The sequence below is a fragment of the Balaenoptera acutorostrata genome, chromosome 11, assembly GCF_949987535.1.
Source record: "Balaenoptera acutorostrata chromosome 11, mBalAcu1.1, whole genome shotgun sequence".
Taxonomy (NCBI): domain Eukaryota; kingdom Metazoa; phylum Chordata; class Mammalia; order Artiodactyla; family Balaenopteridae; genus Balaenoptera; species Balaenoptera acutorostrata.
In genome coordinates this window covers 7970914-8101653 of record NC_080074.1, presented here as the reverse complement: position 1 = coordinate 8101653, position 130740 = coordinate 7970914, and the positions used below count along the sequence as shown (strand labels likewise).

General features: G+C 42.1%; 1 protein-coding gene and 2 non-coding genes across 3 annotated transcripts; 2 read left to right on the top strand and 1 right to left on the bottom strand.

Moving 5' to 3' along the window:
- Nucleotides 1-6388: 6388 nt before the first annotated feature.
- Nucleotides 6389-6495, bottom strand: LOC114238738 (U6 spliceosomal RNA). Its single transcript, XR_003624029.1, has one exon. It is a non-coding gene; the product is annotated as a U6 spliceosomal RNA (small nuclear RNA).
- A 33036-nt stretch (nucleotides 6496-39531) lies between these two features.
- Nucleotides 39532-114356, top strand: EP300 (E1A binding protein p300). Its single transcript, XM_028168254.2, has 31 exons — nucleotides 39532-40880; nucleotides 62345-62982; nucleotides 68598-68774; nucleotides 70009-70270; nucleotides 71624-71737; nucleotides 72662-72907; nucleotides 77682-77775; nucleotides 78342-78479; nucleotides 80123-80240; nucleotides 80903-81077; nucleotides 83476-83553; nucleotides 84015-84124; nucleotides 85546-85683; nucleotides 86313-86750; nucleotides 88154-88333; nucleotides 88555-88699; nucleotides 90599-90717; nucleotides 91904-92143; nucleotides 92565-92653; nucleotides 94517-94597; nucleotides 96534-96590; nucleotides 97232-97309; nucleotides 101436-101503; nucleotides 102639-102789; nucleotides 102910-103056; nucleotides 103725-103838; nucleotides 104817-104982; nucleotides 105772-105936; nucleotides 107810-107971; nucleotides 110462-110743; nucleotides 111011-114356. Exons 1-31 carry the CDS (start codon nucleotides 40787-40789, stop codon nucleotides 113219-113221), a joined length of 7275 nt encoding a protein of 2424 aa, XP_028024055.2. The 5' UTR covers nucleotides 39532-40786; the 3' UTR covers nucleotides 113222-114356.
- On the top strand, nucleotides 102377-102479 carry LOC114238726 (U6 spliceosomal RNA). The gene has a single exon (XR_003624020.2). It is a non-coding gene; the product is annotated as a U6 spliceosomal RNA (small nuclear RNA).
- Nucleotides 114357-130740: the final 16384 nt, after the last annotated feature.

Below are 130740 nucleotides of genomic sequence, written 5' to 3'. Positions count from 1 at the left end.
AGATTATTTTCGCCAGGGACAATTAAAAGCAAATCACTCCAGCACCTAAAACAACTGTTTCCACGTTTGCACTTTTCCTTCCATTCTTTTCAAGATGTAAACAAGTGGTGACGATTGGCAGAAGGTAGTTGACACCCACGTTTGTTTCCACCACCTGCCAGTTCTTTGCCATGAGGAATCTAACGGCAAAGAATGGTTAATACTCTTCTCCTTTCCGCTGCCTATTACGATGTTAAAGGGAAAATGCCATTACAGACATTTCTAGACAAATCACACGGGAGCAAAGCAAACACGTGGATGAACGGTCTGGAATGCACTCTCATCAGATAATGGAAAAATCCAGGCTGTCTTCTGGTGCCCTGCACTAACATACCCCGGGGCGGGTGTCCCAGTCCCCCGGGTGGTGGTCCCCCTGCTTCTGCCCGGTGGCCGCCGGCGGGCAGCGCGGAGCGTGTGTTCTGCGCGTTCGTGGAATCCGCGGGGTTAGCTGGCTTCCCGTGCGCCCCGGTGCTCGCCGCCAGGACCGAGGCAAGACGCGCGCGCGGGGCCTCCGGCTGGAGACGCGGGCTCGCCGGTCCCCGCCAGCCCCACGGCGTGTGATCGAGTGACTTTCATGTCAGACTTTCCAGTTCCCGGCTCGGCTTATACACGTAGCCTCCCCCTGGACGTCCACATTGCTTCTGCAGTGCAGCGTCTGTTGTGTCGAAAGACCTCTGCGGATTTGAGGAAAGTTTGCCCAGCAAGGCTACAAAGCCGCCACCCCTGGCTTGAATGGAATGGGTGGGGGGGGGGGCGGGGGGAGTGTTTCTGAGGCCCTGCCTGCGCCCCCGCCCCGCCCCCACCCCCGGCAGCAGCCGCCAGCCGCGCTGGCCGGCTTGTGTCGTCAGTGATTTATGGCCCGCGGGGCCCAGCTGTTGGCGTGGACGCGGCAGCTGCCCAAGGTTAAGGGGGCCTTATGTGAGGTACTCGAGTCATGGGATGGCCTCAGAGCAGCTGTTCCCTCCCGAGGTCAAGGCGGTGATCATGTTGCCGATCTGCGAGCCAATACCAGCCAGGGAGAGGCTACAGGCCCCCCACCCGGCCACGTGCACACACTCACCCCGCTCCAGCTAAGGCCCAGCGCTCTGCTCTGTCGCAGTCTTCTTGGTGGCGCGTTGATGCCGGGCTGGCTGAGCTGAACGGCTGTTTAGGGGCCGGGGCCCAGCCCTGCAGGAAGATGGTTAGTGGGAGCTGCTCCCCATGGCCCCCCATTGTCACCCAGCCCAGGCGTGCATCAAGGCAAGGGCTGAGAGCAGAAAGGAACATCCAGCTCTTTGTGAAGCCCTTACTGTGTCCCAGCCCCCTGCCAAATGCTTTACTTGCATTTTGTCATCTAACTCTTGGAACAGGCCAGTGAGGTGGATTTGACTAATATACCCCCGAACCTCCTGAAAACAGGTTCAGAGAAGTTAAGGAAACCGGCCTAGATCACACAGCTAGCTGCCTGTCTTTGGAGCCAGAGCTTTTAACAACTAAAGTGCCCACTATGTGTCAGGCAGTTTGCACAGGGTACAGTATTCATTCTCCTCATCAACCCTGAAAGGCCATTCAGGAGCTGAGGAGGCAGACCCCGTGTCTTTCCTAAGGTCACTTAGGCAGTGAGCAGCAGGGCTGAGATTGTCCTTGGCATGCTGAACACCAAACTCTGCTCTTTTTCCTTCCCCTTCACCTAACTACACCCCCTGCTGCTTCAGGGAGGCTTCATTGGGGCACACTGTGGACTTCTTGCCAAAGGGGGCGGACAGCCGGGAATTGGCCCTGCTTCCTGCTTGCACCTTCCTGCCCACTCCGCTGCCTGTGACACACTTGGCCCCTCCCCCTTCTCAAAAGACTCTCCTCTCTTGGCCTCAGCTAGTCCTCCTCAGCTTGTCCACATCACATGGGTGTCTCCTAGCCGACTGTCTGCTCCTATTTGGCCTCCTTTCCTGAACCCCCCTCCTTTCCTCATTCCAGTGATGAAGGGTCCCAGGACTTGATCCTGAATCCTCTTACCTCTCTACTCATCTTTCCAGTAAGAGTTCTCCCATCCCTGTCTGTGGCCCAATAACTTCCAACTTATTTCTCCCGCTCCAGCCTCTCTTCTCCGGGGCACACCCGATTGCCTCCTTGACATTTTTTTTTTGTTTTTTTTTTAAATTTATTTATTTATGGTTGCGTTGGGTATTCATTGCTGCACGCGGGCTTTCTCTAGTTGCGGCGAGCGGGGGCTACTCTTCGTTGTGGTGCGAGGGCTTATTGCGGTGGCTTCTCTTGTTGAGGAGCACAGGCTCTAGGCACATGGGCTTCAGTAGTTGCAGCACGAGGGCTCAGTAGTTGTGGCTTGCCGGCTCTAGAGCGCAGGCTTAGTAGTTGTGGCGCACGAGCTTAGTTGCTCCGAGGCGTGTGAGATCTTCCCGGACTGGGAACTCTTCTATGTCCTGCATTGGCAGGTGGATTCTTAACCACTGTGCCACCGTGGAAGCCTGCCTCCTTGACATTTTTTAACAGCTATATTGAGATGTAATTCACATACCGTACAATTCATCCACTTAGAGTGTACAATTCTATGGCTTTCAGTATATCCACGGACTTGTGCAACCATCACCGCTACAGTCAATTTTAGAACATTTTTACCACCCCCAAGAGAAACCCGGTACCCGTTAGCAGTCACTTCCCACTTCCCCCCAACTTCCACAGGCCCTGGAAACCACTAATCTGATTTCTGTCTCTATCAATTTGCTTATTTCTGCACATTTCATAAAAACGGGATCATACAGGGAATTCCCTGGCGGTCCAGTGGTTAGGACTCCACACTTTCACTGCTGAGGGCCTGGGTTCAATCCCTGGTCGGGGAACTAAGATCCCGCAAGCCATTTGGCACAGCCAAAAAAACAAAAAAAACAAAACAGGATCATACAATATATGACCTTTTGTGACTGTAGTGGTGTTTGGTTTTTTTTTTTAACACCTATATTGGAGTCTATTGCTTTACATTGGTGTTAGTTTCTGCTGTATAACAAAGTGAATCAGCTATACGTATACTTATATCCCCATATCTCATCCCTCTTGCGTCTCCCTCCCACCCTCCCTATCCCACCCCTCTAGGTGGTCACAAAGCACCGAGCTGATCTCCCTGTGCTATGTGACTGCTTCCCACTAGCTATCTGTTTTACATTTGGTAGTGTATATATGTCAATGCCACTGTCTCATTTCGTCCCAGCTTACCCTTCCCCCTCCCCGTGTCCTTAAGTCCATTCTCTACAGTGGTGATGTTTTATGCTTTGAAGTTTCATCAGGGGTTCCCTCGTAGAGCAGTGGTTAAGAATCCGCCTGCCAAGCAGGGGGCTCGAGCCCTGGTCCGGGAAGATCCCACATGCCGCGGAGCATCTAAGCCCACGAGCCACAACTTCTGAGCCCATGTGCTGCAACTACTGAAGCTTGCGTGCCTAGAGCCGCTTGCTCTGCAACAAGAGAAGCCACTGCAATGACAGACCCACGCACCGCAACGGAGAGTAGCCCCTGCTCACCGCAACTAGAGAAAGCCCGCGCACAGCAACAAAGACCCAGCGCAGTCAAAAATAAATTTAAAAAAAAAAGTTTCATCCATGTTGTAGTATGTATCAGTACCTCACTGCTTTTAATAGCCAAATAATATTCCACTGTATGGGTATACCACATTTTCTTTATCCATTCATCCACTTCATGTTGTTTCCACTTTTAGTTATTATGAATAATGCTTCTGTGAATATTCATGTGTAAGTTTTTCTGTTGATTGACATTTTCATTTCTCTTGGATATATACCTAGGAGTGGAATTGCTGGGTCATATGGCAACTCTATGTTTAACTTTTTGAGCAACTGCTAAACTGTTTTCCACAGAGCTGCACTATTTTACACTCCTACCGTCAATGTATGAGGATTCCAACTTCTCCACATCCTCACCAACACTTGTTAGTGTCTATCTTTGATTACAGCCAACCTAGTGGGCATGAAGTAGTATCTTATTGTGGTTTTGATTTGCATTTCCCTGATGACTAATGATGTTGAAAATGTTTTCATGTGTTTATTGTTGATTTGTACATCTTCTTTAAACAAATATCTGTTCAAATCCTTTGCTCACTTTAAAGTTGAGTTATCTGTTCATTTATTATTGGGTTGTAAATGTTCTTTACATATTCTGGATACATGATTTGCAAATATTTTCTTCCATTCCGTGGAATATCTTTTCACTTTCTTTGTAGTGTCCTTTGAGACACAAAAGTTTTTACTTTTTTTTGATGTATAGTTGATGTAAAGTATTATATAAGTTTCAGATGTAGAACATAGTGATTCAAAATTTTAAAGGTTATATTCCACTTATAGTTATTTTAAGGCTTTTAATTTTATTTAATTAATTAATTTATTTTTTTTTGGCCTCACCACGCAGCATGCAGGATCTTAGTTCCCCAACCAGGGATCGAACCCATGCCCCCTGCAGTGAAAGCACAGAGTCTTAACCACTGGACTGCCAAGGAACTCCCAAGGGTTTTTAATTTTTGATGAGGTCCAATTTATTTATTTTCTTTTGGGTGTTGTGCTTTAGGTGTTATATCTAAGAAACTGTTTCCTAACCCAAGGTCATGGAGATTTAGTCCTATGTTTTCTTCTGAGGGATTTGATAGTTTTTAGCTCTTACATTTAGGTTTATGATCCATTTTGAGTTAATTTTTGTGTATGGTGTGAGGTAGAGGTCCAGCTTCATTATTTTGCTTGTGCATTTCAGTTATTGCAGCAGAATTTCTTAAAAAGATTATTCTTTCCCTCATGAATTATCTTGACACCCTTGTTGAAAATCAATTAACCATAAATGTACAGTTTATTTCTGAACTGTCAATTCTTGCCCAATGATCTATATGCCTTTGCTTATGCCAGTACCCTCTCAAGTTTTAAAATCAGAAGGTTTGAGTCCTCCAACTGTTTTCTCCTTTTTCAATATTGTTTTATCTATTCTGGGTCCCTTGCATTTTCATTTAAGTATTAAATCAGCTTACCAATTTTTCTTTAAAAAGCCAGCTGGGATCTTGGTGGAGATCGTATTGAATCTGTAAATTAATCAGTCAATCTTAAAATGTTAAGTCTTCTGATCTGTGAATAAGTCTTTACATTTATTTACATCTGATCTGATTCCTTCAACAATGTTTTGCTATTTCCATTGTACAAGACTTACACATCTTTTTTTAAAGCTACAGCTAAGTATTTTATTCTTTTTGTTGCTATTTTAACTTGAATTGTTTTCTTAATTTCATTTTTGGAATGTTCATTGCTAGCGTATAGAAGTACAATTGATTTTCATATATTCATCTTGTATCTTGCAACCTTGTTGAACTCATTTATTATTTCTAATAGTTTTTTAGTGAGTTCTTTAGAACTTACTTATTCCATTTTAATCTGGATGACTTTTTATTTATTTTATGACGTATAGTTGATTTACAATGTTGTGTTAATTTCTGCTGTACAGCAAAGTGATTCAGTTATACATATATGTATTCTTTTTCATATTCTTTTCCATTATGGTTTATCACAAGATATTGAATATAGTTCCCTGTGCTATACAGTAGCACCTTGTTGTTTATCTATTCTATATATAATAGTTTGCATCTGCTAATCCCAAATTCCCAATCCATCCCTCCCCCAACCCCCCCATTTGGCAACCACAAGTCTGTTCTCAATGTCTGTGAATCCGCTTCTGTTTCATAGGTAAGTTCATTTGTGTCATATTTTAGATTCCACGTATAAGTGATATTATATGGTATTTGTCTTTCCCTTTTTGACTTACTTTGCTTAGTATCATAATCTCTAGGTCCATCTGTGTTGCTGCAAATGGCATTATTTCATTTTTTTTTTATGGTTGAGTAGTATTCCATTGTATATATGTACCATATCTTCTTTATCCATTCATCTGTCAATGGACATTTAGGTTGTTTCCATGTCTTGGCTATTGTGAATAGTACTGCTATGAACATAGGGGTGCACGTATCTTTTTGAAGTAGAGTTTTCTCCGGATACATGCCCAGGAGTGGGGTTGCTGGATCATATGGAAATTTTATTTTTAGTTTTTTGAGGAACCTCCATACTGTTTTCCACAGTGGCTGCACCAATTTACATTCCCACTAACAATGTAGGAGGGTTCCCTTTTCTCCACACCCTCTCCAGCATTTGTTATTTGTAGATTTTTTTAATGATGGCCATTCTGACCAGTATGAGGTGGTACCTCATTGTACTTTTGATTTGCATTTCTCTAATAATTAAAAATATGGAATGCTTTGGGAATTCCCTGGCGATCATGTGGTTAGGATTCCATGCTTACACTGCCGAGGGCATGGCCAAAAAAAAAATATATGGAACATTTCACAAATTTGTGTGTCCCCCTTGTGCAGGGGCCATACTAATCTTCTCTGTATCGTTCCAATTTTAGTATATGTGCTGCTGAAGCGAGCACCTGGAGGACTTTTCTTTCTTTTTCTTGCCTGATTACCCGGTTAGAACCTCCAAAACAATGTTAAATAGAAGTGATGACAGTGGACATCCTTGTCTTGTTCTTGATCTTAGGGGGATATCATTCAGTCTTTCACCATTAAGTTTGATTTTAATTATGGGTTTTTCATATATTCCCTTTATTAGGCTGCAGAAACTCCCTTCTATTCTTAGTTTGCTAAGTATTTTTATTATGAAACTGTGTTGGATTTTGTCAGATGCTTTTTTCTGCATCTGTTGAGATGATCATGTGGTTTTTGTCCTTTATTCTATGGATGTGATGTATTACATTAATTGATTTTCAAACCCCCAAGACCACCTTCAGGATCAATGAGTCACAAGAAGGACTCATAGGATTCAGTATGTAGTCATACTCACAGCTAAGTTTTATTATATAGTGAAAGGATACAGAGCAAAATCAGCAAAGAGAAACAGCACAAGGGGCAAAGTCCAGAGGAAACCAACACAAGCTTCCAGAGTGCTCTCCCAGTGGAGGCAACATAGGACACGCCTAATCCCTCCAACAAGTCCTGACAACATGTGAAATATTGTCTACCATGGAAGCTCATTTGAAATTCAGTGTCCAGGGTTTTTAATAAAGGCTGGTCATATAGGCATGCTTTGTCTAGCACGTATCAAAATTCCAGACTCCCAGAAGGAAAGCAGGTATTTAGCATAAACCACATGATTTGTATAAACAGTGTAGGCATAGTGAGCTACTCTTACCAGTCCTTAAATTCACATTCCCAGATGCCAGCCGAGGGCCAACCTTGCAAGCAGGCATTTCTAAGGATAGCAGTCTCAAGCTCCACATGTTAATTTTTTTCTGCATAAGATATTAAACCAACCTTGTATTCCTGGGATAAATCCCACTTGTTCATGGTATAATGGTATAATTATATACCATGGTATAATTCTTTTTATATGTTTTTAATTTTTATTTTTTTTAATTGAAGTATAGTTCAATTTCTGCTGTACAGCAAAGTGACTCAGTGATACACATATATTCATATTCACATATATTCACATATTCACATATATTCACATATTCACATATATTCATATATTCATTCATATATTCATTCTTTCCTTTTTATATATTGTTGGATTCATTTTGCTAGTGTTTTGTTCAGGATTTTTGTGTCTAAATTTGTAAGGGATGTTGGTCTATTGTTTTCTTTCCTTGTGATGTCTTTGTCTGGTTTTGGTATCAGAGTAATACTGGCCTCATGCAATGACTGGGAAGTTTTCCCTCCTCTTCTGTTTTTGGAAGGGTTTGTGGAAGATTGGTGTACTAGTTTCCTTTTGCTGCTGTAACAAATTACCACAAACTTAGTGGCTTAAAATAAAAAACTTATTCTCTTACAATTCTGCAGATTCAACATCCAGAAATGATTCTAAAGTGAGAAATCAAGATGTAACAGGACTGGTTCCTTCTGGAGGCTCCAGGAGAGAATCTATGTGCTCCTTGCCTCTTCCAGCTTCTAGAAGCTGCTCATGGCTATTTCCTCCATCCTCACAGCCAGCTGGGTAGTAGCTTCTTTTTTAGACTCTGCTTCCTTCTTCACATGGCATTCTAACCTTGACTTTTCCATCATCCCTCTTAGAAGGACCTCTGTCACTACATCAGGTCCACTCAGATAATCCGGGATGATCTCCCCATCTCTAGATTCTTAACTTAATCACACCTGTAAAATCTCTTTGTCATATAAATTAACATTCATAGATTCTTCAAATTGCAACAGACATGGGTATTTTGGGGAAGATGTTATTCAACCTACCATAATTAGTATTAATTCTTCTTTGAATGTTTCGTAGAATTCACCAGTGAACCTATCTGGGACCAGACTTTTTTTGTGGGAAGTTTTTAATTATTAATTTGATGTCTTGTAATTCATGTTTTCAATTTCTTCTTGAGTCAGTTTTGATATTTGTGCTTTCCTAGAATTTGCCCATTTTATCTAAATTATCTACTTTGTTGGAGTACAGTTGTTCACAGTATTCTTTTTTTTTTTTTAATATTAAACATTTTATTTATTTATTTTTTAATTTTATTTTTATTTATTTATTTATTTACTTATGGCTGTGTTGGGTCTTCGTTTCTGTGCGAGGGCTTCCTCCAGTTGCGGCAAGCGGGGGCCATTCTTCATCGCGGTGCGCGGGCCTGTCACTATCGCGGCCTCTCTTGTTGCGGAGCACAGGCTCCAGACGCGCAGGCTCAGCAATTGTGGCTCACGGGCCCAGTTGCTCCGTGGCATGTGGGATCTTCCCGGACCAGGGTTCGAACCCGTGTCCCCTGCATTGGCAGGCAGATTCTCAACCGCTGCGCCACCAGGGAAGCCCCACAGTATTCTTTTTTATTTTCCTTTTTTCTTTGGCTTTGTGGAGGTATAATTGACAAATGAAATTGTATACATTAAAAATATACAACATGGGACTTCCCTGGCGGTCCAGTGGTTAAGACTCCGCGTTTCCAACGCAGGGGGCACGGGTTCGATCCCTGGCTGGGGAACTAACCTCCCACATGCCTTGTGGTGTGGTGTGGCAAAAAAATGGGGGAAAAAAAAAAGTATACAACATGATGATTTGACCTATGTATACTTTGTGAAATGATTACCACAATCAGGTTAATTAACACATCCATTACCTCAGTTACCTTTTTTGTATGTGTGTGTGGTGAGGATGCTTAAGATCTATTCTCTTAGCAAACTTCAAGTACACAGAACAGTATCATTAGGCACAGTTACCATTCTGTACATTAGATCCCCAGGGCTTATTCATCTTATAACTGCAGGCTTGTACACTTTGATCAGCAGCTCCCCGTATGGTAACCTCTTATAATCTTTCCTATTTCTGTAAGTTTAGTATTAATGTCCTCTCTTTTATTTCTGATTTTAGTCATTTTAATCGTCTCTCCTTTTTTCTTGGTTAGTCTAACTAAAAGTTTATCACTTTTGTTGATCTTTTCAAAGAACCAACTTTGGGTTCTGTTGATGTTCGCTATTGTTTTTCTGCTCTTTAGTTCATTTGTTTCTGCTCTAGTCTTTATTATTTCCTTCCTTCTCCTTGCTTTGAGTTTTATTTGCTCTTTTTTTTTCTAGTTCCTTAAGGCGGAAGTTTAAGTAATTGATTTGAGATCTTTCTTCTTTTTAAATATAGGCATTTACAGTTATAAATTTTGCCCTGAGCCCTGCTTTAGCTACATTATGTATATTTTGGTTCTTGACATTTAAGAGGCAATGTTATGTAGGGGTTAAGGTCATAAGATCGGGACCCACTCCCTGGGTTGAAATTCAGCTCTGCAACGTATTAGCTGCTTGGCCTTAGGCAAATGCCTCATCTGTAAAATGATATGATAATAATTGTAAATACCTCATAGAATTGTTGTAAGGATTCTATATATATTAATATACTTAAAGGATGTAGGACAATGACCAGAAAACAGAAAGCACTTAATAAGTATAGCTAATATTATTTATTCAACAAATATTTATTGAATCCCCACTATGCAGCAGGCTCAGTTTTTGTTGGAATGGTAAACAAGACTAGGGCACTACTTTCCTGGCATATATGTTCCAGTTGGGAGAGGCAAACAGTAAATTAATTAATTAATTAATTAAGGGAAAGTGCTATATTGAGAAATAAAACAGGGTGATGTGCTAGAGATAGGCTGAGGGACTCCTTCAGATTGAAAGAGGTGGTTTAGGGAAAGCCATATCCAAATGAAATCTGTCAAGGACAGAACCTGCCAAGCTGAAGAACAGGCTTACGTAGAAGTCTCACAATAGGAACAAGAGTGGAAAGTTTGAGACCCCTCAGGAAGGCTGGAGATGGGATAGAGGAAGAGTGGTGTCAGAGGAAGTCAGTCTGGGATTTTTTTTTTTTTTTTTTGGCTTGCAGGATCTTAGTTCCCCTACCAGGGATCGAACCCCTGCCCCCTGCAGTGGAAGCACGGAGTCTTAACCACTGGACCGTCAGGGAAGTCCCCAGTCTAGGACTTTTAAATGACTTCATGGGATTCCAGAGTTCTGGCTGTTCCATAATTTTTTAAAATTTTTATTGAAGTATAGTTGATTTACAATGTTGTGTTTAATTTCTACTGTACAGCAAAGTGACTCAGTTATACATATATATATTCTTTTCCATTATGGTTTATCACAGGATATTGAATATAGTTCCTGGTGCTATACAGTAGGACCTAAATGTTTGTCCATCCTCTATATAATAGTTTGTATCTGCTAGTCCCAAACTCCCAGTCCTTCCCTCTGCCCTCCCCCTTGGCAACTGCAAGTCTGTTCTCTATGTCTGTAAGTCTGTTTCTGTTTCATAGATAGGCGCCTTCGTGTCGTGTTTTAGATGCCACATGTAAGTGATATCATATGGTATTTGTTTTTCTCTTTCTGACTTTGTTTAGTATGATAGTCTCTAGGTCCATCCATGTTGCTGCAACCATAACTTTAAAATATTCTCTTATTGATGGTTACTTCCCAGTTTGTTGCTATTACAACAATGGCGGCACATCAGGTACATCTCTGTGCAATCATGCGAGTCTCTCTTTAAGATAGATTCCTAGAGGTGAGGTTGTTGGGTTGTATTACTTTTTAATTGGAAACAATGTTTTAAAAAAATAAATAAATGAGGGACCATACAATGGGGAATGGGACCCACTAGGGGCACCACAGACACATTCTAGAAGACTCTCATGTGCTGAGTAGTTAAGCCTTCAGGCAGCAAGGAGCTATTGAATAATAAATTAGAATTATCATTTATTGGGACTTCCCTGGTGGAGCAGTGGTTAAGAATCTGCTTGCCAATGTCGGGGACACGGGTTCGATCCCTGGTCCGGGAAGATCCCCCATGCCGCGGAGCAACTAAGCCCGTGTGCCACAACTACTGAGCCTGCGCTCTAGAGCCCGTGAGCCACAACTACTGAAGCCCACGTGCCTAGAGCCCGAGCTCTGCAACAAAACAAGCCACTGCAATGAGAAGCCCGCGCACCGCAACGAAGAGTAGCCTCCGCTGGCCACAACTAGAGAAAGCCTGCGTGCAGGAACGAAGACCCAAAACAGCCAAAAAAAAAAAAAAAAAAATTAGAATTATCATTTATTAAGAGCTTATCATGTGCCTGGCACTCTGCTTCCTTACATGCAAATTCATATTTCATCCTCGTAAAAATACTCTGCTATAATACTATTGGTATCCATCATTTACAGCCAAGGAAACTAAGACTAAGTTAAAATAACTTGCCAACGAACGTCGCACAGCTCATAAGTGGGGTAGCCTGGATTTGAACCTAGGAATCTTGTCTCTACTTCTAAGTTTAAGCACTATATCCAGTGGTTGAACAGGTGGAAATGGGTCAAATGCAGACCGAGAACAAGGTGTCTTCTTCTAGCTATGTGAGAATAGCTCTGAGAGTTTTGAAAGAAATCACTGGTTAAAAAAAAAAGAAAGAATTGGTTACCCCTCATAATGCCTTGAATCTACTCACAAATCCTATTAGTTGCCTTATAATGAACATCTTCTCTCCTTTTTTCCTATTGTAATATCACTAAATGGGCACACGATCACCCAGAATGAAAATAACATCTCTCACCCTCCTTGCACTAGATGTGACCATGTGTCTAAACTCTTGCTGATGGGATACAAGCAGAAGTGTTATATGGCAGCTTCTAGGAACAGAAAATAAAAGACTGTTGGTGTACCCTTTGCCTACTTCTCCATCTTTTGACAGACTTCTGCCTGGTCTGCAGATACAAACTTGGTGCCTGAGGCTGAAGGCCACCCATCAGCAATGGAGGGTGACCCAGGGAGCTGGAAGCAGCTGAGCAGGGAATTTCATGGAGTAGAGCTTCTATTCTGCCCTGGGCTGCAGGCATCTGATATTTTCTATTCTATTCTACCTCATTAAAAAAAAGTTGGCTGTGACCCACTTGACTTCACAACACACTAATGGGTCACAAGTGCCGGCCGTCCTTGAAAGGCAAGTTCCAAATGGGGCAGGAATACTGGAGAACTAGTAGGGAGTATTCAGTCATCGTGTGCATTGGGTGCTGTTTTCGGATTTCAAGAGTCCTCAGAGAGGAGGGCACACACAAACAGAAGCACTCCAGTCTTCAGCAGAGGTAGCAAGGAATGTACTCTGCTGGCAGCCCCCAATCCAAATTGTCCAAGGGCTCCCTAACATGGAGACAATTGGGGCTGAAAGAAGCCCTCTGCTTTGGTATTTCAAACCAAGGCAATTATGAGGAGTGGCTTAGGAGCAATAGTGAGAGATAAGGCTAACTTTCCCCCAGAGGCCAGGAGCCTGAAGGCAAAAAATGGGATTAAGGAATTTGCCTTCCCATCCTGTGTTAGAAGCATTGAAAGCGGCTGCCAATAAGCTCAGCACAGAGGCTCATTTGTAGACCAAAGTCTCCCAGCCTAAAAATTTTATCTAGGTGAGGTCTTTGACTGCGGTCATTTGCACATGAAGCAAATAGTCTGGAAGGCTGCTAAGTGAAAGAATTAAACAGTAGTCCCCCCTTATCCGTGGGGGATAGTTCCAAGACCCACAGTGGTTGCCTGAAACCATGGATAGTATTGAACACTATACAAACTGTTTTTTCCAGCGTCACTACTCTTGCTCTTTGGGGCCATTATTAAGTGAAATAAGAGTTACCTGAACACAAGCTCTGTGACACCACAGTAGTCGATCTGATCACCGAGAAGGCTACTAAATGTCTAAGGGGCGGGAAGTATATGCAGTGCGGATGCACTGGACAAACGGGTGATTCATGTCCCTGCGGGACAAAGGTACACTGGGCAAGGTTTCATCACACTACTCAGAACGGTGTGCAATTTAAAACTTATGAATTGTTTGTTTCTGGAATTTTCCATTTAATATTTTCGGATGGCATTTGACCTTAGCTAACAGAAACCAGGGAAAGTGTAAGTGAAACCGAAACCGTGGATAAGGGGGGGCTACTGTATTACCCAAGTAACCACCAGTTTGGCCTGAAAACATCTGTGACTACTCAACCCTGAAGCCATTCCCAGGCTCCAAACCCGCACCGGCAGGAAACAGGCACTGAAAACTGTGTGGCCCCAATAGACATCTCCCCAACACCAACCTCTCCTGTGTCCTTGGGGGATAGTGGACATTTCTCTTATTTTCAGAACAGTCATTTTTATTGTGATTATCTTGTTCCTACTCCACTAGTACATATCTAAAGACAGTTTGTCTTTTAGTTTATAGGTTGCACCTCTATCTGGACCCAGTGGGTAGTTATAGACTTAGGTTATAGACTTTGAGCCGGACACAGTGGGATTTGGGGGGTTTCTCTATTGGGGAGCAGGTGAATGTGTTTTATAAGTGGAGAGAAGAATATATATAGGGTGACCATTTAATTTATCATCCAAACTAGGACACTTTTTTAAAAATTATTTTTAATATTATTTATTCATATGTTAATGAAATTACGTGTGCATGTTTACTTTAATAACATTATTTAGGTATCATTGACATATAAAAAACTGCACATATTTAAAGTGTATAAATTGAAAAGTTTTGACATAGTATATACCTGTATATACCCATGAAACTGTCACCACAATCAAGATAATGAACTTATCCATCACTTCTGCCAAAGCTTCCGTGTGTTCCTTGGTGATCCTCCTCTCCTATCCTTCCTTGTACCCCCCCAACAGGCCACCACCAATCTACTTCTGTCACCATACAGTAGTGTGCACTTTCTAGGAAGTATGTAAATTCTATATAAATGTATATATAAATACAGCATAAATTATTTTATATGACTTCTTTCACTCAACATAATTATTTTGAGATTCATCTATGTTATTGCAAGTATTATGAGTGTATTCCTTTTTCTTACTGAATAGGATTCCATTGTATACATATACCAGAGTTTGTTTATCCATTAACCTCTTGATGTACATTTGGGTTGTTTCCAGTTTTTGGCTATTACAAAAAGCTGCTCTGAACTGTCAGTATTTGTATGGACATATATGCTTTCTTTTCTCTTGGGTAGATACCTTAAGGTTTTTTCTCACTTTTAATGGGGCTTCCCTGGTGGCACAGTGGTTAAGAATCTGCCTGCCAATGCAGGGGACACGGGTTCAAGCCTTGGTCTGGGAAGGTCCCACATGCTGTGGAGCCACTAAGCCCGTGCGCCACAACTACTGAGCTCGCGTGCCACAACTACTGAAGCCCACGTGCCTAGAGCTTCACAACAGAAGCCACCGCAATGAGAAGCCCACGCACCACAATGAAGAGTAGCCCCTGCTCACCACAACCAGAGAAAGCCCGTGCGCAGCAACGAAGACCCAATGCAGCCAAGAATAAATAAGTAAATAAATCTATTAAGAAAAAAATTGTGGTAAAATATATGTAACATAAAATGTAGGGGCTTCCCTGGTGGCGCAGTGGTTGAGAATCTGCCTGCCAATGCAGGGAACACGGGTTCGAGCCCTGGTCTGGGAGGATCCCACATGCCGCGGAGCAACTGGGCCCGTGAGCCACAACTACTGAGCCTGCGCGTCTAGAGCCCGTGCTCCACAACACGAGAGGCCGCGATAGTGAGAGGCCCGCGCACCGCGATGAAGGGTGGCCCCCGCTCGCCGCAACTAGAGAAAGCCCTCGCACAGAAATGAAGACCCAACACAGCCAAAAATAAAATAAATAAATAAAAAATAAATAAATAAAATTAAACAGACAAAACAAAAATAAATAAATAAATAAATAAAATAAAATTTAAGAAGTGTTAGATTTCTCTGTAAGATGGCATGCCTAGGCTTTATTTTAAAAAATAAAATAAATAAATAAATAAATAAATAAAATGTATCATTTTAACAGTTTTTAAGTGTTCAATGGCATTAAATACATTCACATTGTTGTGCTACCATCACTCTATCAATTTCTAGAACTTTTTCATCATCCCAAATAGAAACTCCTGTACCTATTAAATAATAACTTCCATTTCTCCCACTCCCCAGCCCTTGTAACCACTTTCTGTCTTTATGAATTTGCCTGTTCTAGGTAACTCATATAAATGGAATCATATAGTATTTGTCCTTTTGTGACTGGCTTCTTTCACTTAGCATAATGTTTTCAAGGTTCATCCATGTTGTAGCATGTATCAGTATTTCAGGCTTTTAATGGCTGAATAGTATTCCATTGTATGTATATTTCACATTTTGTTTATCCATCTAGCTGTTGATGGACACTTGGTTGTTTCTACCTTTTGGCTATTATGGATAATGCTGCTATGGATATGGGTGTACAGGTATCTGTTTAAGTCCCTGCATTCAATTCTTTGGGGTATATACCTAGAAGTAGAATTGCTGGATCATATGGTAATTATATGTTTAACTTTTTGAGGAACCACCAAGCTTTTTCCCTTTTTTTTTTTTTTTTCACTTTTGAGTGAAAAGGAATTCTGTTAATAATTATGTGGGACAACAGTGTAAACCGTGACTCTCCCATGCGAACTGGGATGTATGGTCGTCTTTTGTATATATAGATATAAGGATGGAATGTGGCAGAGAAAATTGTTTCCCTGTATATGTTCTCTACTTGGTCTGTAAAATTTAGGTGTGCATGTGTCTACTCAGAATGAAATTCATATTTCCAAGGCTGCCTTGTGGCAAGGTGTAGTTGTGTAAAAGTCCTGGCCAATGGGATATGTAAAGGCAGCTGTGGTTTCTGGGAAGGGTCCTTATAGGGACCTCCTTCTCCCATTTCCTCCTTCTCCTGACTGGAATGGAAATGTTATGGCTGCTAGATCTCTGAACAGAGATAACTTAGGAAAGGAAGATGGACGGAGCAGAGAGGGTAGAAGGAGCCTGGGTCTCTGGTACCGTCTGGAATCCCTAATGCCAACCATGGACCAAACTACCTCTGGACTTTTACCAGAGGAAAAAATTAATCCTTGTTTTGTTTGTTTTGAGGTTTTCTGCTCCTAATTCTTACAGGGACTCTCAGTAGCTAGTCACTGATTGTTTTAATGCTTGAAATATGATAGTTACATATTACTGATCTTGGAGTTAAGTTTGTGGAAATCCAACCCATTGCCTTGCTTTCTTTGCTTTGCTCAACGCTAGGCTATTTCAAGCTCCCTCACCCATCACACCTCCTCCTTCCTTTTCTCCTCGGCCTTTTGCTCCCCCTTCATGGCAAACAAAGCCCTCAGCCTGGACCCGCACTTCCAGGAGCTTGCTCGCACTGGGGCTAGAGAAGATGGCTGTGTCCCAAAAGCTGCGGGAGCAGAGGTTCCTCTGGGTTCCCTCACCTCCTCCGCCCGGGGCTCTAACTCTGAAGCTCCTCCTGCCAGCTCTTCGCCATTATTCCCTGGTCTCTTCAAGCCGTCTCCTGTCACTGTTCACTCTTCGAAAACTCGGCATCTGGGCCCGGGGCAGGGGCAGGCAATGGAAGGCAAAGGGGCCAGAGATCTGTGCTCGTGGTTGACCGGGGGGGGGGGGGGGGGGGGGGGGTCCGGACGAAACCCTCAGTTGTCATGAGGATCTCAGCACCTGGGCAATCTTAGTCGTTAACATCCCCTCCAGGGGATGTTACACACACCCACTCCCTCTGCCTTTCAGAAGCATTCAGCCTCCCCATCTGTCCACTCTGAATCTTTCTCCTTTCTCTCGGCCTCACCTTAATCATGCTGCTTTTCCTGCTGGGCTAGGGCCCACAGTCACTCTCTTGAACTATTTATTATCTCTCCAGCCTCACCGGCATCTCTGACTCCTTCTGTGCTCCCAAGCCCCGCCCCTGCCTCCTGGAAGGCAGGAGTCAGCAGACTTTCTGTCAAGGACAAGATAGCAACTATTTTAGGCTTTGCGGGCCTTTCTTCCCTTGTAGCAAGAAAGCAGCCATAGACAATAGGTAAACAAATGGGTGGGGCTGTGTTCCAATAAAACTGTATTTACAAAAACTGGCAGCTGTTGTTTGCCCACCCCTGCTCTAGGGCATTGTTCTGCCAGGCATTCCTGACTCCCTTCTGGATTCTTGATTTCCTTCTCTATGCCAATTTCTTCTCCATGTTCTACAACTATATTCAAGTATCTGCCTTTTTTTTTTTTTTTAATGCTGTGGGTTTTTATTGTTAGTTTGTTTGTTTTTATTTATTTTTATTTTTAATTTTTTTTTTGGCCGCTCCTGGCGGCATGTGGGATCTTAGTTCCCTGACCAGGAATCAAACCCACGCCCCCTGCAGTGGAAGCGGCGTCTTAACCACTGGACCGCCAGGGAAGCCCCAAGTGTCTACCTCTTAATGGGAAAATAGCTGAAAGGAGAGAGAGGATGAGTCAAAGGTGAGGGAACACAGAACAGTTTGGGGCTGAACTTAAAGGAGAGGGCAAGAGACTGAAAGTGATTTCAGTGAACATACATCAAGAGCAAGTCCTTGGGGACTTCCCTGGTGGCGCGGTGGTTAAGAATCCGCCTATCAATGCAGGGGACACCGGTTGGAGCCCTGGTCCGGGAAGATCCCATGTGCCGCGGAGCCACTAAGCCCGTGCACCACAACTACTGAGCCTGTGCTCTAGAGCCTGTGAGCCACAACTACTGAGCCCATGTGCCACAACTAAGGAAGCCTACGCGCCTAGAGCCCGTGCTCCACAACAAGAGAAGCTGCCGCAACTAGAGGAAGCCCGTGCGCAGCAACGAAGACCCAACGCAGCCAAAAATAAAAAGATAAATAAATAAATAAATTTATATTAAAAGAAAAAGAGGGCTTCCCTGGTGGCGCAGTGGTTGAGAATCCGCCTGCCAATGCAGGGGACACGGGTTCGAGCCCTGGTCTGGGAGGATCCCACATGCCACGGAGCAACTAGTCCCATGAGCCACAATTACTGAGCCTGCCCGTCTGGAGCCTGTGCTCCGCAACAAGAGAGGCCACGATAGTGAGAGGCCCGCGCACCGCGATGAAGAGTGGCCCCCGCTTGCCACAACTAGAGAAAGCCCTCGCACAGAAACGAAGACCCAACACAGCCATAAATAAATAAATAAATAAATAAATAAATATTAAAAAAAAAAAAAAAGAAAAAGAAAAAGAGCAAGTCCTTGTAATGATCATATCTAATGCATTAAAATAATAAAAAACCAGCCCTTTTACTAATTGGAGTAGTTTCTGGGGCCACACCAAAGGAACCTGGATCATTTAGGATTAGGTTTGGCTGGCAGTAATTGGAAAATCCAAAATAACAATGACTTAAACAACATAAGAGTATTTCTTTCTCCAAATAAAAACTGAGAGACACACAGCACATGGAGGGAATGGTTCTCCACAATGACATGGACCCTGGCTTCTTTTTCTATCCTTTTGCTGTGCCATTTACACCTTCCACTTCTAAGATCACCTCACAGTACAAGGTGGCTGCTGGAGTTCCAGCCACCATCTCTGTCTTCTAGCCAGCAGGCAGAAGGAAAAGGTAAAGAGGTGATCACATTCCCCCCCCGTGGTGGGCAGTCTCTATAATAACTCCCTGTTATCCCTGCCTCCCAATATTCACATCTTTGTGTAACACCCTCTCCCTGAGCATGAGCTGGATTTACTTATTCACTTCTAGGGAAGGTAATACAGGAGAAGTGGTAGAATATTACTTTCAAGATTAGTTCATGAAAAGATGGTGGTTCTGTCTTGGGGGCTTTCTTTCTCTTTCTCTGGATGGCTCACTCTGGGGAAATCCAGCTGCCATGTTGTGAGGCTGTCTCATGCAGAGCCTAATTTGAGGGAATTTGGAAATGGATCTTTTTCTTTTTAATTCTTTTTTTTTTTTTTTTTTTGGAAATGAAACTTTTGAGGCCTGCCGATAGCCACATGAGTGAGCTCAGATGCAAATCCCTCTCCCCCCTCCCCCACCCTCGTAGAGTCTTGGGATGACTGCAGCCCCAGCTGATACCTTAATTGCAGCCTCTGAGAGAGAACCACCCAGCTAATTTGCTCCTGGATTCCTAACCTACAGAAACTTCAAGAAACAAATGTTTCAGGCTTCCCTGGTGGCACAGTGGTTAAGAATCTGCCTGCCAGTGCAGGGGACATGGGTTCGAGCCCTGGTCCGGGAAGATCCCACATGTTGCGGAGTAACTATGCCCGTGCACCACAACTACTGAGCCCATGCGCTGCAACTACTGAAGCTTGTGTGCCTAGAGCCCGTGCTCCGCAACAAGAGAAGCCACCGCAATGAGAAGCCCACGCACCCCAACGAAGAGTAACCCCCGCTCACCACAACTAGAGAAAGCCCACACGCAGCAACAAAGACCCAACGCAGCCAAATCATGATCAAATCATTGGTTTTTGGTGATTAATCTCCAGCCCCTCCCTTCTCCCCAGAAGTGGGTGGGTGAAGATGGAGTTGAAAGTTCCAACTCTCTAATCCCATGGCTGGCTCCTCTGGTAAGGGGCTGCCCAAGCTTGGTGGGCTTCTGGTAGCTCCTGAAGCTACCCAGGTGGCCCACCAAGAGTACATCATTAGCATAAACTCAGGTATGATTGAAAGAAGCTTATTATGAATAACAAAAGACACTCCTCTCCCCCCATCACTCAGGGTTTTAGGAATTCTGCGCCATGAACTGGAGACAAAGACCAAATATATATTTCTTATATCACAATATCACAGTCCCTTCTCCCTGTGTCCTCACATGGACTTTTCTCTGTGTGCTCCAATCGCTGGTGTCTCTGCCTCTCCTTATTAGAAGGCTAGTCATATTGGATTAGGGCCCTACCCTAACGGCCTCATTTTAACTTAATCACCTCTTTAAAGAGCTTATCTCTAAATAGACTACATTCTGAGATACTGGGCATTGGGACTTTACAAATTTGGGGGGAACACAATTGACCCCATAACATCATCTTGCTCCAGGAATCCTCACCTTCATTTATGCACGGTTCATTCAACAAACATGTACCGGACATATGTAGAGATGGCACTGAAAGGCTGCCCAGGGATGGAGAGTGGTATTAGGTGACCAAGGTCTAAGTCTTGGGGAGCTCAGCATTTTTTTTTTTTAATTTATTTTGGCCGCACCACGTGGCTTGCAGGATCTTAGTTCCCCGACCAGGGATCGAACCCAGGCCCCCTGCATTGGGAGAGTGGAGTCTTACCTACTGAACCATCAGGGAAGTCCCTCCACTCAGCATTTTAAAGGCAGAGGAGGAGGGCCCAGAAAATGAGATTGGAGAGGAGTGAAGGGCTCGCTTTCTGTCAAGCGGATCCTCCCTCATGCTCTCCTCTGGCTCTTCGGCCAGCCTCTTCCCTAAGCCCTTCCTCACTTTGAGCCCCATCCCTGCCTCTTGGGACTCCCCATCCCTCCAGGCATGAGAGTACCTCTTCTGGTGTCACATTCCAGTTGGATGTCAGTGGAACCTTCTTCTGCTTGGGTGTCTACTACTTTCCAAAGGGATTAAGGGTAGTGGGGGAGTGCTCTGGACTCTTAACAGGGATGTAAAATCTTAGGTATTCAGCTGAATCTCTGTATCAGCCATAGCTGTAGCTGTTTCGCTCCTCAGTTACCAAATGGCAAACTCACCTTCTCACCACAGAATTCATTTCTTCCAACTCCACACTGTCTAGTCCAGTGAAAAACACAATTTCCTCTGATTGATATGATTTTGCCCTTTCCCCTGAGAAATGATAAAAATTCCTTGGCCTTTTTGTCCCCAAAATGCATTTGCTTTCCTCCTGGGGATTTTTTTTCATAAAAATAATATATGATAATGCCTCCATCTGAGCTACCAGGGAAGGATAGCATCATTCTGGACTAGATCTCTGATTTCCCAAATTTCTCTTCTAATCTAGGGAGGGTTTTGTTCATTCTGCCATAGTAATTTTTTTTTATATAAATTTATTTATTTATTTTTAGTTTTGGCTGTGTTGGGTCTTCGTTGCTGCGCGTGGGCTTTCTTTAGTTGCAGTGAGCAGGGACTACTCTTCGTTGTGGTGCGCGGGCTTCTCATTGCGGTGGCTTCTCTTGTTGTGGAGCATGAGCTCTAGGCACGCGGGCTTCAGTAGTTGTGGCTCGTGGGCTCAGTAGCTGTGGCACGCGGGCTCTAGAGCGCAGGCTCAGTAGCTGTGGCGCACAGGCTTAGCTGCTCTGCAGCATGTGGGATCTTCCCGGACCAGGGCTTCAACCCATGTCCCTGGCATTGGCAGGCGGATTCTTAATCACTGTGCCACCAGGAAAGCCCTCTGCCATAGTATTGAAACCAGAGAAGGGGTAGACACCAGGCCTAAGGATGTGGGTGAGTTGTGTTCTGATGCTTTATCTTTGCTCTGTGCGGTAGGAAGCAAGGCCATCTAATGAGAGTAAAAGAGGAAGGCAAAGGAGTACATAATTTAGCAGAAAAAAAAAAAAAAGATTAGCAATAGTCTTGTGGAGACCTGGAGAGAGAGTTGACCAGAGATGCTTGGTAATATTCTCAGCATTGTTGAAGGCCCAGGGAGATGGGTGACACTGAATTTTAAGCCAGACCAGTTTGCCCCTGCAGCTTACAGCTGCCTAGATGCACCACTGTCTCCTATTCCTGGCTAATAGCACTATTGTCCCCTAACTGGAAACCTCAAGCCCTCAAGGAGCCAGCCATTCAACCACCAACCTTACAGATTCAACTGCCTAAATAGTCCTCAAATCCATCCCCTCTACATTTTCTTTCATCGTTTAACAGCTTTCTCATTGGACTCTCTGCTTCTCTTCTTTCTCCACTCCGCCAGGCTATTACAGTAACTTTCAGATGCTTTCCAAATTCTCAGAAATTTGATTTTGTCACTCCCCTACTTAAAGCCCTCCACTGGTTCCCTATCATCTGTGGGCTTCGTTCTAAGCACAGCAGAAGCCACTGGAGGGCTTGGAGCAGTGACTTGATTCAATTAACGTGTTGAAAATATCACTCTGGCTTCTGCGTGGAAGAACTACTTTGACAGGGGGCAAAAGTAGCAGCAGGAAGACCAGTGAATACGTCTTCTTATGCAGGTGAAATGGTGGCACATGCTGGCAGTGGGGACAGAGATAAGGGGAGAGATTTGAGATTTATTTTTAAAATAGAATTGATCGCATTTGCCAATGGATTGGGTATAGATTGTATGGGAGAGGGGGGTGTTAGGAAAGACCCCCTACTTCCGGAGACTCTCCGAGTCCTTGGTGCCTGCAGCACTTTGCCCTTCCCTTTCCCAAGACTTGCCTCTCAGTCTTGTCACTTCTCCACCATCATTGCCAGCTCCTTAAAGGATGTGATTCTTCAAGGCCTATGACTCTCTTCCACTCCAATTTTATCAGCTTTCTCTGGGAAAGCTCATTTACCCCTTAGCTTCTACTCTTAACTATATACTGACATTTTCCAAGTCTACCTCTCCATTCTTTACCCATTGTTTATCATGTTCCATACCAGCCTTTCTGTCCGCAATAGGCACCTCAAATTGAACATGTCCAAAACAGAACCTATTCTTTGACCCTCAAGGATGCCCCACTTTCTGTACTCTTTTTTTTTTTTAATAAATTTATTTTATTTATTTATTTAGGCTGCTTTTGTTCTTTGTTGCTGTGCGCAGCTTTCTCTAGTTGCGGCGAGCGGGGGCTACTCTTCGTTGCGGTGCGCGGGCTTCTCACTGCAGTGGCTTCTCTTGTTGCGGAGCACGGACTCTAGGCGCGCAGGCTTCAGTAGTTGTGGCTCGCAGGCTTCAGTAGTTGTGGCTCACGGGCTCTAGAGCGCAGGCTCAGTAGCTGTGGTGCATGGTCTTAGTTGCTCCGCGGCATGTGGGATCTTCCCGGACCAGGGCTCGAACCTGCGTTCCCTGCATTGGCAGGTGGATTCTTAAGGACTGCGCCACCAGGGAAGCCCTGTACTCTTGATCTCAATGCTTTCACCATCTCTCCAAATATCTCTCGCTCTCTACTAGTACATCATCATCTTCACCTTTCTTTCCATTAACCCCCATGTGCTGTGAGCCAACAAATTCCACGGTCTTCAAACATGTTTCTCACTCAGTCTTTCTATCCATTTCCAAAGCCACTGACTTATTTCAATTCCACATTATCTCTTGCTTAGATTATTCTTACCTCCATGAAACACTCATTCTCTAGCTTTTCCCTCTGGGTTTCTGATGCTTAGAATTCATATTTCCCTGGGATTGCTCCACATATGGCTTGGTCAAAGTTCAGGTGGTATCACCAGGAACCAGTCTCATATCTTCTCCCTGCCCTGCTTCCTCTGTGCTGACTCTATGCCTAGGCTCTTTTCCATTCCCGTGGTGCTGCCATAACTCTGGCCTTTCTCATTCAAGTTAGCAAATTAAAGACCTAAAATTGAGCCTCATTGGCTCTGATTGACCAGATTTGTGTCATGAACCCCATCTTGAACCGATTATTGTGTTCAAGAGTACAGAATGTTCTAATTGGCTTAAGACTAGGTCACATGCTCCACCCTTGGTAAGGGGCCAGAAGAAGTTTCACCTGAAGCATAATGGTTGAAAGTGGGGGAGGAATGGTTCCCTTAAAGCAAAACCAGGGTACCGTTATCACAAGAAGGCAGATTTGATGCTGAGCATCATCTACTACAAGCTTCCTCTTCCTGTATCCCTTTCCTTACTGAGTGGTACCACCTTTGACTTAACCACCTGAGGTAATCCTTGGCACATCCACCACATCCAATCAAATCCCACCAAATGACAAGATTCTAATCAACTTGTCCTTTCTGTCCTCAACGACAGGTTGCTATCAACTGTCTTATATGTTCACAATCATTCATTCCCTACAACGCATAACAAATTTCCCCGGCCTACTGACTTTGGATTTTGCCACTTGATATGCTTTGGCCAGTGGGATGTAAGTGTATGTGACCTTTGTCACAACTGAGCAGAGCTTTAAACGCAATTGTGTGGCTTGACCGGGGGGCTTTTGCTCCGACCCGCTGCTACGAGAACAACATGTCTCAGAAGGTGGCTGTTCCTTCATCCTGGGTTCCAGAAAGAAAAGATTTGTGCAGCTGCATCTAGCAGAGGGATAGCCAACCTGCAACCTTCATGTTATATGAGGGAAAAATAAGTATATGTTGCCATATGCCATGAGATTTTAAAGTTGTTTGTTATGCAGCGTAACTTAGAGAGAGCTGAGTAGTACATACACCTGAGTTCAAGTCCTTATCATTTCTACCTGGATCACTACCACCATTCCCCACTCCCACTGCAGCATCCTCCCAGCTATGTTTCTTGCTGGTCATCTGGCCTCCTCCTGCCCACTCCCCACATTGCAGCCACAGGGATCTTTCTAAAGGGCAAATCTGATCACATAACCTCCCTGCTTACCTCCAAAGTTTTACCACTATTTTCAGGATAAAATTCAACCTCCTTCTTTAAGCACACCCCAGCTTTTTAGGAGCTTATCCAGATCTCCAGCCTTATCTACTTCCCTTCCCCACACAGGCACCCATTGCCCCAGTCTCACTGAATCCCATGAAGTTACTGAATGAAGCATTTTAAGTTAGTGGTACCTTCACCCACCCTGCTGGCTCTGCCTGCGATGGTCTGCCTGTTACTCATCTAGGTGTCTCTTACTTGTTCATCAAAAAGTAATGAACCTCTAGCCATGTCTTCTGCTTCTTCGTCTTCTTTTTTTTTTTTTCGCCATGACTCACAGCTTGCGAGATCACAGTTCCCCAACCAGGGATTGAACCTGGCCATGAAAGTGCTGAATCCTAACCACTAGACCACCAGGGAAACCCCTAGCCATGTCTTCTATTATGGAACCCCCTGCCCAAGGTGGCTTTAGATCTCTTCTCCCTCCTCTGTGCTCCCACAGCACCCTGTACCCACCTACTCCTCTTGTAACACGAGGTTCACTAATCTCACTCCTTCCTGGCCCCAAAGTCTCCCAAGGTCAAGGACAGGGTCTGGTTTGTCTCTGTGTTCCCTGGGCTTGGTGATCCCTGGCACAAAGTGTGTGGTGATGCTTGGAAGATGATTAAATGATAACATGAACACATGTATTGGATTTTCTACTACGTATGTCTCCAAATCAGCCGATCTTCTACATTGCTACCAGAGTTATCCTCCTATAAACAGGATTTGATCATGTGACTTCCTTGCTAAAAAAAAACTGTACTGGCTCCTCTTTGCTCTTACTTAGTTTGTCTCAGTCTAATTTCATCCACTCCTTTGACCTCAGGCACTATTTGTATCCTGATGATATCCAAATTTCCAGCCCAGAACTTTCTCCAGTTTTATATGTAAAACTGCCTATTGTACTTAACCTACTCAGGTAGGGTCTTGCAGGGACCTTAAATTAGAAGAATCAGATGCCCATTTTCTTCCTCAAACCTTCTTCTCTCAATAAATAGCGTCATCAACCACTCATTTGCCCAAACTTGACACCTGGGAGCCACTCTTAAGAGATGGGTCAAGAGCATGAACTTGGCAGCCAGATATATGGCTTCAAATGCTGATTCTGCTACATAGTACCTATGTGACTTCAAGCAAGTTCCTTAAGCTCCTTTAAATCTGTACACTCTCATCGTGGCAGACCTAACCTCTCCAGATCACTGAGACGGCTGAATGATGGAGTCACGTCAAGTGCTGGGCAGGTACTACCGCGTGGTAAATCCTTACCAAATATTAACCTTTATTGTTATACTGCTCCTCTCTCTCCTTCACCCTGTCATCCAACCACCAGGTCTGTAAATTCTATACTCTCAATGTCTCTGGAATCTGTCCCATCCTTTCTATCCCCACGGCCACCATCTTGATCCAGCCACCTGTCCTCTATCACCTGGTGACGGCAGAAGCTTCCTAACCAGTCTTCTGGACTCCACTCTTGTCCCCTTTCAATCCTTTCCCCATACTTCTACTGTGGCTTTTTCTGAAAACCAACTCCGCTCTTGTCAACTTCCTGCTGAGCCGAACTTCTTTCAGTTCCTCAAATGGACAGAGCTCTGCTCTCCCTCCATAAATGCTGTTTCCTCTGCTGGGGCCTGTGGTCTCTGTAAGCCACCTCCACAGGCGGGCTCCCTCTTCTTTCTGCTCCTCACGTAAACATCAGGCTGCCTGCCCACCTGCAAGGCTCTGTTAGACATCCCTGCTTTGTGTTACTTTCCTCCTAAGTGCCTCAATGTCCCCTATTATAGCACTCATCACATATCACCCCAACGATGGTTTCAGTGACAGTCACCCATCACTAGACGAGGAGCTCCACAAAGCAGTCTTTGTTTTGTTCGCCACCATATCTCTAGGATTTAGCACAGAACTGGCCCATAATCGGAGCTCAATACATTTTAAAATTATTTAACTTACTTTTAGGTGATATGTGCACCTAGTAGAAAATCCAAAAGGTGCAAAGGGACATAGAGTAAAAAAAGTCTCTTTCCACCCTAATTCCCCAATCACCCACTATACCTATTTTCTTGAGGATCCTTTCAAGATATTCTTTGCAAATACAAGCATATGTGCATATATACTGTAGGTGCTGTAGCATATTATACACAGTATCCTACACCTGGCTATTTTCTTTCTTAACAATGTATCTTGAAAGATATTCCTTTTTGGCTTGTATAAATTTTTAAAAAATCTGCATGTTCCTTTGTAAAGATGCGTCATAAATTATTGAAGCAGTCCTTAGCCGCTAGATATTTAAGTTGTTTTCAATCTTTGCTATTATAACAATGTTACCCTGAATAACCTTGAACGTGTCATTTCACACATAAGCAAATACAGACCTTCCTCGACCTTAAGATGGGGTTATGTCCCTATAACCCATCATAAGTTGAAAATATTATAAGTCAAAAATGCATTCAAGGGACTTCCCTGGTGGTGCAGTGGTTAAGAATCCACCTGTCAATTCAGGGGACATGGGTTCGAGCCCTGGTCCAGGAAGATCCCACATGCCATGCAGCAACTAAGCCCATGCGCCACAACTACTGAAGCCCGTGTGCCTAGAGCCCGTGCTCCAAAACAAGAGAAGCTACGGCAATGAGAAGCCCGTGCACCGCAACAAAGAGTAGGCCCCGCTCGTCGCAACTAGAGAAAGCCCACGCGCAGCAACGAAGACCCAACACAGCGAAAAATAAACAATAATAATAATAAATAAATTTATTATTTATTTATTTATGGCTGTGTTGGGTCTTCGTTTCTGTGCGAGGGCTTTCTCTAGTTGCGGCAAGCAGGGGCCACTCTTCATCGCGGTGCGCGGGCCTCTCACTATCGCGGCCTCTCTTGTTGCGGAGCACAGGCTCCAGACGCGCAGGCTCAATAGTTGTGGCTCACGGGCCTAGTTGCTCCGCGGCATGTGGGATCTTCCCAGACCAGGGCTCGAACCCGTGTCCCCTGCATTGGCAGGCAGATTCTCAACCACTGCGCCACCAGGGAAGCCCAATAAATTTATTTTCAAAAATGCATTCAATACACCTAAACCTACAACACATCAAGCTTAGCTGAGCCTACCTTAAACGTGCTCGGAACACTTACATTAGCCTACAGTTGGGCAAGATCATCTAACACAAAGCCTATCTGATAATAAAGTGTTGACTATCTTATGTCATTATGTGGATACTGTACTGAAAGTGAAAAACAGAGTGGCTGTCTGGGTCCAGAATGGTTGTGGGTGTATCGGGTGTTTACCCTCGTGATCACGTGGCTGCCTGGGAGCCGCAGCTGCTGCCCTGCCCAGCATCCTGAGAGAGAAATTCTCCCAAATACCACTAACTCGGGAAAAGATACAAATTCAAAATTTGAAGTATGGCTTCTACTGAATGAGTGTCACCTTCGCACCATCCTAAGGTTGAACCATCGTAAGTTGGGGAACGTCTGTATATCACAGGATAAATTCCTAGAAATGAAATGGCTGAGTCAAACCATACATGCATTTCATAGTGTGTTAGACGTGCCAAGCTGATATCGTAGAAGTTCACCAATTTACACATCCATCTGTAATGTACTACTATACATTCTTCACATGCCAGCCAACACAATATTATCAAACTCCTTGATCTTTGCCCAATCCGATAATAACAAAAAGAATGCCATCATAGGTTCATCATCTCTTTTCATAATTGAAGGTGAACATCTTATATACTTAAGATCCATTTGCAAAGTTAAAGGACAACGACAAAGTGGGAAATTACAAATCATCAATCAGACAAAGACAAACAAACCAACGGAAAATTGAACAAAAGCTTGAGCTGGCACTTCATAAAAGAAGAACTCCTAATGGGCATTAAGGGAAATACAAATTAAAATCACACCAAGACTGCACTGCATTCCCACCAGAGTAGCTAAAATTAAGAAGTCTGACAATACCAAATGTCCTCAATGACGTGGAGCAATAGAAACTCTCATACACTGCCGGCAGGAGTATAAACTGATAAACTGCTCGGAAAAACTGAAGCTATGAATGCCCTATATCCCAGAAATTCCACTCCTGGTATCTATACTCCTTGAGAAAACCTTGCCCATGTGTACCAGGAGTTATGTAAATGAATTTCCGAGCAGAATTGTTCCCAATGGAACAAAAATGTAAAATCTTAAATGTCCATCCATAGTAGAATGGAAAAATAAATTATAGTTTGTTAATAACAATGGAAAACCGTACAGCAATAGAATGAACAACTCACAACTTCATTCATCCTCATGGCCGGGGTGCATAAAAATGCGAGCTAAATAAGTCACAAATGAAGAGCATGATTCTCCTTATATAAAGGTCAAAAATGGGTGGAGCTAAACTACTGTACAGTGTCTGAGGATGCAAACATAGGAGGAAAAACTATATTAAAAAGACTAGGAGGGGGACTTCCCTGGTAGTGCAGTGGTTAAGAATCCGCCTGCCAGTGCAGGGGACACGGGTTTGCTCCCCAGTCTGGGAGGATCCCACATGCCACGGAGCAACTAAGCCCATGCACTACAACTACCGAGCCTGTGCTCTAGAGCCCACGAGCCACAACTACTGAGCCCGCGTGCCACAACTGCTGGAGCCCGCGTGCCACAACTGCTGAAGCCCGCGCGCCTAGAGCCCGTGCTCCACAGCAAGAGAAGCCACCGCAATGAGAAGCCTGCACACCGCAAGGAAGAGTAGTCCCCGCTTGCTGGAACTAGAGAAAGCCCACGAGCAGCAACGAAGACCCAATGCAGCCAAAAATAAATAAATTTTTAAAAAGAAGACTAGGGGGGCTTCCCTGGTTGTGCAGTGGTTAAGAATCCGCCTGCCAATGCAGGGGACATGGGTTCGAGCCCTGGTGCAGGAAGATCCCACATGCCGCAGAGCAGCTAAGCCCATGCACCACAATTACTGAGCCTGCGCTCTAGAGCCTGCAAGCCACAACTACTGAGCCCGTGTGCCACTCTACTGAGGCCCACAAGCCTAGAGCCCGTGCTCCGCAACAAGAGAAGCCACCACAATGAGAAACCCGCGCACTGCAATGAAGAGTAACCCCGCTCGCCGCAGCTAGAAAAAGCCCGCACGCAGCGACGAAGACCCAACGCAGCCAAAAATAAATACGTAAATAAATAAAATTTATAAAATAAAATAAAAAGACTAGGGAATGATAATGACTGAAGTCAGTGTAGTGGTTACGTCCTCAGAGAAGCAAGGGGTTTGTGATAGGAGAGGCCACCCAGCGAGGGGCAGGGCTGCTAAGATACTGGCTTTATTTTATTTCATTACCTGGATGATGGTTTTACAAGTGTTGGCTTTGTCTTTAAAAAGTATGTATATGGGGCTTCCCTGGTGGCGCAGTGGTTGAGAATCTGCCTGCTAATGCAGGGGACACGGGTTCGAGCCCTGGTCTGGGAAGATCCCACATGCCGCGGAGCAGCTGGGCCCGTGAGCCACAACTGCTGAGCCTGCGCGTCTGCAGCCTGTGCCCCGCAACGGGAGGGGCCGCGATGGTGAGAGGCCCGCGCACCGCGATGAAGAGCGGTCCCCGCACCGCGATGAAGAGTGGCCCCCACTTGCCGTAACCAGAGAAAGCCCTTGCACGAACCGAAGACCCAACACAGCCAAAAATAAATAAATAAATAAAAATGTATTTAAAAAAAAAAAAAAAAAAAAAAAAAGTATGTATATGTTTCATACACTCCTCTGTGGGTATGATGTATTTCACAATATAAAAATAAAGGTTCAGAATAGCATATGTATAATACCACTTAACTAAAAGAAAATCGTTTTAAAAAGGCAAAGAAATACACATTTGTTTCCTCATATGTGCCCTGATTAGCTCTGGGAGCATATGGAAGAAACTGGTAACGAAGATTGTCACTGGGGTGGGGCACTGGGTCACTGGGGGACAAGAGTAGGACGAAAAAGATGTCTTTTACAGTGCTAAACCATGTGAATATATTACCTACTTAAAAATACATTTGCACGGGGAGTTCCCTGATGGCCCAGTGGTGAGGATCCTTGCTTTCACCGCCGAGGATTCAGGAACTAAAAGCCCACAAGCCACCCAGCGAGGCTTAAATACATACATACATACATACATACATACATACATACATTTGCATTAAAAAAAAAGTCCTGTTGGTATTTCCTTTCCTGTATTGTTTTAGCTTTCTACTGCTACATTACAAGTTACACAAACTTAGTGGCTTAAAACAGTACATATATTTATTATCTCACAGTTTATGTGGGTCAGGAGTCCAGGCATAGCTTAGCTGGGTCCTTACTTCAGGGTCTCCCAGGGCTGCATGAAGTGTCGACTGGACTACATTTTCATTGGGAGGCTCGAATGAGGAACAATCTATTTCCAAGCTCATTCAGATGGTTGCAGAATTCATTTCCTTGTAGCTGTATGACTGAGGGCCCCGGCTTTGTGTTGGCTGATGGCCTCCTGCAGTTCCTCGAGACCACCCAGAGTCCCTTGCCAGGTGGGCTTCCTCAACGTGGCTGCTCTTGATACAGTCATACGTTAACACAGCATGATCTGGGAGTGTCATCCCATTACCTTTGCCGTATTCTACTGGTTAGAAGTGAGCCACAGCTTCTGCCCACACTTCAGGGGAGGGAATTACACAGAGGCACGGACACCAGGAGGTGGGAATTATTGGGAGTCACCTTAAGGTTTGTCAGCCACAACTGTTTATTGTTTGGGGAGGGTTATTTGCCCAATTTTTTTCTACTTTTTTTTCCTTTATCTTTTTGCAAGAGCCCTGTGGATAAGTTAACCCTTTGTTTGCCACATGAGGTGCCAATTCAAGCAATTTTGATAAATTAATACATGACTTCACGAATCTCCTATTAGTTGCTCTACACACTTCTAGCTACGGCAACAGTGACTTCATCAGGCCTTTATAGAGTCTGTTTCCCTTACCCAGAAAGTTGAGCTGGGTCAAAGCACAGAATTTAATTAATGTTCAAGAATGAGTGAGAATATTGATTTGGACTTGACTTGAAATTGCTCTTTGATTTATGCCAAGATGAACCAAAGAAGTAGTGCAAAGAATAAACCTGCAATGAGGCTGCAGGTAGGAGAACAAGGCAGGTATTTCACCTGAGTCTCATGGAGATGTACCTGAAGTCCTACAGAATGAGATGTCTGTAGGTTGGCAGAGTGGGGGACACTGGGTTTGCTGCCTTGTCTGCCTCTAATGACCTCAACACCCCAAAACATCTTATGTCACCAGGTGATACATTCAGCTCCCCAGTAAGCCACTTTACCAGTGGCCATTGTCCAGCTTCTAAGCTTTATGTTTGCTGCGCCAGCTCTGGGCTCTCTCCTCTTACCTGTGCCTAGACTACAGAGCCAAAGAGGAGTTGCTCAATTATTTCACATAGGCCTCTCCTTTTTTTTTTTTTTTTTTTTTTTAACAAGGATAACCACTCTGAATCATTCAAGACTCAGCTCCTCCTAGGCTGTCTCCTAGAGGGACATCACAACTTCCAGGCCGAGGTAGTCATACCATCAACTTTGTGAACCCCTGTGTTAGCCTTCACTACAGAGTATTGTAACTGATCTATTATATTCACATTTCTGTTTCTTTCACTCCATAGCAAGACCCTCCAGGGCAAGGACCGAGTTTGATTTCCCTAAAGACCTGTACATCCAGCTGTCCATGGGAGATCTCCATATAGGTTCCCACAAGCACATCACCATGTCCAAAGCTGACCTCACCTGAAGCACCCCCTCTGAGTGTCTGTACAGCATCCAAGCCTCTTTCGTTGCATCTTGTATGTTAGATTGTAGTTTCCTGTTTACAAAACTCTCTCTCCCATTAGATAGTGAGCAACTGAGGGCAAAACCATGTGAATTTTATTTATCTTTCTATCCCTGGAGCCCAGCACAGTGCCTCCCATATAGGAGTTATTCAATAAATGGTCACTGAACTGAACTGGATATCTGTATCTTCAGGGCCAGGGACCGTGCGGGAATCTTGAAAATGCTCAGGACATGTTTGTTACATTAGATTCTGGGAAAGATGCTTCTCTCAGAGCCCTCTGCCCGCCCTCCTTCTCTAGCAGGCTTGGATTAACACTGAGAGCCAATAGTTTGTCACATAGCAACAATAGTAAAGAATGAGCTACTGCCGAATAGAGCAGAACCTTGTCTGCCGCAGACAGCAGAGCAGAGCTATTTTGAGATCCTTTAGGTAGCGTCACAGTCTGATAAGCCCACACGTTTTGGTGATAGTTACACTCAACTTAGGAGTACAAGGCATTGAAAACATCTTATTTGTATATCTGTCTCTTTTGCCATCCTTTGGAGCTCCCTTTTAGAATACAAAGTACCAAATTTTAGGTCATCGTTTTTCTTATTTTGCAGTCAATCAAATTTTTATTTACAATACTACTAACATTTTAATATTCCACTGACTTACTGTACAGATGTGCTAATTTATAGATCAAATGACCACAAAACCCAAACAAAAAAGCAGGACTTAGGTCTCAGCCCAAACTTCCCAGCATGGCGCACAGGGTCCTTTGTGGCCTGGCCAAGCCCACTTTTTTGGTATCCTCTCCTTCCTGGCTGTTCTCATTAGCATAGGCTCCAGCTTTGGTGAGCAGTGTCGAGGCACCAATGTGACAAGTGCTTTCGCTCATGAATTAACCATCCTTGTTTGCCTTGAGAGAGCCTCTATCACTCTGTCCAGGAACTATACCTCTATGAGTTTCTTTCCAACCAGATAGTGTGCCCAGAGGAGAGGAATAGTGTTTTTCCCATGTTGGAATCCACAATATCCAGCAAAGTGCTGGGCACAGAGAAGATGCTCAGTAAAGGCTGCTTCAGGGTATAAGGAATGCAAGTTCCTCAGTTACCTTAGCCTATGCTAGCCCACTTCAGTCTTAATGGTGGGACACTGTGCCTAATGACATGGACAATTACAAGTTCTGTGCCTGCTTTTGTGGCTTTGGCACTCTGTGTTCTGATTTTATAGAAGAGATACTGTGAGTGTGTGTTTATGTATAGAACTTTCTTCTTCCTTTATTCATTCATTCATTCATTCAACAAACACTCATTGGCTATGAATTCTGTGGCAGTTCCTGTATGAGGTGCCAGAGATATGAGGAAGCTGCTTCCCACCCTAAGTGTTCAGTGCTAAGAGGCCTGTATGTCATGCTGGAAGACCTGAGCTCAAGCCTTCCCTTTGCCTCAGTTTGGGGTCTCATGAGGGACATTTTATTTGCTTTAGAGCCCCAGTTTCCCAGATCATTAATGAATACAAACATTCTCCTTCTGTTGTAATTACAAACAATCCAGGTCAAGACATTCAAGACTTCAGGAGAGCGGAAGATTGGCTGGCACCCTGATGGACAGAGAAAAAAGACCATCTCTTTTTCAGGGCCAGAAAATCCTTGTCGCTGCAGAAGAACAGATGAGGATGGGCAGGGAGACCCACCCACCCAGACCAGATTCACAAGTCAATGGTATCCATTAATTTGTTCAAGAAATTTGTGTTGAGTTCTAACTATGCATCAGGTCCTAAATTAGGAGCTGGGGAGAGAGAGATGGACGACATGGTCACCCTTCCTGCTGCCACAGGGAAAGGCCAACAAGGACAGTAACAGCGTGAAACGGGGGGCAGTTTAGAAGCACAGGATGCTCGCCATGGGAGGGCGTGGGAGGACTCGGTAACCTGGACTCGGGGGGACTGGGGAGGACTTTCCAGGAAAAGGGATGTGTGAGCTGAGACCTGAAGGGTGATTGGGAATTAAGTGGGGAAAAGGGATGAGGGCGGTGAGTGTTTCAGACAGAAAGAATGTACGTGTGACTGTCCCAGGGACAGAGAAAGCATGGCACAACAGAATAGAAATAATTCCACTTGGCTGCAAGGAGGGAAGTTGAGAGGAATGAGACAGGTAGGCAAGGGCCATTTCTTTTTCTTTTTTTTTTTTTTTTTGGATGCTCTTTTTTTTTTTTTTAATTTTATTTATTTATTTTTGGCTGTGTTGGGTCTTCGTTTCTGTGCGAGGGCTTTCTCTAGTTGCAGAGAGTGGGAGCCACTCTTCATCGCGGTGCGCAGACCTCTCACTCTTCATCGCGGACCTCTCACTCTTCATCGCGGTGCGCAGGCCTCTCACTATTGCGGCCTCTCTTGTTGCGGAGCACAGGCTCCAGACGCGCAGGCTCAGTAGTTATGGCTCGCTCAGTAGTTGTGGCTCACGGGCCTAGTTGCTCCGTGGCATGTGGGATCTTCCCAGACCAGGGCTTGAACCCGTGTCCCCTGCATTGGCAGGCAGATTCTCAACCACTGCACCACCAGGGAAGCCCTCGCACAGAGATGAAGACCCAACACAGCCATAATGTTTCCCAGGGAAACATTACATAATAACATTTACATTTACTATTGTAAATTTTATGTGTACAGTTAGTGGCATTAAGTACATTAAGTACACCATTGTGCAACCAACACCACCATCCATCTCCAGAAGTTTTTCATTTTCCCAAACTGAAACTCTATACCTTTTAAACACTAACTCTCCATCACTCCCAGCCCCTGGCAACCACCATTCTACGGTCTGTCTCCATGAATTTGATTCCTCCCAGTACTTTATATAAGCGGTATCATATACATAGTTTTTTTTTGTTTTTTTTTTTTAACCATTCATGTAGAGATGGGCTGTTGGTTTGTCTCCCCTTTTTTGGGTGGGGTAGGGGCTGTCACAGGGCTGTGGGGACATTCTCATCTCTGTGTACTTGTAGAATACATCCTAGAGATACTGGGATTTTCAAAGTCTGTAAACATTTGGTATGAACCTAAATGTTTGTACCATGCTCTATGCCCACTAACAGTGTATGAAAGCACCAATTCTCCACATCCTTGCCAATATCGGCTATTAAAAAATTTTTTTTAAGAACAGATCCTATTAAATGTGTGATATAAAAAAAATGTGGAGACTTCCCTGGCGGTCCAGTGGTTAAGACTCTGTGCTCCCACTGTAGGGGTACCGGGTTCAATCCCTGGTCAGGGTAAGATCCCACATGCCTTGCAGCGCGGCCACAAACAACAAAAAAAGTGTTCTTGCAAATGTCGACAACACTTTATATGAGTATCTAATATATAAATCAATAATTCCTTGTGAAGGATGTACAGCCACTTTCACAATCCCGTCCACATTCACATCTGCAGGAGCAACCCAAGTTCGTGAACCACTTTTCTCTTGATGACAGTGCTTTGGAAAAACTTTGCTGAGGCCACACCTATAAGAGGTTTTTTTTTGTTTTGTTGTGTTTTAAAGATTCATTTATTTATTTATTTAATTTATTTATTTTTGGCTGCATTGGGTCTTCGTTGCTGCACGCGGGCTTTCTCTAGTTGTGGCGAGCGGGGGCTACTCTTCATCGTGGTGTGCGTGCTTCTCATTGCAGTGGCTTCTCTTGTCGCAGAGCACGGGCTCTAGGAGCACGGGCTTCAGTAGTTGCAGCACGTGGGCTCAGTAGTTGTGGCTCGCGGGCTCTAGAGTGCAGGCTCAGTAGTTGTGGCGCACGGGCTTAGTTGCTCCGTGGCATGTGGGATCTTCCCGGACCAGGGCTCGAACCTGTGTCCCCTGCATTGGCAGGCAGATTCTTAACCACTGTGCCACCAGGGAAGAGCAAGAGTTTTTTGTTTTTTTTTAAATTTTTGTGAATAGGCAATACTTGCACGTGGTTCAACATCCTTGATTTGGAAGATAATTCAGGAAGTAGAATCCACAGGACTTGACTGGGTGTGAGGAAGAAGGAATCGGGAGGACTATGTGGATTCATGGATGGTCCCCAGATATCCAGCTGGACAAATAGAGGGACAGTGGGGACAAATAGAGGGACATAGGAATAAGAAACACAAAACAAAAGGTATAGATCCTGGGGAAAGAGGGCAGAGATGAACTAAGGCTATCGTGCCAGTGGGTCATATGGGTAGCATCTCGACCAGACGCAACTGAAGGATTCACCCTGGGGTAATAACATTCTTCTCCTATTCTTGTGCCACTATCTAGGGGTCTCCTTTTGGCAATCAGGGCACCTGGGAAGCTGGATTAGTGATCAGATGTTTCGAGGTGAACAGAGAATGTCTTAAAGGAGTTGGACGACCCTGTGAGACATTTCCTTCTGACTATGGAGAGGCCAGAGTGGTAGCCCAGGAGCAATCGCCAGGCTCTGGGCACTGCTAATCACTTTACATGCAGTGATCTCATTTTCATTCTCCTAGCAACTCTCTGAGTTAGGTAAGACATTTTCCCTGTTAGAAGGAATGACCAGAAACAACTAAGGTGTATTGTGTACTTACTGTATGCCAGGCACTGTGTTAAGCATTATTCATGAATTATCCTGTTTAGTCTTCACAGCAGTAAAGTAGGTCTAATCAAGAAATCCATTTTCCCAATGAGGAGCCAAGTCACACAGCTGCCAAGTGACAGAGCCAGAATTTAAACCCAGTCCTGGCTGACTTCTTACCTGCCAGAATCTACTGTCTGGTGTGTCTCCCTTCCCCACTCTTTCCCACCACCCAGCCACCGACAGGCAATTTCTTCTTCAGGAACGCTCTCTTCACCTACACGTAGCACTCCACAATTGGTTAAATTTTCATTTGATTAAGCTAGATATAATCCAAGCTGAAGATTCAATTCTATGTTTTTGAAAACATCTGCAGTTTCACCTTGATTGCCTTTTGTGTTGATAACATTCCTCCAGCTACTCCCAACAGGACTGACTTCAGTGTCAGACTCAGGGTAAAGACCCAGAGGAGCCAATCCCAGGCAGGAGTGCCACGCTTCAGAATTCCCCATTCACAGCAGGCAGAGCCTTCCCTTCGGGGCAGGTCCATGGCCCCTGACTCCTCTCTGCAGAATTTTCTCATGAGATGTTCCTCAGATCTTCCTTGATAAGTTTCCTGTACCTAGTCCCACAGTATTTGGGGCTAGATGCGCCAGGGCTGTTTGAATGCTGTTTAGTCTCAAGCTGCATCCTCTGCAAAACTAGGCAAATCTTTTCCCAAAGGTCAGGAACTCTTCAAAAAATCGGATGAGCCACCTCCCACGAGGAAATTACAGGCAAAATTTCCAGGTGTTGTCCACATTTCTTTCCTCTGTCCTCTTTACTGTGAATGTGGGTATGAACTATTAAAGATAATTGAATCATTCCTGAAGGCCAGTTCTGACCTTAGCCCAACATGGTGAATCCATCCTGTAACAACTTTGAGGTAAGTCGGTACTGTCCTTTTCAATTTGCCTGGTTTTCCACTGCAGTTTGGGGTAAATTAGGCCTGAAATCGCAGGACAGAATTCATCCTTGCTGGCAACCTGAGTTGCTTCATTAAGATTTTCACTCCTAGGTTTTTATTTATTCTCCTACTCATTCACTTAAAAGGCAATAAACAGCATCAACAAAAACCAAAGTACACTGGACAATAAGCATACATCACCTAAGGAGCATGAGATTTGAAATATGTTTAAAAGCTTTTAACTATCTCCATAGATACTGGTTTGGGGGTTTCCTTGGGGAGATCTTGCCACCAATTTACCCAAGGCCAAACACAGAGGAATCCTGTAACCTGTAGGAATGTGAAAGAATGCTGGCAAGGCCCTCCTCTGCAAAACAGTTATCACACACACCACATTTTATTTATATTCAAGCATTTTCCTTCATTGTTACATTTTTGCTTTTTTCCATCCTTACATTACCTTTAGCACAGTATGTTTTTGCTTTTTTCCCCTAATTACGTTATCTTTAAGGCACTGCTTAAACATGGTCTTTTTTTAAGCTGGTTTGAGAGTGGGTTAAAAGAAACACCCTAAAATGTCATCAGGTCCTGGAAGTGGTTCAGAAAAATAATTCAAGGCTCCTTTGGTGAGAGTGCTAACTGGTAGGGGTAATGTGGATACACGGTGGGTAAGAAATGAATTTAGATCTGGTATTAAAACATCTTCCCACTGCTGTGATTTTTGTTTCCTGGTTATCAAAATAATATATGTTCATTTTCAAAAAACTGTAAAATTAAGAGAAAAAGGAAACAACTCGTAATTGGTGTGATTTTTGGATGTGAGCCCTTCCCTTTGGGAAAGCGATGGAGAGGAACGCACTGTCTCTGGCCTGGAATACCGGGCGGCGGGTTTCCCCCTGCCTGGTAAATTCAACGGGCTTCGAAAGTCCGGCCGCCCAAGGGCCCGGGGCGCAGGGCCATCCCCATGGCGTTCCCACTCGGCCACCTGTGCGGCGACTTGGCGCCCTCCCCGAGTAGCTGCCAACCCCGTCACCCCCCAGTTCCCACCGATCTCCTACGCAGAGACCCAACCCAGACACAGTCCCCCGTAACTGTCCACCGACTGAAAATAGATCCCGAGCCCGCCCCTGACCCCCCCTTCAAATCCTCCCCTTTAAAGGGAGCCACCGGGTGACGCCGGGGGAGTTTGCGGAAGCGCCAACCGCGTTGGGGCCTTGGGCGGATCCCGTGATTGGAGCCGGCCCCGCCCCCAGGTCCTCTTCCCCCATTGTGTGAGCAGCTCGGGCCCAGGCCCCGCCCACTGCCACCTCCCTCCGGAGGCCCAACCCCTCCCCTTTTTTTCACCCCCCCACCCTTGGCTCATTTCCGGCCGCCGCTGCTACCGCTAGCCTGTAAGGAGGATTCGGCAGAGGGAAGAAACAACAGCCGCCATCTTGTTTGTGTGCTAGGCTCGGGGGGGAGAGAGGGCGAGAGGGAGCGGGCGAGAGTGGGCAAGCGGGGCGTCGGGCTGAGTGCGAACTGCGGGAGCGAGAGTTCGGAGGGAAGTCGGGCCGGAGAGAGGCGGCAGGGGCCGAGACAGTGGCAGGGGGCCCGGGGCGCACGGGTTGAGGCGACCCCCAGCCCCCTCCCGCCTGCACACACCCCCATCGCGGCCCGGGAGCCGGGCCGGCGTCGACGCCTAGGGGGGACCATTACATAACCCCGCGCCCCGCGGCGCCTTCGCCCGCCGCCGAGGGCGGCCCCGAGCGGAGCCCCGGGGGGCGGGCGCTCCCGGCATCTGGCCGCCGGGGGTGGGGGCCGTAGCGGCGGCCGTATTTATTTATTTTCCGCGGGAGGGAGGGCGAAGGAGGAGAGCGCGGCGCGAGAGGAAGCCGCCTGCGCCGCCCGCCAGAGCGGGGCCTCCTCGGTGGCCTCGGCGTCGGCGCGGGCTGGCGGCGCTGCTCGGCCCGGCCCCCTCGGCCCTCTGCGCCGGCGAGCTCCGCGCCCGGCGTCCTCGCCGCGCCTCCGCCGCCCGCCGCGCGATGTGAGGCGGCGGCGCCAGCCTGGCTCTCGGCTCGGGCGAGCTCTCTGCGGCCATTAGGGGCCGGTGCGGCGGCGGCGCGGAGCGCGGCGGCAAGAGGAGGGTTCGGAGGGTGGGGGCTCAGGTCCGGGAGGGGGCACCGGGAGGAGGTGAGTGTCTCTCGTCGCCTCCTCCTCTCCCCCCTTTTCGCCCCCGCCTCCTTGTGGCGATGAGAAGGAGGAGGACAGCGCCGAGGAGGAAGAAGCTGATGGCGGCGGCGGAGCTCCGAGAGACCTCGGCTGGGCAGGGGCTGGCCGTGGCGGGCCGGGGACTGCGCCTCTAGAGCCGCGAGTTCTCGGGGATTCGCCGCAGCGGACGCGCTCGGCGCATTTGTGTGCCTGTGCCCTCCTCCGGGCCTGGGCTCAGGCCCGGCCCCTCGCACTTGCCCCTACCTTTTCTATCGAGCCCGCATCCCTCTTCAGCCACCGCGATCCGGCGAAGAGAAAAAGGAACTTCCCCCACCCCCTTCGGGGGCCGGCGGAGCCCCCCAAGCCCACCCCAGGGATCCGGGCGGGGACCCAGGCCTGAAGAAGAGATTTCCCGGGGATTCTCCTTTTCCTCGCCCGTATCTCCGAAAGAATTAAAAATGGCCGAGAATGTGGTGGAACCGGGGCCGCCTTCAGCCAAGCGGCCTAAACTCTCATCTCCGGCCCTCTCGGCGTCCGCCAGCGATGGCACAGGTTAGTCTTGGGAACCCTGGCCTTCCACCTTCTCCTTAATCTTTTCTCCTCGCAGCCTTATTCGTCCATATTTTCTTTCTCTCTCTTCCTAGTTCTCTGCCTCTTGATTGATTTTAAAGGTGTTTGAATGAGCTGGTCGAAGGCGTCCAGTAGCCCAACCATTTTCTTTGCTTCCTAATACATTTATTGCAATACTATGTCATATCGCTATGTGTTCTGGAATTAGAGCTCTTGAGTGGTGCTGCAGAAATGGCCTTTATTGTTGTTCCCATGCAGTTTAATTTTGGAAATGCCAGTGCATTTGAGTGTAAGGGCCTTTTTTGCAATTTTACTTTTTCTGTTGTTGATAAATGAGGAATCGTGAATCCTTTCTTCCTGAGCGCACTTGTCCCGTTTCCTCTGCTTTCTACTCTTCAAGAATTTCTCTTTACATAAGATTTTCTGTTGAGGATGAGGGTGTAAAAAAAAATCTTGGTTTTATTTATTTGTGTGTGTGTGATCCAGGATTTCAGGTTTGATGTGAAGTTGAACGTCAAACCCGAAATTTGGTATGAATTATTTTACCTACCATTCCCAGCTTTTTTGCCCCCCCCATTTGCTTTGCCCCCCCCCCCATTTGCTTTAAAAGTCAATATGGAGCGCTGTTGATTTTTCATTTCATTTCTTTGGTGCCAGACCAAAACGTCTGAAACTGGGGTTTCTAGGTTGGGAGAGAGCAGAAGCATTTTCTTTGCAGTTTGCAGTTACTTTCTCTTTGGGGAGGGCTGGATGGGGGGGCTAACTGATTTTATGGAGTTATGTACTTGGAAATCAAGATTAAAAGTTGAAAGAGTCCCAATCATGAACTGCAAACATGAACTGATAATACAAGAATTTTAAATGTGCAGTAGGTTTTGTATTTGTGTGTTTTGTCTTTTTTACACTTTAAACATATGTGGAGATCCAGATTTCAGTTTAAAAAAGCTGTTCAAATTTTTTACTTCACTCATTAGTGGACTAGCCCTTTTATTAAGAGAAATTCAGGGAGACTTCTTTCCATCATTCCCTTCTTACAGTTAGTTTGATGCTATCCTGATGGCCACCGACCTTCTCTTTTGCTGTCTTAGTTGTTTGAGGTGCCAGGGTAATGAAGACGAAGAATGGCTGGCCATCTGACAGTCTACAAGATGTTCCCCCTTACTACGGAGCATCTCTTTAACTCCCTGAGAAAACAGGCTCAACGTCATTCCTCCATCTGCCAGTGAGAGTGCATAATGGAGTTAAATGTACCCTTGGAGTTTGTAGAGAACTTCTAAAGAAGAATGGTTCTAAGTAGGCTTCGTTTCTGTGGGTGAAAAACGTAAGGATATGGCAAATGCTTTGGATTCTTTGCTTTTATAAGAAAGACGTATCGTGAGTTTAAGGTAACCTGCAAAGATTGAGGATTTTTGCAGAGTTCCTCTGCTTCAGGCTTGTAACGTTGGCAGTACATGAACTTTGATCTGTCCTCATTCCTTGAAGTTTCTGTAGTCTTCAGGGATTTTTTTTTTTAAACCTGAGTTTTTTCCTCAGAATTCATACACATACGGAGTATTGTATTCCTTTGTACTTACTAAAATGTCACTCGGTAGGACTTTTTTAGATCACCTTTTAGACACATTTTTCACCTGTAGATTTTTGTTTTGTTTCTTTAGTTTTTGTGTATTGTGGAGGTTTTTGCTCTTTAGTTCTTGTGTAATATGGTAATGGATTTTACATTTGAGTTAGCCAGTGACTGGGAATATTGTAGAGAAAACTTTTTACTTGTACTGTTTTGATGACTCCTGATTTGAGCAGTTTAGTCTTAGAGTAATGCAAGGTCTGGAAGGGAGGCTGTCCTCTCTTGTTCAGATATCTCTGTTCAGGTGCACTGCTACAGTCTCCATATTTGATCTGTGTATTTGGTAACTTTAACTCATTTTGATAGTGTCGCACCTGACTAATGCACAGAAACTGTTTTGCTACTTGAAACATCTTTGAATAATTGTAAGAGTGCTAAATGTATCAAGTGGGTTTTTATAATAAAAAAACCCTCAGCACTGAGATTAATTCAGTCTTAGTCCTAAGAGTTTATCTTTCTCTAAATTTTGTAGTGTAGGTTGATTTTTGTGCACCCCCCCCCCCTTAAGATTCTACTCCAGGAATTCTTTGGTATCCAATTTTTAATCCTAACCAGTTTGGATTTTTTGATGGGGGAAGGGGAGAAATGAGTATTAAGAATATACTGTCCCCCTGTGAACTTCAAGTTGGACACCATTACATTTTGATTTTTATTTGCATCCAGCACTGTGTGTAGTATAAGTTTGCAGTCAACTTTTAACAGAGACACTTCACTTTTTAAAACATTACATTTTAAACTTGTAATTTCTACATTTTTACTTCTGAGTTGCTGTGTATTTTATAAATGTGAATGTAAATTATTCCTTCGTATTTGATGATTAATTTTATTTAGAACTGTTCAAAATTATCCCAAAATTCTAGATTCCAGAAACTTTTTTTAAATGATTGAGGCTTGCAGTTTTAGTAGTGTAAGTGTACCTGCCAAGAGTGTTTGCATGTGCCAGTTTTATAGGAAAGAAAATTGGAACCCAGTTGGGTTGACATGCTAAACTAAAGTGTCACAAAACAAATTAGTGCTTAAATCCCAAAATTTGATTTTCTAAGGTTATCCACTGATGCAGAATAAAAATGACTTATTTTAATTTTCAAAGATTCTTCTAAAAAATTTCTAGGTTGATTAAAATAATTTGAATTACATTTAAGTTTTACATGTTAGAATGGGGAGAAAGACTTACCACTTTTGCTTTTTTATGTTCCTGTTTCAATCTTTGCACTTGATCCATTGAAAATATTATTTAACTTGGCATGGTTAGATCAAAACTATTTGAGAAATGACTTTCTGTCCTACCACCTCCACTACCACCCCATTATAAAAGCCATTTGCAAAAATTTTTTGGTAAAATTATTGACCAGAATAGTTAATACATTGTCCTTCAAATATTTCTTGAACCTGTTTCTGATAATAACCTGAGTGATGGAATGATGAGGGTGATATGTTGCCTTCATTGCTCACAGAACATGTTCTGTCACTGCTTTGTAAACACTTGATGCTGTTGTATGGGCTGAAAGAACAGACTCTGGCAAGAGGTGTGACAGCATTAGGATCTGGCATATTTAGTAGGGTAAAAGATTCTTCTGGTCTTGGTATGATTTTGTGGCCCTGCTGTGTACCCATGTGTCAAAATTGGCTTGGATTTTATGCCCGTTTTCATTTTGAAGGCACAGGGCAGATATATCTGCATTTTGACCATTAGATTAGTGTACACAATAGATTTTTTGTGACAAGAATTTTTTTTTAACGTCTTTATTGGAGTATAATTGCTTTACAATGTTATGTTAGTGTCTGCTGTATAACAGAGTGAATCAGCTATATGTATACATATATCCCCATATCTCCTCCCTCTTGCCTCTCCCTCCCACCCTCCCTATCCCACCCCTCTAGGTGGTCACAGATCACTGAGCTGATCTCCCTGTGCAATGCAGCTGCTTCCCACTAGCTATCTGTTTTACACTTGGTAGTGTATATATGTCAGTGCTACTCGCTCACTTCTTCCCAACTTACCCTTCCCCCTCCCTGTGTCCTCAAGTCCATTCTCTACATCTGCGTTTTTATTCCTGTCCTGATCCTAGGTTCGTCAGAACCTTTTTTTTTTTAGATGCCATGTATATGTGTTAGCATACAGTATTTTTTCTCTTTCTGACTTACTTCACTGTGTATGACAGACTCTGGGTCCATCCACCTCACTACAAATAACTCAATTTCATTTATTTTTATGGCTGAGTGATATTCCATTGGCAAGGATTTTTTAAATGTCAGTTTTACTTTCTCAGAACACCATTGTGTCTCAGTGGTTTGTCATCTAACTAGAATATTTTTATTGGAGATCATTTCTTTGTTAGTTCTTAAACCTGTGATACTGTGTTTTAATTTTATTTTTCGGGCATCAGCGTTTACTTGAGAGTTCTGCTTCTGAAGTTTTTGAGTTACCGCTCTTTGGTCCAGCGAGGTATTGCCGACCTCTCTGTTAAATTGCAAAAGATTTTACTAAGTGTCTTGAACTCTGTCAATTGCTTACTCTCAAGGCTTTGTAAGTTCATTTATAGGGCTTCAAGAAAGCTATCTGTGGTTGATAGTGAGTTAAGGTGACTTGTTACATTGTAAATCTTGTATGTGTTACAACAAGGGTTCCCTTTTTCAGCTGGAGTTCATATTCTGTTACAGAGGTAAGAAATGTATTCGCATGTCCAGTGATTGGATGATGGGGAGGGAGGAAAAGGTTTCTGCCTTGGTTGCCTTTTGGCATTGTTTTCTCTGTTTTACTTTGCTTTCTCCCTTTTCCTTAGTCTATTCTATAAAGTGGGGGAGGGGGGGATTAAAACAAGAAGTTGAAAATTAGTGCCTAGTGGTGTTTGTAAGGACCTTAAGTGGTAAATAGGAAAGAAAAAAAGAGTAGGAAGAATTTTGCAGATACAAGTGGGAGTGTAAAGTGCTTCTTTCTGGTATATTTACAAAAACAATTCAAGAGTTATTCTGCCAATTCTTACACCCAACAATTAATGGAAAAATAAGACAACTTGTTTTGTGTGTTTTTGAAATTTTAGGGTTCCTCTTTAGAGAATTTCTGAAGTTGAATTTTTTTTTAGTGTGGCAAGCATTAGAGAAATTAATGGGCAAGTTGAAACTTAAATTATGCCACGTGTAAAGTATTTAAAACATTGGCTTTTGCAGATGATTTTTTTTTCATGAAATGGATGGTAATTTTCTTCTGAAATTTTAATGGTAAAATATTTTATTGCTCAGGTCTCAAAAAATGTTTAAGAGAATAAACATTGAGGTTTTAAGCCTCTTCTGAACAATTTGGATATCATTTGTTTTTAGATGTAGATCTTTTTTTTAAGATTATTTTGATGTGGACCATTTTTATTTTTTAATTTTATTTATTTATTTTTGGCTGCGTTGTATCTGTTGTTGCGCGCAGGCTTTCTCTAGTTGCGGCGAGTGGGGGCTGCTCTTCATGGCGGTGCGTGGGCTTCTCCTGTCACAGAGCACGGGCTCTAGGCGCACAGGCTTCAGTAGTTGTGGCGCACAGGCTTAGTTGCTCTGTGGCATGTGGGATCTTCCCGGACCAGGAATCGAACCCTTGTCCCCTGCATTGGCAGGCAGATTCTTATCCACTGCACCACCAGGGAAGCCCGTGGACCATTTTTAAAGTCTTTATTGAATTTTACAGCATTGCTTCTGTTTTATGTTTTGGCTCTTTGGCTGCGAGGCATGTGGGATCCTAACTCCCTGACCAGGGATCAAAACCGCACCCACTGCATTGGAAGGCGAAGCCTCAACCACTGGACCGCCAGGGAAGTCCCTAGATGTAGATCTTTTTAAATAAATGCCCCAAAAGGCAATTAGGAGTAATTTAGTTGAGAGAGTGTAAAATTTAAACTACTGGAAAAAAGTGAGTGGTGAGAGAATTTGTTTTGGAGTCAGACTAGTAGAGTTAAAATTCCAGACCTGCCTTTATTACCTGTGAACCTTGGGCCAGTTACTTAATCTCTCTGTCTCAGCTTTCTCACCTGTAGTACCCACCTTGTAGGATTGTGGTAAGGAATAGTAAATGAGAATTGTCTTTGTCAAATATTTAGGATAGTGCTTGCTGCCGTATAGTATGTTTTCATTAAGTGTTAACTGTTTTTAACTTTACTGCTAAATATATCCCAAAAAAGCAGTGCTAGATTTTTTAATGGGTATACAGATAGATTGGGTAAAGAGAAAACCAAGTGTGTGAAGTTGAGAGTGGTCTTAAAAGTAAGGCTTACAGAGCCTTACTTTTAAGGTGCAGAGTTAGCATATCCATCATCTACTCAAAGATTAAGTTTTTTGAGAGTATAAGAATATGGCAGCAGAGGTTAAAGTAAAAGTATATATATTGTCACATAGGGGAGTCTTGTATATGTAATTGAAATGAACATAAATATTTAAGGCATAATGAGAAATAAGAAAGTAGATTGTTCTTATTGGAAATGCTCAAGATAAGAATGGCTTTTTTCTAAAGAATCATGTGGTTGAGCATTATTTTTTATTTGTTTATCTGGGTCTTTTTTTTTTTAATCATTTTATTTTTGGCTGTGTTGGGTCTTCGTTGCTGTGCGCGGGCTTTCTCTAGTTGTGGCGAGTGCGGGCTACTCTTCGTTGTGGTGTGCAGGCTTTTCATTGCAGTGGCTTCTCTTGTTGCAGAGCTCGGGCTCTAGGCACGCGGGCTTCAGTAGTTGTGGCATGTGGGCTCAGTAGTTGTGGGTTGCGGGCTCTAGAGTGCAGGCTCAGCCCAGGCTTAGTTGCTCCGCAGCATGTGGGATCTTCCCGGACCAGGGCTTGAACCCGTGTCCCCTGCATTGGCAGGCGGATTCTTAACCACTGTGCCACCAGGGAAGTGCATTATCTGGGTCTTAAAAGAAGACTTTCTTAAAGAAGGAGGAAGAAAAGTAGAAGGGGCAATGCAGAGCTTTTCAATATTTTTTGACCACACCCAAGTAAGAACTGTATTTTACATGGAGAACCAGAGACCCTGTCTCAGCAAGTGAGCAAACAATATTTATCCTACCTAGCCTTACTACTTATAATATACTCTGATATTTCTATTGCATTTCATTTTTTAAATAGTGGTGGTTGTGACTCACTATATTGATTTCATGACCTACTATGGCTTGTGACTCACAATTTGAAAAATACTAGTTTAAAAGAGTTGACAAGCTGCCGGTTGTCCTGTATTGGACCAACATCCTGTATTGGACCAACGTTTTCTGTATGCCCGGCATTTCATCTCAAAACAGGGAATACTCTGGTGATCCAGAAACACATGGGCCCTTCTTTCCTGGGGTTTGTAGATAAGGGGAAAGAACGACGTTCAAGTCTGATGTGACCAGTGTTGTATATGTACAGTGTACCGTGTTGTATTTGCACAGTGTACAGTGGGAGAAACGGGTACCTAACCTGTAGCTACTGTTGCTCTGGTGGCTTTTTTTGAGGAAATTGGTGTCTGATCTTGGGATTTGAAGGATATAGGGTTTCTAAGAGTGAGCCCAGGTTGAAAACAAGAGATGGTCTGTCATGGAATCTGTAAATTTCATCTGGCTGGGGTATAGCAAGAAATATAATTGTAGAGGTGAGCAAGGGGCCAATCTTGCAGGACTTATTGGAGTTACTGCTTATTGGAGTTTAGATTTTTTTAGCTCTTTTAAATGGATGGACAGAATTGTACCTTAGATGACTGACTAAAGCGAGGAATGGTTTGGAAAGAAACGGGAAAATAGGCAGGGAGACCAGTGAGATGACTGTTTCAGAATTCCAGCTCTGATGAGGGTGGCCTGGATTAGTACATGGAAAGAAGTGAAAAGGTTTGAGAGAACATGGGTGGCCAGCAGAACTTGGTGATTAATTAGTGTCAGGATATTGCCGTAGAGGAGTCAAGGGTAATTCCCAAGTTTCAAGCTTGGGTAGCAGGATTGGTGAGGATGTCATTTATTCAATACTTAGAGAAGTGTTTGTGTATGGATATGGATGAGGGGAGGGGTTGTGATGAGTTAAATTTGCATATTTTGAAGTTGTGTGATTCTCCTGAATTGGGTAGTCACTATTTTCATTTGGAGCACCTTTCATTCAAGCCAAGAAACATTGACTACCCACCAAGTTTTAGGTATTTGGAATGTAAAGATGAATCAAGGTGCAGTTTCTGCTCTCAAAGCCTTTAGGATCTGGTGGAGTTGGTAGTACACATATCCACACAGTTTTCCCATAAGTTATACTCTGATAAGTTTTAAATGTTTTAGATAAAGGCAGAGGATAGGGATTATTTCTGACAGGATGGGTTTGGAGTATTGGGCGGAAACCTCATATAGAAAATGTGTATTTGAAAGGGGGTAGGAGAGCATGACCTACCTTTTCTTAGAAGTTGGGAATTAACCTGGTGGTCCAGTGGTTAGAACTTTCACTACCGAGGGCCCGGGTTCAATCCCTCCTTGGGAACCAAGATCCCGCAAGCTATGCGGTGCGGCCAAAAAAAAAAAAAAGGGAAAGTTGGAGTGGTATTTCAGGTGGAACAAATACAAGTGGTTTTTATGTGACTGGAACAGACTATACGGTGGAATGTTTTCATGGGAGACAGATGGAAAAGGATGTGAGGGTCCTAATATGGAAAGACAGAAATATGCTAAGGAATTTGACATTCATCTCACCATCTGGATAAAAATTTTATGAGAAGAGTGACATGGTCAGGGAAAGAGTAGTGCTAGTGACACTGCAGAGGATCAGTAGCAGGGAGGGAACCTATGGCAGGAAGACCTAGGGTTTGTCATTTATCTCTTGAAATGCACTTATCATTTGTCTTTGTAGTTTTTGGTAAATTGTAGTTAACAAAGTGAATTGTTTATTTTCTTAAGATCCAAGTTTTGTTTACCAGTTGTCATACATGTAGAAAATGTAGCAGATTTTTTTAAAAAGTCACGCTCCCCTTTCTCTTTACAGATAGACAATTTCTAGGAGACTTTTTTTTTTTTTTAAGAGATAGTACGATAGTTTCACCACCTAGGATCCCCTGTAGGCATTCCCTTGGAGCAAACCCCAATTAGGCAAACAAATCCAACCCTCGCTGCAAAGCTTCTCTCAAAATGTTACTATACTCAGGCTTCGCTGGTGGCGCAGTGGATAAGAATCCGCCTGCCAATGCAGGGGACACGGGTTCGAGCCTGGCCCGGGAAGATCCCACATGCCGCGGAGCAACTAAGCCCGTGCGCCACAACTTCTGAGCCTGCTCTCTAGAGCCCACGAGTCACAACTGCTGAAGCCCACGCGCCTAGAGCCTGTGTTCCGCAACAAAGAGAAGCCACTGCAGTCAGAAGCCCGCGCACCGCAACGAAGAGTAGCACCCACTGCCGCAACTAGAGAAAGCCCGCGTGCAGCAACGAAGACCCAACACAACCAAAAATCAACCAATTAATTAATTAATTAATTAATTTAAAAAATGCATATTTTGAAAATTAACCTGTACTTTTGCCCTTTGGCTCTATTAGCTTTCACAGTTCACCAGCTGCCAACATGCAAAGCTATGTGATCCTGTGAAACTTAATATTGATTATCATCTTCGATCAAATTTGTATATAACCCACAGGTTGTTACCAGTTGTTGTTTTTTGGTTTTGTTTTTTTTGGCTGCGTTGGGTCTTCGTTGCTGCAAGCAGGCTTTTCTCTAGTTGCGGCGAGCGGGAGCTACTCTTCGTTGCAGTGCGCGGGCTTCTCATTGCGGTGGCTTCTCTTGTTGCGGAGCACGGGCTCTAGGTGCACGGGCTTCAGTAGCTGTGGCTCGTGGGCTCTAGAGTGCAGGCTCAGTAGTTGTGGCACATGGGCTTAGTTGCTCCGTGGCATGTGGGATCTTCCCGGACCAGGGCTTGAACCCGTGTACCTTGCATTGGCAGGTGGATTCTTAACCACTGTGCCACCAGGGAAGCCCTCGTTACATTTTCGTAGTGTCCTTCAAATTCAGTATTGTAGTTTTAAGTGTTTATGTACCTTTTCTTCCTTGATAGGTGGGTTTTTTATGATTAGGTTAATTCTGCTTCATCTACAGAGTATTAAATACCATTTCTGAAATAAAGTACTGGATGAAAGTTAGGATGGTTATTTTAACCTGATAAATTCATGAAATTTACAAAATCACCTCATTTTAAAGGTCACGGTGTTTTAAAACGTCATACTTTGTTAAGCACCCAAAACAGCTGAGTTAATGTTAGAGTAGAAGTGCCCTAAACCAATAAGGAGAGATCTTTGTGAGATTGATAGTTTTCATGTCTAGCCAAACTGTTTTCAGAATTATTAAAGTTCTGTACATTTGACTTTCATCTCTAATCCTTATTTTTTTAAATCTCAGATCTCTGCCCACCTCATCACTCACCTGGCTCCCCGTCCTTTGAATTCCTTCAATTGCTGTGGCTCAGCTTGAGTTGTTCACCTGTCCTCCTTTTCTCCACTCTTCACTTGTCTAGTTCCTATTCGTCCTCTGGTCTCACCACTGGGATGAAAGAAAGGTTTTGAGATCCGTAATGTTCATTTTTTAAAAAGCATTTTTAATGCCACAGAGAAAACCAACTGAAAGGAGGAGAGTTGTTGGATGAATTCTGTCTTTTAAGTGGATACTTGAGAATTGACTAGTTTTAGAATAATTCTTATGGGTATTTTGCTTCATGTACACAGTTTAAAACCCAACTGAGTTTTTATTTGAATTCAGCTTACCTGAAGTACAAAAATAAGCCTGTTTATTCAGCAAATAATGTTTGAGCCTTCTGAATGGGAAAAAAATTTGTAACTGGAAGAGGTACTGTTATGCAGTAGAATTAGATTTTGAGCCAGAATTATTTGTTTTGCATCCTAGTTTGTAACTTTTAAAAATCTTTTGTTTATACTCAGTGCAGTATTTGGGATTATATTGTTAGTAATCCTAATTTTGAAGGTTATACTTCACTTATACATTTCATGGTGGGAAATATTTGTCTAATTTCTCATGTATCGTGGAATTGTCTTGATCTTTTGATTTTTTTGGAAAGGCTAAGTGAGTTGAGTATTTATTTTACAAGAGATGATATAGCTAAATCTGCTGTGAGGACCACAGAACTAAGAAGACACCAAGGGTGACCTACAGAATCAATATGTAATAATAAAAGGATGTTTTGACTCAATACTGGTTTCCCACATGCTCAATCCAAATTCGTTTTTGTTTAAATTATCACATTTCTAATACACAGTTCATTGGATAAACCTAATGTATTATGCTAAACTTTCCAAATCAGATTTAATTCTGTCCTGTCAGTCACATTTTGTGTCACCGTGTTTGGACTGAATGTACACTCAGATGAAGAAACTTTCTTTTTTTTTTTTTTTTTTTTCTTTTTTTGGCCTCTCAGCACGGCACGCAGGATCTTAGTTTCCTGACCACGGATTAAACCTGCACCCCCCTGCAGTAGGAGTAGTCTTAACCACTGGACTGCCAGGGAAGTCCCAAAGCAACATTTTACTCAAAGTCATTTTGTATATGAGCATCTGGGAACCATATATGGGAATTTGTCAATAAACTATTTGGTAGAAGTAGCCTGCGGATGATGTTAATTAGTTGATGTTTTAGAAAGTAAGCAGGAAATGTCTTACTGGAGATAGTGTGAGTTTGTTCATTGCAAGTTGTTTGTGATACTGTCTTGAAATGTTTGTCATAGGATAGTTGAAAGGTAATGGGATAAATTTCAGATTTGTAAATGTCTAATCAAAGAGAAAGGGGGGGTCAGCAAATCAAATATGTAAGAACTCACCTTAATATCTAGAAGAAGTACTCGCTGTCATTTACTTTCTACTTCCTACTTCTCAGTTCATTGCAGCCTGGCTTTTTTTTTTTTTTTAATTTTATTTATTTATTTATGGCTGTGTTGGGTCTTTGTTGCTGGGTGTGGGCTTTCTCTAGTTGCAGTGGGCGGGGGCTACTCTTGCGCAGGCTTCTCACTGTGGTGGCTTCTCTTATTGTGGAGCACAGGCTCTAGGCATGCGGGCTTCAGTAGTTGTGGCACTTGGGCTCAGTAGTTGTGGCTCGCGGGCTCTAGAGCACTGTCTCAGTAGTTGTGGTGTATGGGCTCAGTAGCTGTGGTGCACGGGCTTAGTTGCTCTGCAGCATGTGGGATCTTCCCGGACCAGGGCTCGAACCCGTGTCCCCTGCGTTGGCAGGCGGATTCTTAACCACTGCGCCACGAGGGAAGCCCAGCAGCCTGGCTTTTGTTGTTACGTAGATTACTAAATATCTCCTATTATCTATATTTAGTGAATTTTCTGTCGAGCATGGAACACCACTAACATTTCCTTCTTGGAAACTGATTTCTGGGATTCCTGGTGGATGGGCTGGGGAATGTTGAATTTTAGCATCCTTTGCAGGTTAAGATCATGTCCTTAAATACTGGCATTTCCAGTGGTCCCCTTAATGTCTGATGGTGACTTAAGCTCCACATTTCTCTCTCACATTGCCATGTATTCCTCTGATTGCCCATATGGATAACTGCACTCTTAGGTTATCCAAGCCAGAAGCTTAGGAGTCATTCTTTTTTTCTCTCCTTAACTCCCTAACTATAGTCAGAGAGTCTTTTGATTGGCCTCTTTGATGCCCCTTTAGCAGCAGCCTCCTCACCAGTCTCCCTGACTCTAGACTTGTCTGTCCAATTTATTCATCTTGTTTGTTTCAGTGGACTCTAATAAATGCAGATTTGTTCATATCATATTTCTGCTTAAAATTCTTTAGTAGATCAATTTTCTCTCTACAGTAAAAATCCCAAGCTATTATGTGTAGGACCCTCTAGGTTGCTTCTTTTATTTGTTGAACATGTAAATTTTATTCAACTGATCTGAACTAATCCCTATGAAGAGCAAGTTGAGTTGGGGGCCTGAGAAGGGGATTTATTTGAACCTTTATTTTTTCCCCTTTCCTTGAACAAAAAGGAAGAACCTGAGGAGCTTAGTAAGAGGGGTGGATTGAGGCTGGTCAGTACTAAAACCCACTGTTCAGTAGGATTTGTTTAAATTATGGCCTTTAAAATTCTAATTATTTTTCCCTTGCATCTTCATACATATTGCTTTTAATTTGAGACTTGCTTTTCTACTAGTTTTAGACCATTGGGTTTTATTTGCTATTTATGACAAACTGGTTAAATACATAGTCTCTTATTTTTAGTAGCCTTTTTCCAATATGCTGCTCGTGAGCTTGCGGCCAGGTTTTTTTCTGGGAAGCCCCTTGCAGAAGGACCTAATGGGGAAAGATTGGAAATTTGATGGCTAAAATAAAATCCACATATTAGGTTTTTGAGCTTTAGTACTCTTAATCCTACCAGTATAGAGTTGATTATTTACAGTTCGAGTAGTTTTTCTTAGTCTGGAAATACTTAAATTTTGTTTAAAAAATTGTTTTCTCAGTTTAAGAATGTTTAGAAAAGTTATAGTTCTCATAATGTTGAATAATCTAAAACAGCTGCTAAAAATGAAGTCTGTTTGCTTACTTACATAGAAAGAATATTCGACTGGGATCCAGGGACTTTATAATAGAGTCCATATTCAATAACAAAATAGTACAGTCTTAGGGAAGCCAGTGATGCATCAGTTACTGCATCTATAATATGAGAGAATCAGTAATTTTCAAACTTGGGCCCTCCCTGGGAGGGGCAGTGTTCTAAGAGGCCTGAGGAAAATCCATCTTCCTTCTCCCAATTCCTCCTCACCCAGTATGGTTCTGCTTTTTATTCTGTGTTTCCAAATAAACACTACTAGATGATCCTAAAGGATCCTTTGCTCTGTCCCACCTGGTGTGTATAACTTTTAAAAAGGGGGTTAATAAATTTACACATTTTTTATAGACGCATAATTTATATGCTTTAGAATCTATTAAAATATTTAAGACCCATCTCATTTGTTCTTAAAACAACTCTATGAAGGAGGTAGAATAAGTTTTACTGCCTTTTGATAGAAGAAGTAACATGAACTCACAGTTGGAAAGTAACTGGTAAATGAAGTCAGCTTGTAGAATTGGGTTTAAATCCAGGTACTTGGACCCTTTGAGCTGTGCCAGGTTAGATACCAGTGATGGCTGATGGCATTTAGGAATCGTAAATGTCCAGAACTTTGAGGCACAATCAAAACAGCTTAGGAGTAATAATGACAGTCAGTGATATCAAATGAAATAATAAGGTCTGCTTAATCATGGGTCAAAGTATATATGACTTTTTTACATAATCTTCCAAATCTAATTAATATAGTCATTGAAAATTACAAGTTTTAAGGAAAGGTTAAGAGAACTTTTAAAAACCACCAATCAGATATAAATAATTATAATATTATAATTGTAGAATTGCTGGAAATGTTTATTATCAAATTTACTCCTTGAGCATGTGCTAGGTGCTATGGGAAATGTAAATGTCTGTTAAATGAGACCCTTATCTTTCAAATACTTATGATTTGGTAAAGAAGTAAGATGCACACAAATACTTAGCTATAACAAAAGGTAGAAGATATAAAGTGCATAGTTGAGGTTGTAGCAAAGTGAGCCATCTTAGGAAATAGTATTTGAATCTGTCTTTGAGTTGAAACCTGAGTGGATCTTTTGTAGTGGACACTACAGTTAAGTCTGTTGAAAATACAGAATTGCCATTAAAAAACAACCCTATAACCTTTATTGTCAAGGTCTACCAATGCCAGCCTTCCTGTCTGCTTCATAATGGAGCCTAACTTTATAATGAGATGTTAAATGTTTTGCATAATAAACATGAAACAGCAACCAAGTGCAGCAGATTTGGCTGTAGTACAGGTTAAATTAAAGTCCTCAAGACTAGGGCCTGGAGTAAGACTTCGGTATTACTGAAGTTGATTTCTCCTCAGTGGACTCTATATATGTGGCTATTAACTACTTCTGAGGTTGTTAGAGGATTAATGAGAATAATACAGTTATTGAGGAGCCACAGAGACAATGCCTGACACACTGCAAGTGCCTGATAAAAATTTGTTCTCATTATTATGAGCTAGTCTTATCTCTTAATAGAGTGATGATTCCACTAAATAATAATAGAGGTAACATTTTCGTAGTGCTTAATATATGCCAGGCACTGTTCCAAATACTTACATTAACTCATTGAATTCTCACAAATAACCTATGAAGTGGGTACTTCCCTGTTACACAGAGGTGGAAACTAGGTTCTTCTGTGTATACTTTAGAATCATCTTGTCTGGTTCTTTGAAAAACTGTTAGAATTTATTGATTGATTGATTGCCATGTTGGGTTTTCGTTGCTGTGCGCGGGCTTTCTCTAGTTGCGGCAAGCGGGGGCAACTCTTCGTTGCGGTGCACAGGCTTCTCATTTCAGTGGCTTCTCTTGTTGCGGAGCACGGGCTTTAGACATGCAGGCTCAGTAGTTGTGGCTGGCGGGCTCTAGAACGCAGGCTCAGTAGTTTTGGTGCACAGGCTTAGTTGCTCCACAGCATGTGGGATCTTCCCGGACCAGGGATCGAACCCTTGTCGCCTGCATTGGCAGGGGGATGAATAACCACTGCACCACCAGGGAAGCCCAAACTGTTAGAATTTTGATTGGCATTGCATTGAATCTAGATCAATTTTGGGGAAGCATTGATGTCTTTATATAACATTGAGGATTTGTACCCAGACACTTGTGATTTTGTGATGTTATTTTATTTATTTAGGTGGTCTTTTTTTGGCTGTGTTGGGTCTTCATTGCTGCACGCAGGCTTTCTCTAGTTGTGGTGAACAGGGGCTGCTCTTTGTTTTGGTACGTGGGTTTGTCATTGCGGTGGTTTCTTTTGTTGCAAAGTACGGGCTCTAGGCACGCGGGCTTAGTTGCTCCGCGGCATGTGGGATCTTCCTTGACCAGGGCTCGAACCCCTGTCCCCTGCATTGGCAGGCGGATTCTTAACCATTGCGCCACCAGGGAGGTCCTGTTTAGGTGGTCTTTAGTTTCACAGTTTACACATATTTTCTAATAACGTTGTCAGATCTTTTTTCCCCCTATTTTAAAAATTATTTCTAATCATTTTTTGCTCATGTATAGAAGTACAATTTAATTTGTCTGTATTTGTGGTATGTTCAGTCACCTTGCTACCCTCTCACTATTTCTACTTCTTTGCCTTGGATTTTCCATGTTAACAGTTATATCATTTGCATACAGTAAGTTTTGTTTCTTCCTTTTCAGTCTTGACTCATGAGTGTTTCTTATATTATTTCTTTGGCTAGAGACTTCAGTTCACACTGAATAGAAGTGGTTGTTATGGGTATCTTTGTCTTGTTTTGATGCTAAAGAGGCTACTTTTAATGTTGGTCCATTATCCATATTTGCTGTCAGTTTTTAGGTTTTGGAAGAGACCTTTATATCAGTTTAAAGAAGTTCCCATCAGTTTTTTTTGTTTGTTTTAATTTTTATTTTATATTGGAGTATAGTTGATTTACACTGTTGTGTTAGTTTCAGGTGTACAGCAAAGTGATTCAGTTATACATATACATATATCCTTTTTCCCATCAGTTTTTTTTTATTAATTAATTTTTGGCTGCGTTGGGTCTTTGTTGCTGTGTGCGGGCTCTCTCTAGTTGTGGCAAGCGGGGGCTACTCTTCATTGCGGTGCACACGCTTCTCATCATGGTGGCTTCTCTTGGCTCTAGGCGCGTGGGCTTCAGTAGTTGTGGCACACGGGCTCAGTAGTTGCGGCTCTTGGGCTCGAGAGCGCAGGCTCAGTAGTTGCAGCCACGGAGCAACTAAGCCCGTGGCCGCAACTACTGAAGCCCCCCTGTTCTAAGGACTGTGCGCCACAACTGCTGAAGCCCATGTGCCTAGAGCCTGTGCTCCACAACAAGAAGAAGCCACCACAATGAGAAACCTGTGCACCACAAGGAAGAGTAGCCCCCGGTCACCACAACTAGAGAAAGTCCATGCACAGCAACGAAGACCCAATGCAGCCAAAAAAAAAAAAAAATTGTGATTGGGTATTGACTTTTATCCAGTGCTTTTATTATAGTCATTGAGATAGATCTAGTGTTTTCTTTCTCCTTTGTTACTACAGTGAATATGCAAACCCACTCCTTCTGGATTCCTGAGATGATCCCAACTCGATCATGATATGACATCTATAAAACACTGATAAACTTGACTTGCTCTTCTTTTTTTTTCTTTCTTTCTTTTTTTTTTTTTTTTTTTTAAAGGATTCTTGCTTCTGTGTTCATGACTTCCTTTTCTTTTACTGGGCATGTGTGGTTTTTAGAGTATTTCTATTTTCTAGAAGTGTTTGTATAAGGTTGAATTGTCTTTTCCTTGAAAGTTCAGTAGGACATGCCTGTAAAAATAGATCTGGTTTTAATGGGAAAAATTAACCAATGAGTCTTTAATAGTAATAGGATTACTCGGCTTTGTCTGTCTCCTTTTCAAGTTTTTTAAATGGGATAATTCAATTTAGTAGAATAGTAGAAAGAACTCCCATGTGCCTGTTACTTCAAGTTACTGATCATTTTGTCCACCCCCCCACCCTTGTTTTTTTCTGCTGGAGTTTTTAAAAGCAAATCCGAGACTTGTCATTTCACTAGAAATACTTAAATATATGTCTCTTAGGACTTATTTTAACTTAACTATGCTATTGTCATACCCAACAAAATTAATAATTTCTTAATATTACTCACTATTCAGTCTATATTATCCTGATTCTCTTCAAATGTATTTCCAGTTAGTTTGAATCAGGATCCAAATGAGGTATGTTTGGTTGTTGAATGATAACAGCTTCTCTCGTTCTCTTTTTTTTTTCCTTCCCCCTTTTATGCCATTGATTTGTTGGAGAAGCTAGGACACTTATCCTATGTAATTTCTTTTTGATTGAGGTTTATTGAGTATTTTATGAGGAATTTATTCATTTTTGTCTCTTCAGGTTTTTTGTGTGAAATTGATTAGTAGGTCCACTTTCTCTTTTTATTTTCTTTTTTCCTTAACTTTCCCAGAAGTTTATCTTTTATTCCTCTCTTCAAAGAACCAAATTCTGATTTTGTTAATAACCTCTCAGTTCTATCTCCATTTTTCTATTTTGTTTAATTGCTTTTATATTTGATCATCTTTTTCTTACTGTTCTTTTTTTAACATAATAACTTGGATACTTGTTAATTTCAAGCTTTATTTTCTAACATAAACCTTTAAGTTTTGTTTTTATTTTTTAATTTTTTATTTATTTATTTATGGTTGTGTTGGGTCTTCGTTTCTGTGCGAGGGCTTTCTCCAGTTGCGGCAAGCGGGGGCCACTCTTCATCACCGTGCGCGGGCCTCTCACTATTGCGGCCTCTCTTGTTGCGGAGCACAGGCTCCAGACGCGCAGGCTCAGTAATTGTGGATCACGGGCCTAGTTGCTCCGCGGCATGTGGGATCTTCCCAGACCAGGGCTCGAACCCGTGTCCCCTGCATTGGCAGGCAGATTCTCAACCACTGCGCCACCAGGGAAGCCCAACCTTTAAGTTTTGAAATGTAGTATTTTTACTATTTCTCAGTTTGTGATTTCTCCTTTATCACTTACGTATGTGTGTAGTTTTATTTTTTATTTTTTAATTTTTAGTTTTTAAAATATTTATTTATTTATTTGGTTGCACCAGGTCTTAGTTGTGGCAGGCAAGCTTCTATAGTTGCAGCTCACCGGCTCCTTGGTTGCGGCATGTGGGCTCCTTAGTTGTGGCATGTGAACTCTTAGTTGTGGCATGCATGTGGGATCTAGTTCCCTGACCAGGAATTGGACCTGGGCCTCCTGCGTTGGGAGCACAGAGTCTTAACCACTGTGCCACCAGGGAAGTCCCTGTGTATTTTTGATTTTTTTAAATTTTTTTTTTCCTTTGGCTGTGCTGTACGGCTTGTGGGATTTTAGTTCCCTGATCAGGGATTGAACCCGGGCTTTCAGCAGTGAAAGCACAGAGTCCTAACCAGTGGGCTGCCAGGGAATACCCCATGTGTATTTTTTAAGTTTCTAAATAGGTAGAGATTATTTTTATTTTTTCCTAAATGTTTAATACTAAAAATATGCTGATGATGGAATGTTTCCTTGTATACTCCAGGGGGAAAGTAGAATGCAAAATCGCTTAAAAGTATATATGGGGACTTCCCTGGTGGCACAGTGGTTAAGAATCCGCCTGCCAATGCAGGGGACACAGGTTCGAGCCCTGGTCTGGGAAGATCCCACATGCTGCGGAGCAACTAAGCCTGTGTGCCACAACTACTGAGCCACGTGCCACAACTACTGAAAAAGCCTGCGTGCCTAGAGCCCGTGCTCAGTGATGAGAAGCCCACGCACCGCAACTAAGAGTAGCCCCCATTTGCTGCAACTAGAGAAATCCCGTGCGCAGCAATGAAGACCCAACACAGCCAAAAATAAATAAATAAATAAATAAATAATTTTTTTAAAAAAGTATATATGATTCCAGTATTGTGAATTATGTAAATAGAAGGAAATGATGAAGGAAATATATCATTATATTGATATTAAGCAGTTGCCTTTTGAGTAGTGATGTCAGGTAAATTTTATGTGAAACCTTACTCATATTCCACAACTATTCATAAGACATTTTATTTTTATGATGGAGGGGCACATGATTTTTCCAAAGGAAAGAGAATTAATTCTGTAAAAATCTGGACTCAAATCATGTCCTGAGATCCTGGGATATAATTCAGTTCAACTAAAATATGACCAGTTGCTTATCTCTGTTGGGCATTAGGCAAGGAGTTGGTATGTAAGTGGTAAGACATGTTATTCCCAGAGTTACAGTCTGGGTGCATAGGTGGGGTGAGGGGTGGTGATGGGGAAGAGATGGCAGGAGAGGAGGAAAGATAGACACACATGTTCGTTTCAGTGCCATGATAGAATGCAAAAGAACAGGAAGGACACATAGAGGAAGAATTGTACTTATGGACCAACACGATCATTATTAAAGTGGTATCTTGTCTTTGATGGATGGGTTATTTTTTTTTATTTTTTTAAATGTGTTTCACTGCCTAATAATTAACACTGACAATCCAAGGAATGAGCAAGTGCTGGGAGAAAATGCCCAAGTGGGTTTTCTTCCCTAGATGAGAGAGACTAGAGATTTCTTATTTTTTTTTTTTAATTTTATTTCTTTATTTATTTATGGCTGTGTTGGGTCTTCATTTCTGTGCGAGGGCTTTCTCTAGTTGCGGCAATTGGGGGCCACTCTTCATCACGGTGCGCGGGCCTCTCACTATCGTGGCCTCTCTTGTGGAGCACAGGCTCCAGACGCGCAGGCTCAGCAATTGTGGCTCACGGGCCTAGTCGCTCCGCAGCATGTGGGATCTTCCCAGACCAGGGCTTGAACCCGTGTCCTCTGCATTGGCAGGCAGATTCTCAATCACTGCGCCACCAGGGAAGCCAGATGGGTTATTTTTTAATAGGATTATCAGTTGTGGATTCAAGTATATTTAATTTTTAAATACCCAGAAGTGCCCTTTTAATGTTAAAACTACTTGGAGAATTAAAACTCAAAACACCTCAATCTATATAATGAGTTAGTACTGTCAACAGGTCAACCAGGGACAATTTTGCACCTCCAGGGAACATTTGGTGATATATGGAGACATTTTTGATGTCACAAATGGGTTAGAGCTACTACTGGTATTAAGAGGAGAGACCAGGGATTTGCTGAGTATCTTAAAATGCATAGGACAATCTCCCCTTCCCCCCAAAGAATTATCCAGCCTAGGATGTTTAATAGTGCCAAGGATGAGAAACCTAGGTTAATCCATAATTTCTGCATCCTCTTTTTCAGGGATGGGGCAGAGGTGGAATGGTAGTGGTTTGTCGGTTGTTGAAGAAACTAGAGGCATGGTTTTGTATCCTGTTCAGCTAGATTTTGGTTAAGGAAAACTAATCTGTAGTCTGAAGTCAGGTCAAAGCAAATTCATTCAGCTTTGTGGCAGGCACTGTGTGATGGGAATTTGGTAAAGAGTGGTAAGCAGCTCCTGTCTTCCTGGAGCTTACACTGAATGGTTTACAAAGGGGAGATCTTTTTTATCAGTTGTCTTTGTTTATTATTATATTTTAAATCTTTTGTTCTGAATTTATTTTGTGTATAGATAAGTTATTTTAAGCTCTTCTAAGGAATTCTGGAATAGTATACAACTTTTTAAAATTTTAATCTATTTATTTTTTATTGCTTTGGGTCTTCGTTGCTGTGCGCGGGCTTTCTCTAGTTGCGTCGAGCAGGGGCTACTCTTTGTTGCGGTGTGCAGGCTTCTCATTGCGGTGGCTTCTCCTGTTGCGGAGCACGGGCTCTAGGCACATGGGCTCAGTAGTTGTGGCTCGCGGGCTCAGTAGTTGTGGCTTGTGGGCTTAGTTGCTCTGCACACATGTGGGATCTTCCCGGACCAGGGATCGAACCCGTGTCCCCAGCATTGGCAGGGGGATTCTTAACCACTGTGCCACCAGGGAAGTCCGGTATACAACTTAATTGTGTTTCTTTTTCATGACTGTCAATACAAACTTTTGGCAACTCATGTAATGGGGGTTGTACTAAGATGTTTTCCTCTTTTCTCTGGTCTTATTTTAGGTACAGTTTATAAGTGTTCAAACTTGTTGGCATGACAATAATTTATATATATATATATATATATATATATATATATATATATATATATATATAACCTTTTTTTTAGTATAATATGAAAAACTAATACAAATAGTATTCCATGAAGTGAGGTTTAGAAATGATATTTAGTGCTTATCAAGAACAAAGTATAGAGAACTTTGTAATTTTGACTCTGTCATACTTTAACCTTTATCTTTCCTCTTTGTTTTTAGATTTTGGTTCTCTGTTTGACTTGGAGCACGACTTACCAGATGAATTAATCAACTCTACAGAATTGGGACTAACCAATGGTGGTGATATTAGTCAACTTCAGACGAGCCTTGGCATGGTACAAGATGCAGCCTCTAAACATAAACAACTGTCAGAATTGCTGCGTTCTGGTAGTTCCCCTAACCTCAACATGGGGGTTAGTGGCCCAGGCCAAGGCATGGCCAGCCAGGCCCAACAGAACAGTCCTGGATTAGGTTTGATAAATAGCATGGTCAAAAGCCCAATGGCACAGGCAGGCTTGACTTCTCCCAACATGGGGATGGGCACTAGTGGACCAAATCAGGGTCCCACACCATCTGCAACAGGTATGATGAACAGTCCAGTAAATCAACCTGCCATGGGAATGAACACAGGGATGAATGCTGGCATGAATCCTGGAATGTTGACTGCAGGCAATGGACAAGGGATGATGCCTAATCAAGTCATGAACGGTTCAATTGGAGCAGGCCGGGGGCGACCTAATATGCAGTACCCAAACCCAGGCATGGGAAATGCTGTCAACTTAATGACTGAGCCACTGCAGCAAGGCTCTCCCCAGATGGGAGGACAAACAGGATTGAGAGGGCCCCAGCCTCTTAAGGTAAGTGCAGTTCTGGTTTCTGTGTACCATCAGTATGTTTTTCAGTGCTTCAGTGATGGAGGAGGAGGGCTTGAGGTCAGTTATTCATTTATTCTTTACTGTTCATGTTTAATCTTCTTACATCATGTAGCATTTCCCACATATTATATGCCAGGGATCTACTGTGTTGTCACAAGTTTTATGAAGCTCTTATATTAAATGTAAGTAATTCCTTTTTTTATTTTTTTTACAAATGATTGCCAGCTAATTCCTGTTCCCTGTGGCACAAGTATTAGAATATTTTCATTTCATTTCTAATTCATCTCATTTTAACCTTCATAGCCTTCCTTAAAAAAAACAACAACACAGTTTTGAGATAGCCAGCATTATACTATCTTCAGGTAGACTTTATTTGTTCCCATTGCTTGGAATGTCTCTGGTTTTTAAGAGATGTGTTATTTTTTTTCTTAATGGTTGATGGAAGTTAAGGTGCATTAGTTTACTATAAAGCCTCAACCAACATTCCAGGTCTTCCAATTATCCTGATTTTGGCTGTTATTTGAAAGGTTTAGAGAAAAACAGGTTTTGTGTTTCATAGAGGGGCCATGCAGTGTGAATTGTTCTCTTGGCCTTCCCCATCCCTGGGCCTGTCCTGAGTGCTGTGTTGGCTCTCTCGCTCCATCTTCTGTTCCCTGACCAGGGATCGAACCCATGCCCCCTGCAGTGGAAGCACGGAGTCCTAACCAGTGGACTGCCAGGGAAGTCCGAAAGGCTTTTCTTTTTTAAAAAGCCTACTTTCTTAGCCTTATTAAGTAGAGAATGCTAAATATATTTTTAAAAACCTTTTAAATGTGTACTCTATGTATAATTAAGATGTTATAAGCATATATTGGATGTTTATTCCTCCATATTTTTCCTACACATTTTATTCCTTTTTCTTAAAATGGTATCACACTATGTTTGCCAGTGCCTGGCAGGTAGTTAGTAAATACTTGTTGAATGAAAGAGATGGCTTTGCTTGGAAGGTGATAGTAGAGATGGGAGAGATTTTCACAAGGAGTCAGGAGCAAGCTTGCTCTGTAAGAGGAATAATTTGAGCAGGCATTGGGACTTCTATATTCCTGAGAAGAATGATGGTGAGAGTTCAAGGATGAAATGAAGACATACGGATGAATTGGGAGTGGGGGCACTGAGGTCACATGTAGATAAGTGAAAGCCCTTAAATATTTTTTTTTGCTACAGGATAAAGAATATTGACATCTTGACTTAGGAAAAAATTCTGTTTGGCATCACTATCTACTCTATAGGTTCTCCCTTCCTGGCACTTTTATGTTGCTGTTTTGATGTGGTTTACTTAGAACACTTGGAGTGAGAACCTGAAACAAGAAGGTAGAATATTTATTAGGTACCTCTTCTAGATTTCTAGGAACCTGCCTGTGAAGAGTCCCTGCCCTCCTGATGTTTATATGGGGGATGGGGGGGCAGGGATGACAGACGTTAAACCTTCACCGATTGAACAAATATTTACTGAGTCCTAGCTTTGATGCTGAAGATAGAGCAGTGAATAAACTCACTTCATGGAACTTACTTTCTTTTTTTTTTTTTAATATAAATTTATTTTATTTATTTATTTTTGGCTGCGTTGGTCTTCGTTGCTGCACGTGGGCTTTCTCTAGTGTGGCAAGCGGGGGCTTCTCATTGCAGTGGCTTCTCTCGTTGCAGAGCACGGGCTCTAGGCGCATGGGCTTCAGTAGTTGTGGCACGCGGGCTTCAGTAGTTGTGGCTCGTGGGCTCTAGAGCGCAGGCTCAGTAGTTGTGGCGCACGGGCTTAGTTGCTCCGCGGCATTTGGGATCTTCCCGGACCAGGGCTCGAACCCGTGTCCCCTGCTTTGGCAGGCGGATTCTTAACCACTGCTCCACCAGGGAAGCCCGGAACTTACTTTCTAGTGTACATGTAAGATATAAATTCATAGTATTCCAGGTAAGTGCTGTGAAGAAAAATGAAGTAAGGAAAGGCGCATTGGGAGAAGGCCTAGGTTGAGAGTGGGGCACTGTCCTATTTCTAATCTAAATCACAAATTTCTGCATCAACATTGTTTCTGGGACTGGATATATAGCAGTAAATTAATCAGACAAAAATCCCTGTCCCTGTGGAGCTTATATTTTCATGGAAAGGGGCAATTCAAATATAAAAACTTTATTAAAATATTTCCTTGTTTTAAATGAGTCCCACCTATATTTTATATTTGAAAGTTGATGTAAATTGTTACTTTTGGAGCTCTTCTCTTAAAATTAACATCAGTTTGTGATGCACTTTGGCATGTGATGTTAAAGAGTGTTTAACCTATAAAGTTTTAAAGTAAGAGCAATGATTGATTTGTTGCATCTTTGTCTTTCTTGGGTGTTCTTGCATAGGCAAGGAGTGAAGCAGGTAGGAAGAACCAGTTAGGAGGGTATTAAGTATAAGGCAGGGAGGAAGAATCCATGTTGAGAGAGAAAAAGACAGATCTTAATGCCATATCCTGATGGGTTCTAAAGAGGAAGATCTTATTCCCAAATTTACAATTTAGATGGGTGTGGTTTTAGGTGTACAATATCAATTTGAAAAATAGTCCCTATGGGGTGATGACGCCCACCTAAACTAAGGCAGTGGTATAAGAGTAATAGGACTGAGTCTAGAAAACGTTTAGGATTGGTTGTTGGTTCTGTTCTGAGAGATCCCTAGTCTTCCTTGTTTATCATTGTACATGCTGCCCTGCCCCCACCATGGTTAACATAGTGCCTGGCGAATGACTTGGATATAGATGTATTTATGAAATCTGATAGGCTGGAGGACATGTCAGGATGTAGTTTAATTTGTTATTATTTGGTGAATCACGGAGTCACATTTTCACATTTAGTATCGGTGTGCACTACTGTTGATGCCTGCAAGTCTTATTAAGGGATTTTTGTCCCTATGTTAAATGTTCCTAAACTGTTATATTTGTTGTATATTGGGCACTACTTTTTTATTTGTCAGTGTTTGGTACCATGGTGTGTCTTATATGTTCCTGTGTTCCCTTTTAATGTATTGAACACTAAGAAACAACCTGTAGTGTCAGATTTATTTTTAAAGAAAGATAAAATAGTCCCCTGCAGGTCCTTTGGTTTTAGTTGCCTAGAACTGTTTGTGGCTTCCTGGTCCTCTGCCTTTTCAGTTTAGGTGGAGATCTGTATCGCTGCTGTTCAGGTAGGTGGTAGTTAGTTGGACATCTGGATCACATTAGCTATAGAGAAGGGAACAAGATCAAATAACTAACTACAGTGTAGCAGAAATTAAGTACAGTATATTCCCTTCCTATTCTATTTCGTGGGGGGTAGGTAAATAGAAAGGGTAGCGGTGGGGTGTTGGTTGCATTTCATTTTCTAACACTGGCAGCAGAACTCTGAGGGAGATAGGTAAACAAAAAGCCCGAGAGTCTTTGTTGGTCAGAGTGACCAGAAGTGTCAGGAATGAATTACTGCCAGCTGACCAGCAGTTAGTACAATCTGTATATTTGAGACCGTAGTCTGCTACAGAGTGAACTTGGAGTTTCTAGGTAATGCATTGTGATTGAGGGAACAAGCAATGTCAGGAATTGGTTGAAACTCGGTTGGTGTAGGCAGTCAAGGCAATATCTATGTGAACAAATGTGTGAAGGACCAGATTCTACTAGGATGTGTTTGATAAAGGCATTACGCTTATTAACAGGAGACATCAAGGCATCTTCCAAATCCCAGCATTTTATCTATATAAATTATGGACTCTTAAATGGCTTTTGTTTTATGTCTACCATAAATTTCCACGCTAATAAGAAATACAAGTAAAATAAAACTCCTCCAGGTGTAGGCGAGCATACTATTGGAACTATATTAGTATAAATATTAGTACTTTAAAAGCAATATGTAGCAGTAGCACTCCCAGCCACATTGGAAACTACCAAAAGAAACCTGAACTTTGTATTTAAGCCTGTTTTTGTATTTGATTGTCCCTACAATGTTGCTGGCCAGATTCATGTAGGAAATTCCAGTTATTGGAGACTGAGTAAATTTTTTACTCTGGATGCTTCCCATTCATGCTTGCCTCATTTTTTTATGCTTTCACCTACACTGTGCCACTTCCCTCAATCTCATTCCCTATCATCATCCCTGTCTCTTTGCGAATTTAATATTTTATTTCCTTTACAGGTTAGCATTCAGGAGTAAAAAAATAGGAAAGGAGGGTGTGCCACTCACTGCCTAGTTGTAGGGAAAGGGAAAAGCTTAAGCAGATGCTGGCGATTCAAGAAGCATGATGCTCTCAGGTTTGCAAGTTAATGGGTATAGGAGATAGGATACCATGCAGAAGTAGTCAGTTCTCATTGAAGATCATGAAAGATCTGGTATACCATGGTTTTCCCCCCTTGTGAGTAGAAAAAAGTGAGGGCAGAAGGCAAGAAAACCTGTTAGTCACAGTCTACAAAAGCTGTGATGAAGAGCTTTGTACTAAGACAGTGACAGTGGGCATGGATACATGGGAATGATGGGGATTGGGTGGCTAGAGGCAGAATTTGAAGGACCCTTTGATAGAATTGGATCTGTCTGAGAAGGATATAGAAATCTAGTATGACTCCTTTTAATTGGACAGTAGCTGTAGTGTCATTAGTTTCCATTCTGAGTGCTTGCTAGTAGGTGATGATTGACTTACAGTGGGGTCTTATGTGGAAGGATAGAATTGTAAGTTGCATCATTGTTATCAGTAAAACATTTGGTTTTTGAATAATTAATACTCTGTTCTTTAAGTTAATCATTATACAGTATGATGGTTCCACATGGACTTACATAAACACAGGAAAAAACTTACTTTTTTTTCTTTTTCTTTTTTTTTTTGGCCATACCGCACAGCATGTGGGATCTTAGTTCCACGACCAAGGATCGAACCTGTGCCCCCTTGGATTGGGAACGTGGAGTCCTAATCACTGGACTGCCAGGGAATTCCCAAAACTTACTTTTTAAAGTACAATAGGGATTGCAAATAAACTCAGATTACTTTAAGAGCCAAGGAGGCAATTTAATAAAGCAGCTAGGTGTAAGACAGCAAGAAATGGTGCAGACTTTGAAGTTTGCATGCTATATCTAAAGGATTCAGATTGAAAAAGTTTTAAAATCACTGTTCTACCGTGTCCCTAAGTAAAAAAGTACATATCTCCCCAAACTACCAATCTTCTACCTTTTATATAAACAAAATGCTGGAATAAGCATTTTGATATATAAAGTTCTCTAATATATTTAAGGATTAGATGGTTTATTGAGTTGAGTTGAATTTATTAAGTTATAGTTTGCACATTAAATGAAAGTTATTTAGTGCATTAAAAGTGGAGATGAATGGCAGAGCCTGCTTAGTAGATGTAGCTAAATAAGACACTTATACATTTTTCTAAAATGTTTATCTTATATTTATAGCAAACAGCTCTAAATTTACTGTACCTCAGGCCCATAGATTATAGTCTGTTTATGTATACAGAGAGTTTCTTTTAAAATTGTCTTTGTAAATTAGGAAGTGGAAAAGGAAAGGAAATAGTAATGTCCTATTAGTGTGGGGAATAAGATTTAATTTCTCTTCTGTTTCTTGTTCTTAGATGGGAATGATGAACAACCCTAATCCTTACGGTTCACCATACACTCAGAATTCTGGACAGCAGATTGGAGCCAGTGGCCTTGGTCTCCAGATTCCGACAAAGTCTGTACTACCAAATAGCTTATCTCCATTTGCAATGGACAAAAAGGCAGTTCCTGGTGGAGGAATGCCCAACATGGTGGGTAGTAATCTGTTTACAGATTTGTCTTCCATCTGACACTTTAACAGAAGAATTGTGTTAAACCTTTTATGTCTTCTATTATACTATACACACTAGGATGTAATGGATGGCCCCTGTGATCGAGGAAGCTTGTGCCTTCCTTCCATTTCACATGGTGTTTTTTTACTTGCAGTATTGACCAGTAAGGATGTTGTCCAAATAGGAGCAAGTGGGGCTGCTACAATGAAAGTTTTGGGGTCCTGCCATATGCAGCTTCTCCTTGTGAGCAATTCTTTCTGTAGGGTACAAAAGTGGAACCTTTTTCCTCTTGGGAAGGACTCTCTGAAAAAGGATTCTCTCGATCACCATATCTACTGATTTGTATCTGATACTATTACACAGAAGTAACTTCCCTTTCAAAGTTACAAATTGTTTTTAACAGTGATTTTTGTTATGGTAAAATCTCCAAAGCTTCTAACATTGCTATTTTTCTAAAGTTAAACTATCTCTATTTGTAAATGTGTCAAGTAGTCCATGTTCATCTTTGGAAAAAATTGTCCTGTAGGAATTTTATTTCCTTTCAGATGTTTTAGGTTTTTTGCTTTGTGTCCCATAGTCATTGAATGCCTATATTTCAGATACTCCGCTAAGTACTGGAGACAGAAAGATGAACAAAACATGGCATTTCTGCCTCCAGAAATGTTTACTTTTTTATTAGGAAAAACCAAATTTCTAACAGGGTTTACAGAAACTAATTTTTCACCCACCTGAAAGACCCCTGCCAGCTCTGCCAAGAAGCTCTTCACTATCCTTCAAAACCTAACTTGAACACGCTCTTCACAACAGATCCCTTCCTTTCCCCCCTCGCACTGGAGTTTACCATGTCCTTCTCTTTCTGTTTTCAGAAGAGTTGCTTCAGAGCAACCAAATTCAAATAATACATTTTTAAAAAATTTTTATTGGAGTATAGTTGTTTTACAATTGTCCTTCTCTTTCTTTTGCTCTCTGTATGTTATACATATTTTGATTATATTGCTTGCTAATGTAGCAATTTGTTTTCTTGTTAAATTGAGCTTCTTGTTGGTAGAAGTCATCATTTATCGTAGAATCCCCTGTGTCAAAAAATTGGGTCTGGTAAATGGTAGACTGTCCTTAAAGGTTTTCATCGAAAATCTCCAAGTCCGTATTTATTAAGGAGGTAGCACACTATGACACCTAACGTCAAATGTATCTTTATTGTTTTATCCCTTAGGGCCAGCAGCAGACCCCGCAGGTCCAGCAGCCAGGCCTGGTGACTCCGGTGGCCCAAGGGATGGGTTCTGGAGCCCACACAGCTGATCCAGAGAAGCGCAAGCTCATCCAGCAGCAGCTTGTTCTCCTTTTGCACGCTCACAAGTGCCAGCGGCGAGAGCAGGCCAATGGGGAAGTGAGGCAGTGCAACCTTCCCCACTGTCGTACAATGAAGAACGTCCTTAACCACATGACACACTGCCAGTCAGGCAAGTCCTGCCAAGGTGAGTGGACTCAAAGGGTTTTTGTGCTCAGCAATTAATTTTTTTTTTTTTTTTACAGTTAGAGCTGATCACATTTTCTCTCTTCTGAGACTCCTTACTGATAATGCGTTACTCTGTATTAAGTTATGATAAAATTCAGTATCATTTTGTGAATGAGTATCTAGAGATGTAGTAGGAGAGGAAGTTTTAGATTCTTCCCTTTTGGGGTGATACTTACTGACTTTTATTTGCCCCAGCATAGCTTTAAATATTATTGAGGGTTTGCTAACTATCATGTAGGCCAATACTAAAAGAATGTTACCTAACTTAATACAGTTTGTATATTTATAGAGTCATTAGAAATCTGTGTGTTGGTTTTTTTTTTTAATTTTTATTGGAGTATAGTTGATTTACAATGTTGTGTTAGTTTCTGCTGTACAGCAAAGTGAATCAGTTAAACATATACATATATCCACTCTTCTTTAGATTCTTTTCCCATATAGGTCATTACAGAGTATTGAGTAGAGTACCCTGTGCTATACAGTAGGTCCTTATTAGTTATCTGTTTATATATAGTAGTGTGTATATGTCGATCCCAATCTCCCAGTTTATCCCCCCCTCCCTTTCCCCCCTGGGAACCATAAGTTTGTTTTTTACACCTGTGACTCTATTTCTGTTTTGTAAATAAGTTCATTTGTACCATTTTTTTTTTTTTTTAAGAGAAATCTGTTTTTATAGGTTTGGTTTTTTTTTTAATTTATTTATTTTTGGCTGCATCGGGTCTTTGTTGCTGCACGGGGGCTTTCTCTAGTTGTGGCAGGTGGGGGCTACTCTCTGTTGTGGTGCGCGGGCTTCTCATTGCAGTGGCTTCTCTTGTTGCGGAGCACGGGTTCTAGGTGCGTGGGCTTCAGTAGTTGTGGCTCACGGGCTCTAGAGCACAGGCTCAGTAGTTGTGGCACACGGGCTTAGTTGCTCTGCAGCATGTGGGGTCTTCCTGGACCAGGGATCGAACCCATGACCCCTGTATGGCAGGCAGATTCTTAACCACTGCGCCACCAGGGAAGTCCCCAGGTTTTTATAATGTAAAGTAGATTGCACAGCTTTGTGGTGAAAAATAGGGGCTCTGGAAGCCAGACCGCTTGAGTTTGAATCGCACTTTGGGTGCTCTTTGACTTTGTACACATTACTTAACCAGTTTTTGCCTGTTTTCTCAACTATAAAATGGGAGGATTAATAACTACCCTATAGAGGTGTTATGAAGATACAATGAGTTAATAACATTTGTAGCCCTCATTATGTGATCGATAAGTTAGCTAATAGTAATGTAAAAATATAACCTGCATTTGAAAAAGGAATCATTTTTTTTCTTTTTAGTGGCACACTGTGCATCTTCTCGACAAATCATTTCACACTGGAAGAATTGTACAAGGCATGATTGTCCTGTGTGTCTACCCCTTAAAAATGCTGGAGATAAGAGAAATCAACAGTGTAAGTGACTAAATCTTTTGAAGCTTTTATATCAAAAGTATTCTTAGACTCACCAGTGCAACTTGGTGAGACGTAGAGTACCTCTTGATTGTGTGAAGTTCCTGTGACTGACTAGTGCTATCATACTAGATTATTTCCACTTACCACTAACTTCATATTAATAAGGTTAGAATGGAAGTACTTATTACCTAAAATAAGATCCAGAAAGATCATTGCTTTGACATTGGGCAAGTTACTCTTTTATACCTGTGATCTAAATATTTAGATAATTTGAAATTAATGTAAAAAGAAAGAAGAGAGTTTGAGATTATTTTTAGAAGCCTGGGGTGATGAGCTCTTGTTAGAGGAAAGACAAGTCAAAAGTAGAAAGTGCAGCCACCACACCTCCTTTAGAAACAAAATATTTAGCATTTAGGATTGAAAGATAAATTTGGAACTATATATATAGCATGTTTTTAAAAAGTAATTAAATTCCATAAGTTAATGAAGAAATCATAAATAGCCCAGTAGAGAATTGGGATTAGGAAATAGTTCACTAGAGGGAGGAAATACCAAAAAGTTCCCTATTAAATTAAGGAATGAAGTAAAGTACCATTTCTCTCCTGTCACATTGATAGAAATGATGCTACCTGGTGTTGGCTTTTGTGTGGCTCTGAGGCATTTCATACACTCTGATGGGAATATTGATACAGCCTGTGGGAAGGCTTTTGGGTATTTTGGATCAACAGCTTTTCATGCCAATGATCCCCTTTGACCAATCAGTTCTGCGTCTAGAAGTTTTTTCAAGGAAATAATGGGAAACAAGATGTGTGTATTTCATAATCACATAACAATAATTTTGTGTTTAAAATTCACTCAGACATCGTAGTATTTTCTTTCTCACCATCTTTAATGTTGTAATACTGTTGCTTTTGTTTTCTCTAGCAATTCTGACTGGAGCACCAGTTGGACTTGGAAATACTAGCTCTCTAGGGGTGGGTCAACAGTCTGCTCCCAGCCTAAGCACTGTTAGTCAGATTGATCCCAGCTCTATAGAAAGGGCTTATGCAGCCCTTGGACTACCCTATCAAGTAAATCAGATGCCAGCACAGCCCCAGGTGCAAGCAAAGAACCAGCAGAACCAGCAGTCTGGACAGTCTCCCCAGGGGATGCGGCCTATGAGCAACATGAGTAAGTCTGTGTCCTCCTAGTGACAGATGTGATACCAGTTGTGTGTGTAAATACCATGTAATATGCAAGGTTAACTTCTTAGTTTATTTTAGTCTCTGTGTGTGTCTTTCTGTCTCTTTTATTGTCTCTCTTTCTCTCCCTGTCTCCCTCTCTTACTTTTTTTGTTACATGATTAATTTTTTGAAGTAACTTTTAAAAGATTATAGTGTAGAAATCCCCTTGTAATCCACATACCAGAGGCAACTGCTTTTGGTTTATATCCTTCTTAATCCTGTTATGCATATATTAGTTCATATTTCTAGAAATGGGATCCCATGTGTTATAACAGACTATTTCTTTACACAATGTGGATATCTTTCAGTTTCCATGTCTAATGTATCCTTTTTAATACTTGTATAGTATTTTGTTGCATAGAACGGTGTGTTACAGGTGGACATTTAAGTTTCCAAATTTTTTGATATTTTAAACGGCACAAAGAAACTGTTTTGGCTTGGCACAAAGAAACTGTTTTGGCTCGAAGTATTCTTTTGGTAGTATTCTTTTGATTTGAAATGTTTGGTTGTTGTTAATATAGATTTCTACATATCTGGTAGCAGTAGTCGTTTGCCTTTGAAATAGTTTATCAAATACACTTGTTCTCCTAACCTCTTCCTATGATAAAACTGAGAAGGAAGGGGAAGTGTGAGCAGTGTTCTAATATCCTAATTTGGGAGTGGTTTTTATTCTCTAATTGTATGGTAAAATAAAGGAGATTTGCCCTATGACTATCCCTTTACTGTCAGGCAGTTGAACATCTAAGCAATTTTGTGTAAATAGTTAAATACCCAGCACAGGTAAGCCCATAACTTTTAATTATTTGCCTCTTAACTCTAAAATTGTTCTTGATGATGAAGTTCTTCTGTAATTAGACAACTGTCTAATTTGGAATAATCTACCATGCTTTTTCTTTTGAAACCCATTTTCATCCCTCTATTAATAAGTGCAGTAGGCTTTAGTTTCTGCACATTGTTTGATTCTAAATGAGAAAATTGGGCACGCTACTCTTGTAAGAATGTAAATCTTACTGATTTTTATTTTTTATTTTTTAAAATTTATTTATTTATTTATTTATTTATGGCTGTGTTGGGTCTTGTTTCTGTGTGAGGGCTTTCTCTAGTTGTGGCAAGCGAGGGCCACCCTTCATCACGGTGCGCGGGCCTCTCACTATCGCGGCCTCTCTTGTTGCGGAGCACAGGCTCCAGACGCGCAGGCTCAGTAATTGTGGCTCACGGGCCCAGTTGCTCTGCGGCATGTGAGATCTTCCCAGACCAGGGCTTGAACCCGTGTCCCCTGCATTGGCAGGCAGATTCTCAATCACTGCGCCACCAGGGAAGCCCCTGATTTTTATTTTTAACTTAAGGAAATGTACACTATTTCATAACAAGCGATGCTAACTTGTTAAACAGGTATAGAGAAAGGAGTTTTAAAAACTGGACTAGAAACTGGAATGAAGAACATTCCTGCCTTTCAGGCTTGTTTTCACACTCTTCTTTATTAAAAGAGATCTGAGGACTTCATTTCCCCCCTCTTCCACCTCCCTCCCTCCCTCCCTCTCTCTCTCTCTCTCTCTCTCTCTCTCTCTCTCTCTCCCTCTCCCTCCCTCTCCCCCTCCCCGCCCCCGACTTATGATTGCTTTTTTCCTCTCTCTTTCCAAGTTATGTAGAGTGCATCTTCCTTGAGCATTAGGATCTTGACCCAATGCAGTTGTCTACTCCTGACCTAGATTTTCTTTTTTTTTTTTTAAATAACTTTATTTATTTATTTTTTGGCTGCATTGGGTCTTCGTTGCTGTGCGCGGGCTTTCTCTAGTTGCATTGAGCGGGGGCTACTCTTTGTTGCGGTGCACTGGCTTCTCATTGCAGTGGCGTCTCTTGTTGTGGAGCACAGGCTCTAGGCGTGCGGGCTTCAGTAGTCTGGCTCGCAGGCTGTAGAGCGCAGGCTCAGTAGTTGTGGCACACGGGCTTAGTTGCTCCGCGGCACGTGGGATCTTCCCAGACTAGGGCTTGAACCCGTGTCCCCTGCATTGGCAGGCGGATTCTTAACCACTGTGCCACCAGGGAAATCCCCTAGACTTTCATTTTTGTAATTGGTTGTTTCCCATTACTTTTTCAAGTTTCTGTGTATAATTACCAGTTTAGTTCTTGTCATCTTCTTGTATCATCTGTGTATTTATATGTACCCACAGAATTATTTGAAAGTTAACTAGCTTCTTGGATTTCTTTTTCCCCCTTTCTCAGTGTCTTTTAAAAAAATTTTTTAGGATTAAGATTAATCAGGTTTTTCCATTTATTTCTTGTTATTGAGTTAACGGTGCCTTTTTGGTAATAACCATCATTGTGAGCCAGTACTTTTAGAATACCTCAGATATTTCTTTGTTGTGTTACAGCCCATCTTGAAAACTGGTGTAAAACAAACGTAAAATGTCATCATGGTTTCTTTTCTTCAGGCACAAGCCAGATAGTCAAAGGCCTCCTTTGAAGTAATTTTTCCTTTTATACCAAAGTCCTGTAATGCTGGGACATTCTCAGAGTTATAAATTTTAGGTACCTGTGATTGACAAGGGCATTTGAATAAAAACAGCGTTCACTTAGATGTACTGTGTGCTGAAAAAAACATACTAAAGGGGGCATGATCCCTACTTTTGAAACATCTCTAGTTTGGATGGGCAGGTAAGTGACTAAATAGACAAAATAGCAAGATCTCTACTACGTGTATCAGGTTATAGAGATTCTGTAGCAGGGAGGGGAAGAGGGGATCCACTCCAGAACTCCAAATTAGAGCTTTTTACTGTAAGCCTTCCATGACCATATTTGACCACATTCTTAATCTTCTGGTTCCTATTGAATTCACTTATTCTGTAAAGATTTTGTTAGGGCTTAGAAAAAATATGTATTCTCCTAGGGCTTAGGATTCCCCCTAGGGCTTTAAAAATATATATATATATATATATATGTGTGTGTGTGTGTGTGTATGTATGTATATATGTACTCACTGAATATTAGGTGCCTTGAATTCTTTTTTTGTTCATTTTCTTTCTGACTTATTCTCTGTCAGTGCCAGTAGTGTCTTTCTTCCTACATTTTTGTATTCTCAAGTGAATGCTCACTCTTAGGGTCTTGAATGCGAACCTGTGTAAGGGTGTCCTTCTCAAGTTATGATGGAGCCATTACTTGCAGTAATGGACCTGGATACTTCAGAGGGAATGTTTGGCTGTGTTTTCATGCGCCATCAGAAGGCAGTAAGATAAGCAAATTGATACATAGTGTAATCACTTTTTCTTTTACCTTCATATTGTTGTGACCCAGTAAAACAAATCTGTGTTAAGGGTACGTAATTTTTCTGAAAATGAGTATTCACACGTGGAGTGTTCATAGTGACGAGTAGACCACTACCAGCAACTACATTTTAGAGCCTGCCTTGGTGATGTCGGAAACAGAGTTCTGCCTAAGCATTTGGGAAGCATGATGAAAGAAGGCAACAGGATTTTTATTAGACATTGTCTAGAAATCTAGTCAATCATTTTCATTTTAGGGAAGTTTTTGTTTTCTTTTTTTTAAATATCTTGGAGGGTATATTAATAAAATAGTATATCAAAAAATTTTTTAACCACACGAAAATCTGGTTTAGTGTAAATATTGTTTGTTTTTTTGTTTTTAAAGAAATAATATTCATTAAAATCATTAATCGAAAAAGTTAATATATGTACATAGAGCTATTCAAGCCAATTTGAAGGAGTATTCAATTAAAAATGTTTAACCCAAACACTGTTTTTCATTCCCCTCCCTAGGGGTCATCATACATGTCCTTACATAGATTGTGCTTATGAAAGCACCTGCATATATTAATTCAGTGCCCTAAACAATTTTGGTTCTAGTTTTTAGCTCCTTTTAGTGTCATTACTCTTATGGCTGTCCATACATATATGAGTATAACTGTAAGACAGAATATCAAGTGGAAATCCTAAGTCAGTGAATGCATGCATGCATTTTTTCATTTGTTTAGCAGTTACCAAATAGCTCTCCCAAGAGTGGGTCAGCTTACACATCTATGAATTTTTATTGAAAATGCTTCTTTTCCCAAACCTTTCTCAACACTTGGTGTTCTCAAACTTTATAAAAAAGTTTTCACAGGAATTCCCTGGCGGTCCAGTGGTTAGGACTCCATGCTTCCACTGCAGGGGGCACAGTTTCGAGCCCTGGTTGGGGAACTAAGATCCCATAAAGCCACTAAGATTCCTCAAGCCGCACAGTCAAAAGAAAAAAAAAAGTTTTCACATTTTCATACATAAAAAATATATTACTTTAAATGCAGTTGAGCATATTTGCATACTTTTAAAGCTGTTGTATTTCTTTTTTATGTAAATTGCCTATTCCTTTCCTCTTGGATTCTTCATCTTTTTTTCACTGGGTTGGAAGGGTACTTTGTGTATTAGCCTTTATATATGTGTTGCTAATTATATCACAAATGATTATTTATTATATATAATGTTAGCATTTTTTCCCCGATTTGTCTTCTGTCTCTTGACTTTGTCTATGGTGATTATTTTACTTATTACTCAAATTTCTAAATGTCCTTAAGACTTCTGTTTTGGGTCTTACTTTGAAAGGATAAAAATTTCTGTGATATTTTCTTCTAGTACTTTCATAGCTTTTCCTTTCTCTTCATCCGTTTTTGTTGTTTTTATTGTCGTTGTTGGTATTTAAAACACTCTGTCTTGCTTTTTGTTTTGACCTAGGTGCTAGTCCTATGGGAGTAAATGGAGGTGTAGGGGTTCAAACGTCGAATCTTCTTTCTGACTCGATGTTGCATTCAGCCATAAATTCTCAAAAGTAAGTTTTATCTTGGGTTGTGCCATTTGTCAGATTTCAGACACTTGTTAGAATTCCTTGAGTTTTTTTAATTTGCTTGATTTGAAGATATCCTTGATGAATGAAGACAAATAATATGAGTTTATTCTTTAGGCTCTCTATAACCTCTTTAGAACTTGTATCAATTATTTGGGGTAACTGACACCTTCCCAAATACAGTAGAAAGTTCCATGCAGCTGCTTAAAAAACAAGTTTGCTCTATCCCAGTGTTAACAATTAGTCCATTGCCCAGTGGATTCCCTGGGATAAGCTGTGTCAGAGTGACAGCTTAGTCTTATAACACAAGACTTAGTCTTTTAAACAGAAGACATCATCTACCCCTCCACACAAAGAAATGTTGTGGGTTTAACTCTTTTCCCTCACACAAGTACAAATACATACACACCATTTCCCCCAGACTTCTTTATGTGTAAATAGACTTGTCATAGTGTATCGGCCCTATTGCAGTCATCACTGTCAGCTCTACTTAAATGAGATCCTCTTTCTCCTACCCTTCTTCACTAAAACTATTTCACTCCTTTTTAAAGCCCAATGATGAGTGAAAATGCCAGTGTGGCCTCCCTGGGCCCTATGCCAACAGCAGCTCAACCATCCAGTACTGGAATTCGGAAACAATGGCATGAAGATATTACTCAGGATCTTCGAAATCATCTTGTTCACAAACTGTAAGATTGTCGGCTTGTCTTATTCATAAGGAGTTACCAGGTCAACATGCTACCGATCTGCCAGGCACTTAAACACAAGAGAAATATTACTGATTTTTCTATAGCCTGGCTGCTGCTGCTGCTACTTCTATGGCTTTCCTGCTTCCTATTCTCTGCTTCTCGACTTTTTCACCATCATTTGTTAGGAGTCTTTCAACCTTTAATGGTGTGTGAATGATTCTGCCTAGCGACAGTAATCAATATATATTAGTTAAAAATTATTCATTTAATACTGTCTTTACAAAACTCATATTTTAAAAGAAAAACTAGGTCTTAGATCATTAGAATGGTAGAGGCAACACTGTCTTCTGTTGTTATCCTTGGTAAAGCTTTTATTATCTTGACAAATTGAATCTGTTTGGGTGGTCTCTCGGTGGTCTTCTGGTCCTCCAAATGTGCACATAGTAGTAGTAGTTTGTGAAATACCCCTGCACTGTTTGGTGTGAAGTTTATGTATGCCAGGCACACTGCCTCACAAGCACTGTCTTGTTGGATGAAAGAGGGGGAAGGCATATAGAGTGGTAAAATGTAATGTGCCCAGTATCCTAAAGATAGAGCTCTGCCCTCACTGATTAGAGAGCTTATACTTCAAACAAAATGCAGCATTTTTTTTTTCTTGGAAGAATCGGTCTTTTTTCATTTCCCTTACACTTCATAGAGGTATCTCCTTCAATTCATCCAATTTTTTATTGGCTTAGAACCATGTGGTCTGTCTTTTATCTTCTTATTTTTATGTTACATTGGCCTACTAATTCAACTTGAGCTTCATTTAGGAATTCTCAAATGATAGCATCAGAAATGGAATTTGACACAAGGAGAAAACTGAGATTTTAATACTGAATTAATAAAGAATAACCAAAACAAACTTATCTTGTGATCACAATAGATTATTTGGGATTGATCATCTGACTTGATGTTAAATGTTTATTATGTGCTTGCAAATTTTTTACTAATTCGGGTTTCCATTTATTTCTTCTCCGCTTGGTTATTTCAGGTACAATACACAACTGGACATGAGATGTCCAGATGATAAAATTAGTAGCTGACATCACATTTTGTCAACCTTCAGGAAAGTTAGTGACAGGCATTTTGCAGGGAATTGCTAGAGAGCAAAAGACATTGAATTTAGCAGAATTATTATCCATTTTTGTTCCCTTCACTTTAAGTTTTTGATCATTTAAGATTTTGTAGAGATTATTAGGTTTTATTTTACTAAGCTGAATAAAGAGAGTAGAAGGATCTTAAGGCTGTTGTTACTTGGTACTTTGGCAAAGGTCAGGTTTTCTCACTTCCTTTATGCAAATAGCACAGTATAATTTTTTTGCTCTACGTTAGAGTGACTGGGACCAGAGAGTATTTTTATGGAGTCATTTCTTAATTCTGATCAGGAAAACCTTTTCATTACCACAGGGAGACATTTTCATTTTGGTCAGTAATTTATATTTGAAGACATCTCATACCTCATTTTAAAATTTTACCTAAAGTGTTCATTGTATAAAAATGAGAAAATACTAATCAGGAAGACATTTAAAATACTGTGTACTTACATGGTGAGGAAAAAAATGCTGACATGATATAACAGTGGTAGGATTTTCTATTCCTAGTGTTCAAGCCATATTTCCTACTCCGGATCCTGCTGCTTTAAAAGACAGACGGATGGAAAACCTGGTTGCATATGCCCGGAAAGTGGAAGGGGACATGTATGAATCTGCGAACAATCGAGTGAGCATCTGTTTTTTCTACTCAAGGCAAAAGTGGACCTCTTCTGGCTGTTTAGTTTATTCCTCTTTGTTGCACGTACACGGAATACTATACTTTAGAGGACACCCTTTAGCCATCCTGTCTCATTCTCACTGTGGAGTCACGATAACAAAGCAGTTTTCTTAAAGTGTACTTCAAGAATCTTACATTTTTCCTCTTAATAATACAGTACACTCATGTGACACTTTATCTGGGTTGTCCTTCTGTCAGCTAAAAAGTGGTTGAGCTGTTACCAGCTCTGTGCTATTTTCACTATAATATGGTGAATCAGCTGCTTAGTATTTTCATCTCAAGTAGTATTTCTGTATCAGTTGAACTTTCCTCCCTAAATTGGCACTTTTCCAAAGTGTAGCATATTCTTCCCACATGCTGTAAATTGTAAACCTACTTTGAGAAGTCATGCTTTACTATGTAGTTTCATTATAATAGCAGCTTTTCATATGATCATTCCAAACATGAGCTCATATTTGGAATGTTGTAGGAAAGTAGATTAGATTTATTCTTCTCCGTTTTCATTTCTGCCTACCTTTTTAAGTGAAGCTAATGTCTGTTCTTAGTTCATTTTTTGTTACCTGATGGTAGTCCCTCTTTTTTCCTCATCTCTATTTTCAAAATTCAAAAAGGCGGAATACTACCACCTGCTAGCTGAGAAGATCTATAAGATCCAGAAGGAACTAGAAGAGAAACGAAGGACTAGACTACAAAAACAGAACATGCTGCCAAGCGCCGCAAGCATGGCGCCGGTTTCCATGAACCCGGGGCCTAGCATGGGGCAGCCACAGCCGGGAATGACTGCCAGTAAGTGCTTTGTAGTATATTCATTTTGGGGAGGAACTGAAATAAAACGGTTCCTAACCAGAGTCACTGATTTGCATTAGCTTGTGTAACTATTCTAGAGCTTTCAAATGAGTCTTTTTTGCCTTTTCAAAGAAAATAATTCATTTTCTAGTAAAAACAGTAAGCTGAACAGTATATTGAAGATTTCTGGACATGGCTTGACAATATGGCATCATTTTTAGTGCCAAAGATATTATTGTCATAGTGACACCTACGAAGTGATAGTCCACAGGTTTTCACTGATTTGCATATGGTAGGCAGCCAGCCAATAGATGTAGACTGAGCAGGTTCAAATACCTTACTGGCTTTGATACATCCTAAACAATCAATATCATGTTACTTACATTGTCACACTTCCTTCTTGACCCAATATGTTCAAAGGCTAAGAACTGTTTATTTTTTAGAAGCATCATCTGAAATTCATCTTGACAGTTTCAGCCTTCTTGACCTAATGAATTAACTGGATAGCCAAGATGATCGTGCATTCCATTATTCATTTATTGACTCATTACTAGGTTCCAAGCAGTGAAATATGGTGTGGGTACACAACGGTGAGGAAAAATACAGGCTATTTAAATGATGTGTGAAAGGCTGTGATAGGGAAAACCTGTGTTTCTTGAGTCAGGGAAAGCTAGCTACCTATAGATAGTGCCAAATGAGCCAGCAGGTACCAGCTCTTAGGCCATTAGTGGTTTATAAGTGGGCTGAGAAATTTACCCCCCACAGGCCTTGAAGTAGTCAACTGGAGAACTTTTAGCAGCCTCATTTGTTAACTGCAGTGTTGTGCTAGATGTATTTTCTCATTGAGCCATGATGTGAAAAGAATTGAGAACAGCATTTCTGGCAGAGGGAACAGCATACACAGAGGGAAGGGAAAATGCAGGTATTTTTTTGAGTAGGTAGGAGAACAATGGTTCAGAAACAAAGTCAAGACTAGAGTTGTGGACACTGCCTCAGTGCTAATGGTTTGAACTAGGGCAGTAACTAAGATACAGAGACAAGTAGACAAATTTGAGATACTTGGGTGTGGTAGAATTTACTTGAATTCTTCAGAAATTTGAGCCAAGTTAAAAGTTTATCAGATGTTAAACTGTAGTCTTATGTTAAAATAAAAACAGGATGGTACTGGTGCAGTAGGGTAGGGATAAATATTAGTGGAACTGAGTAGCCCTAAGTATATGTTTATAGACTGAGATTCCTGTCTTACCCCATACACAGGAATTAATTGTAGAAGAATCCAGATTTTTTAAACTTTAAACAAAAAGATCAAAAGTACTACACAGAATATTGAAGAAAATATAAAATGAAATGAGAACGGTCTCTAAAGTAAATACTACCTGGAAGCTTTTTTTTTTTTTAAATAAATTTATTTTATTATTTTATTTTATTTATTTATTGTTTCTGGCTGCGTTGGGTCTTTGTTGCTGCTTCGTTGCTTTTCTCTAGGTGCAGCGAGCGGGGGCCACTCCTCGTTGCAGTGTGCAGGCTTCTCACTGCGGTGGCTTCTCTTGTTGTGGAACATGGGCTCTAGGCACACGGGCTCCAGTAGTTGCAGCACGCGGGCTCAGTAGTTGTGGCTCGAGGGCGCCAGAGCGCAGGCTCAGTAGTTGTGGCGCACGGGCTCAGTTGCTCCGCGGCATGTGGGATCTTCCCGGGCCAGGGCTCGAACCCATGTCGCCTGCATTGGCAGGCGGATTCCCAACCACTGCGCCACCAGGGAAGCCCTACCTGGAAGCTTTAAAGAAAGAAGAAAAAAACGGAAGATACCATAAACATAATTAGTGAGCAAACCAAGGAAACTATTTTCATATTAAAGGTGCTAGTTTCCTTAATATACATTTACAGTATATACATATGTATATTTTCATCATTCTTAGTTATTTCTATTTTTGTATTTAAGAGGTGCGTGAGATATAGTGCAGTATAATATGTGTATTATTTAAAGTCTGTTCACAGTGGGCTTGTATGCATAAAAACACATTATTGGGGTACACAGTCAAACTTGGTCACTGGATAAAATCTGTGGCTATTGTCTATAGAGGTATTCTTCATGCCAATGAAATAATCAGGCTTGATCAAATAACAGCATATTGAATGCTGTATTAGTCTTTTTAAATATGAGCTTTTATATTATTGTCCTGTCAGTGCTGAAAGCACCCTGGTTCATAAAGAAATGTACTAAAACCATTTGGATGCATTTTCTTGTGTTCCAGAAATAACATTTTCTTCAGGTTCCTGTCTAGTTCATAACTTTATTTTTTTGATACTCAGACTGAATTCTGTAAGTTACACTTTATTTTTTAAAGGGGAATGGCCGCCTGAAGGATGCATTTCTAACCATTTCTCTATTCCATTCTAGATGGCCCTCTACCTGATCCATCTATGATCCGTGGCAGTGTGCCAAACCAGATGATGCCTCGGATAACTCCACAACCTGGTAAGTTATGAAAGAAATCAGTGTACTTAACCATGGCTTTTTTTTAACAGAGTTCCTAGTGTATTACAAGATGACATCTGCCGCACGCCAGCAGCAGGTATCATAATTACCTGCCTGAGAAATCAGAAAGCCTTTTATTAGAGTAGGAGCTCAGAGAGGAAGGAAGGTGAAGAGCAGATTGGCTGACAGGTCAAGGGGCAAAAGACGTTAAATGATCAAGCATCCATTTAAAAACAACTAGCCAAGATGAAATTTATTCCAGATTGTAAAATTCGGTTCAGAGACCATACATTAATTAACAGTGCCCTTCTGTGGCTGCTGTGAATGAAACAAGAGATTCACAGTTGGAAGCAGGTGCCTTTATTTGTCCTGATACAGTGTCATAGAATCATAAATAAGAACTCTTTTATTCTCCAATTACATGAAGGTGTTCAGATCTAATATTTTACACTTATTCACAGGTTTGAATCAATTTGGCCAGATGAGCATGCCCCAGCCCCCTATTGGACCCCGGCAAACCTCTCCTCTTCAGCACCATGGACAGTTAGCCCAACCTGGAACTCTCAACCCGGTAAGTTTGACCTCTGGGTAATCTTTTTGGCCTTTACTTGACATTTTTAAAATCCTTTTTCTTTGAGAGAAAAAATTCTCATGCTTGCTTAAACAGCTAACTATACATAATTAATTCTTAACGTTGATTTTTTTCTATAATTCTGTTGTATTTGCCCTTAGTATAGACATGATTAAATAATTAAAACTAAACCATATACCACAATTAGGCAGAGAATACTAAAGTCCTTAATTTTCACCTACCTCTTTTACCTGTATGCGTTATTTTTAGAAATTTATCCTACAGAAATAATTCCTGAGATACTAAAAGGATATAATTTGAAGAAAATTCATATTAAGGATGCTACATTATGTACTGTGTTTTAGGAAAAGGCCATAGCCTGAATGTACTGTAAGGGATTCATTTTGTTTAAATTACGGTGCATCTGTAAATTGGAATGCTTCATAAGCAATAATTTCAGAACTTACATGATGGCATGAAAGGTGTTTACAGCTTTAAGTGGGAAAAGCAGGTGTCTAAAGTATATTTATTATAGGATCCTGTATCATTAAGAACTTTCTTGATTATAATTTATATAAAATAAACACTAAAAGAAAGATTTCCTTCCAAATACTGTTCATACATAGTCACAGTACTAGAAAGCTTAAAAGAGCAGCCAGTTGCCGCTGCCTGGAGTCTCAGTGTTGAGTAGTCTGCATACTTTGACACAGTCATCTCTCTTCCGTAATGCCTCTCTTCCCCCAAACACAGAACCTATCCAGGCAGGAAACTGTCAAGCGTGATGGAGGGGCAGTTGCCTGATTTTAGAGAGTGGAGAAGATGGCCTCTGAGCATCTCACTGCTCCTTATGCAAATTCTAAACCTGTCATCCAGCTTTCCATATTGGCCTCAACCCTTACCCTGCCTCTCAGAGTTAGTGCTATCAGTTGTTAAGCCTTTTTGGAGTTGTCTAGCACCAGTCTGCTGTGTTTAATGAGGGGTCTTATTCTTCATTTTAACCTATGAAACAAATACCTTTCTTAGACTATGAAGTTCTTGGCCTTTGGTATCCATAGTTAGTCATTATGGAGTCTTATAGTTTGTGCTTTAACAATACCACCTACGTAAGCAAAGACCTCACGAAATTGTGATTCGCTCTCCTCACTTATAAAACAAACGGAGTGTGTAGACAGTTACCTCTGTGCCTCATTCTAGATGCATTTGTGTAATTTCTTTACGGTGGGCTTAGGTAAGCTGTGAGGCTGTTCTCCACTATCGTGGCATGAGCATCAGCTGTTGTAGCACCACTTTCTTCCTTTCCTACCCCACCCTCCCCATAGCAGGGCCAGAGCAATTGGTAATTCCAGCTGTAGTAGAATAACTGAAAAAAAGCAATTTGGTGCTCTGTGTTTTTTTGTTTTTGTTTTTGTGTGTGTGTACAGCCTATGGGCTATGGGCCTCGCATGCAGCAGCCTTCCAGCCAGAGCCAGTTCCTTCCTCAGACTCAGTTCTCAACACAGGGAATGAATGTAACAAATATGCCTTTGGCTCCGTCTGGCAGTCAAGCACCAGTGTCTCAAGTATGTCTCACAAATGGGTTTTTGTTTTTGTTTTTTATAAAACTTGTTTCCGTGATTCCTGAAACTTCTCTTAATTTGGGTTTTTACAGAGACGGGTGACAGCAAATAATGGGTGGAAATAGATGATTAAGCTTTTAATAAGAACAGTTATGGACATGGTATTCTGAACATGAAAGGATTACTCTGTGACACAGAAGTGGTATTGATTGCTAATAAGTAAGAAAGATTAGATTTTAAATAAAATAAAATAGTTTTAACCATTTTTTAAAATAGTGAACTCTCTTTAAAATGATGTCTTACTGAGCACTGCAATGCAGAAAGAAGAACCCTGGCTGAAGAGAGCATAGGACAGCCAGAAAACACTGCATGCTCACCTGTCCCGTGCCTCTGCAGTGGCTGAGGCCATTCTGCTGATTTTTTTTAAGTCTACTTAATTAAATACTGTATTGGTTGGATTTTCCAAAGATATGACCCCAATAATAGGGTTTTTGACACATTTTGAAATGGAGGCATACATTGCTGGTTTCTGTTTAATCAGTTTGTGTCCTTAAATGTATATAGCCTGCCTATGTAAATATTTCTTTAATTCTGTTCTGAATTGTGTCTTGTTATGTTTTTCATTTTAACAGGCACAAATGTCCAGTTCTTCCTGCCCTGTGAACTCTCCTATAATGCCTCCTGGGTCTCAAGGGAGCCACATGCACTGTCCCCCTCTCCCTCAACCAGCTCTGCATCAGAACTCACCCTCACCTGTACCTAGTCGTACCCCAACCCCTCACCACACTCCCCCAAGCATAGGGGCTCAGCAGCCACCAGCAACAGCAATTCCAGCCCCTGTTCCTACACCTCCAGCCATGCCACCTGGGCCACAGTCCCAGGCTCTACATCCTCCTCCAAGACAAACGCCTACACCGCCACCAACGCAACTTCCTCCCCAAGCGCAGCCTTCACTTCCTGCTGCTCCTTCAGTTGACCAGGCGCAGCAGCAGCCTCTGTCCCAGCAGAGTACAGCAGCCTCTGTGCCCACCCCAACGGCGCCACTGCTGCCTCCGCAGCCGGCAACTCCAGTAAGCAGAGACGGGGCTTTAAGCAGGATCATGTCAGCTGTGCTGTTGCTTTATTCTTTTCTTCCTTTTTTTTTTTTTTTTTTTGGCGGCATTACACGGTTTGTGGGATCTTAGTTCCCCGACCAGGGATCCAGGCCCGGGCCCATGGCAGTGAAAGTGCCAAGTCCTAATCACTGGACTGCCAGGGAATTCCCTGTGCTGTTTCTCTTCTGTGTTGTTTCTTCTCTTATTGTTGTCTCCCCAATTAGACTATAATCTGTTTATAGTTACAGACCTTCTTTCTCTTTTTTCTTGCTGTCGTACCTAATGTAGGAGGAGCTCAAAAGCTTTTGTTTAGATGGTATGTTAACCATGGTCATGTTGTATTCCGAGGCTCGAAGGCATGTAAGGAGAGGTGACAAGGGGAGAGCATCGACAGTACATTTAATACCCCACGTGAACTTTACAAATATTTAAAGAATCTTTTCATACAGTCTGAACTGATGTACTCAAGAGCAAATGAACAAAATCATCGATTTATGAGTGTCTGTGGTACTAGCCAAAGTTAGAAAATTCATCATGTAAGAGATTAGAAAACTATGGGTCTGAAACAAACTGGTAGCTTCCTTGTGAAATGAAAGGCTTGTTATCTATATAGTAGAGATCCAAATGCACATCTAATACTTGCATCCTTACTTATAGAACTCTATGTGTCACAATCTAAAACTTTCTACTTGATCACTGATACTAATATTTCAGTTCTCTGTCATATTGGCAAACTGAGGATCCCCATGAGTTATAGCTACTTCATAAAACGTTGCTTATCCATGACTGGTTCATCTTAGCTTCTGATATGTAAGGAAAGGCAGGATGCAGAAAGGAAACTTAATTCTATGTAGGATAGTTTCTGAAAATACTAATTTCTCATTATGAGATATCTTATTGGAAGACTTAGGGAAAAAACAGAGATTGCTAGTTATCCCATTAGAATGTGATGATTCAAAACAGCTGCTTATTGTGGGAGTTCATTATATTCTCTCTACTTTTCTGTACATTTGAAACCTTTTCTAATGAGAAGTTTAAAAGAAAAGATTGCCAGTCATCCTTATTTTCCTTCCATTTTTCTATAAACATGAACTCCTCTGAGGTAGTCATTTCTGAAACCCCCCTCCCAGGCACACTGCCACAGAATGAGTTACTGAAGAAACAGTTGCCTACTCTTTTATCTGCAGCCAACCAACCGATATTTGCAAGTCCTCAGTCTCCTATTCTTGAGCATAATTTACTTCAAGGGGGCGAAATAGGTCGAGTAAGTGAAAGCACCATCAGTGGATGTAATGACACTAGCCTAAAAATAGGTAGTTAATCATGCCATCTTGTGTGTAATAGGCAAACTTTTTGTTTTTCCCTCTCTTTCTACCCAGCTTTCCCAGCCAGCTGTAAGCATCGAAGGTCAGGCATCAAACCCTCCATCTACTAGTAGCACGGAAGTGAATTCTCAGGCCATTCCTGAGAAGCAGCCTTCACAGGAAGTGAAAATGGAGGCTAAAATGGAAGTGGATGCACCAGAACCAGCAGATACTCAGCCAGAGGATATTCCAGAGGTGAGAGTAGGGCAGTTACTGCTGTTTTTTGGCTAGGACCTCTGTCTAGGAACTCACACATGTTCCAGGAAAGTATTCTATAATTAGGTCTCATTTTATTGATTTCCATGTGAAAAAGGGTCTTCAGCTACATCCACAGGGGAGAGTAAATAAGATAATGATGTTATTGCTTCTCAGTTACATGTCTTTGGAAAACCAAAAATTCCTACCTTGCCTTTTAGACTAAAGCAGAAGACTGTAAAGCGGAATCTACAGAAACAGAAGAGAGAGGCGCTGAATTAAAAACTGAAACAAAAGAGGAGGAAGACCAGCCAAGTACTTCAGCAACCCAGTCATCTCCAGCCCCAGGACAGTCAAAAAAGAAGAGTGAGTCTCTTAGGCTCTGTGTTTGTGGAGGCAGAGAAAAAACCAAAGACCTTAGTAGAGTGAGATTGGGTTTCTTGGGCCTTGGAATTGAATTTTAATGTGATTTCATTAAGCTTGGAGCCCTTGGCCTGGTCTCTTCATTAGTGCTAATGTTGGAGAAGAAATTTTCTTTCCTTTAGGTATATGTGCTTCCTACAGTCACTGGGTAGCTAACAATTCCTCAAAATTATCTTTGTCAGAGGACAGAAATTATTAAATAATATCCTTGACTAAAATGCAGGAAATAATAGCAATAATAATATTTTTTGTTAACCTGCTGTGCACCAGGCACTGTGCCACAACCTGCCGTGTCTCATCTAAGAACTTCACAGCCCCTCTGTGAGGTTACTGATCCCTGTTTTACAGGCAGGAAAACTGAGGCTCAGCAAGGTCAAGTAACACTTCCCAGCTCACTCAGCCCAGGCAGGCTGATTCAGAGTCTCTGCTCTGAACCACGCTACTGAATATAATGAGTCAAGCCAAGCAAGCAGCAATGCTTAGCAGAGAGTGTTAAACAATTCCCACAGAAATTAGTTTACTAACTAGTTTAGGACTAGAACTTCTCGTGGCTCTAGTGACCCCTTCAGTGGCACAGGTAGGACTTATCTCAAAGATGAATCTGCTGGCTCCTGAAGATGATGTGTACAAAAGTGCTCCATGAATACAATATACTTTAAAATGATGGGGTTAAAAAATTATTTTCATTTAAAAATAAGGTTGTTGGGACTTCCCTGGCGGTCCTGTGGTTAAGACTCCACGCTTCCGCTGCAGGGGCATGGGTTTGATCCCCCGCAGGTCGGGGAAGTAAGATCCTGCATGTGCATGGCATGGCCAATGAATGAATGAATAAATGTTTGTTATATATGGAGATGTTATTTTGATCTAGGCTGCGACAAACCCAATCTTAATATTAGGCATCTGCTTTTAAAACAGCTAATCTCACAAATTTGCTCCAATTCTGTTTATTTTGAGCACAACAAAGTATGAGACAAAGAAGATTCTCCCGTCTATTTGTCTGATTTTTTTCATGTCAGCCCCCACCATGTGGTGAAAAAATACTCAAGGTACTGACAGATATACCCCCTTGAAGATAAAATTAATTTGTAAATAGAAGAAATAATAAAGCCTCTCTGCTAAGAGTGATTCAAAGCTCGAACTGGACCCTTAATGTCCAGCTTCTTAAATGGTAGTTTAAATTAATTCCATTTGGGACATGCCAGCAAATCTTTCCTGACTTTTGGGAGACATACTGAGAACACATTTGAGCATAATTTGATCAACTGAGTCCATCATTCTGGCAATAACAATTTAGTTCTTTCTTTAGACTGAAACCTAACATTTGCCATTAAAATAGTAAATACGTCTTCTGCTGAAGCTCTAAAACATCAAGCATTTCAATGAAGGACTCTTGGCCTTCAGTGGCTCTGACTCCTTTGGCGATAAGACAGCACCAGGTCTAATTTCTGACTTGTTACATGCTGATACCAGGAAGGAGGGCTTCTTCCGTTCTTGCTTCACAGCATCCCCCGCCTGTCGTATCTTTTGGAACATTCTGACAAGTCTTTTCATCAATTTTTGGAAGGCTTAGCATTCTGCTTCTACTCGGTCAAGACTATCTTAAGTGGGTTTCTGACTGAGAAATTATCTGAGCCATGAAGGGTATTTAAAGGTGACTAGACAAGGTGTTTTAAAGGATCTATCCGAACCAGGAAATAGAAACACCCTTAGTGATATTTCATGGGGACAATGTAGGGAATTTTGTGTTTTCTGAGTCTTGCGATATATTTTACAGTTTCAACTTGAACTTTTTTTCCTCTTTTGCTTAATTGGTAACTAATTTCAAATATACTCTTCTTTAAGTTTTCAAACCTGAAGAGTTACGACAGGCACTGATGCCGACATTGGAGGCACTTTACCGACAGGATCCAGAATCCCTTCCCTTTCGTCAACCTGTGGACCCCCAGCTTCTAGGAATCCCTGTAAGTATGTGGTGGTACTTCTCTTTTCCTTTAAAATTCGTTAACAGCTTTATTCGGATACAATTCACATATTGTACAAATCACCCATTTAATGGTTTTTGTGTATTAACAGAATTGTGCATTTATCACCACAGTCAGTTTTGGATGATTTTCATCACCCCAAAAAAGAAACCCCATTTCCATAAGCAGTCACTCCCCATTTCCACCCACAGCCCCTACTACCAACCAACTGCTGGTCTGCCTTCTGCCTCTGTGGATTTGTCTCTTCTGGACATTTCATCAAAGAGAGTCTTACAGTATGTGGTTCTTTGTGACTGGGTTCTTTCACTTAGCATAATGTTTTCAAAGTTTGTCCATATTGTAGCACAAATCAATACTTCATTCCTTCTTACGGCCCAGCAATATTTCATCATTTGGTTGTGCATACATTCTCTTTACCCATTTATTAGTTGATAGACGTGGGTTGTTTATACATTTTGGCTGTTGAGGATAGCACACCTGTGAATGTTTACATACAAATTTGTGTATCTTTTTATTTCTCTTGGGTATATATCGAAGAGTGAGATTGCTGGATCATATGGTTTATTTATTTTTATCACTTGAGTAGCAGTAGTTCCTGATAGAAAAGATAGATCCAAATCAGCTTCCTCTGCTTTTAAAGTTGCCTTTATACACCAGGCTGCTGGGAGGTTTCATTTGAGTATTTTAAGTGGTATTGGATAAGTCATTGGAGTGCTTTGAGGGGCAAAAATCTGTTAGAATCTTTTTTTTTTTTTTTCTCCTATATTTTTCTGTGGCCTTAGATGGATCATCAATATTTTCTGGGCTTAGTTTCATCTGTAGGCCCCATCTAGTACTAAAGTGTGAAGGGTCTTTGATTTCTTGGTCTTTTAAGTTGATCACAGATGTACTATGGTAAAGTATCTGGAATCGCTCCTGTAGACAATCAGCTTGCTCCTACAAAGTCTAGAGTAGTTGTTATTCTCTCTGCCCCTGGCTGCTTCATATCTCTGTAGACTAGTGATTTAAAGAAGTGATGGGTATCGATCATTTCTTTGGAAATACAGACACATCAAAGACTCAGCATTATCCAGAAAATTTATAATGATTATAGCAGGATATGCTGTGGACCTTGAATACACTGAGACTTTTGGATAATGTTGTTTGGTGTCATTTGTCCTTCTAGGATTACTTTGATATTGTGAAGAGCCCCATGGATCTTTCTACTATCAAAAGGAAGTTAGACACTGGACAGTATCAGGAGCCCTGGCAGTATGTGGATGACATTTGGCTTATGTTCAACAATGCTTGGTTATATAATCGGAAAACATCACGGGTGTACAAATACTGCTCCAAGCTGTCTGAGGTCTTTGAACAAGAAATTGACCCAGTCATGCAAAGCCTTGGATACTGCTGTGGCAGAAAGGTAAGAAATGTTTGCACAGATAAGAACTGCATGGAAAACTTGCCAGTTAGAATCCTGAGTCATCAGATTGTAAGTTCATCTTGGGTAGGGACTTGGTGGTATTTACCTGTGGTGCACGGGGCGTGGCATATACTAGTTTTCCTGTACATGGCAATTCACATTGAGTTCCTCTTGTCCTCTTCAGTTCTTTGGTAATCAGTGGAAGGATATGACTGTTAAGCTTACCTCAGAGTGGTGGAATAAAACAGTAGCAAACTAGATTAGTTTTAGTTCAGTGAACTGTCTTGGAAACTGAAATAACCCATTATAAGAGACATAATGAGAAGTAAGGGTTCACTAACTTCTGTTTCTGATTTACTTGCCAGTGTAAATATTTTAGCTTGCCCTTCAAACCATATTTAACAAATGGTTTCTTTTGCAGTTGGAGTTCTCTCCACAGACACTCTGTTGCTATGGCAAACAGTTATGCACAATCCCTCGTGATGCCACTTACTACAGTTACCAGAACAGGTAAGCTCGACCTGTGTGGACCATGGTCAGAGTGTCCGCATGTCCAGGGAGTGCATGCGGATGGACCAGCACACATACAGTCGTGGTTCATGTGTAACTTGCTTGAAAACAACTGTACAGCACAAGTTCTGGTCTTTGCATTCTGCCTTTGTTTGCAGAAGTAAACGGTTTTCTAGTAGAAAGTAGCTTTGTATCAGTTGTCTGGGCCCTTATTTTTATAAGGCAGGAACCCAAGGCATTAAGAAGTTAAGCAACTTTATGAGTCGGTGGCATACCTGGGATTATGTCCCAGGCCCCATATTTTTTTCCCACTGTCCTTTTATAGCTCACCACAGCCTCAGGCAAAACAAAAAAATTTCAAACTAATTGATCTACTTCTCTGTGAAATTGCTGCCATCTATTGCCATTCCCAAAACCACCCAGAAAACTTTAACCAAAAGTTTGTTAGCCAGCTGTATCTTTTAGGAAATGTTTCCTAAGTTTTTCTTGGAATATGTAAAAACAAAGGATCCCAGAGTATTTGCTTTGCCTCTGTTGAGCACATTAAAAAGAGCTCTGTACCAGACTGTTCCTTACAAAGATTTGCATACAACCACGGACGGTAGGCTTCTAATAAATTAGACACTTCTGCCTTATTTTCTCCTGCTCAAATAAGGGCTGTAATCACACAAATTGGATTCGCTAATCTGTCTTAATCATGATTTGTCTCTTATTTTGTGTAATCAGCCAACAGTATAGCTGGCATGGGGTGTAAATAAAAAAGCAAGGCTGGACAGTCAATACTTTGATGACCCAAACCCATGGTGGTCGTTTTTGCTGAACTTGTGTGCTACAGATGTATTTCTAGCTTTGAAAAAGTCACTTAAACTTTTTGTTTTATTTACAAAAAGTTAGGTGTACTCCCCTAATGCTTTGTAGTCATAAGAATCTATAGTGTTTTACTCCTTAAAACCTAGGAAAAGTGGGGCTCAAGTTGTTATTAGCACCTTATGTTCAAAAAAGCAAGTGACAGCTGGCATGCTATAATCTCATGCTATAATCTTGGCATTTATGTACCTTTTTCGGATTTTAAGCACCAATCTACAGCACCCAGGAATATATAATCATGTATCTGCATACACCACTGCCTTTTCTCTCTTGAACTATGTCAGTTGGTGGCTACAATCAGTATTTAACTGCTTGTGCAGACTTTTTATTGTACGTATGTGGCTTCCTTGGGATCAAAAGGAAATTTGGGGTGTTTTTTCAGACCACAGTTGTTTCTAGATGATTATTTCCTGGTACTGTATCCATAGTGGATTTTTTTCTTTGGAAGTGGGGAGGTTTTTTTCTTTGCTATGTTTAGGTAATAGAGTAGTAGTTCTTCTCTCCACAGTATGTTTATCCTACTTTTGATTATTTGCATCAAGTAGCATTAATTACTAAAATGAAAGGGTGTAGGTCTGTGTGAGACTTGTTTGTTTTATTTGCTGTAATCATTTGCTACTTGTGATCCCATTGAGATATTTAATGCTAATCTGTGCTTTGCCTTGGCTTTCTGCTTTGTGTTGTCTTGTCTTGCTTTTATGTTTTTTGTTGTCCTGCAATCCCTCATTTCTTCGTTTGTTTTGTGTTTTTTTTTTTCCTCCCTCATGCTTGTCGTTGTCTGCACTTGGCTTTGATTGCAAAACACAAAAACCAAAAACAAAACCCAAACTGTGGTGCCCATAAATCTGCATCATTGAATGTCCTTGTCGCCGTTGATGACCTGCTCTCTGCTCCCGCCCCCCTCTTGGCCTGCTGTGATTGGTGGCTTCGTTGCTTGGCTTGGGCTGTGTTGTGTGAACGGAACAGTTCACCCCAGTATGGCCTTCTTGCCGACAGGTATCATTTCTGTGAGAAGTGTTTCAATGAAATCCAAGGGGAGAGCGTTTCTTTGGGGGATGACCCTTCCCAGCCTCAAACGTAAGTAACTATATTATTTTGGAAAGTACTCTCTTATTTCTCAGTTTGTTGTTAGGTGATCATGCTCAGGCTTCTAAGTGGTCTTGGGTTACGCTGGCCAGTATCATGTAGCCACAGGTAGCTATTTAAATTCAAATTAATTCAAAGTGAATAAAATTTAAAATTCCCAATTTCAGTTACTCAGTAGACAGTCTGTGGCTAGTGGCTGCCATATTGGTCAGCACAGATAGAGAACATTTCCATCATAGCAGTAAGTTGTGTCGGTACTGATCTAGGGAATACGTCAATATTGGATGGTCATTTTAGATATATTTCTTCTATAGGGAAATAATCAGCTTCTCCTAAAAAGTGAAAGGCTGCAGTGCAAGGGAATTTCATTGTTAACTGTTTTGAGTTTGAGGGGAATTGAACAAATACAACCACCTTACAGCCTTCTCATAAAGGTTAATGATACCAAAGTCATTATAATCGTCAGTATCATTTAACATCATTAGGGGTTTAGGAGTTTGTGAGAGTGATTTATTAGAAAGAGACTTGGTTGGACTTTCACAATCTCACATGCTCCTGTGGTTTGGTAAATTCCAAGAAAAATTTTCAAACATAGCCTAAACTGCCTCATAGTACTTCTAATCTCTAAGATTTAGTTTACACACTCAAATTTGGACTGTTTTAGAAAGAAAGAACTATTTGGTGTCCTTTTAATATTCTTCAGCTTCTTCTCTTCCGGTTTAACCTATAATAAACAGTCAATTCAGAACATTTCCCCAAAAAGTATGGAATTGTTATGTTACTAGTAAAAACAGGGCTTCTGAGAAAAACTGGTTAGTGTTTCCAAATTGGGTTTTCAAGTTGTACTTTTTCTTCAGTCACCATTGACATATAATATAGTGGGGTCTGGTACTGGTCTTGGGGTAGATACTGGGTCCCCTTGAACCTTAAGAGATTTTTCTGACCTTGGCTAAACCAGGGAAGTCAGGACTGATGCAGTAAAGGGAGGCAGCCTTACCATGGGTACTACTGAGTAGCTTACCACATGTTCTGTACCTTAGGACAGCACCACTCTGACTGTGAGGAGTGTAGAAACCCCTCTTGCAGTTCCTGAGGTCGGCAGTGAGCCTGGGAGTATGTGGTACTAACAAGTTCCCAGGTCCTTCTAGGCTGCTGGTCTTTAGAACACACTTTGGGTAGCAAGACCTTAGGCCAGGTAGCGATGAATCTCTAGCCTGTAACTAGTAGAAAACAGTTTAAATGTGGAAATGTCCTCATTCCTCATTTTTGTGAGGTAGAGTCACAGTAGTCAAAGTTGGGCCCCCTGCAGTTTGTTCTAGGTAGAGAATAAGACTGTTAGCTCCTGTATTTGTGAGGCTATGAGCAGTGAGGTAGGCTAGATTTCAGGGTAGGAGGCCATGTGAAATTTTTTAAATGAATACCCTTTTTTTGGCTAACTCTTAAGTAACCTGAAATATGTATTCTTAATATTGAAATTTTTTATTAATATAAAAAGTTTGACTAGACTGTCCTGAAAATTTAGTATTTTTTATAAATAGTGGTTTAGCTCCCTCTATACACAGTATCTTTCATACGTAGCTCAGTCTAGGCACATTAAAGTATTAGAAGGTGTAAATACCTAACACTAAGAGTAGTAGGCAAGATTTTAAAAGGAAAAGAAGAACAAATTCATGTTTTTAGTTCTTACTGGGTTCTCCTCTTCCTGTAAATGGGAACAGATTTACTATAAAGTCCTTTCCAAAAACATAGGCATGTAAATGTGCATTTTGTGGGAGCCAAGAATGTACTGTTGTATCCTTGGTATATTCTTAGATTTAAATAATCCACTTACAGGGTGGGGTTTTTGTCCTTTGGTTATTAGAACAGTAGTCAGACTGCTAATCTTTCTATGTTGCTTGTTCTCATTGTGTCCCTCTTCTTTCCTTAGTACAATAAATAAAGAACAATTTTCGAAGAGAAAAAATGACACTCTGGATCCTGAACTGTAAGTAGTTCCCCTTGAGTAGTCAGTACACTTTGATATTCCTTCTTTCTTTCATTCTCTTGGTTTGCACAGCCAGTGAGATGATTCTATATTCTTGGGACTAAATCTATAACATACATCTAACAGAGATGGTAGAAGTGCTAAAATTTACATATGGTTAGTATTCATTTACATTTCACTAAATCTACCTAATATTTTGGTGTTTTGTAGGCTTGAGTGAAGCACAAAGCTACCTCTGGTCAGTGCCATTATTCCAGCCCTGTTGTCCTCTGTATTTTCAAACCAGTTCATAATCCCCTCCTTTATAGTGAGGCCTTTCAGAGGTACTCAGCAGTACAGAGATGTACTGGTATTCTAGGAGTTCCTGGAATGGATATGATGGTGTCCGACTCACTTGGAAGTTGAAGCAGCAGTCATCTTGATCTTTCACTTTTTATTTCATAGTCACAGTTCATATTTAATGACTAAACTGCTTTTGAGTTTTGCTCTACCTGTTACACTAAAGAGCTTTTAAAAACTATTCAATTCTTTGGACGTGATTTTGGCTATCTTTTGAATTGTCAGAAATTGGGAAATATTGGAAGTTTTGATTTGGTTAAATTTTTGGATTGAATCTTGACATTTTGACTTTTCCTTTCCAGGTTTGTTGAATGTACGGAGTGTGGAAGAAAGATGCATCAGATCTGTGTCCTTCATCATGAGATCATCTGGCCATCTGGGTGAGACATCAGTATTTTCCCTAGACTTTTTCTTTGTTGTGAATTATAGGAAGTTTGTCTTCTCTGCAATGATTGTATTTTATCTTCAAAGTTACTATCTCTTGGAATTATTCTTTTTTTTTTGTTTATTTTTGGCTGCATCGGGTATTAGTAGCAGTGGGCGGGCTCTTCGCTGTGGCGTGCAGGCTTCTCTCTAGTTGTGGCATGGGCTCAGTAGTTGCAGCACACAAGCTCTCTAGTTGTGGCGCACCGGCTTAGTTGCCCCGCAGCACATGGGATCTTAGTTCCCCAACCAGGGATCAAGCCCACATCCCCTGCATTGGAAGGCAGATTCTTTTTTTTTTTTTTTAATATTTATTTATTTAATTTATTTATTTATGGCTGTGTTGGGTCTTCGTTGCTGCGTGCGGGCTTTCTCTAGTTACAGTGAGCGGGGGCTACTCTTGGTTGCAGGGTTCTCATTGCGGTGGCTTCTCTTGTTGCAGAGCATGGGCTCTAGGTGCACGGGCTCAGTAGTTGTGGCTCACGGGCTATAGGTGCGCGGGCTCAGCAGTTGTGGCGCACGGGCTTAGTTGCTCCGCGGCATGTGGGATCTTCCCGGACCAGGGCTCGAACTCGTGTCCCCTGCATTGGCAGGCGGATTCTTAACCACTGCGTAACCAGGGAAGTCCCTAGAATTATTATTCTGGATTGGGAAAAGATCATTATTCTGGATTGGGAAAAGATCATTAAAATCCAGTTTTAGGGCTTCCCTGGTATTGCAGTGGTTGAGAATCTGCCTAATGCAGGGGACACGGGTTCGAGCCCTGTTCTGGGAAGATCCCACATGCCGCGGAGCAACTAGGCCCGTGAGCCACAACTACTGAGCCTGTGCGTCTGGAGCCCGTGCTCCGCAACAAGAGAGGCCGCGATAGTGAGAGGCCCGCACACCGCGATGAAGAGTGGCCCCCGCTTGCCACAACTAGAGAAAGCCCTCGCACAGAAACGAAGACCCAACACAGCCATAAATAAATAGGTAAATAAATAAATAAGTGGTACTGACATTGAGATGGATGTGAAAAAGAAGAAAAATAAAATCCAGTTTTAAAATATTAAATAACCTAGAATCGAAAAACATAGATATTTCTCTTATTTGTTTTAATCCATATACAAATACTTTATTTTGCTTTAAATTTTTTGGTGGTCAGTGTGCATCAAAAGTAAATACAGGGGCTTCCCTGGTGGCGCAGTGGTTGAGAATCTGCCTGCCAATGCAGGGGACACGGGTTCGAGTCCTGGTCTGGGAAGATCCCACATGCCACGGAGCAACTGGGCCCGTGAGCCACAATTACTGAGCCTGCGCGTCTGGAGCCTGTGCTCCGCAACAAGAGAGGCCGCGATAGTGAGAGGTCCGCGCACCGCGATGAAGAGTGGCCCCCGCTTGCCACAACTAGAGAAAGCCCTCGCACAGAAACGAAGACCCAATGCAGCCATAAATAAATAAATAAATAAATAAAATTTAAAAAAAAAAAAAGTAAATACAAAAGATTTATCAATAGATCAATAGAGGGTAACAGGAAATCTGTAGCACCTGGAAACCAGCAAGGAGATGTTAGACACAATTAAACCTGCTAGGTTTTGAACATTACTTACATTGCAGTAGAAAAACTAGACGGTATGGATAATGCAGGTTTCCAAGGAGCCACCTCTGTTTCTGCCTCTGAGAGAACATCGCACTGAACGGCATACTGAATGGTGACCGTGGTTAGGATTTTTTTTTGGCTGTGTTGGGTCTTCGTTGCTGCGTGCGGGCTTTCTCTAGTTGCGGCGAGTGGGGGCTTCTCTTGTTGCAGAGCACAGACTCTAGGTACGCGGGCTTCAGTAGTTGTGGCTTGCGGGCTCTAGAGCGCAGGCTCAGTAGTCGTGTTGCACGGGCTTAGTTGCTCGGAGGCATATGGGATCTTCCCAGACCAGGGATCGAAGCTGTGCCTCCTGCGTTGGCAGACAGATTCTTAACCACTGTGCCACCAGGGGAGTCCCCCAAAAGATTTTAAATCACATCCTAACCAGGGGACTTCTCTGGTGGCACAGTGGTTAAGAATCCGCCTGCCAGTGCAGGGGACACGGGTTCAAGCCCTGGTCCTGAAAGATCCCACATGCAGTGGAGCAACTAAGCCCGTGCACCACAACTACTGAGCCCACACGCCACAGCTACTGAAGCCCACATGCCTAGAGCCCATGCTCCGCAACAAGAGAAGCCACCGCAGTGAGAAGCCCGTGCACCACAATGAAGAGCAGCCCCCACTCGCCACAACTAGAGAAAGCCCGCACGCAGCAATGAAGACCCAGCGCAGCCATAAATAAATAAACAAAATAAAATCTTCTGGGGAGTTGGATAATAGTTAACTAGGTGTTGTCCAGTGAAAGGCAAAGTTGCATGAAAATGACTAGATACAGACTTCAATGAACTAGGTATTCTTGGGCCTCATGTTCTGTTTCTGAATATTCTCCACATATTTACCCAGGGTGCACATCATCAATGCCTTTCATGGGCAGTGAGTGGATTTTTGTCCATTGTGACACTTATGTGTTTACTGCTATGGGTTACCTCTCTTTCTCCAGGAATGGGGCTGATCCCAGCTCTGTTCCAAGGGAAGGGTTGGGGGAGTATCTGTGTATTAAGTGACTCTCATTAGAATGGATATCTACTCTCTGCTCTTTTCCTGGACTGTTGTTGTTGTTTTAAGAGCTTTATTTTCTAGGTTGCTTTCCCTCCAGTGACTTGTTTTTTTTAATATTCATTCATTCACCTATTTATTTATTTGGCTACGCCGGGTCTTAGTTGTGGCACGTGGGATCGTCATAGCGGCATGCAAGAACTTTGGCTGCGGGATCTTTAGTTTCGGCATGTGGGATCTAATTCCCTGACTAGGGATCGAACTTGGGCCCCCTGCATTGGGATCGTGGAGTCTCAGCCACTGGACCACCAGGAAAGTTCCCTGGACTGACTGTTGATGCTAGTTCGGAGGTCACAGGAAAGAAGAGGCTAATTAACAAATTTCCAGAAAAAAAACACTAAGGAAAAGCACAGTAGTTGATGTTTATATGGCTTGTCTTTAGATAGGCCTTTTTAGTGCTTTCCTTAATTACAGAGTGGGTAAGGATAATTGAGGGACTTGCAGCGATCTTTGCAACTGAAGATCAGCCAGCTGGTTGATGAGTACTTATGTGGTTTCCAGTTTTTCTAAGAATTTCTACTTATGCACACATCCTTATGTAATTGCAAGAACAAAGAGAATGTACATTTAAAATCTGTTAGTGCTGGACTTCCCCGGCAGTCCAGTGATTAAGACTCTGGGCTTCCAATGCAGGGGGCGCAGGTTCAATCCCTGGTCAGGGAACTAAAATCCCACAGCACAGTCAAAAAATATTTTTTAAAAAACATATTAGTGCTGCTTTCAAAACGTACTTACTTACATTCCCACTGGTAGCATATAGACTTTTGCCAATGTGATTGGCCATAACAAATTTTCTGCTTTAATCTGTGATTCTTCAACATCTTTGAGCATGCAAAATTTGCATGTGCCAATTTATATGCCCTTCACATTTCTTCATCTTTTGTCTATTTCTCAGTTAGGTTTTGTTTTGTTTCTAATATTTTTTTTTATTTTTGGCTGTGTTGGGTCTTCGTTGCTGTGCGCGGGCTTTCTCTAGTTGTGGCAAGTGGGGGACTACTCTGCATTGTGTTGCGCAGGGTTCTCATTGCCGTGGCTTCTCTTGTTGCAGAGCATGGGTTCTAGGCACACGGGCTTCAGTAGTTGTGGCACACGGGCTTAGTTGCTTTGAGGCATGTGGAATCTTCCTGGACCAGGGCTCGAACCTGTGTCCCCTGCATTGGCAGGCAGATTCTTAACCACTGCACCACCAGGGAAGCCTTCAATTAGGTTTTTTATCCTTTTTGTCTTAATGTTTTCTAAAAGCTCTTTGTATATTGGTTATATTAACTCTTTGTTGTGTATTTAGAAATACTGCTCCCAGGTTGTCTTTTAAATTTCAACCTTACACATACATAAGATAGATTTTATAGCATACGTTACTTTAAATGTTTCTCTAAGTTGTTTAAGCAAAGTCTTGGTTTACATTTTAGATTTGTCTGTGATGGCTGTTTAAAGAAGACTGCACGAACTAGAAAAGAAAATAAGTTTTCTGCTAAAAGTAAGTTTCATTCTTACAGGTAAAATTTGGCAAAGCTTCACTGAAGCATAGTTAAAAATAAACATCCAGAATGAATTATTTTCTTTCAACGTTATTTGAAATTTTTAAAAAATGTTTTTATTTATTTTTTGGCTGCCTTGGGTCTTCGCTTCTGACTGGGGGCCATTCTTCATTGTGGTGCGCGGGCTTCTCATTGCAGTGGTCTCTGCCATTGCGGAGCGCAGGCTCTAGAGCGCAGGCTCAGTAGTTGTGGCACATGGGCTTAGTTGCTCCACGGCATGTGGGATCTTCCCGACCAGGGATCGAACCCGTGTCCCCTCCATTGGCAGGCAGATTCCTATCCACTGCCCCACCAGGGAAGCCCCTATTTGAAATATTTAACCAAAGTTAAAACCAAATAATTTTTCCATGATGTACTTAAAGTTGAACTGTGATGTACTTTTTGGTGTGAAAATCATTAGACCTAGTTATTTATAAGAAGGAGGTTATGTGTTTTTCTTGTTCCTACACATATCCTAATGGAGGCCAGATGTGGAAATACTTGCCCAGAATTGCCATCTCATGAATGATTCCCTCAGTTTTGTGTATACCCTTAGTTGGGACTGCATTTAGACCTGTGTGATCTTTTCAGTTGGGTGGGGATGGCAGTCAGTTTTAGTTTTGTAGAACGATGCCTTTGCAGTTTTTTGCTGATCTTACAGGTTGCTTTTAATCCTCTGTAAAGCTTATCAAAGCACCCGACAGTTGTTAAATATTACTGCAATTGAGGCAAAGTGCATATGAGTGTTCTGTTTTTTGACTCTTCTGAAAAGGAAAATTTTTCAAAATAAAAAGTTGGGGAAAATAACATTTATAAAGTATTAACTACCCTGCTTGCTTTAACTGCACATATACTGAAATTGGAATGATATAGAGATGATTAGCATGGTGCTCTGTAAGGATGATAGACTCGTGAAGTGTTCCACATTAAATTTTTTTTTTTAAGTATTGACTAGATAGCTAACTTAACAAAATGTAGCAAGTAATCTTGTTAGTATTGAAAAAGCAGAAATGAGATTTGGTATTGAAACTTAAGACTGATAGTAATAAATTTGTACCTTAGTTACTACTGAACTTTTAACTTTTAAATTCTTAGGGTTGCCATCTACCAGGCTTGGCACCTTTCTGGAGAATCGTGTGAATGACTTTCTGAGGCGACAAAATCACCCTGAGTCAGGAGAGGTCACTGTTAGAGTAGTTCATGCTTCTGACAAAACTGTGGAAGTCAAACCAGGCATGAAAGCAAGGTACCTAATAATTTCCCCTTTTCTTCTCTGTGGATCCACAATTGCTCATACACAGTTACTGTTGATGAATCTAATCTGAATGAAATGTTGTGGTCTTTTCCTCCAACATGAATTGTATAGGTTTGTAGATAGTGGAGAGATGGCAGAATCCTTTCCATATCGAACCAAAGCCCTCTTTGCCTTTGAGGAGATTGATGGTGTTGACTTGTGTTTCTTTGGCATGCACGTTCAAGAGTATGGTTCTGACTGCCCCCCGCCCAACCAGAGGTGAGACTTTACTGTGGCTACTTTCTGATTTGCGTGGGCGTTTGAGGTTACAGTAAGGTAAACAAGCATATGGGCAAGAAAATACTTGATGTGCTTGTTTTGGAAATGCAAGTTTTCAGGGGTGTAGTATTGAAGTGAAACAAAAAACAAAAACAAAACTAGAAAATACTGCTCAGTACTGCTCTTGTGTGGTCATAGTAATAGGGAAAGGGATGTGAACAGCAGCCTAAAATACAAAATGGGAAACAAACTGATGACTTTTCAGAAAATGTAATTAAGTCTAGGTTGTTTCAAGTACCTTGCTGAGATGTACATGAAAGAATGTCATACAAATGAGGTAGAATATGGTTTAGAATTCTCCATTTCCAAAATAGTATAAAGGCCAGAATAAGAGTGCTGCCAGAATATGTTTGGATTGCTCAATACTGACTGATTATACAGTGTCTCAGCCCCTGCTAGGTGAGACTGTAATAGAGCCACAGGCCCACAAAACCCCCCAACGGGTTCACAATCTAGTCATTTACCTAAATAACTGTAATATTGTGTGATAAGCATTAAAAATGACAAGGCGAGCAAAGGGCACAGAAAAGAGAGAAGGTGTTTTTAGCCACATCAGTAGGAACTCGTTGCGTGACTTGACCAGGCTTCTTTCTCCCCATTTGGTATAGGAGAGTATACATATCATACCTGGATAGTGTTCATTTCTTCCGTCCTAAATGCTTGAGGACTGCAGTCTATCACGAAATTCTAATTGGATATTTGGAATACGTCAAGAAATTAGGGTAAGCATAAAAACAAATGTTAGTTTTAATAAAAACAACTTGTTTAATTAGTTTTAAACTAATCACCACTGTGATATTATGGTGAGATATAATACATGCAAATATGTGACTTTTGGTCTTTTTTCCTCAACTTTGGCTTTCATCTAGTGGAACTATAATTTGGAGACCCTTGGTTAATTTTGCCAGCGGGAAAGAAATGGATATTTTGACTATAGTTGCACCCATCCCAGATTTTTATTTTGTTCAGTTAAGCTATTAGGTACAGTTTGATTTGAAGGGCCAGAACCTTAACCTGCACTTGGTCCTTTTGCACCTGAGTATCAAAACCAAAATCACACTAAGGTCTAGAGATAAAAAAAATTCATCAGACTGGTTCCTTACCTTCAAGGTATATATGTACTTGCACCTCACCACCTCACCTTGCAGGTTATTCCTTTTAACAGTTTGCATTTCATTTAGCCCTCCTGCTGACATGGATTCATTTTCCTTTGCATTGTAGCTTTTGTTTGGTCTTTGAATGCAAATTTGGGATTTTTTTGATCCAGGGTTATGCCTAGTTCTGGCCTGGAAGACTTTTTTTTTTTTTTTTTTTTTTGGCTGCGTTGGGTCTTCGTTGCTGCGACCGGGGGCTACTCTTGTGTTGCGGTGTACAGGCTTCTCATTTCGGTGACTTCTCTTGTTGCTGCGCGCAGGCTCAGTAGTTGTGGCTCATGGGCTTAGTGGCTCCGCGGCATGTGGGATCTTTTAGGACCAGGGTTCGAACCCGCGTCCCCTGCATTTGCAGGCGGATTCTTAACCACTGTGCCACCAGGGAAGTCCCTGGCCTAAGACTTTTCATCTGATGTGGATTGCACACTTTGTGTTATCTTGGGGAAATCATTGGTTTCTGTACTGACTCCACTTTGTAGTTTAAAGTATAACATTCTTTCTAGAATGTGTGATCTTTCTCTTGAATGTTCCTTCTCTTTGTGTTGTTAGATATACAACAGGGCATATTTGGGCATGCCCCCCAAGTGAGGGAGACGACTACATCTTCCATTGCCACCCCCCCGACCAGAAGATACCCAAGCCCAAGCGACTGCAGGAGTGGTACAAAAAGATGCTCGACAAGGCTGTATCCGAGCGAATTGTCCACGACTACAAGGTCAGGAGCGGGGGGTGATAGAACTGTGGCTTGACTAATCCTGCTGCTCTGTATTCTGCTCTTCTTACTATCTTAACAAAAATCTTCTGTTTTTTCTCCCTCTTCCATGTAATTTGTAAAATTAAGCTAATTTGATAGCGGGTGTTTTCTTTCCTGAATTACTAAGATGAGTGGATCTGGCAAAATATTTAATAGCCATTTGTGATTGTAGGGTATCTCATGATAAGAAACTTGAACTACTAAATATCTTATCTGTTTTTACTCATGGGGAGGAAAACATGAAATGGGTGTTTTCCTAAGCAGCCCAGCAAATCATTCTTTAACCATGTGGTTTCCAGTAATTGTAATTGGGGTTGTTTTGAACATATTTCTCAGTAAGAACTTCTGATACTTCAAGCGTGTGTGCAAGGCGGGCGTGCCTCCCGTCGCACTGCGTTCTGTCTCAAGAGTGGTAGAAGCCACAGTGTGAATGATGCTGCCTTTGCCATTGTTCCTGACAGGATAGTTTGCCACTTGGTTATGTAAAGGCGGATAATTTCCCTGTCCTCATGGGTAGAGGAAAGAGGAACCAGCAATACTGATTTCAGACCACACCTTTCACTGTTTGTGACACTAAATGTCTCCCCAGACATCAGACTTGGGTATAAAATCTCTGCCATCTTCCAGAAGACACATCTGATTCTTCATGTTTCTTGCATCCGTTAGCTCTGACTGCTTCTGTATAATAAATGTGTTTTTTTTTTAAATATATATATATAAATTCCTATTTGTACACGGATATTTTCACAGGATATTTTTAAACAAGCTACTGAAGATCGATTAACAAGCGCAAAGGAATTGCCTTACTTTGAAGGTGATTTCTGGCCCAATGTACTGGAAGAGAGCATTAAGGAACTGGAACAGGAGGAGGAAGAGAGAAAGCGAGAGGAGAACACCAGCAACGAAAGCACAGATGTGAGGGCTTTGCATTTCCCTTTCCAGCCTCTACCTATTCTCATGTATAACCTGGAAGTGAGCTTAAGTTTTCAACATGGTCTTAAAGCTCTCAGCTCTTCAAGTTGGGCAAGAAATATTGGCGTAGATAAGTTACTGTGGTTCTAGTTGAGTGGTTTTAAGCCTTTTTTAGCATCAGGCCTCTTTTTTTTAACATATAAATCGATTGATTGATTGGCTGATTTTGGGTCTTCATTGCTGTGTGCGGGCTTTCTCTAGTTGCGGCGAGTGGGCGCTACTCTTTGTTACGGTGCGTGGGCTTCTCATTGCGGTGGCTTCTCTTTGTTGCAGAGCACAGGCTCTAGGCACACGGGTTGCAGTAGTTGTGGCTCGCAGGCTCAGTAATTGTGGCTCGCAGGCTCAGTAGTTGCGGCGCACGGGCTTAGTTGCTCCGCGGCATGTGCGATCCTCCCGGACCAGGGCTCAAACCCGTGTCCCCTGCACTGGCAGGCGGATTCTCAACCACTGTGCCACCAGGGAAGTCCCAGACCTCACTTTTTTTTTTTTTTTTAATTTATTTATTTATGGCTGTGTTGGGTCTTCGTTTCTGTGCGAGGTCTTTCTCTAGTTGTGGCAAGTGGGGGCCACTCTTCATCGCAGTGCGCAGGCCTCTCACTATCGCGGCCTTTCTTGTTTTGGAGCACAGGCTCCAGATGCGCAGGCTCAGTAATTGTGGCTCACAGGCCCAGTTGCTCCGCGGCACATGGGATCTTCCCAGACCAGGGCTCGAACCCGTGTCCCCTGCATCGGCAGGCAGACTCTCAACCACTGCGCCACCAGGGAAGCCCCAGACCTCACTTTTTTAAAAAATTTATTTATTTGGTTCCGCAGAGTCTTAGTTACGGCATGCGGGACCTACTTCCCTGACCAGGGATCGAACCCGGGCCCCCTACATTGGGAGCACGGAGTCTTAGCCATTGGACCACCAGGGAAGTACCAGACCTCACTTTTAAATGGAATCTTGGATTTCTAGTAATGGAAGACAGAAAATTACCCATCTAGAGCATGGGGTTGGTAAACTTTTTCTGCAAAGGTCTGGACTATGAATATTTTGGGCCTTGCAGGTCATATATTGTCTCCAGCACATTCTTTTTTTTCTGTTTTTTTTTTTTCTTTTTTTCTTTAAACAACACTTTACAGCTATAAAAACCATCATTCTTAGCCATACAAAAACAGGTCTGGGCCAGAGTTCGCCAGTCCCCAAACAGAACCTGTGTTGTAGACGGATCATCTGAGGAGCTTTTCCTTGTCATTTATTTCCCCATAGTTTATCTAGATTGCCCTTGCTGAGTCTGAACTATTAAAGTCACCCTTAAATAGTCTAATAAGAACCCTTTACAGTCTGCAGTTTAAACTCCTTGATTGAATGTTTTTCAAGGTTTTTTTTTGAATAGTTGGCTCATAAAATTCTAGAAAGTGGAAGGAAATGTAGCCAAGGACTTTGGCTCCCTACTCCTATGCACACTTCACTACTCCACACTGCCACTCACTCCTTGTTCTTGTCCTCAAATCTGGGATAGCCTGGGTCCACCTGAGGTGTCTCCTTGGTCTGCAGGGTTCTTCTGGCCAAAAAGCTAAGGCTGCCATTGTCTTAATGAAGAGACATTAGTGGAGACATTCTTCACTGGGAGAAAATAAGTGCAAAAACGTTAGTAAACTTTAGTTTACTGTAAATAACAGCTTTAAAAAAGAGAGGATGAGTGAAGAGAGCAGATGGTGTAAGGTGGAAGGTTATGATCTCTAGTTTCAAAAATGGAGTCTTTTTACCATTATTTTTTCTTAAATCTCTTAACAAATAGTTAACATTTTATCGTCCTCTTGTGCTAACCTGCAGGTGACAAAGGGAGACAGCAAAAATGCTAAAAAGAAGAATAATAAGAAAACTAGCAAAAACAAGAGCAGCCTGAGTAGGGGCAATAAGAAGAAGCCAGGCATGCCCAATGTATCCAATGACCTCTCGCAAAAACTGTATGCCACCATGGAGAAGCATAAAGAGGTAAGATATAGCCACCAAGAGTGGAAAAAAACAGGGCAGGATTTCTCAAAAACTGCCCACCGTGGTTGGTATTTATGACTTGAGCACCAGACCATTTGAAATTCAGAAGGAAGAAAACCATTTGAGGGGAAAGAAGGCAAAAAGAGGATAGCTAGAGTGGGTGGTGAGAATAGGAAATGGTAAGCTGTCTTTGAGTTGTAGCTGTTATCAAGCTAGATGGTATTGGGAAAGTATAAGCATAGTTTGTCTGACCCTGTTGTTTGTAATCCTTTTATGTTTGTATTTCTGTCCGTTGTTCAGGAGATTGGCTTGTTGGGTATCTTTATTGTTTTGTTTTAGACCAAGCTCCTTAGAACTCCATTTGGCCATTCCAGTTTGTCTGTAATGGAACTTTGGCAAAACGAATGAATATTTGCCTTCCTGAAAGGGAACTGGGAAGTGTAGAGAATTGAAGAAAAGTTAAACTTTCATATATGTACCTGTAATACCTTCTCAGCAAAGTTAAAACTGAATTATTTCATTATTTAAATTGCTTATTTATTGTTGTAGGTAGTTTGGGAGTGTAACTGGGTGTGTTGGACTTTTTTCCCCCAACGTCATCATTGCTGAGATGAGGAGTCTTGAAGGGTAATTCATGTCAGTTTAGTTTTTGATTTTTTTTTTAACACCTGTTTGACTCTGTGTTCAGACATCATAGTCAAGTTCTTATAGGAAGAGGCCATTATGAGGAGAGGGAACTTGAAGGCTTGGTTCAAGGTGTGGATGCCTCACTTAGATAATGATTGTCAGCTGTCTTGGGCAATATATAGTGTCACAGCATTCTGTCATAACAGCAATTGGGAAAAGCCCTTAGAGTATGTCATAATAGGTGTGACTTAAGTTGTGGATACATCATCTGAAGAAGATGTGGGTAGTAGTCTCCTGTTAGGAGTTAGAATCTAAGGTCATCAATTTAGGCTAAATTCAAGTATTGTCTTAGCTCTAGGGTGACATACAGTGGAATCAATCATGATGGTTGTTATTGGATGGTTGGCCATAGTGAAGATTTCCTAGGGAGTCACCAGATGGTTTTATCTGCCCCTCTTTTGAATGGGTTGCTGCAGACATTCCCTACTTGTTAGATCCAGTACTTTCCTGTGTGTGACCACATTTTCAAAATGCTCTTCCTTGCTTTATGAGCGCTTTCTTTGAGCCACAGTATCAAACCCAGTATTACAAGGTCAGACACACGTCACAGTCCTCCCTTGATGTTTTTAACTTTTGGCATCTGTTTTGATATGTCTTTACTCAGTGTGTGCACTCTTGTCCTGTGTTTTCTTTTTTTGTTTTTTTCAAGTTTTTGTTTTTGGCCACACTGTGTGGCATGCAGGGTCTTAATAGCTCCCCGACCAGGGATCGAACCCACGCCCCCTGCAGTGGAAGCACGGAGTCTTGAGCACTGGACTGCCAGGGAAGTCCCTGTGTTCTTTTTCTAGACTCTTGTTTTATGCCAACATTGCTGCCCAAGTATATAACAAATGTTACTGCCAGTTTGCACAGATTTTCAGCCTCTGAAAAACTGGTAGAATACAGTGGGCAATACAGCAGTTACAAGTTCTTGATCTCTTGAAGGTTCCATTTTACATTTTATTATTACATATATAATCCCAGCTTCTTCTTGCAGCCTTTACACCAGTGGTTATGGGAATTAATGGTGGTTGTGTGTCTTTAAACTTCAGTGAACAAACTTCAACTTTTGCTGTTTCTGTAGCAAGGACGAAGGAGGTTTTGCATTTTTAATTTTCCCACCAACTTTTTTTTTCCTCCAAACTTACAGGAAAGTTATATAGAAGATGTCCTCCTGTAGCCTTCACTTAGATTCACCAACTGTTAACATTCGGCTACATTTTCTATATCCTTATTTCAGCAAGTACCTTCTGAGAAGGAGGATGCTTTCTGCATAAGCGTGCGATGGCTGCACTCGGGAAGCCTCACCCGCTGCCACCAGCTCACGGCCGCTCCTCGTGCTGCATGCGGAGTTGCCGTGTTTCAGCTCCTGGCCTTATTGTCTTAACACGACATGGGCATTTTGTGGAAGACTCCAGGCCCATTGTTGTATAGAATGTCCCTCAATTTGGATTTTTCTATTTCCTTATGATTAGAGTCAGGTTAAACCATGGATTGCATCTTAAAGTAGACCACTTTGAGGCAGAATGTCCACTGTACGGTGCTGTACCCGACCATTCTTCTTTTGAAGAAATTATTGAATGTGGTAGAAAACATAAGATGTAGATTTTTTAGGCCCATCGTAGACAGTCCCAGAGAAGAGCACAGAGGTAGTGAAGCAGGAGAAAGAGGGCCATGTCATGTAACCTTGCGAGGTGGTCATAAAACTAAGCCAGGCGTCCCAGCCCCCCAGGGGCACAGCCTGGCCCACCCGTCCGCGGCAACTGGCCCAGTGCCCCGTGGTGCTCTAGTGCCAGAGTCAGGATGAGACTGTCTGTTTTGCAGGTCTTCTTCGTGATCCGTCTCATCGCCGGCCCCGCTGCCAACTCCCTGCCTCCCATCGTTGATCCCGACCCCCTCATCCCCTGCGACCTGATGGACGGGCGGGATGCCTTTCTCACCCTCGCAAGGGACAAGCACCTGGAGTTCTCCTCACTCCGAAGAGCCCAGTGGTCCACCATGTGCATGCTGGTGGAGCTGCACACCCAGAGCCAGGACCGCTTCGTCTACACCTGCAACGAGTGCAAGCACCACGTGGAGACGCGCTGGCACTGCACCGTGTGCGAGGTAGGCCCCTGGCGGGGGAGGGGCGGGGGGCTTCTGGGTGCCTGAGATGTGATTCAAACAGAGGTTATGCAGGCCCGGGGGGGCCTTCCTAGGCTCCAGGGCCACTGGTGAGTAACAGGACAGGGTGGGCGGGGCCTGGTCTCAAATCCAAGTGGTTGGTTAGAGGCTTTCTGTAAAACGGGGCTTTTTAGCCCAAGCAGAGTATGTAAATACTTTTGAATGACTTTAATCCTGGAGAGTTGACCTGCACCTGTGTTTTTCCCCCAGGATTATGATTTGTGTATCACCTGCTATAACACTAAAAACCATGACCACAAAATGGAGAAGCTGGGTCTCGGGTTAGATGACGAGAGCAACAACCAGCAGGCCGCGGCCACCCAGAGCCCGGGGGACTCCCGCCGCCTGAGCATCCAGCGCTGCATCCAGTCCCTGGTGCACGCCTGCCAGTGCCGCAACGCCAACTGCTCCCTGCCCTCCTGCCAGAAGATGAAGCGGGTGGTGCAGCACACCAAGGGCTGCAAGCGCAAGACCAACGGAGGGTGCCCCATCTGCAAGCAGCTCATCGCCCTCTGCTGCTACCACGCCAAGCACTGCCAGGAGAACAAGTGCCCCGTGCCCTTCTGCCTCAACATCAAGCAGAAGCTCCGGCAGCAGCAGCTGCAGCACCGGCTCCAGCAAGCCCAGATGCTCCGCAGGAGGATGGCCAGCATGCAGCGGGCTGGCGTGGTGGGGCAGCAGCAGGGCCTGCCCTCCCCGACGCCTGCGACCCCGACCACGCCCACGGGCCAGCAGCCGACCACCCCGCAGACGCCCCAGCCCCCCTCCCAGCCCCAGCCCACCCCTCCCACCAGCATGCCACCCTACTTGCCCAGGACTCAGGCTGCTGGCCCAGTGTCCCAGGGCAAGGCGGCCGGCCAGGTCACCCCCCCGACCCCTCCGCAGACCGCTCAGCCACCCCTTCCAGGACCCCCGCCTGCAGCAGTGGAAATGGCGATGCAGATTCAGAGGGCAGCCGAGACGCAACGCCAGATGGCCCATGTGCAAAGTTTTCAAAGGCCGATCCAGCACCAGATGCCCCAAATGACTCCGATGGCCCCCATGGGTATGAACGCACCCCCCATGGCCAGAGGTCCCGGCGGGCATTTGGAGCCAGGGGTGGGGCCCACAGGGATGCAGCAGCCTCCACCGTGGGCCCAAGGAGGCTTGCCTCAGCCCCAGCACCTGCAGCCCGGGATGCCCAGGCCAGCCATGATGTCAGTGTCACAGCACGGTCAGCCCCTGAACATGGCTCCCCAACCGGGATTGGGCCAGGTAGGTGTGAGCCCTCTCAAACCGGGCACTGTGTCTCAACAAGCCTTACAAAACCTTCTGCGGACTCTCAGGTCTCCCAGCTCCCCCCTGCAGCAGCAACAGGTGCTTAGTATCCTTCACGCCAACCCCCAGCTGTTGGCTGCGTTCATCAAGCAGCGGGCTGCCAAGTACGCCAACGCCAATCCGCAGCCCCTCCCCGGGCAGCCCGGCGTGCCCCAGGGCCAGCCAGGGCTGCAGCCCCCCGCCATGCCGGGCCAGCAGGGAGTCCACTCCAGCCCCGCCATGCCAAACTTGAATCCCATGCAGGCGGGCGTCCAGAGGGCCGGCCTGCCCCAGCAGCAAGCGCCGCAGCAGCAGCTCCCGCCGCCCATGGGGGGGATGAGCCCCCAGGCTCAGCAGATGAGCATGAATCACAGCACCATGCCGGCGCAGTTCCGAGACATTCTGAGGCGGCAGCAGATGATGCAGCAGCAGCAGCAGCAGCAACAGCAGCAGCAGCAGGGAGCGGGGCCCGGAGTCGGCCCTGGACTGGCCAGCCACAGCCAGTTCCAGCCGCCCCAGGGCCTGGGCTACCCTGCCCCCCAGCCGCCGCCGCCGCCCCGGATGCAGCAGCACATGCAGCACCTGCAGCAAGGGAGCGGGGGCCAGCTGGGCCCGCTCCCCCAGGCCCTGGGGGCAGAGGCAGGAGCCGGTCTGCAGGCCTATCAGCAGCGACTCCTTCAGCAACAGATGGGGTCACCCGCTCAGCCCAACCCCATGAGCCCCCAGCAGCATATGCTCCCGAGTCAGGCTCAGTCCCCGCACCTTCCAGGCCAGCAGATCCCGTCTCTCTCCAATCAAGTGCGGTCTCCCCAGCCTGTTCCTTCTCCGCGGCCACAGTCCCAGCCCCCCCACTCCAGCCCTTCCCCACGGATGCAGCCTCAGCCTTCTCCACACCACGTTTCCCCACAGACCAGTTCTCCACATCCCGGACTGGTTGCTGCCCAGGGCAACCCCATGGAACAAGGGCATTTTGCCAGCCCGGACCAGAATTCGATGCTCTCTCAGCTGACTAGCAATCCAGGCATGGCAAACCTCCATGGTGCCAGCGCCACGGACCTGGGACTCGGCGCCGACAACGCAGACTTGAATTCAGACCTCTCACAGAGTACACTAGACATACACTAGAGACGCCTTGTAGTATTTTGGGAGCAAAAAAATTATTTTCTCTTAAGACTTTTTGTACTGAAAACAATTTTTTTGAATCTTTCTTAGCCTAAAAGACAATTTTCCTTGGAACACACAAGAACTGCGCGGTAGCTGGCTGTTTGTGGTTTAAAGCAAACATGCGAAATGAACCTGAGGGGTGACGATTGATAGAACACAAAGAATCTATTTTTGTTATGGCTGGTCCCCACCAGCCTGGTTTTTTTTCCCTTGTGTGTTTGGTTCAAGTGTGCACTGGGAGGAGGCTGAGGTCTGTGAAGCCAACCACATGCTCCTGCCTTGCACCTCCAATAGGTTTTATTATTTTTTTTAAATTAATGAAAATATGTAATATTAATAGTTATTATTTACTGGTGCAGATGGTTGACATTCTTCCCTATTTTCCTCACTTTATGGAAGAGTTAAAAAAGAACATTTCTAAAACCAGAGGACAAAAGGGGTTAATGTTACTTTAAAATTACATTCTATATATATATAAATATATATAAATATATATTAAAATACCAATTTTTTTCTCTGGGTGCAAAGATGTTCATTCTTTTAAAAATGTTTAAAAAAAAAAAAAAAGGAAAAAAAAGCCCCCTTTCCTCCCCTCAAGTCAACTTTTGTGCTCCAGAAAATTTTCTATTCCGTAAGTCTGATCGTAAAAACTTCAAGTATTAAAGTAATTTGTACATGTAGAGAGAAAAATGACTTTTTCAAAATATACAGGGGCAGCTGCCAAATTGATGTATTATATATTGTGGTTCTGTTTCTTGAAAGAATTTTTTTCGTTATTTTTACATCTAACAAAGGAAAAAATTAAAAAGAGGGTAAGAAACGATTCCAGTGGGATGATTTTAACATGCAAAATGTCCCTGGGGTTTCTTCTTTGCTTGCTTTCTTCCTCCTTACCCTGTCCACCCCCAAAACACACACACACACACACACACACACACACTTTCTGTAAAACTTGAAAATAGAAAGCAAAAACCCTCAACTTGTAAATCATGAGATTAAAGTTGATTACTTATAAATATGAACTTTGGATCACTGTATAGACTGTTAAATTTGATTTCTTATTACCTATTGTTAAATAAACTGTGTGAGACAGACACCTGACTTTGTTTCGCTTCTTGCATCTTTATCTTAGAATGCCTCAGTTTAAATGCCTGATGTGTAGGATTCAGGTTGGTGAGGGGGAGTGCAGGCACCGGCTTACAGCCCTCCCTAACTATCACGTGAAGTGATTTTGTGATAAAATAGATTTAAAAAAACAGATTTTGGTAAATTTGTCCAAAGTTCAGGGGAAAACACAAATACCAGCTAAATGTTAATTTTATCAATTTGAATTGATACTAATTAGCCTTTATCAGCTTGATACAGGTCCTTCTGTGGTCCCCTGTGGATAACCTCATGGTCTTCCAATCACCCTCATCTTACAGGGATAAGAATGAGCACCTGGGGCTTCCCTGGTGGCGCAGTGGTTGAGAATCTGCCTGCCAATGCAGGGGACACGTGTTCGACCCCTGGTCTGGGAAGATCCCACATGCCGCGGAGCAACTGGGCCCGTGAGCCACAACTACTGAGCCTGCGCGTCTGGAGCCTGTGCTCTGCGACAAGAGAGGCCGCGACAGTGAGAGGCCCGCGCACCGCGATGAAGAATGGCCCCCACTTGCCACAACTAGAGAAAGCCCTCGCACAGAAACGAAGACCCAACACAGCCAAAAATAAATAAATAAATAAATAAATAAATAAATAAATAAATAATTTAAAAAAAAAAAAAAAAGAATGAGCACCTAAGAGGGGTCATATCTGCCTAAGTCACAAGTAACTCCTTGAAAAAGCAGCACTTGGAGCTGGGCTGACAATGCGTTCCTATTCTCTGTTACACACACTTTGTTTTTGCCACCTGCCAGTCAGGAAGTCATCAGGGGAACGAGGCTGTAGGAAAGGAAACTGTGTGGAAATAAACCCAGGAGGCTGAGAGAGATGACAACGCGGAGTCTGATACCGTGCTAGGCGTTGAAGAATGGAGAGGTTACCAGTCCTCCCTCTGGATATTACATCGGCTTTGAACAAGTTTGAAAACTCAGAAGAATACTGTGAGTGAGCTGCTTTGGCATCATTTGGCAGGTCTGCTTGTTACTGTCACGGAGCTTTTACACTGACTATGTTCGATCATCTGCTGAGGGCTAAAGAAAAATGACTCTTCAAGTACAGTAATTCAAACTCCTGTTTGTCCTTTCCACTAGTTTACATTGTCTCAGGAAAAATAACCAGTATCTCCATGTGAGGTGAACCCACACACTCAGCATTAATCAGTGCCCACCCCGGAAAATGTTAACAGGTGTCCACCTGCCTCAGGTCAGTGGTCCAGCAGACGTACACGCAGCACCTGTGTCCTGTGCCAGGCCAGGCAACACGCGTGGACGGTGCAGCCCTTCCCTCAGGCTAGCCAGCTCGAGATCTAGAAGAAAAGACAGAATGATGCTTAAACAAGATAAAATAGGAAAGTGTTAAGTGGTATACGCAGGGAACACAAGGAGCAGGGGTGAAAGCTTCTGGCGGGTGGGAATTGGGAAAATTTCTGGGAAGGGTAGCATGAAACTGGACCTTGTGGGGGAGATGAATGGGAAGAGGTGGAGAGGGGTGAGGAGGGACCCTGCCCAGAGGAGTGAAGAATCAGATCCTATTGGGAAAACCAGCTTCAGGTCCACTTGACTGAGACCAGAGAGAAGATGCTGAGTACCTGTTACAGAAAGGGCCCCATAATGGTCCCCACAACTAGGGGCCCAGGGTTGATCTGAGCCCTCAAAAGGGAAATATTTAGAATTCTAACCCATTTCCAAGCAGTAAATTCCCAGCGTTCATAGTCCTAGGCTCTTTGGCTAAAGACAGCTGGACTGAAGTGTTAACGTTTTCACCCCAGTGTGGCAAGGAGGAAGTGGGGGCAGAAATAATTAAATGGGTAGGGGAAACAGGCTGTCCTCGCCAGGCCAGAGGCAGTGCTAGGGAGGGGGAAGATGTGAATTAATCCACAGTCAGGAATACAGGAAGGTGATTTCAATGTTTATGTGTATTTGAAAATTATTACAATGAAAAGTTCAGAAGCGCTAAAAGGAGCCCCAAGTTTCCAGTTGGGCTGTTTCTAAGACATCAGTCTAGGAAATGAGCCCAATGGGGGCCAAGCAGCAGCCAGATGCTTTTTCATTTACTTAGCTCACTGAATCCTCAAAAACAGCTCCAAAGACTGACAAATGAGAAAACGGCAGCTCAGATGTGTACGCAAGGTCACACAGCCAGAGAAAGCCAAAGGTCTGCTGGATTCCAAAGCCTGCCTTCCCCGCATCCTTGCTCTCTCTCACTGTAGAGAAGCCCTTGTGACACAGGGCCCTATTCCAAGCAAATTCAAAATACAGACTAAAAACTGAAAGGGGGAAAAAACAGGAATCATAAAGGTAAGTTCCAGGCTTCTTTTCCAGCCAAAGAACCTAATCTGTAGAGAGATGGTTTCCCGAAATGTTATGTTCATGATGAAGTCACCCTGTTTAAAGAGCACACAGGCCAGCATCAAAAAGAATAAAATGTTTAGGAATAAATTTAACAAAAGAAGTGCAAGACTTGTACACTGAAAACTATAGAACATAATTGAAAAAAATTAAAGACCTAAATAAATAAAAAGACATCCTTGTTCACGGATCAGAAGACTGGGAAGGGACTACCCTGGTGGCGCAGTGGTTAAGAATCCACCTGCCAATGCAGGGGACACGGGTTCAATCCCTGGTCTGGGAAGATCCCACATGCCGTGGAGCAACTAAGCCCGCGCGCCACAATTACTGAGCCTGCATGCCAGAACTACTGAACCCCACGCGCCTAAAGCCCGTGCTCCACAACAAAAGAAGCCACTGCAATGAGAAGCCCGTGCACCGCAAGGAAGAGTAGCCCCCACTCACCACAACTAGAGAAAGCCCGCATGCAGCAACGAAGACCCAACGCAGCCAAAAATAAATAAATTTTATTTTTTTAAAAAAAGAAGACTGGGAAGACCTAACATTGTTAAGAAAGTACAGGCATGCTTTGTTTTTTGGTATTTCTTTCTTTTTTTTTTTTTTGGCTGCACCACATGGCACGTGGGATCTTAGTTCCCTGACCAGCGATCGGACCTGAGTCCCTGGCATTGGAAGCACAGAGTCTTAACCGCTGGACCGCCAGGGGAGTCCCCTGCCTTGTTTTATTGTGCTTCACTTTATTGCACTTTGCAAATATTGGCAGTTTTGGGGGGGTTGGGGGGGTTTTTTTGCCACACCGACATGGGGTCTTAGTGTGGCACGTGGGATCAGACCCAGGCCCGCTGCATTGGAAGCACTGAGTCTGAACCACTGGACAACCAGGGAAGTCCCTGACGTTTTTTTTTTTTTTTTTTTTTTTTTTTTTTTTTTTTCCTGACGTTTTTTTACAAACTGAAGGTTTGTGGCAACCCTGCATCAAGCAAGTCTACCAGCACCATTTTTCCAACAGCATTTGCTTACTTAATTTCTGTGTGTCACATATTGGTAATTCTCCCAATATTTCAAACTTTTTCAGTATTACTATTAGTTTTTCTATGGTGATCTGTGATCAGTGATCTCTGATGTTACTATTGTAACTGTCTTGGGAAACCACGAACTGCGCCCATCTAAGATGGCAAACTTAACCAATAAATGTATGTGATCTGACTGCTCCACCGGCTGGCCGTTCCCCCGTCTCTCCCCCTCTCCTCAGGCCTCCCTATTCCTTGAGACACAACAATATTGAAATCAGGCCAATTAATAACCCTACGATGTCCTCTTAAGTGTTCAAGTGAAAGGAAGAGTCGCACATCTCTCACTTTAAATCAAAAGCTAGAAATGATTAAGCTTAGTGAGGAAGACATGCCAAAAACTAAGATTAGGCTGAAAGCTGGCCTCTTGCACCAAACAGACAAGTTGTGAATGCAAAGGAAAAATACTTGAAGGAAATTAAAAAGTGCTACTCCAAGGACTTCCCTGGTGGTCCAGTGGATAAGACTCTGCACTCCCAAAGCAGGGGGCCCGGATTCAATCCCCAGTCAGGGAGCTAGATCCCGCATGCATGCCGCAACTAAGACCTGACGCAGCCAAATAAATAAATTTTAAAAAAAAATTTTTTAAGTGCTACTCCAGTGAACACACAACTGATAAGAAAGCGAAACAGCCTTATTACTGGTGTGAAAAAAAAAGTTTCCGTGATCTGGAAAGAAGATCAAACCAGCCACAACATTCCCTCAAGCCAAAGTCTAATCCAGAGCAAGATCCTAACGCTATTTAATTCTAGGAAGGATAAGAGAGGTGTGAAAGCTGCAGAAGAAAAGTCCGAAGCTAGCAGACGTTGGTTCATGAGATTTAATGAAAAGAAACCACCTCCATGACATAAAAGTACAAGGTGAAACACCAAGTGCTGATGTAGAAGCTGCAGCAAGTTGTCCAGAAGACCTAGCTAAGACAATTAATGAAAATGGCTACACCAAACATTTTCAATGCAGATAAAAAACAGTCTTATACTGGATTAAGACACCATCTAGGATTTTCATAACTAAAGAGGAGAAGTCAGTGCAATGCCTGGCTTCACATCTTCAAAGGTCAAGCTGACTCCCTTGTCAGGGAATAACACAGCTGACGACTTGAAGTTGAAGCCAATGCTCATTTACCATTCTGAATATTCTAGGGCCCTTAAGAATTAGGCTAAATCTACTCTGCCTGTGCTCTATAAATGGAAAAACAAAGCCTAGATGATAGCACATCTGTATACAACATAGTTTACTGAATATTTTAAGCCCACAGTTGAGACATACCACTCAGAAAAAAGATCCCTTTCAAAATAGTACTGCTCATTGACAATGCACCTGGTCACCCAGGAGCTCTGATGGAGATGTAATGACATTAATGTCCTCATGCCTGCTAACACCCATTCTGCAGCCTGTGGATCACGAAGTAATTTCTACTTTCAAGTCTTATTTTTAGGAGCTACATTTCATAAGGTTGTAGCTTCCATAGACAGTGATTCCTCTGATGGATCCAGGCAAGGTGAACTGAAAACCTTCTGGAAAGGATTCACCACTCTAGCTGCCAATAAGATTCATGGCAAAAGGTCAAAATATCAACATTAACAGGAGTTTGGAAGAAACTGATTCCAACCCTCGTGGATGACTTTGAGGGTTCAAGACTTCAGTGGAGGAAGGAACTGCAGATGTGGTGGAAATAGCAAGAGAATTAGAATTAGAAGTGGAGCCTGAAGATGTGAATGAATTGCTGCAATCTCATGATAAAATTTGAATGGGTGAGGAGTTGCTTCTTATGGATGAGCAAAGAAAGTGGTTTCTTTTTTTTTTTTTGGCTGCGTTGGGTCTTCATTGTTGCGCGACAGGCTTTCTCTAGTCATGGTGAGCAGGGGCTACTCTTCGTTTTGGTGCACTGGCTTCTCATTGCGGTGGCTTCTCTTGTTGCGGAGCACGGGCTCTAGGCGCGCGGGCTTCAGTAGTTGTGGCTCGCAGGCTCAGTAGTTGTGGCTCGCGGGCTCTAGAGCACAGGCTCAGTAGTTGTGGCGCATGGGCTTAGTTGCTCCGCGGCATGTGGGATCTTCCTGGACCAGGGCTCAAACCCGTGTCCCCTGCATTGGCAGGAGGATTCTTAACCATTGCGCCACCAAGGAAGTCCGCAATATATTATTTTTAAATTAAGATATGTACGTAGTTTTTTAGACATAATGCTATTGCACACTTAACAGACTACAGTGCAGTGTAAACATAACTCTTATATGCACTAGGAAACAAAACAATTCATGTAACTTGCTTAATGGCAATATTTACTTTATTGCAGTGGTCTGAAACCAAACCCTCAATATCTCTGAGGTATGCCTGTACTACTCCCCAGCTGATCTAGAGATTCAATGCAATACCTATCAAAAATATCTATCAGCTTTTTTTTGGCAGAAATTGACATGCTGATCCTAAAATGCATATGGAAATGCAAAGGAGCCAAAATAACCAAAACAATCTTAAAAAAGAAGTATAAATTTGGAGGACTAACACTTCCCAATTTCAAAACTTAAACTATAAAACTTCAGTAATCAAGACTATAGTAGTAGTATAAGGACAGACATTTAGATCAATGGAATAGAGAGTCCAGAAATAAACCCATATATTTCAGGTCAACTTATTTTCAATAAGGATGCCAAGACAACTCAATGGAGAAAGAATAGGCTTTTCGACAAATAGTGCTGGGACAACTAGATATCCACATTTAAAAGAATGAAGTTAGGGGACTTCCCTGGTGGTCCAGTGGCTAAGACTCCACGCTCCCAATGCAGGGGGCCCAGGTTCAATCCCTGGTCAGGGAACTAGATTCCACATGCATGCTGCAACTAAGAGTTCGCATGCCACAACTAAAGAGCCTGCATGCCGCAACAAAGATCCCACGTGCTGCAACTAAGACCCAGTGCAGCCAAATAAGTTTTTTTTTAAAACCTAAAAAAAAAAAAAGAAGAGTGAAATTAGACCTCTAACTCACACCAAATACAAAAATTAACTCAAAATAGATCACAGACCTAAATGTAAGAGCTAAAGCTATAAAAATCATAGAAGAAAACATAGGAATAAATCCCCATGACCTTGGGTTAGGTTACTCAGATATGACACCTAAAGCACAAGCAACCCCCCCCAAAAAACAAATTGGACTTCATCAAAATTTAAAACTTTTGTGCGTCAAAGGACACTAGCAGGGCTTCCCTGGTGGCGCAGTGGTTGAGAATCTGCCTGCTAATGCAGGGGACACGGGTTCGAGCCCTGGTCTGGGAAGATCCCACATGCCGCGGAGCAACTAGGACCGTGAGTCACAACTACTGAGCCTGCGCGTCTGAGCCTGTGCTCCACAACAAGAGAGGCCGCGATAGTGAGAGGCCTGCGCACCGCGATGAAGAGTGGCCCCCACTTGTCGCAGCTAGAGGAAGCCCTCGCACAGAAACGAAGACCCAACACAGCCAAATAAATAAATAAATAATAATTAAAGGTGCTAATAATTTTTTAAAAAAAAAGGACACTAGCAAGAAAGTGAAAAGACAACCCACAGAATAGGATAACATGTTTTACAAATCATATTCTGATAAGGGTCTGTGCATCCAGATCATATAAAAACTCTGACACTCAACAATAAAAAGACAAATAATCCAATGAAAAAATAGGCAAAGGATTTGAATAGATATTTATTCATAGATGATATAATATGGCCAATAAGCATATGAAAAGATGCTTGCTCAACAGCACTAGTCATTAGGGAAATGCAAATCAAAACTACAATGAGATATCACTTCACACCCACTAGGATGGCTATAATCAAAAAGACAGACAACAACTAGTGCTGGCTAGGGTGCAGAGGAACTGGAAGCTTCCTACACTGTTGGTGGCTATGTACAATGATGCAGTCACTTTGGAAAACTACAGCAGTTTCTCTAAAAAGTTGAGCATTTGTATTTATAAGAATGATTTGCACACTGCAGAAAATTTATCCCAGTAAATATTTATCCATAACATTTTTTTAAAGTTATACATAGAGTTACCATATGACCTAGCAATTCCACTGTTTGGTATATCCCAAGAGAATTGAAAACACATACTCAGGAACTTGTGCACAAATGTTCAGAGCAGCATTATTGATAATAGTTGAAATAATAAGTAACTCAGATGTCCATCAACTGATGGATAGCCATACAATGGACTGTTATTCAGCCAGTAAAAGGAATGAAGTACTGATTTATGTGACAACATGGATGAACTTTGAAAACATGATGCTAAGTGAGAAAAGCCAGACACAAAAGGCCACATTTGTATGATTCCATTCATATGAAATGTCCAGAATAGGCACATCCAGAGAGACAGAAAGTAGACTAGTGGTTGCCAGGGGCTGGGTGAAGGGAAGAATGGGGAGTGACTGCTAACAGGTAGGGGTTTCTTTTTAGGGTGACGAAAACTAAATACTGGTGATGGTTGCACAAATCTGTGACTATACTAAAAACTACTTAATTGTAAGCTTTAAAAAGGTGAATTTTATGGTATGTGAATTATATATCACAATGAAACAAAACAGAGCCCACAGACCAGCTGGAGGGCCAGCTAGGATGATGTTGTGTTGAGGGCCACCTCCCAAGAGCCCCGCCTGAAGGTCTAGGGAAGCTTGGCCTGCAGATGGGAAGCCTGGGAAGTCAAAAGGATGGGTCTGAAGGACCAGTAAGAAGAGGAAGACGTGTTCTTAGTTGTAGGCTCGAGCAAACTTTGTCCCAGGATAAGTAGGGCTGCCTCAGGATGTGGTGAGTTTCTACTGAGAGCGGAAGAAACTGAGAGACCTCTAAGATCAACTTCAATCTTTTTTTTTTTTTTTTTTTGCCACGCTGCAAGGCTTGTGGGATCTTAGTTCCCCAACAAGGGACTGAAACTGGGCCCTTGGCAGTGAAAGCGCAGAGTCCTAACCCCTGGACCACCAGGGAGTTCCCACACCTTCAATCTTTTGATAAAGACATAGAAAGAAAAAAAACTGGATAATTCACTTTATAAATGAATGTTCAGTAGTGATACAATGATCTCACCGAAGCCTGACATTTTTTAGGGGGAAGTTTATCACCCTTCTTACTCTCTATACAGAAATTAACCCAAAAGTGAGAATAAGCAGCAAATAACATCTCTCAACTCATAACTTTAACCGTGACGTTGGTCATATCCCACTTGTGAAGCACTGAAGGCCTACTGAGACAGAAAGAGGGCGAACTACGAAAGACAAAATGAAGTGATAGTCAGAATAAACTATAAAATCAAAAGATTCAGGAAACAATCTAAGTGTCTGCCAGCAGATGAGTGGATAAAGAAGTTGTGGTGTACGCATATGACGGAATAATATTGAGCCATCAGAAAGAAGGAAATCCTGCCATTTGTGACAACACGGATGGACCCTGAGGATCCATCTTATTTATGCTTACTTATGCTGAGTAAGATTAGTCAGACAGAGAAAGACAAGTACTGTATGATATCACTTATCTAAAATCTATGGATGCAACTTGAGATTATCATACTAAGTGAAGTAAGTCAGAAAGAGAAAGACAAATACCGTATGATATCACTTATATGTGGAATCTAAAATATGACACAAATGAACCTATCTATGAAACAGAACCAGAATCAAGGACATAGAGTACAGACTGCTGGTTGCCAAGGGGAAGGGGGCTGGGGGAGGGATGGAGTGGGAGGTTGGGTTAGCAGATGTCAGTTTTTATATATAGAATGGATAAACAACAAGGTCCTACTGTACGGCACAGAGAACTATATTCAATATCCTATGATAAACCATAATGGAAAAGAATATAGGGGAATTCCCTGGCAGTCCAGTGGTTAGGACTCTGCACTTCCACTGCAGGCGGCATAGGTTCGATCCCTGGTCAGGGAACTAAGATCCCCAAGCTGCATGGTGCAGCCAAAAAAAAAAGAATATTAAAAAAAAGAATGTATATATCTTTATAACTGAATCACTTTGCTGTACAGCAGTAATTAAAACAACAATGTAAATCAACTATATGAAGGGAGGGAGGGAGGGAGGGAGGAAGAAAATCTAAAAAAACTGAACTTGAAGAGCAGAAAGTAGAATGGTAGTTACCAGAAGCTTGGGGGTAGGGGAACTGGGGAGATGTAGTTTAAGGGTAGAAACTTGGAACCAGTAGATAAACAGGTCCTGGAGGTCTAATACACAGCTAGTGATTATAGTCAACAACACTGTATTATAAACTCCAAAGGTACTAAGAGACAAGCTCTTAATTGTTTCCACCACAGAAAAGAAATGATGGGACTTCCCTGGTGGCGCAGTGGTTAGGAATCTACCTGACAATGCAGGGGACATGGCTTCGAGCCCTGGTCCAGGAAGATCCCACATGCCGCGGACCAATTAAGCCCGTGTGCCACAACTACTGAAGCCCGTGCTTGTAGAGCCCGTGCTCCGCAACAAGAGAAGCCACCGCAATGAGAAGCCCACGCACCGCAACAAAGAGTAGCCCCTGCTCACCACAACTACAGAAAGCCCGTGCTCAGCAACGAGACCCAACGCAGCCAAAAATAAATAAATAAATAAATTTATTTTTTTAAAAAAAAGTATATGTAGAAAGACAAAGGAACTACAGAAACCAACAATTTTGAAAAAGAACAAAATTGGAGGAGTCATACTACCTGATGTTAAGACTTACATGAAAACTACAGTAATCAAGACAGTGTGGTTTTGGACAAAGAACAGACACATAGATCACGGTCAAGTGATTTTTCACAAAGGGTTATTCAGTGGACAAAGTATAAATTGTGCTGGAACATCTGAACACCCACATGCAAAAACAACCACCACCACCTCAACCTATACCTCACACTGAATACAAAAATTAACACAAAATGGATCACAGATTTAACTGTAAAACATAAAACTATAAGACTCATAGAGGAAAATATAGGAGAAAATCTTCATGACTTTGGGTTAAGCGAAGAATTCTTAGATACAGCTCTATAAGTAGGACTTTAAAAATGATAAATTGGACTTTATCAAGATTTAAAACTTGCTTTGCAAAAAGAATGAAATAACAAGCTGTAGATTTGAAGAAAATATCTGTAAATCACATATACGACAAAAACCAGCATTCAAAAACCAAACAAACACAGCAAAAATAAACAAGTAGGACTACATCAAACTAAAAAGCTTCAACACAGCAAAGGAAACCATCAACAAAATGAAAAGGCAACTTACCAAATGGGAAAAAATATTCGCAAATCATATATTTGATAATATATTTCATCTAAAATATATAAAGAACTCATACAACTCAACAGCAAAACAAAAACAAAAAGCCAACAATCCAATTAAAAAATGGGCAGAGGACCTGAATAGACATTTTTCCAAAGAAGACACACAGATGGCCAAGAGGCACATGAAAAGGCATTCAACATCACAAATCACCAGGGAAATGAAAACCAAAACCACGAGATATCACCTCACATCTGTTAGAATGACTGTTATCAAAAAGACAAGAGATAACAAGTGTCGGCGAGGATGTGGAGAAAAGGGAGCCCTTGTGCACCACTGATGGGGATGTAAACTTGGTGCAGTCACTATGGAAAACAGTATAGAGGTTCCTAAAAAATATAAAAATAGAACTACTGTATGAACCAGTAATTCCACTTCTTGGTATTTATCCGAAGCAATGAACCCTAACTCAAAAAGGTATCTGCACCCCCATGTTCACTGCAGCATTATTTACAACAGTGAAGATACATTAACAACCTAGGTGTCCATTCACTGATGGATGAATGAATAAGGAAAATGTGTTATATGTATACAGTTGAATATTATTTAGCCATTAAAAAAGAAGAAAATCCTGCCATTTGCGACAATATGGGTGGACCTTGAGGGTATTATGCTAAATGAAATAGACAGAGGAAGACAATTACTTTATGACCTCACTTATATGTGGAATCTAAAACAAACAAACAAGCAAAACACCCATAAATACAAATAACAGATTAGTGGATGCCAGAGATGGGGGTGGGGGGAATGGGCAAGGTGGGTGAAGGTGGTCAAAAGGTACAAACTTCCTGTTATAAAATAAGTAAGTCCTGGGGATGTAATGTAGTGTGGTGACTATAGTTAATAATACTGTATTGTATATTTGAAAGTTGCTAAGAGAATAGATCTTAAAAGTTCTCATCACAATAAAAAATGTATAACTATGTGTGGTGATGGATGTTAACCAGAATTACTGTGGTGATTATTTCACAATATATACATTATATCAAATTCGTATGTGTCTAAAACTAATATAATGTTATATGTCAATTATATCATAATAAAAACTGGTATCCAGTATATAAAGGACTTATATCTCAAAACTCAATGAAACAAGGCAAACAACTCAATTTTTCAAAATGAGTAAAACATCTGGACCCTTCACCAAAAAAGACATACAAATGGCAAATAAGCATAGGAAAAGAGATGCAACATCACTAGACATTAAGAAATGCAAATTAAAACCACAATGAGATCATCACTACACACCCATTAGAACGGAGCGGAAAAAACGGCAATACTAAGTGTTGGTGACAATGTGGAACAATTGGAACTTTCACACATTAGTGTGACAAAATGTACAACCACTACAAAAAACAGTTCGGCAAGTTTCTTATAAGGTTAAACATACACTTACCTTATGACTCAGCAATCCTACTTCTAGATACTTACCCTAGAGAGAGGAAAACTTACGTTCACACAAAAACCTGTATGAGAATGTCGGCAGCAGCAGCATTATTCATAATCACCAAAAACTGGAAATTGGAATTAGTGTACTTTTTTCTCTCTCAAATAATTTTTAAATGTGGTAAAATATGCATAACATAAAATTAAACATCTTAACCATTTTTATGTGTTATCGTTCAGTAGTGTTAGATACATTCACACGGTTGGGCACCCAACGTCCAGAACACATTTCAATTCGCAAATCTGAAACTTTTAGGGTTTTCGTTTTTGGGTTTTTTTTTGCCACAGCACACAGCATGTGGAATCTTAGTTCCCCGACCAGGGATCGAACCCGAGCCCCCGCATTGGAAGCACAGAGTCCTAACCACTGGACCACCAGGGAAGTCCCCTGAAACCTTTAGTTTTTCGAAATACTGCCATACTGTTTTCCACAGTGGCTGTCCCCCATTTCACATTCCTAGTAGCAGCGCAAAAGAGTTCGAATTTCTCCATACTCTCGCCAACACTTGTTATTTTCCTTTTTTTTCTTTTTACTATTTTTATTTTGCACTATAAAAGACACCACCAACCAGTAACAAACTGCTTTTCTTCACATTCAAAACACTTGTTATTTTCTCTTGCGGTTCTGATTTGCATTTCCCCTAAGGATGGTGTTGAGCACTCTTTCATGTGCTTGTGGCCATTTGTATATCTTCTTTGGAGAAATATCTATTCAAGTCTTTTGCCCATTTTTTTTTTTAACTTTTTTAACTTTTTTTATTTTTTGGCCGCACCCGACCAGGGATCGTAACCGTGCCCCCTGCAGTGGAGGTGTGGAGTCTTAACTACTGTACCACCAGGGAAGTAAGTCCCTCCTTTGCCCATTTTTTAATCAGGCTAATAGGGGTTTTTTTGTTGAGTTGTAGGAGTTCTTTACATATTCTGAAATATTAGTCCCTTATCAGATACATGATTTGAAAATATTTTCTCCCATTCCACAGGCTGCCTTTTCACCCTGTTGATTGTGTCCTTTGATGAAAAGAAGTTTTTAATTTTGATGTAGTCCAATTAATGGATTTTTACTTTTGTTGCCTGTGCTTTGGTGTTATATCCAAGAAATCATTGCTAAATCAATGTCATGAAGTTTTCTCCTGTTTTCTTCTAAGAGTTTTATAGTTTTAGTTGTTAGGTCTTTATAATTAGATCACTTAGGTATTTATAGTTACATCTCTGAGGTTTCTTAGTTCTTTAGTCCATTTTGAGTTAAATTTTGTATATGATGTAAAGGTAAGGGTCCAACTTCATTTTTTTTTTTTTTTTGTATGTAGAGATCCAGTTTTCCCGGCACTATTTGTTTTTTCTTTTAATTTTATTTATTTAAATTAATTTTTATTGGAGTATAGTTGATTTACAATGCTGTGTTCCAGCACTATTTGTTGAAAAAACTTCTTTTCCCATAAAATGGTCTTAGCATCCTTGTTGAAACTCATGTGATCATATTCAATACATGCATGGGTTTATTTCTGGGCTCTAGTCTGCTCTCTATTCTATTCGGGAGTGTCTAATGAGGATGGAGTTTCAGTTTGGGAAGATGAAAAAGTTCTGGAGATAGATGGTGGTGATGGTTGCACAACAATATGAACGTACTTAATGGCACAGAACTGTACACTTCAAAATGGTAAATCTGGGCCTTCCCTGGTGGCACAGTGGTTAAGAATCCACCTGCCAATGCAGGGGACATGGGTTCAAGCCCTGGACTGGGAAGATCCCACATGCCGCAGAGCAGCCAAGCCTGTGCACCACAGCTACTGAGCCTGCGCTCTAGAGCCCGCGAGCCACAACTACTGAACCCACGTGCCACAACTACTAAAGCCTGCATGGCTAGAGCCCGTGCTCCACAACAAAGAGAAGCCACCGCAATGGGAAGCCCGTGCACCGCAACGAAGAGTAGCCCCCGCTCGCCGCAACTAGAGAAAGCCCGCGCACAGCAATGAAGACCCAATGCAGCCAAAAAATAAATTAATTTAAAAAAATAAATAAAATGGAAATTTTTTTAAATGGTAAATTTTATGTGTATTTTTGCCACAATTTTCAAAAATTTTTAATGAAACAAAGACATTTTCAGAAAAGCAAAAGCCAGGATAATTTGTGGCCAACAGACTTTTACTTCAAGAAATGCTACAGAAAATTCTTCAGGCTGGAGGGAGAGATAACAATTCAGATCTACAAAAAGGAAAGAAGCACATTGAAAATGGCAAATATGTGGGTAAATAAAAATACTACTGTTCTTTTCTTAAATTTTTCAAAAAAATCAATTGCCGGGCTTCCCTGGTGGTGCAGTGGTTAAGAATCCGCCTGCCAATGAAGGGGACACGGGTTCAAGCCCTGGTCCGGGAAGATCCCACATGCCTCGGAGCAACGAAGCCCGTGCGCCACAACTACTGAGACTGCACTCTAGAGCCCGCGAGCCACAACTACTGAGCCCGCATGCCACAACTACTGAAGCCCGCACGCCTCGAGCCTGTGCTCTGCACACAACAAGAGAAGCCACTGCAATGAGAAGCCCGCGCAACGCAACGAAGAGTAGCCCCCGCTCACCGCAACTAGAGAAAGCCCCATGCACAGCAACGAAGACCCAATGCAGCCAAAATTAATTAATTAATTAATTTTTTTAAAAAAGTTAAAAAAAAAAGCAATTGCCTTTTTAAAGTAAAAATAGCAATGGATCACGAAGTTTATATCATTTATAGAAGTAAAATAAATGACAACAGTACAAAGGACAATAAAGGTGTAAATACAACGATACTGTTGTAAAGGTTTCATTAAACATGAATCAGCTGTGATAAATTAAGGATGGACACTGTAATCCCTAAAGTAACCACTTAAAAAATGATCAAAGAACTGGCTAAGGGCTTCCCTGGTGGCGCAGTAGTTGAGAATCCGCCTGCCAATGCAGGGGACACAGGTTCGATCCCTGGTCCAGGAAGATCCCACAGGCCACGGAGCAACTAAGCTCGTGTGCCACAACTACTGAGCCTGTGCTCTAGAGCCCGTGAGCCACAACTACTGAGCCCACATGCCACAACTACTGAAGCCTGCACACCTTGAGCCCATGCTCCACAATGAGAGAAGCCACTGCAATGAGAAGCCCGCACACTGCAACAAAGAGTAGCCCCTGCTCGCCGCAACTAGAGAAAGCCCGTGTGCAGCAACGAAGACCCAACACAGCCAAAAATAAATAAAATTAAATTAAAAAATAAAATTGAAAAAAAAAAGAACTGGCTAAAAAGTCAATAGAATAAAAAGAATGAATTACTTAAAAATAACTAACCCAAACAATACAGGAACGGAGAAATAAAAGAACAAAAAACAGAGGGGACAAAAAAAAACAAATATCAAGATGGCAGACTGGAATCCAATCATATGAGTAATTACACTAAAGGTAAATGGAATAAGCATCCAATAAAACTGATGAATCTCTTGATTCATTAAAGAGAGAAAACATAAATCACCAACAACAGTAATGAAAGACAGGACATCTCTACAAAACCTACAGAACAATAAGATAAAGTTATGAATAATCTTATGCCAATATGTTTAACAACTTAAATGTAATGGGGGCTTCCCTGGTGGTGCAGTGGTTGGGAGTCTGCCTGCTGATGCGGGGGACACAGGTTCGAGCCCTGGTCTGGGAGGATCCCACGTGCCGCGGAGCAGCTGGGCCCGTGAGCCACAATTACTGAGCCTGCGCATCTGGAGCCTGTTCTCCGCAACAAGAGAGGCCGCGATAGTGAGAGGCCCGCGCACCGCGATGAAGAGTGGCCCCCGCTTACTGCAGCTGGAGAGGGCCCTCGCACAGAAACGAAGACCCAACACAGCCATAAATAAATAAATAAATAAATATTTTTTTAAAAAACACTACAATAAGTATAATACAGTGTCCCAAAAGTCTGAAAACATAGGGAAAATCATGTATTTATTGTAAATTAAAAAAAAAATGTAATGGATAAATTTCTTGAAAAATATAATTTACCAAAACATACAAAAACATAAAATATATGAATAGTTCAAGATCTATAATAAAGAAATTGAATTCATAATTAACAACCTTCCCACTAGAAAACTCCAGGCCCAGATGCTTCATTGGTGATTACACCAAATTTTTTTTTTTTTAAGAAGTTGAATATTTTATTATTAAACTGT

Excerpts from the sequence above, each read along its gene's own strand:
- EP300 (XM_028168254.2), top strand. The coding sequence starts at position 40,787 with ATGGCCGAGAATGTGGTGGAACCGGGGCCGCCTTCAGCCAAGCGGCCT. Across the intron at positions 71,738-72,661 it reads AGATAAGAGAAATCAACAGT|CAATTCTGACTGGAGCACCA; the intron begins GTAAGTGACTAA and ends TGTTTTCTCTAG. Across the intron at positions 80,241-80,902 it reads ATGAATCTGCGAACAATCGA|GCGGAATACTACCACCTGCT; the intron begins GTGAGCATCTGT and ends AAATTCAAAAAG.